This window comes from Lygodium microphyllum, chromosome 13 (genome assembly GCF_053477565.2).
Source record: "Lygodium microphyllum isolate KBCC chromosome 13, Lygodium_microphyllum_v1.1.10, whole genome shotgun sequence".
NCBI lineage: Eukaryota > Viridiplantae > Streptophyta > Polypodiopsida > Schizaeales > Lygodiaceae > Lygodium > Lygodium microphyllum.
Window position 1 is genome coordinate 37642606 of NC_141147.1, and position 144179 is coordinate 37786784.

Here is a 144179-nt window from a genome sequence, read left to right on the forward strand (position 1 = left end):
ATACATGTCACATAGACGATCCGACGCATGCAAGGCAATCAAGAGTGGGGCTGCAAAGCCTGAGTGGTTAGATGCAGATGATTGGCGCCGACTGAGGGAGGAGACTACAGATTCGCCAGGACGTTGGAGTCAACAGCGGGAGGCGGCGAGGGCACGACTCGAGGCCGGAGTGGTCCATCATCTTGGGAGTGGCGGCCACAGGACATATTTGGAGGACTTTGTAAGTTTCTCTTTTGTTTTGCTTGTTTGTTTTTTTGAAATATTCTTTGTACTGACAATCATGTTTCTAACAGTTAGCATTTTGTTTTCTTTGTAGCACTCCACTACAAATCACGATCCGCAAGGCCTTGAGACTCGATATGCAGAGAGGCACGGTCTCAATGCATTGATCGACCGATTGTATAGATGCGATGGCCCTGTAAGTCACTCATCTTTCTTGTCCGTAGTTACCATGAGATATTTGAATGCATTATTGTATGGTGGATTGATGTGTTGTTTCTTTTTCTGCAGAATCCGTTCGATGCTCCTTTACGGTGGGACGAGCTTTCCGGGGACGAGAATTTGTAGCTCGCCCTTGGATCCTTGGAGCTCACACACCTTTATTTTTTAGTCGCCTGATCTATGTATACATTTTCTATGTATTAGTGATATCCTGTCATGATTGTACCAATCGCATTTTATGCGATTATGTATTTATTTCATGTATCAGTTTTATGATTTTAGTATACATTCTTTTTGTTTGCAAGCGCTTTGTATACAGTAGTGCAGAAACTATTTTGTATGGCTCTCATACAGCACACAGTTGCCCTGCCACAAATTTTTTTTTCCCTGTTACCGTCACTATTTGCGTCGCAAATTTTCTGCTCGCGTCGCTATCGGCATCGCTATCTACGTCGCAAATTTATAGGTTGCGTCGCTATTTGCGACGCATATAGCGACGCCAATAGCGACGCTTCTATGGCGTCGTCAATAACGACGCTTTTTGCGACGACGGGGGTAAATTTTGTTGTTTGTATTTTCGTCGCTTTAAACGTCGGTATAAGGTCTATATCTTGTAGTGGCCGTAGATACTATAGCTATTTGATTAAGTTTAAAAATCATTCTATTGAAGAGGCCCAAATGGATGCACGCCCATGGCCTAAGTGCATACCCCTCATGCTTACTCCACATTGAGCTAATAGCAATTCAGGAAAATTGCTATCCCACCCTGGGGGTATGATGGGAGGAGGCATATTCCACAGTGGATTCGATGAGACCACGATAGATTCTATGAGTTTTTTATTCCATGGTAGATTCCGTGAGATTTTGCGGTGGATTCTGTAAAACTATATTTATTTACCAGGCCTTGTACACATTATGGATTTCTTATGCAAGAAGTTAATGGAGACGCCTATCCTTTTCAGGCATCATATTAAATTAATACGCACGTGGGTGATTCCATAGCGGGTGATTTCACAAAATGCATATTTCAATTAATGGATATTTATGAGTTTAGAGTGCACTCCTATTAAATTAAGGTTAGGATAGAGTTTCAACCTATTTATTTATTTTGTAGTTGAAGACTGCTAGGTATTCACTGTTGTCAATTTAATTTTATTATTTTCTAACAATTGTAAATGCTTTAGTTGACATGTAGAGCAGCAACAGTGGTGTTGGAAAGCACTGGGCGATAATGTGTATTCAAATTACCTAGAAGAAATTATCATTTTTGATAGACGCACGTCTTATCATTAAAGATGTGGCACTAATATTGATTTATGCGCGCTTATTTATTGAAGTGCTTGACAAATACTTATCATTTATTGAAGTGCTTGACAAATATTGATTATCATTTTGTGTGTGCATGGGCGCACCGTTTAAATATTTCATTCTGGGACATTGTATTTGGGCATAGCCTAACTTTTCAACGGCCCAACCGCTTTATTCTTTATTTGGACAAAAGCAAACATAAAATCCAAAGCATACTAATTGTAAAATTGGGCTATTATTTAGCTTTGAGATGAATAAATTTATAAATACATGCCTTGTGAAGCGCTCACACAAGGCATGGTGGGAGATTGTACCCCAATTTGTCTCTTTTCTTCATGTCCTGCAAAACCTTCTTCTTGCTCTTTGAGCTTAAGTAGAGTTCTTTTGTTCTTCGGGACCTTTCGACGCTTGCTACGTATACATCCAGCATCCGATTTGCGCACCAAACTCAATGCATGCCATTGGTCTCATCTCAAGCAAGAGTCTCCATATCTCATGTCCCATGCATCTCTTGCAGATTGTGAGTCCATCTATTAGTAGAACACTGTGTCAGGATTGCCTCATCATGAGCTCTCTTCACGATTTCCTAAGCAATTGTTCATGTTGCTAGCATAGGAGCATGATGTTACATATTAATAATGATATGTTAATTTAATTTATGTATAACACTTAAAGGATAATTAACCCTAGTTCATGGGCTTAACTCCTTAATATTTTTCCTTCAATTCTATGCCTTTTTCATTTTTAAGATTTCTCACATTAGTTGAATCTACTCATAACATATAATAGCATTTACAACATCGTTTATTGTCTACTTTCAAGTACAAAAGTATAACGTAAGTTGTTTGGCTATATAATCATGCAAATTTTTCTTAGAAAATTGTCTAGATGTCTAATCATACAAAATTTACTTATAATCTACACCTACATTGTAGTTTTGAATGTTGTAAATATTCACACTAGTCAGTTGGTTATAGTGGAAAAAAGCTTTGACACATTGGAGAAAATTAAAGTTTCATTTCTTAACATCTAGGATCTCTCATAAGCTTATCACGTGGGTTTGAAATAAGAGATTTCAGAAAAAGAAAACCATTGTTACATGTTTTTTACTCACAAAAGAATATAACATATTGTAACGTGTCCACCTGTTCCCTTTCAAGACATGTCTTAGCAGTCCATTGGAAAGAGAGTCACTTTCCTAAACGGCAGCTAGCATCGAACCCCAGGCGAACTACTTTACGCAGAAACGTTAGGGACAAAGCGGATTCATGCTACACTTGGTTCAACGAGAATGGGAAATGAGAGGGATGCAAAGCTTGACCTCTCTGCCATCAGGCATAGTCCCATTCCGTTCCCCTAAAATAGCATAAATCGGGATTCTAGTAACTTAAACTCTGGGTCAGCGCCCTTGCTATTCATTTCTTTTGAGAAGAGCTCCTTGCTGTCCATTTCGATTGAGAAAAGGTCCCAGCCAACCGGGACCACCCATCTGTAGGATGGACCCATGGTCATATCCACCACACTTTCCTCAAGGTTGCTTTAGTTGTCTAATTACCTACCGCATCTAGTTGGACACACATCACATAGCTTCATTAATTAGCCAGTTAGACACTGGTTCCTTCACGTAATCTTAGCACTTGACATAGAAAAAAAATCTCAAACAAGTTTCCTTTTCAAGAGGTTATCTTATTTATCTTTGGAGTACATCCATAAAGTCCAGCCGTAGGCTTATCCATAATCAGCCCGAAGGAAATCCATAATCCGCCCAAAGGCTATCTAGCAATCCACAGGGATTACTAATCCATGATTCCACCCATAGACTAGTATGCAGGCCTCAAGATCCAATCCCAAGTCACATTGGCCTCTTGTGCAAGGCCCAGAAGGCAAGGGATTTACGGCTAGAGCCCCCTTGGCACCCAAGCCGCGTCTTGCTCCAAGTAGCGTTCAACGGAGAGACCTCACGCGGCAGGTTTGGTCCACGTTCCCGGCGCGGCCAACAATCCCCTTGGTTAGGGTCAGGCAGACAGTCGGGGTTAACTGAAGCTGCCTCTCCCTTCAGGCCTTCAACCTGAAGCATTAAATATCTTTCCATCCTTTAGTTCTTTGAGAAAACAATGCAAATAGTGCTCCTAAACTGTTACAAGCACAATCAATTCCAGTGGTCGTTTATTTGGCTAACTGCTAAGGAGAAAATCCTTCTCTCTGAATGCATCCAGCATTCGATCCGAGATCAATTGCGACTTGGCAAGATCCCCCAAGGGTTTGTTTGTTCACCCTTTTGTCCTTGGGTTAGGGCCATATCATGTTAACTTAACTTAACCAATACCTTAGGTTTCATAAATTAACAGTAAATCATGGTGACCATGTCGCTCCAAATTATTGATTGATCCTTTGCTTCCTAGCAAATACCTAACTTCCCTTAACTTGGCAATTTTCCCCAAGAAAGTTGATATAATAGGATGACTACTCATCCTCTTGCAAGTTGAACTTGCACAAGAACCTACCAACCTCATTCCAAGGAATGGCAAAACTCTCTTGTGATCAAACCACAAGACCATGCAACATTGCAACTTGTTGCACAAGTGTCACATCTATTCCATGGGATCATTTCACCCATTGAACGATGTTTCCTGGTCAAGGAGTTATGTTTAGACAAGAAGCAGGGTTTAGGGTGTCTTCTTACCCAACCCAATTCTAATTGCACTAGGCCGACAACGTTCGATTCTAGGGATTCCAACTCAATCCGAGTTTTAGCATTTGAACGAATGATCATTAGGGTAGAAACCCTAGATCGTATTTGCATGAGCGTCCAATTGACCCAACATTTCGTGAATGTGGGTAGGACCTTCAGTTTGAGGGTTTCCACTTGGCAATAAGTGCGAAACTAGGCCGAATCCATAACGTGCTAACCCCTAGTTAGCACTTGGGTTATTTATCGTATCGGCTGAACCATGCCTATACGAATCCCTTGCGGGTTAGGTGATTTAGATAATTCGATCTACTTGTCTTGTGACAAGGACGAACCATTCCTAGAGATGTTAAGCTTGATCTAAAGGAGGAAACTAGTTGCAACACGTCACAATACACGTAAACATGTGATTCATTGTTTCTACGTACCACTAGATTCACAATAATCCTATCCTTGTTAAAATCAAAACGCATGATAAATTGAAGGATAACTTACATAGGACCTAGTAGGATTTACATCGAGGAATAATGCCTACAACCTTTTGTCTAAGTGTTTGAATTTCATATTTTAATAAGCATTGCAATCTTTTCCAAATGTAACTTGACGAAATGAAATTTGCGAATATGTAACATGCGACCCCTAGATACAACAACCTCGAAAATGAAGTTCATGCGACACTAGGGCTAGTATTGATTTAATCCGTTTCCAAGCATCTTTTTCCATGCAACTTACAAGACCCGAGTTCATTTTCATGCCGTGAAATGGAAGTTAGCAATTTCCTCGTGCGAATCATAATGAAGGGAATTATTGACTAAATGCAAGATACTCCTTTCCTTCACGGCCAATGCACTTAATAGTTTCATTCCTTTGCCCTAAGTAATAGGCGTTTGGACTCATTACTTTGGAAATACACCCAAAATTAGCAACATGCAGCTAATCTCCTAAGAGAGACAACTCTAGAAATGCAGCATTCCAATTTCATGACATGCACCAACCTTGTCTAACGTTTAAAGAGATAATTTATCAAGTGTACATTTATCGCTACCACATGCATTAATGATAAGTGCAAAATGCATTCTTCCTTATGAAATTAAGCGTGCCTAAATCATTTCTTTATGTGAGAATAAACTTGAAAAAAAAACCTGGACTTGTGGGCTTGGGGAGATGTTCACGTGAATGCTAGGAGAAGAACCTCCCGCAGGTGTGCCTTGCGACTTCTTAGGGGCCATTGTAGGTGTGATTACGGACTTCCGGTTTGCCTTTACCCTTACGTGATTGGTGAATTTCCTCAGCCTTGATAAAAGCAGCCTCAAGATCTTGCCCTTCTCCCCGTACGCAGGAGATCCCTTCACAAAAGTGCAGATCCTTGAGAATACCGGGCTTGCGGGATCTGGGCTTATGGGAGGGCTTGCGGAGTTGGAGCCTTGTTTGTGGAAATTGGGCTCTTAAGAATGGAGCTGCAGGAATGGAGGCTTTAAGAGAAGGTTTTTAAACACCGAGGGTGGCCATGCGGAAACAGGCCATAAGGAAGCCCCCTTATGGAAGCTTCCAAGAAGCTCTAGGAAGCTTTTGCTTCCCCCCAAGAACCACATGGGTTAAAGGTAAATGATTGGGGGTAAGAAAAATGGAAGGATGATGTCGAAGGGGCGGGGGGGAGATTGACTTTGTCAGGGAAATGGTAGCGGCATGACGGCCTATGGCAGCCCAAAGTGGTGGTGCTGGCAGACTAGCCTGGGTGGCGACCTCCACGACTAGGGCGGCAGTTCACCATCCTTCCCTTCTCTCCCTGTCCATGTCACAGCAGCCCCTTCCTCCCTTTGTGCAGCATGGCCACGTTCGTCAGCTGACAAGCTATCGACTGATCCTCACGCACAGGCGGTAGACTTTCCCTCAGGGTAGTATCTCCGGTACCCTCTCCCCAAGGCTAAGGGAGGTTTTTATGGCCTAAGGGGGAGGGAAGATGGTAGCCACCACGTGGCTATGCATGGCTTCCCCCCCTAGACACCACTTCACCATATCACCATCTTCTCCCATTTCCTTCCCTCCACCCATGCATCGGCTGGGGGAATTAGTAAAAAAATTTACATTAATTTGATCATTATCCATTTAGCCCCCTCCCAAGAGGGTGTTTCCCTACGGTTATGCACTCTTGAACCCTGGGCTCGATTTCCCAATGCGGTGGTCCCGTTTTTGCGTGTGCGGGTTACGGATTTAACTTCCGGCAATCACAATGCAGAAGATAACCTTGCACAGGGTTTACGCGGCCTGCGGGGAGTCAAGTTTGGTAATATTTCGAGCGGGAATATTACACATATAGAGGGGTTATTCACAAATTGAATAGAAAAGGTGTGTGTCTTATTTAGAGAAAATTTAAAAGTAAGAGTCTTTTGAAATAGGCCTTGAATGCATGTGATATAGAGGGTTTACAAATAGTTAACCCCCTCAAGAGAAGATCTCACCATCACTTTCAACATTAATAGCTCACCCTTGCTTTTCGCTTCATCTCACATTTTCTTTCAACTTGTCGCTTGTTGTAGGACTCTAAATCAACAAGGAGCAAGAAGAAGCTGAAGAATGAGCTAGGAATGAGCAATCTCCGGCATTTCTTTGATTTAGACCATCACTCATGCAAGATAATTTTTTAAGCATTACATAAGTGATGCTCTCTAGTTTGTAGGTCTTGCTACTTGCATTGCAACATGTGACATTTATGTGTTAGTAACTTTTATATGTTATGAAACACCAAAATTTGTTGCAAATGTGATGTTAGGGATGCTGGTTGTGTACATGATACCCATGAATTTTAGTGCCCCTCCCCTCTCCCACAAAGTTGCAATGCCCCTAATATCTTACAATGATCTCAACCACATCTGAGGCATGCCAAAATCCCAAAAGCAACTCTCAAAGCTTTGAATTGGATCTTTAATGAGTTTGGAACAACCAACCTATCATTTGCCTTGTTCTTCAACTTCATCCACCATCATGTTGCTTTGATAAAGCGAGAACGATTTTCCAAAAACAAACTATATTTAAAAAGTAACAAAGCATTCCATAAAGAAATATTACTTTAACTTTAAAGAGAATCTCTCTCTTCAACCTATTACAACAATGTTATTTCAATTAAAGTATTATTGGAAACCAACAATCTAATAAAACTTAATCTTACATAAAACTAAACTCGTGAAGACAAATAATATTAAATGTGTATATAAGTCATAAATATGCTAATACTATTCATAGATTACAAATCTAAAGATAAATAAGATCAAATTTACAATTCATAAATATGCCAATACTCTTCATAGATTATGCATGCTATCATGTTTATATATGTAGTATCATGTATATACATACTAACATTATGCTTGATATACAATCACCAAACACATTCATTCAAACTGAAGGATTTTCAACTCCATAATCCAGAACTAAATACTCAACCATAGTTTAGCTAGTGAATGTATTAATATAGAGATTACTAGTAATACAACCATATAATCTCTAACTCATCCTAACAATGCAATCTCTCTATTATGATAATTCAAATAATTGCAAACTCAGGGTAAAGAACTAAATTAAAAATTTTTAAAACTAAGAATCTATGGTATATAAGAATGTCCACCTATTGGTACACTAATGAATTTAAGCATCAATATGTTTAAATCAATAGTAATGTTTTAAGAATATTATTTTTCTCACTAGAACTACAATTCAATTCAAGGTCACATTTGGATAAATATAGCTCATTTTCTAGTGGGAATCAATAAAAAAGTTGTCTAACAGTTATTTAAAAATCTTCAAAGATCTACATGGTTTGAGAGAAAGATTATTATAAAATTGAAAGCTATTCAACAAATTGAAGTAGTCAATATAGGTGATTTTGCAAAGTAAACTATTCCAATTCTTCTTAGGCTATATTAACTTCAAAGTTTATACATGTATACACATGCATGGCACAAATTTATGTACGCATATGAATGGATTTTATCAAATTAAACTAGTTTATAGAGATAGTATATAAATATGAATGCATTGGTGTAGTTGGAGGCAATAGCCAAGGCAAAGATAGCGATGGAAGCCAACACAATAATGGAAGTGCAGTAACTTGGATTCCACTAGTTGTATCATGGGATACTTTTGTATACCTCAACTTTTTGAAGGTTTGTATAAACCCTTTCAAGATCTAGGGACATTGATTCTAAGGCAACAGAAAATCCAAACAAGCTACCCAAACATAATAGACACCACAACACCTAGGATAGAGAGAATAATGGCAATATACATATATACATCAAGTCATAAATATCATAAGAATAACTCTTCTAGATCCAAGTCCCAATGAGTGCACGTGAGGAGGCCATTGGCTACTTGCCTCTCTCCTAACTTTGCGTTTCTTGACCAATGGCCCCCCAACTAGTTTTCTAGCCCATAGTGTGTAGGCTTTGTTTAAGCGGTACTATTTATGGTCCGGTCATGTCCCTCAACTTTGGTTGTGGAGGCAAGGCTGGTGTGCTTACGCTTGAGAGATCATCAATATCATCCTCCAATATGGGCTCATCATCCTTCAAGTGCTCATGGTCTTCTTTTATCCACTCCTTAACCTTTTCAATGGCCTCGAGTTGGCCCTTCAGGTTGGGGTACTCCCCAAACTTTGCACTCCCCTTTACAAACATCTTTGGAGCTGATGTTTCTACTTCTACGTCCATCACCTTTTTTTCGGCAGGTAGCATTGTGACATTCTTAGTTTTTAGCATGACCTTTGCATCATCTTTCTTTCTCCTTCACTTACATCTCTTCTTTCCGATTCACATTGCATCTAAGTTGATGTGTTGAGGCAAAAATATGCCTACTTACTTTGTTTGTGCATGGGTCAAGACATGCAACGGAATGGGTGTGTCCTCTCCATTAAATGTCTCAACTCCAAACATCCCCAATGGTACATATGGCTCGTCTAATGTTATGATAAAATCATATGTAGAGTATAGGAGCGTGTCTACCTGCAGAAGCTACTCTTTGATGAACTTCACAACCATGACACCATGATGATATCTAAAAGGAATAGGTATGTTATCATGTGTAGTTAATGTAAAGATGCTCTTCTCGCTAGATATAAATGCTCCTACATACTCAAAACCTTTATCCACAAGAAACAACCATCAACTTCAAGTCTGCAAATTCATAAAATCAATATACATGTACACACAAGCAAGATTTGCAAATACCAAATCAAAGGGTGCCAATCTTTGACTTCACCTTCTTGTAAACATCCACAAACTCACTGACATTTAAGAAAAACACTCAAGGGAGACAAGAACCTCTGTAACCATAGTTATGAAATAGTCTTTCATAATAACTCACCCCCTACCCAAATGCAGGGTATTCAAGTGTATGAACAATACTACATCCTCTTCACTTGGTCGGCCTCCTAGTCCTTATCTCAGCAACAAGGATATCATTTCCTCTGTCTTCAACATATCACCTCACCTTAATGAATCCATATGTCAATGTTGATCCACCATCTGCATTCCCTAAAAAGTAGCATCTCCACCTACTCCTCTCCTCACCTTAGGGTTCACAACACAACATTCTTAGTACCCTTATATATCCTTCATATACACTTGATTTATTGTCATCCCCCCAAAAAGTAACACCACCACTATTGAAGCCAAAACCTTCATCATTATCGACATTAGTAGTAGCGTAAGAGGTGCCCCATATCAAGCACTATCATCTAAAAGTAGACTTAAGGCCACATAAGAAAACCCATGTCCAAAGTTGTGTGTATTTAGTGAAGAAAAAGTGGAAACATATTTTATTTGCATGTCCAATTCAGCTTCATCACCTTACCACTACGTTGAGCTCATGTAGCACAACATTTTATTTCTATCGTCAAGGCCATGGACACATCAACCACTTGATTTCTCGTGTGTGTATCACAATGAAAAATAGGGGAACATTTTGTTGCTAACCTTGAAACGCTTTTGCGAGTAGTTAGGATTTGATATATTTATTGGATTAATAAGTGTTGATTTGTAATAACTGGAAAACCATCATTTTCATGTTCTAGTTAGGATAGGATCATGCTTTTTGTTCTTATCTGTGCATGTGTGTGTGGAGCTCATAGTCAACTGCAAAGACCCACAGACTGCTTATTGCATCAAGCATTCCAAGTGATCACAAATAGTTATCTCTCACCTAGTTAATGTACCTTTGATCCTACGGGATATAATGAGCTTACCTTGATGCCCGAATGAGTATCCTCCTCCCTCAAGCATGCTGGTGGCTCCATGATTCAAGATGCAAGCTCAAGCAGCCTCCAACCTCCTCCTTCAAACTCAATCCTCCATAGCCGCGCACAAGAGAAGTGGTGTGCAAATCAGATGTTGGATGCATATGTAGTGAGCGCCAGAAGGTCCCCAAGAACAAAAGAACTCTACTTAAGCTAAAAAAACAAGAAGATAGATTTGCACGACATGAAAAAAAGAGACAAATTGGGTACAATCTCCCCCCATGCCTTGTGTGAGCGCTTCACAAGGCATGTATTTATAAATTTATTCATCTCAAAGCTCAAGAATAACCCAATTTTACAATTAGCGTGCTTTAGCTTTTGTGTTTGTTTTTGTCCAAATAAAGAATAAAGCGGTTGGGTGGCCTAAGAATCACGCTGTGCCCAAATACAATGTCCAATAATGAAATATTTAAACTGAGTGCCCATGCGCATACAAAATAAAAAATATTTGTCAAGCACTTTAATAAATAAGCACGCCTAAATAAATATTAGCACCATGCCTTTAACGATAAGATGTGTGCCCATCAAAATGATAATTTCTTCTAAGTAATCAAAATAGACTCTATCGCCCAGTGTTTCCCAATGCCACCGCTGCCTACTCTACACATCAACTGAAGCATTCAAAATTGTTAGAAAATAATAAAATTAAACTAACAGAACTGAATACCTAGCAGTCTTTAGCTAACCTTAATTTAATACGAGTGCACTCTAAACTCATAAATGTCCATTAATTTAAATATGTATTTTGCAGAATCACCCACGTGCACATTAAATTAACATGACACCCAAAAAAGATAGGCATCCTTGTCAACTTCTCACACAAGGAATCCACCTTGTATACAAGCCCCAGAAAATAAATATAGTTTTACGAAATCCACCACAAAACCTCACAGAATCCACCATGGAATTAAAAACTCACAGAATCCACCGTGGTCTCACGGAATTGTGACATTCCCAATTTCTAAGCACGCATGAACCTCCTCTTAATAGGAGGCCATGAGAATAATAAATTGAAAATAAGGGAAATTTTTTTATTATTTTCCACCTTTTTCCCCCAGCGACTGTCGTGCTGGAGGGGAGGGGAATTGCAAGGATGATTGAGCATCCTTGCTGGATGCCTGAGGGCGGGGTGTGTCCATGCAGGATGGCGCATGGGGGAGGGAGGATCTCCTCCCCTCACCTATATGATTTAGGGGGGAGGCGGAGGGAGATGGCAGCTAATGTGCCGTGATGCACCGTGAAAGAGAGAGGAGAGCTATGAACTGCCGTGAAAAGGGAAGGAAGGGATGTGACATCACCAAGTCGAGAGAGAGAGAGAGAGGAGAGCAACGTGCCGTGTGTTGCGTCGTGAGGAAGGGCTTCCACCGCAGAAGAGCCGCCAGCTGCTGCCGTTGACATCCAATTGCCTAGAGCCGCCAGCAAACTCCCATCTCCACGCCACGTTCGCAGTCCAGAAGCTTCTTGGAAGCTTCTAGGGGGGGCTCTCTAAGCCCCCTTTTCTATTACCTTCTCAAGTGGTTTTTTTCAAACCCGGGGACTTAAGCCTTGCTCCCCTTGCATTCCACAAAACTATTTTACCTCTTCCATGGATTCCCACACTAGATGGTTTTAAGCCATTTTTCCCTTGAATCTTCGTAATTCCACTTTATCCCTCGGCTTTCTTTTAAAGCCCTTCTCGTGGACTCACATAAAGCCATATTAGCCGGGTTTTAACCCCTTCCCCATTGAATCTTCTTTAAGTCCACTCTACCCTCTGGAATTTAAATCCATCCTTCCCATTGTAACTCCTACAAGTCCCCCCTAGCCCGGACTTTGAAGAGAAGAAGGGGAAGTCTACAAGCCCTTCCCACCAATCACCCACAAGGCCGGCCCTAGGATTTTAGGGAAGGAGAAGAAGAACTCTAAAGCCTCCATTCTTGCAAGGCCCATTCTCAAGAGCCCTTTCCATGAACATCCTCGTAAGGCCTCAATTTTTGAAACTCCATTCATAAAATCCCCATTTCCAAGAACTTTGTAAGAGCCCCATTTCCACAAACCAAGCTCCAACCCCGCAAGGCCTCCCATCAGGCCAAATTCTGCAAGCCGGTATTCTCAAGGATCCACACTTCGGAAGGGATCTCCTGCGTACGAGGGAGAAGGGAAAAATCTTGAGGCTACGTAACAAGGCAAGTAAATTCACCGATCGGGTAAGGATAAAGGAAAATCGGAAGTTCGTAATTACGCTTACGATGGGCCCTAAAAAGTCACAAGGTGCGCCTGCGGGAGGTTCTTCTCCTAATATTCACGTGGATATCTCCCCAAGCCCACAAGTTCAGGTTTTTACTAATTTTGATTCCATGCAAAAGCATTGCATTAATCATGATAACTTCATGGATTAGGAAGCACCTATGCATGCTTAAAATCACCTAGTCAAGTTAAATGCAACTGGAAATAAATCGACTATTTGAACAATGATTAGAATTAGTTCATGACATGAAATTGGGTCATTGGTATTTTCCATATAAAGAAATTGTCTATCCATTTAACGTCCTTAATAGTATGTTTCCTTGTCATGCATGTCAAAGTGACGGCCTAAAACACCTTTTGCCTATCATTATAAGGTTGAGATTATTAAGTGCACCTTTGACTAGGCATGGAAAGATTAATTGCACGTCGCATTTTTAGACAAATCTTCATTGAATGATTCATTAGGGAAAGTCCTTAACCCCGTAGGAAATAGAAGAACGCGGAAATGATTCTAGGAATTTGCATGTGGCATGTGATTGTAAATTGGAATAGGTCAACTCTAGTTTTTTTGGCTTGAATTTCACTACATTGTAGTCAGGAAAGGAGTGCATGTTGCACATTTGTCATATGAAAAATTTCATTCATCAAGAGTGGTATTTAGGGAAAGGCTGCATGGTTTATTGAAGCATGAAATCTTAAAAGCTTAGAAAAAGAATTGTGGGCATGATTCTTGAATGCAAGTCCTAGTAGGATCAATGGAAGTTATGCCGCAATTTAACATGCGTTTTGATCTTAACCAGAATAGTTAGGGTTATTGCGAATTTAGGGGTGCGTAGAAGCAATGAATCACGCGTTTAGGTGAATTGTGAGATGTTACAACTAGCTTTCTCCTTTAAGATCAAGTTAACATCTCTAGGGATGGTTCGTCCTTGTCGCAAGACAAGTAGATCGAATTATCTAAATTGCCTAACCCGCAAGGGATTCGCATAGGATGGCTAAACCGATACATAACCCAAGTGCTAACTAGGGTTTAGCACGTTAAGGACTTGACCTAGTTTCACGCACTTGTTACCAAGACGAACCCTTGAACCAAAGGTCCTACCCACATTCACGGAATGTAGGGACAATTGGACGCTCAAGCATAAAACGATCTAAGGTTTCTACCCTAAGGATCACTCGTTCAAATGATGAAACTCGGATTGAGTTGGAATTCCTAGGACCGAACGTTGTCGGCCTAGTGTAATTAGGAATGGGTTGGGTAAGAAGACACCCTAAACCCTGCTTCTCATCTCAAGATAATTCTGTGACCAGAAAATGCCGTTCAATGGATGAAATGATCCCATGGAATAGATGCGACACTTGTGCAATAAGTTGCAACGTTGCATAGACTTGTGGTTTGTTCACAAGAGAGTTTTGCCATTTCTTGGAATGAGATTGGCAAGTTCTTGCGCAAGTTTAACTTGCAAGAGGATGAGTAGTCATCCTGTTACATCACCTTTCTTGGGGAAAAATTGCCAAGTAAAGGGAAGTTAGGTATTTGCTTGGAAGCAAATGATCAATCAATAAATTGGAGCGACATGGTCGCCAGGATTTACTGTTAATAAAAGCTAAGGTATTGGTTAAGTTGGGATAACAGGGTATGGCCCTAACCCAAGGACAAAAGGGTGAACAAACAAACCCTTGGGGATCTTGCCAAGTCGCAATTGATCCCGAATCGAATGCTGGATGCATTCGGAGAGAAGGATTCACTCCTTAACAGTTGGCCAAATAAACAACCACTGGAATTGATTGTGCTTGTAACAGTTTAGAAAGCACTGTTTGCATTGTTTGCTCAAAGAACTAAAGGATGAAATGATATCTAATGCTTCAGGTTGAAAGCCTGAAGGGAGAGGCAGCTTCAGTTACCCCCGACTGCCTGCCTGACCCTAACCAAGGGGGTTGTTGACCGCGCCGGGAACGTGGACCGAACCCGCCGCGAGAGGTCTCTCCGTTGAGCTCTACTTGGAGCAGGAGGACGCTTGGGTGCCAGGGGGGCTCTGGCCGTAAATCCCTCGCTTTCCGGGTCCTGCACAAGAGGCTAACGTGACTCGGGATTGGATCTCGAGGCCCGCATACTAGTCTACGGGCAGAAGCTTGGAATAGTGATCCCTGGATCTTCCATGGACTCTATCCAAATCTCAGCATCCTCTTGGATAGTCCGACCTTTCCCGTTAAATTCTGGCGGCTTGATCTGCTTGAGAAGAAACTTCTTCTCCTGGATCACGCTCGTACTTGATGTAGGGGGTGAACTGGGAATCTGTACTTATGATTTATATTTCATACCCAATTCAGCTATCAACCAAGAACCCTAGCCACTTAACTTTTTATCAATTCTCATAGACAAGAAAACATTGATAAAAAGAAGTCTTATTTCATTTATGTGGGCATAACCCTTTTGGAGTACAATATTTCCTGGGATGGTAGAGCAACTGCTACATTAAATCAGGGAGAATAATGTTGTGTTACATTAAGCTACGGGAACTAGATAATAGTATGGTTTTGGGTCATGGATCTTCAGGAATCGGTCAGTCATTGAAAGATTAGGGTATCCTTTCCTTTGGTACCCATTCTTCTCATAGCATCCCAGCACCTTGATCCTGTCGGCGGGGATTATGCGGGTCACTTCCTCGTATACATATGAGTTCAGCTCAACCCTCCGACCTTCGATATGTAAAGTTGAGTTTACGTGAGCCTCCACAAAAATGAACACCTTCACGATCTTCAGGTCCTCCAACCACTTGATCCTCTTTAGGTTGGCTCGAAGATACGCAAACTGGTGGGAAGCTATGTAGTAGATTTTTGATTCACCCGTCCACCTCCGTTCCACAAGCAAAGGCAATGGATTATAAATACGGTCTAGGATGTTCATCATATCGATCCTTTGTCGATAATCTGAGGAGTGCATCATGGTCATAAACATGACTCGGAACACTAAGAACCTGTTCCATGCTTCATAATTTTGCAAGACAGCATCGAAAGTAACAAAATGTTCTTAACAACAACATTTTCTTTACTTCTTCTTTTTAAGATTTCTTGTAAAAACAAATCCTTTGTTGGTTTGCTCCGATACCAAGTGTAGCGTATTCACCTGTTCTCTTCAAGACTCACGTCTTAGCAGTCCATCAAAAAGTAGGTCTAGAAAGCTCCGCCTGGCACTCCCATGGAATGTTACGGGGTTTGCGATCTAGGACTTTCCGCGTCTGCCACGTAGCGGAAGTATTCTGGCTGTTCCCACTTAGGATCGACCTGAATTAGGGTTTCCCCTAATGGTCATTTCCTAAACGGCAACTAGCATCAAACCCCAAGCGAACTACTTTACGCAGAAATGCCAGGGCCGATGCGGATTCACGTTGCACTTGGTTCTGTAAAACTTACACGGCGCAGCGAACAGAATCTGAGAAAGAGATAGAGAGTACACAACAGATAAGAGGAGAATCAATAAATTCTTTAACTCCAAACAATTGATACAAAGATGGCTCTGTTCACCTGTGCGCTTCCACTGTGTGAAGTTTAGATGGTGATCTAGACAGAAGATAGGTGAAGAGCTTAAGGCTAGCTGGAACAACAACTCTGACTGGGTGAAAGATGAGTGATCGATGGCTGTGAAGGGGTTTAGCTTTTATAGCCTACGAAGGCCATGAGGTTGGCCTAACCGACCTACCATATAAGCCTCCACTAGTTAGCCATGAAATATTCTAAGGAATATTCCCTTTACCATCGGGCCGGGGGCGCTGCCCCTAGACCCTCGCCACGGGGGCCACTGGCCCCCTTGGGACCCCCCAGCCAGGGGTCGCTTCTGCGGCCCCTGGACCCCACAATAGGGGCCCCTTTTAACTCCCTTACCTCGCAACTCGATGCAATACGCCTCAAGTTGCTACCAGCTTAACCACTCCGTCTAACCCAAAGATTAGACCCACAACGGTCACCTTTTTGCCATCCAATCACGTAGACCTCATCTGATATACAAGTCAGGACTCAACCAATGTCCGGGCTCACATTTGGCTTCCCCTCATAATGGGGGCCTTACAACTTTGAGCACCATGGATCATTGGTAGCACCTAATGAGGGTGGGGCATTGATCATATCTAACACCCCCCCTCAATGTCCACCCATAGGTGAACTATCTCTTCGGCCCAATGTCGAGTCTCTGAAGATGAACTTGAAGTAGATCCTTCGTAAGTGCTTTGGTGAAGATATCTGCTCCATTCTCCTTTGTTGGACAGTAGACCAGTTCCACTATCCCATCCTCCATCAAATCATGCACATAGTGTTACTAGATCTCTATATGTTTGGTGCGTCCATGAAACACTGGATTTTTAGCAATGGCGATGCAACTCTGATTGTCACATCTTAGCACAGTTGGTTCTTCATCCTGCACTCCCATATGCCATAGAATCCTTCTCAACCATACTGCTTCACATGCAGCAAAACAAGCTGCCTTGTACTCTGCTTCTGTAGAAGACAATGCCACTGTTGGCTGCTTCTTACTAATCCAAGAGAAAATTCCTAAACCCAAAGAGAAACAATAACCAGAAATTGACTTCCTGGAATCACTATCTCCTGCCCAATCTGAGTCAGAGTTCCCCACAAGAGAAGTTCCAAAACTGTATGTGATACCATAGTCAAGAGTTTTCTTCAAGTATTTGAGCACCTGCATCCCAGCCTTCCAATGACTTTCATGAGTTTTGTTTGAGAACCTGCTCAAAACACCAATAGCAAAACTGATATCTAGTCTGGTGTTACACAAGTAGATCAGACTGCCGACCAACCTCCTATACCTCTCAATGTTTGCTAGTGCTGATGTATCCTCGACGAATAACTTTGCATTCACCTCCATAGGTGTAGCTATCTCCTTGCACTCGGTCATGCCAAATGCCTTCAAGATCTCCCATGCATACTTCTTCTGATAGATGAAGATCTTTCCTGGCTCTTGCAGACTTCAATCCCCAAACAATAGTGCAGCAAGCCAAAGTCTGTCATTTCAAACTCAGAACTCAAAGCCTTTCGAGTTTGCTTGATCATATCTTCATAGTCACCTGTAATAAGAAGGTCGTCCACATATAGGACTATCACTACAGACTTTTTTCCATCCCTGTAAACATACAAGTTAGCATCTGAGGCACATCTTTTGAAGTTTAGGTTTTAAAATGAACTTATCTATCCGCTGGTACCATGATTTGGGGGCTTGTTTCAGCCCATACAATGCCTTCTTCAGCTTACACACTTTTTTCTCTGAATGGGGGGCCTCAAACCCTGGTGGCTGAGCCACGTACACCTCCTCCTTGAGGTCACCATTTAAGAACGCTGACTTAACATCCATTTGGTACACTAGCCACTTCTTGTGGGCAGCCACTGCAAGTACCGTGCGAATAGTGGTCATTCTAGCAGTTGGGGCAAATGACTCTTGAAAATCAAACCCTTCAACTTGTGAAAATCCTTGGGCAACTAGTCTAGCTTTGTACTTTTCTAAGGTACCATCAGCCTTGTACTTTACCTTCCAGATCCACTTGGTGCCAATAACCTTCCGCTTTGCTGGTCCATCCACTAGCTCCCAAGTGTCATTCTTCATTATGCTGTCATACTCAGCCTGCATAGCAGCTTTCCATGATGGATCTGCAAGTGCTTTTTCTAAGTCAGTTGGCTCCTTTAGTTCTCTCATAATCCCAACCATCAAGACCATATTGACTATGTGTGCAAAAGCCCTCCTTTGCTCCTCTATTCTCTGAGACCTCCTTGGTCCGTCTGCCTTCTCCTCAATAGATGCAGGCATAGGATTATTGTGGTCATAGAGCTGCTTCACCCAGCGCGGCAATGGATTTTCTGCTAGGGTGATGTCAGGTTGGTAAACTTTTTCCTCATCATCTGAAGATGATGCTTCCTCCTCCTTAAGGATAGGGATAGCTCTCGGGATAGGTTCATAGTGGACTACTTCTTCACTTAATGATAAAGTGGAAGAACTTGCCTTCTCCTCCTCCACTATATGCGGCTCCTCCTTGAACACCACATCACGGCTCGCGATGATCTTCTTTGCCTCTTGGTCATATAATTTGTAAGCCTTCTGCTCATCACTATAACCCAAGAAGATACATTTTTTGCTTCTTGGTTTTAACTTGTTTTTCTTCTCATCTGGAACATGTGCATAACATTCACATCCAAAAATTCTGAAATATGAGACAGATGGTTTCTTACCAGTGTAAGCCTCATGAGGTGTTTTTCCCTTGAGACCCTTTGTGTAGCTCCAATTTAGAATGTAGACTGCAGTATTAATAGCTTCAGCCCAAAAATGGTTAGGCAATGCATCTTGCCATCTCCACAATGGTGTGATTCCTGCGTTCCACAACACCGTTCTACTGAGGTGTGTGAGGCGTCGTCAATTGACGCTTGATCCCTTTGCTCTTGCAAAAGCCTTCAAACTCCTTTGAGTTGAACTCACCACCACCATCTATTCTAAATTTCTTCACACTTTTCCCTGTTTCATTCTCAACAAGTTTTAGCCATTCTTTAAACTTACCAAAAGCTTGAGCCTTATCACGAAGGAAGTACACCCACATCTTCCTACTATAGTCGTCGACAATCAACATAAAATAAGAATATCCCCCCAAGGCCTGTGTAGGCATCTTACCACACAAGTCAGCATGCACCAACTCTAGAGGAGCCTGTGCTCTATTCTTGCTTTCTTGTGGAAATGCCTTTCTCTATTGCTTGCGCATCATACAAGCTTCACATGGTTCCTTCAATTCAGTTATTCTAGGTAGATGAGCAACCATACATTGCTTTTGCATCTCCTTCAACACTGCAAATCCGATGTGTCCAAACCTTTCATGCCAAAGCTTACTTGTGCCCACTCCAGCGGTGGCTGTAAGAGCACTTAGCTCATACAGGTTGTTCCTTCTTTCTCCTTTGCCAACAATTGTGCCAGTATTATCAAGAATTTCTGCACCTGTCTTCTTGAACCTCACTTCATGACCAAGATTAGTTATGGCAGCAAACTGACAAGAGATTTCTCCTGATTTCGGGAACATACAACACATTTGAAAGCTTTTTGACTTCACCATTTGCAGCAACAAAAGAAATAGTACCTGTGCCCGCAGTAGGGCATTTAGCATCATTTTCAACCGTCACAGTGATGGATTCTTGTAGAGGCTGCATAGAACTGTATAGACATTTCTTGTTGGTCATGTGACGGGAGGCCCCACTATCCAACACCCATGAGTCAGTGGTAGATTCTTCTTGCGCTGAGGAGCACACTTGCCATGAATAATTCTTGCTCTGCTTCAGCCGTATTGGCTGTCTCTTTCACTTTACTTTTAAGGGTACCATTCTTTTCATCTGCCTTCTTGACACGACAATCTGCAATTGCATGTCCTTTCTCTTGCAGTAGAAGCACTCTCCTTGAAACTTCTTCTTTCCACCCTTATTCTTTTTGTCACCATCATTTTTGGTGGAGGAACCACCTTTGCCTTTTGCATTGGCAAAGAATGCAACATCTCCATTGTTGCTTCCTTCTCGGGCTTTCAGTCTCAACTCCTCCTCCATTAATAATGCACAAAACTCCTCAAAAGTCAAAGCTTGAGGTCTCACCTGAGTATTAAGGGCAGTTACTAGTCCATCAAACTTTTGTGGACAAATCCGAAGACACCTCCGAGCTAGCTCTTCGCTAGTCTTTTGTATCCCAGCGCCACCCATCTGGTCACGCACATTCTTAATCCGAGTGATGAATGCTTCATCCATCTCTCCTTCAGCAAACATCTCCGCTGCTAGTTGATTCTCCAAGTTTTGAATCCTTGTTTGGTTTCATGTTTCATAGTGACTCCTTAGTACATTCCAAGCCTCTGACACTTTGGTTGTATGTTGAATCAAAGTCAAAACACTGTCAAAACTGCTTGTAACTAAGGCACACAATGTATCTGCATTCCTTCGTTTCCAAGCTCGTAGAAGATCTGCATTCAGAGGAATCATCACACTAGGATTTCATGGGTCGGGGATAGGCTGTGGTTCTACGTTAGTCCCCAGCACAGTCTCCAGAAGCTCATAAGAATCAAGGATAGTTGTAATTTTGAACTTCCACAAGGTGTATTTTGTACCATCTAACTTGCCTTCGCTGAAGGTTGGTGGATGAATCCTCAGTGTTTGAATGGCCAGTACAGCAATGTTGAGATATCGAGCTCCACTCGTGATATGCCAGGGTGACCGTTGTGCATTTATGTCACCGACGTGTTAGTTGCAGATGCGGTTGGTACACCGCCCATGAATAATAGCTAGATGACAGCTATCCTTATCTACTCTAGTTCGTGGCTCAGTTAGTATGCCACCTTAGTTATTTGAGTTTGGTTTGAGACCCATATATAGGGTTCTTCTATTTCTTTGTATAGGAGTTCTTTTGGCTTACACAACTAAGAAGAGGAAAACTGTTTTCAGCCTCCACCTCTGTGTGTATTCCCCCATTGTGCAAGCAAGAAAGCTACAAGTGAGACTCCTTCCTTCTCTCCCACAATCTTGACATGGTATCAGAGCCTTGTTCGTGGTAAGGAGCTCAAGAAAGCAAGCCAAGCTCGCGGTGTTCTGGTAAGAGGAGCAGTGTTGCTTTCATTTTCTGTTTTGGGAGCAGATCTCTGCAGGTAGCACAGCCGAAAATTGCAAGAGTGCATTGTCTCAGGTTGAGATGCCCTTTGCGGTGAAGCAAGAGGGCAGTATATACTGCGGGAATGGGCTTTAGCCCTCGACGACCCTGTTTTTTTAATTTGAGGCCATTTCGGGGCCTGTTTTGGAGGCGGAAGTTTTCTGCACGCACTCAGGAAAAAGCCCTGTTTTATGCTGTGCGACCACTGTTCTACAGGTCGGTGAAAAGTTACTGTAGAAATTGCATTGTATGCTTGTGCACAGAGACATTGGGAGTTACAGAACCATCCCTGTTGCTTGTTGATGCAAAATCGTCACTAGGAAGTGACTGTGTGGTCAAATACCACTTTCGGCAGTTTTGCAGATTTGCCCTTGTGAGGGTGAAGCTGTGTTTTTTGCAGTGACAGAATTTTTTGCAGTATTCTGTAATGGCATCTGATTCTCTCTCACAGATTGTCACTGAAAAGCTTGATAAAAACAACTTCCAAGCATGGAAGTTTAGAATGACGAATTTCCTTATGGGAAAAGGATATTGGGAATTTGTTGCAGGAAATGAAGAAGAACCAGTTCTTCCTGATGTTCCCAATCAGCAGCAAATGCAGGCATTTAAAGCATGGCATGAGAGAGCCAGGAAAGTTATGTATTGGCTGTCTATCAGTATTTCAGACTCTATGATTGTGCATATTCAGGATGCAAGTACGCCAAAGGAGGCATGGGATACTTTGTCAAAAATGTATAGCACAAATACTCAAGCCAGGAAAATGCAGCTCAAGCAAGAGTTGCATAATGTGCAAAGAGAAAATATGAGCATCAATGACTACCACATGAAGGTGAAGAAGATTGCAGATGCACTTGCTTCCATTGGGTCGCCAGTGGAAGATGATGATTTAGTTTCTGTGACCTTGAATGGTCTAGGAAAGGATTATGAACAATTTCGGACATCCATTTCAGTTCGTGAAAGATTTCCTGATTTTGAGGAGTTGATTGCTCTTCTAATTTCTGAGGAGCAAAGAAATGGTGGTGCATCTTCTTCAGGAGGAACTTCAAAAGAGACTGTCTTCTACTCAAATGCTGGAAGAGGTAGAGGTAGAGGTAGAGGAGGCCGATTTGGAGGCCGTGGTAGAAATCAGAATATGTAGCAAACTCAAGAAAACCAGTCCTATGGAGGAGGACGTGGTAACTCTAGAGGCAGGGGGAGCCAAAGAGGTCGTGGTGGATGGCAAAGAGGCCAAAATGCAAACAGTAATGTTGAATGCTACTACTGTGGTAAAATGGGTCATATGGCTAAAGACTGCTATAAAAAGCAGAATGACATAATGAATGGAAAACTGCAACAAGGGAATTATGCATCTTCTAGTAGACAGGGTGATGACAGAAATGAGCATTTGTTTATGGTGCAGCACATGAACAATTCTGTGACAAGTGCAGAAGAAAGCAACGATGTATGGTATGTTGACTCAGGTGCATCAAACCACATGACAGGTCATGCAGAATGGATAGAGGATGCAAGGAAAATGGAAAAACCAGGATTTGTGGAGGCTGGTGATGATACTGCACATCCGATTGTGAAGATTGGAAAAATTCCTTTGTCTATGCAGGATGGGAAAAAGAAATACCTGTCCGATGTATTTCATGTCCCGAATATCACCAAGAATTTGGTTTCTGTTGGTCAAATGGTTGAGTAGGGCTTGCAGGTCAGATTTAATCCTCATGGATGCTTTGTTGAGGATATGAAAAATAAAGGTCGCTTGATAGCAAAAGGAAAGAAGAAGGGCAGAATGTTTACATTGGATGCAGACATGTCTGAATTGAGTGCAGCAATGTTTGCACATGGGACCGGTGTAGTTGCAGATATTGATATCTGGCATAAACGCATTGGTCATGTTAATGTACAGTGACTTAAATCAATGCAGGCCCAAAATATTGTTGCAGGATTGCCTAAATTCAAGGTTGCAGAAATGCATAAGGTATGTGAAGCCTGTCAGTTTGGAAAACAGGCAAGGAAACCATTTCCTAGACATGTTCAAGAGAGTAAGAAGCCATTGGAATTAATCCACTCTGATGTGTGGACTACTAAAGCTGCATCTCTTGGAGGCTGTCATTATTTTGTCAGTTTTATTGATGACTATAGCAAAAAAGATTGGGTGTATTTTATGAAAAAGAAAAGTAAAGTTTTTGGGCATTTCAAAACTCTTAAAGCTATGGTTGAAAAAGAAACAGGCCTACAAATAAAATACCTAAGGTCAGATGGAGGGGGAGAGTACCTCTCAAATGAGTTTGCAAGCTTCCTGCAAGAGCATGGCATAAAGCAGTAATATTCATGCAGTCATACCCCACAACAAAATGGAGTTACAGAAAGGAAAAATTGGCATATTGGAGAGGTATCTCGTGCCATGCTCAATGAAAAAGACCTGCCAGATTTTTATTGGGCTGAAGCAGTTGCTACAACAGTCTATATAATGAACAGGACTCCCACTGCAGCAATACATGGGATGACTCCAGAGGAGAGGTATACTGGTAGGAAACCAGATATTTCTCATTTGAAAATTTTTTGTTGCATTGCCTATGTACATGTGCCAGATGAGTTGAGATCCAAGTTGGATCCAAAAGTTGAGAAGTGCATCTTTATTGGTTACTCTCTGCAGCAAAAAGGGTATAGATGCTATAATCCTTCTACTCGTAAGTTTACAGTGAGCAGAGATGTTGTTTTTGATGAGATGAGTAGCTGGTATAAACCAGTAAATGTGATAGATGATGTAGATGCACAAAATGGTAATGCTGCACAGAATTCACAGCAGCAGTCACAAAATATTAGTGGACCTGGATTGTTCTCTAGTAGTGGTTCACATTCTTCGCCATGGACAGGCAGATTGAGATCAGGAGAATCTTCTCAAGGCAGTGCAAATAGTGGTATGCAGGTGTCACAAAAAGGAAAAGAGAAGGTAGATCAGCCCATGTTTGATGTGAATGCAGGTCACTCTTATGTGGATGGTGAATCCAGTGGCTCAGAACAGAGCATTGATGATGAGTTGGGTATTCCTTCTATTGTTACACCTGGAGTAAGGAAGACCAGGGATGTTTTGAGAGCACCTGGGAGTGAACCTACTTTACGCAGGTCAACGAGAGTTAGGTATCCTGTGGATAGGCTGAAATATGATGGATTTACAGCCATTCACTATGCATATATGGTCAAAGTGATACAGGAACCAGAACCCACTTCTTTTGAGCAAGCCATGGGAAAAGAAAAATGGGAGAAAGCCATGGATGAAGAAATGGATGCCTTGGAAGCAAATGCTACATGGGAGTTGGTATCTTTGCCTAAAGGTAAAAATGCAATTGGCTGTAAGTGGGTTTATAAGGTGAAGCACAATGCAGATGGTTCTGTGAACAGATACAAGGCAAGATTAGTAGTCAAGGGGTATGCACAAACATATGGCATTGACTATGAAGAAACATTCAGTCCGATTGCAAGGATGGCAACCGTAAGAGCAATCATTGCTATGGCTGCATCAAAGGAATGGTCTTTACATCAGATGGATGTAAATAATGCCTTCTTGCATGGTGATTTGCAAGAAGAGGTCTATATGGAGCAGCCACCAGATTATGTGCATGTTGTTCATCCTGAGTTTGTTTGCAGGTTGAAGAAAGCCTTGTATGGCTTGAAGCAAGCACCTAGAGCATGGTCTGACAAGATAGGACAGTATCTTGTCACTATTGGCTTTCAGATTTCCAAGGTAGATTTCTCACTTTATGTGAGAAAAACAGAGAAAGGTATTATGCTACTTGTCATTTATGTTGATGATTTGATTATGACAGGTGACAGTGATGAAGATATCCTTTATGTGAAAATGCTATTGAAGCAGAAGTTTGAGATGAAGGATTTGGGAGAGCTGCGTTATTTCTTGGGCATTGAGGTGATTAGATCACCAAGTGGGATACAGCTCTTGCAAAGGCAGTATGGATTGGACATGCTGTCCAAATATGGGATGACAGGCTGTAAGCCTATTTCAGTTCATTTGGAGCAGAATGTGAAGCTGAGCGCAGATGCAGGTGAGCTTCTGGAAGACCCTACTATGTACAGACGCATAGTAGGAAGCTTGATTTATATGACTATTACCAGGCCAGATTTGAGCTATGTTGTTGGATTGGTAAGTCAGTTTATGCAGGCTCCAAGGAAATCGCATTTGGATGCGGCTAGACGCATACTTAGGTATGTGAAGTCCACATTGCAGTATGGACTATTTTATGAGACTGGGGTTCAGATACAGTTGCATGGATACACTGATGCTGATTGGGCTGGTAGCATTTCAGATAGACGATCTACCAGTGGACATGTGTTCTCTTTTGGGAGTGCTGCAGTCACTTGGAGTAGCAAGAAACAGCCTACAGTTGCCTTGTCGAGCATAGAGGATGAGTACAGGGGTGTAGCAATGGCTGCATGTGAGGTAGCTTGGTTGCATAAGCTACTTTATGATATGCATTAGCCTACAGATGGGCCAGTTGTCATTTATTGTGACAACATGAGCAGTATACACTTGGCAAATAACCCAATCTATCATGCTAGAACAAAGCACATTGAGGTGCATTATCACTATGTGTGGGAGAGGGTTTTACTAGGTCTTATTGATCTAGTTTATGTCAGCACAGAGGATCAGGTAGCTGACATATTTACAAAGGCATTGGGCGCAGAGAAGCTGCGCAAGTTCAGAAATCTGCTTGGTGTGCAGGAATTGGGATTGAGCTCGAGGGGGAGTGTTGAGATATCGAGCTCCACTCGTGATATGCCAGGGTGACTGTTGTGCATTTATGTCACCGACGTGTTAGTTGCAGATGCGGTTGGTACACCGCCCATGATTAATAGCTAGATGACAGCTATCCTTACCTACTCTAGTTTGTGGCTCAGTTAGTATGCCACCTTAGTTATTTGAGTTTGGTTTGAGACCCATATATAGGGTTCTTCTATTTCTTTGTATAGGAGTTCTTTTGGCTTACACAACTAAGAAGAGGAAAACTGTTTTCAGCCTCCACCTCTGTGTGTATTCCCCCATTGTGCAAGCAAGAAAGCTACAAGTGAGACTCCTTCCTTCTCTCCCACAATCTTGACAAGCAACACCACCTCCTGCACCGCTTCCTGATGCACCAGAACCGCTTCCAAAAGTCGACATAGTTTCTCTTTGCTGTTGAAGCCTTTGCCTCTTGCACACTCTCCGATCTCTAGAGCCCCCTGAGCTCTGATACCATGTAAAACTTACATGCCGCAGCGAACAGAATCTGAGAAAGAGATAGAGAGTACACAATAGATAAGAGGAGAATCAGTAAATTCTTTAACTCCAAACAACTGATACAAAGATGGCTCTGTCCACCCGTGCGCTTCGACTGTGTGAAGCTTAGATGGCGATCTAGACAGAAGATAGGTGAAGAGCTTAAGGCTAGCTGGAACAACAACTCTGACTGGGTGAAAGATGAGTGATCGATGGCTGTGAAGGGGTTTAGCTTTTATAGCCTACGAAGGCCATGAGGTTGGCCTGATCGACCTACCATATAAGACTCCACTAGTCGGCCAGGGAATATTCCATGGAATATTCCAAGGAATATTTTGCGGCCCCCAGACCCCACAATAGGGGCCCCTTTTAACTCCCTTACCCCACAACTTGATGCAATGCGCCTCGAGTTGCTACCAGCTTAACCACTCCGTCTAACCCAAATATTAGACCCACAACGGTCACCTTTTTGCCATCCAGTCACATAGACCTCATCTGATATACAAGTCAGGACTCAACCAATGTCTGAGCTTACATTTGGCTTCTCCTCATAATGAGGGCCTTACATCTTTGAGCACCATGGACCATTGGTAGCACCTAATGAGGGTGGGGCATTGATCATATCTAACAGGTTCAAGGAGAATGGGAAACTAGAGGGATGCAAGGCTCGACCTCTCTGCCATAAGGCATAGTCCCATTACATTCCCCTAAAACAGTATAAACCGGGATTATTATAACCTAGACTCCACGTCAACGCCCTTGCTATTCATTTCCTTTGAGAAGATCTCCTTGCTGTCCATTATGATTGAGAAAAGTTTCGGGCCAACTAGGACCACCCATCCATCGGACGGACCCATGGCCACATCCACCGCACTTTCCTCAAGGTTGCTTCAGTTGTCTAATTACCTACCACATTTATTTGGGCATGCATCAAGTATCTTTCTTAATTAGCTTGTTAGACACCGATTCCTTTACGTAATCTTAGCACTTGACATGGAAAAGTATTTTCAAACAAGTTTCTTTTCAACAGATTATCATATTTATCTTTGGAATACATTCATAAAGTCCAGCTTGCAGGCTTATCCATAATCCGCCCGAAGGCTATCCAGCAATCCACAGGGATTACTAATCCAAGATTCCGCTTGTAGACTGGTATGCGGGCCTCGAGATCCAATCTCGAGTCACGTTGGCCTCTTGTGCAGGGCCCGGAAGGCGAGGGATTTACAGCCAAAGTCCCCCCTGGCACCCAAGCATCCTCCTGCTCCAAGTAGTGCTCAACGGAGAGACCTCACATGACCAGTGCAGTCCACCTTCCCCGCGCGGCTAACAACCCCCTTGCTTAGGGTCAGGCAGATAGTCGAGGGTAACTGAGACTTCCTCTCCCTTTAGGCCTTCAACTTGAAGCATTAGATATCTTTTCATCCTTTAGTTCCTTGAGCAAACAAAGCAAACAGTGCTCTCTAAACTGTTATAAGCACAATCATTTCCAGTGGTCCTTATTTGGCCAACTGCTAAGGAGTGAATCCTTCTCTCCAAATGCATCCAGCAATCAATCCGGGATCAATTGCAGCTTGGCAAGATCCCCAAGGGTTTTTCTATTCTCCCTTTTGTCCTTGGGTTAGGGCCGTACCCTATTAACCCAATTTAACCAATACATTAGGTTTTATTAATAGTAAATCATGGCAACCATGTCGCTCCAAATTATTGATTGGTCCTTTGCTTCCAAGCAAATACCTAATTCCCTTATCTTGGCAATTTTTCCTATGAAAGGTGATATAACAGGATGACTACTCATCCTCTTGCAAGTTAAACTTGCACAAGAATCTGCCAATCTCATTCCGAGGAATTGGCCATTCTCTTGTGATCAAACCACAAGATCATGCGACGTTGCAACTTGTTGCACAAGTGTCGCATCTATTCCATGGGATTATTTCACCCATGGGATTATTTCACCCATCGAACAACATCTTCTAGTCACGGAATCATGATTAGATAAGAACCAGGGTTTAGGATGTCTTCATATCCAACCCATTCCCTATTGCACTAGGCCGACAACGTTCGGTCCTAGGGGTTCCAACTCAATTTGGGTTTCAACATTTGATTGAGTGATCCTTAGAGTAGAAACCCTAGATCATTTCTTGCAAATACGTCCAATTGTCCCTACATTCCATGAATGTGGACAGGACCTTTGGGTATGAGGGTTTCGACTTGGCAACAATTGCGAAATTGGATCAAGTCCTCATGTGCTAAACCCTAGTTAGCACTTGGAGAATTTATTGTATCCATTTAACCATCCTATGCGAATCCTTTGCAGTTTAGGTGTTTTAGGTAATCCAGTTTTCTTGTCTTACGACAAGGACGAACCAATCCTAGGGATGTTAATTTGATCTAAAAGGGGAAAACTAGTTGCATTACATCACAATGCACGTCAGCACGCGATTCATTGCCTCTATGTACAACTAGATTCATAATCCCTAACTCTTCTTGTTAAGACCAAAACACATGTTAAATTATTGCATAATTTCCATTGATCCTACTAGGGCTTGCATTCACAAATCATGCCACTAAGCTTTTAAGATTTTACATTCAAATGAACCATGCAGCCTTTCCCTAAGTGTACTCTTGATGAATGAAATTCTTGCGTGCGTCGAATATGCAACATGCAACCTTTTCCTAACTACTACGTTATTAAATGAGATTCATGCTAATTGAAGATAGAGTTAACCTATTTCATATAGCCCTTAGAATCTTTTCCATGCTTTGCAATTTCCTACGATTGATAGCGACTTTCTTAATGAATCATTACGAACAAGTTTTGTCTAGAAATGGGACATGCAATTTAATCTTTCCATGCATAATCAAAGGTGTACTATAATAATTTCGACTTTCTAATGCTAGTCATTAGTTATTCTAGACTCCTCACTTTGCAATGCACAAAAGGCAACTTGCTAATAAGGTACTAAAATGCATAGACACTTATGTTCTTTTCGTTCATTCCATTGAAAATACAACGACCAACTTCGTATTGTGAGTTACTTCAAGTAAATTTCAAATAGCCAATTTTTTTCAATCTCATTTAGCTAGGTGGATTTGACAAGCATAAGTGCATCCTAGTTCCATGAAATAACCATGCATAATTGCAATACTTCTACATAAATCAAAAATAGGAAGAAAACCTGGACTTGTGGGCTCGGTGAAATATCCACATGAATATTAGGAGATGATCCTCCTACAGGTGCGCCTTGTGACTTTTTAGGGGCCATCGTGATTTCGATTTCTAGTTTGCCTTCACAGATTCGAATTACTTGCCTTGGTTTGCAACCTTATGATCTTTGCCCATCTCTCTCGTATGCAGAGATCCCCTTTGAAGTACAGATACTTGACAGAAGTACCGACTTGCGAAATTTGGTTTATGGAAGGCCTTAGGGTTTGGGGCTTGGGCCTTCTTTCTTTCGGGAAAAGAGGGGGATTCACGAAAGGATTCTTGAGAAGGACCTTGTGGGAATGGAGACTTTAAATCCCGAACCTCACGGTGGGCTTGTGGGTGATTGGGGGGAAAAGGCCTTATACGCTTCCACTTCTTTTCTTCAAATCCTGAGCTTAGGGGCTTGTGGGAGATTTGGTAGGAAGGGGCCTTATAGGCTTCTTCTTCTTCAAAGTCCGGAACCTAGGGATGGGTTTGATGGGGGCCTTGCAGGAATGGGACTTTAAATCCGGGCTAGGAAGGGCTTGTGGTGGATCTAATGGGAAGGGGGCTAAGAGAAGCCCCTTAGAAGCTTTTGAATGAAGCTTCTAAGAAGCTTCTGGGGAGTAGTACACCACGTGGAAAGGGGGAAGATGATAATGTCGTGGGAAAAGGGGGAGGTGGTACTGACATCGAGTCGGTAGATTCTCTTGTCAGGAGATGGCGGCGTTGGCTGCTTTGGTGGATCTGGCGGCAACTGTCAAGCCACAGGCGGCAGCGTACTCAGTCGGCGGCTCCCTCTCCTCCTCACGGCACAGCACAGTGACTAGTCGCTCCTCTCTTCCTTTCTCCATGCAGCCTCTCAGCTTCCTCCTCTCCCTTCACGCGGCCTACGGTAGTCACAATGTTGTCTTCCTCCTCACATGTCAATGACAGCAGCTTTGAGCCTCCCGCAGTCTCCCTCCTTCTCCCTTTCTTAACCCCCCTCCACAAAGGGGGGGTTTTTATAGTCCAAGTGGGGAGAGGGGACCTCCCCCACGTGGGCTGTGCATGCAGCCCACGACTCCCCCTTGTCACCACTTCCCCCACTTAGCCATCCCCTTCCCTCAGCCACGCATCGGTTGAGGAAAAATAAGAAAAAACTTTGCAATAATTCCACCTTTATCCACTTAACCTCCTCCAAGGGAGTTTTCCCGCGGTTGATGCGATTTTGAACCTCGGTCCCGGTTTACCAATGCAGAGTCCTCCATTTCTCGCATGCGATTATAGATTAACTACTGGCACTAGGGATAACCTTTGCACGAGTTTACGGTGTGTGGAAGGTTGGTTTTATAATATTTTTTTACGTGGAAATACTACAATCTTAGTATTATTGAGAAAACTTATTTTTAGATTGGTCCTCATGAGAATGGGGCATAGTCTCCCTTCTAAGGTAGAGTCAAGTTATTCTAGGCAAGAAAGTATGCAATATTTGAAGAGAGTCTTGGATGGCATTACTTAGGTCTATCTCTTGATGGGCTATTGAAATTGTGTTGTTAAGGAAGAGTTGATACACATGTTACAAAGTGCACAAGAAATTGAAAATCAGACTATAGAGTTGAGAGAGATCTTCCCATTCATGTATCAAGTGTCTTCTCTCCATCAATCTTCAAAAGCCCCCTCTTTTCTGTACCACTTATATTCTCCTTATTTCCTTCAAGTGATTAAAAAAGAAAAAACTTTCATTTTTTACCTTTTAGATTAGGGTACATGCTCTTGTTCACATATCAAGGCATGCATATACATTAGAAAACTCATACATATGTGCAAACTCACATACATGGCCCAACACATGCATAATCATAAAAATATGTATTCATACATGCACAAGTTTGTATAACACAAACTAATGACAATGAAACATGTAGATATATATTCACTAACTCTAAAAGCACATAAACACATATATAAAGAGAAACACCCACACACACATTTGACTACTCATATAAGTACAATTTTAATGCTTGACAACATGTAAATATATATGTATGATCTTATAAATTTTCTTATATATTCATATCGCTTAACAATCGAATAAGGGACCTAATATTGCAATAGTAGGCCTTCACAAATATATACACACACACATATATAAATAAATAAATACACATACATGTGTGTGTGTGTGTGTTATTAGTCCACAACATAATTCGCAATCTCTCTCCACATTGCTCAATATGAGGAAATCATCTACTCTCAATCTCTCTTTATATATTTGAATATGTGAATCAAGGTAAAAATTAAGAGAACCTAATGAATTTTAGTTTGTAGGTAGGTGAGAAAATGTTTGGCTAATCAATGGTGAAGAGTTTAGAAAATTGGGTGAATAATATGATAAAACCTTATTTTTAGCTATGTTTGGGAAAATTTTAGGCCAAAATGTGTAAATTTGTATATATATAGGCTATTTTTTGAATGTTCAAGCCAAAACAGTTAGACCATTGACTAAGAAAAGCTCTCAAAAATAGCCTTTGGGAAAATAATTTCCCCTAATTTTTACCTTGATGTGGAAAATATCTATGTCATCTCACAACTCTTAATATCATGTCGATGAAAAAAGAAGGCATGGTCCTTGTATTAAGATCCATTGCTAGGTCTCCTACATGACCCTCTAGTGCTTGTAGCACCACCAAAGGATTAGGTCTAGATAAGGCCATATTGACACCTTTTTTGAACTAGAAAAGAACTTATGGGCACGTCTAAATTCTCAATTAACAATGTGTCAAAAGACATGCATCAAAAAATTTGCTTATATTGCATCATATAAGCGAGACTCATTATGCCAGTTTAAATGTGCATAACCTACCATTTTCACTGTAACGTGTCCACTAGTATCATCCAGGACACGTCTTAGCAGTCCATCGGAAAGGATGTCTAGAAAGCTCCGCCTGACACTCCCATGGAATGTTACGGGGTTTGCGATCTAGGATTTTCCGCGTCTGTCACGTAGCAGAAGTATTCTTGCCGTTCCCACTTAGGATCGACCGGAATTTGGGTTTTCCTGATTGATCATTTCCTAACAGCAACTAGCGTCGGACTCACTTGAACTACTTTAAGTAGAAACGCCAAGTCCGAAGTGGATTCACACTGCAGTTTGTTCAAAGAGAATGGGAAACGAGAGGGATGCAAAGCTCAACCTCTCTGCCATAAGGCATAGTCCCATTCCATTCCCCTAAAACAGCGTAAATCGGTTAAGACATAACTCTAGGTCAACGCTTTTGTTGTTCGTGTCCCTTGACGATCATCCCGCTGTTCTTCGAGATTTGAGAAAAGTTCTCAGCCAACCGGGACCACCCAACTGTAGGACGGACCCATGGCCCATCCTCTGCACTTTCCTCGTTTTGTTTTAGTTAGGTGATTATCTAACATGTTAGTTGGACATGTAACAATCAGCTTCTTTAATTAGACCGTTAAGCACTCGTTCCTTCACGTAATCTTATCATGTGACATAGAAAAACAATATCAAACAAGTTTTTTATTAACATATCATCATATTTATCTCTGAAATACAAGGAGTTCCGCCCATAGGCTTGTCCATAATCCGTCCGAAGGCTATCCAATAATCCATAGGGATCACTATTCCAAGTTTCTGCCCGTAGACTAGTATGCAGGCCTCGAGATCCAATCTCGAGTCACAATAGCTGTAACGTGTCCCCTAGTATCATCCAAGACACGTCTTAGCAATCCATCGGAAAGGATGTCTAGAAAGCTCTGCCCGGCACTCTCGTGGAATGTTACGGGTCTTACGATCTAGGTCTTTTCGCGTCTGCCACGTAGCGGAAGTATCCTGGCCGTTCCCACTTAGGATTGATCGGAATTAGGGTTTTCCTGATGGGTCATCAGCTAACAGCAACTAGCGTCAGAGCCGAGCGAACTACTTTACGCAGAAACGCCAGGTCCAAAGCAGATTCACGCTGCACTTGGTTCAAGGAGAATGGAAAACGAGAGGGATGCAAAGCTCAACCTCTCTGCCATAAGGCATAGTCCCATTCCGTTCCCCTAAAACAACGTAAATCAGGTAAGACGTAACTTTAGGTCATCGTTCTCGTTATTTGTTTTGATGATGATGATTATTCCACTGTTCTTCGAGATTTTTGAGAAAAGTTCTCGGCTAATCGGGACCACCCAACCATAGGACGGACCCGTGGCCCATCCTCCACACTTTCCTCGGTTTGTTTTAGTTATGTAATTATCTAACACATTAATTTGACATATAACAATCAGCTTCTTTAATTAACCTTGTTAAGCACTGGTTCCTTCACGTAATCTTATCACGTGACATAGAAAAACAACATCAAGCAAGTTCTTTTAACATTTCATCATTTTATCTTTGAAATACAAGGAGTTCCGCCCGTAGGCTTGTCCATAATCTGCCCGAAGGCTAACCAGTAATCTCCAGGGATCACTATTCCAAGCTTCCGCCCGTCAACTAGTATGAGGGCCTCGAGATCCAATCCCGAGTCACGTTAGCCACTTGTGCAGGACTCGGAAGCTGAGGGATTTACGGCCAAAGCCCCCCCTGGCACCCAAGCGTCCTCCTGCTCCAAGTAGAACTCAACGGAGAGACCTCTTGCGGCGGGTTCGGTCCACGTTCCCGGCGCGGTCAACAACCCCCTTGGTTAGGGTTAGGTAGGCAGTCGGGGGTAACTGAAGCTGCCTCTCCCTTCAGGCCTTTAACCTGAAGTATAGGTACTCATTTAATTTGTAATTTATATTTCAAACAGAGCTCTAAAATCTCTAGCAAGCACAAACATTTCCGTTAATCAACCGAGTTGTTTGACAAACTGCTAAGGAAGTGTTATTTCCTTTTCGAGTGTACCAGCACTCGTTCCCAAGGTGTCTTGTAACTTGGCAAGATCTCTTACACTCCGGTGTAGGGCATACCCAATTTGGTTAATCCCTAAAGTGCCTTAGATGTGCTAGTTTCTGGTTTACAACTCTCTTTATTTAGAAGGATATCCAAAAATACGTCTTTTTGCAAGATAACTTGCGTAGGGATTTGCCGTCCTTGATAAGGGTTTTTCCCTTTTCTCCTTGTGAATCAATCACAAGACTAAATGATTTCATACATGTTGCACAAGTCCTGCGATGGAATAATCTGTTTAGATTCTTTAAGCTGACGTATGTCAGGCCTAGCGTTTCTTCTTTTAAGAACCTTAGGGACAAACCCTAGTTTCATATCTTTATGAATTTATTGTCCCTACGGTAAGGAAAGTAGTCAAGTGTTTAGGGTATGAATGTTTCTATGTTTAGATTGGTTCAGTTATCTTTTGGAAGGTAATATTAATCGTCTTGTTACGGTTTTACTATCCTTGTGACAATTTACTCTCCCAATCAATACAGTTTAATTTGGCATATAGCCTAATGCCAAGGTGATACAAAGAGCGACAATACTCCTTGGGACAAAAAGGCCTAGCTATGAAATTGGTGTATACACACTTTATTAGTTCCCAAGTCCTCAAATAGCAAGGGAAAAGTATTAATAGAGTGTCATCTAGCAATTCCCCATTACATTTTCTTTTCAAATGAGTTCGTATATCTAATTTTTATACTTGTTAATTCCTAACTTTTAACTTCTCTTTTCTTTAAAGATGAACTCATGCTAAATAACAACAATTTCCTTGCTAAGATGTGCAACTAGCAAAGATAACTCCCTCGTAATTTAAGCATCGAAAGAAACCTTTCTTGAATTTAGCCATTTACCATGAATCGTTGCGAAAGGAATAAGACTAATGGTGCAAGATATAATTTCTACACCTTAGGATTTAACTAAAATATATTACTATAGTAAATGGATAATCTTGCTCGTAATTTATAATGCTTGATGCAATTTGAAGAAAGCTAAGTTCTATACATTGTTATTCCTAAGCTAAACTCCTTCATTACCAATAACTCGAACAAATATATCCTATCCTTAACATTTTTCCTTTGCATGATCGACTTAAAACCGAATTAACGCCAAGAAGAAAAAAACCTGGCTTTGATGTGAGATATCCACATGGATACCGGGGGATGACCCTCCCGCAGCTACACCTTGGACTTTCTTCGGCGGCATCGTAGATCGAATGTGAGATAGCCTTTTCCTCTATCTTCTGGAATTCCACCGTCTTCTCCTTCTTTCACTTTCTTTTGTCTTTTTTTTTTCCACTCTTCCTCCTTCACTCCTTCTTTTCACTCCTTTGTCTTTCCCTCCCTATCTTTTATCTCACGGCTATTTTTCCCTTACGGGGTACCATCCGAGGCCATGATGATAGTTAGATTCGGGGGGGGGGGGGGGGGGGGAAATAATAATGGGGATATGGGGGATTAGGAAGAAAGCTTAGGGAGTTGTGGGAAAATGAGAGTTATGAGGGGGTTGAAGAAGGGTTATAAGGGGGTGAAAAAAGGGTTTAGGGGAATAAAACACGGGGGTTAGGTTCCCAAAGCCAAGGGAGGGGCTTAAGGGAAAAAGGGGATAAAAAAACCTAGGGGGTGTGTGGTTCCAAAAACCATGGGGAGGGCTAAGGGAATTTTTGAAACCCGAGGGTAAAAACAAGGGCCTTATGGGGATAAGAAAGGCTTAAAGACCTCTTAAGGCCTTCTAAGGATAATTTGGGGGGAAACAAGGGCTTAGGGGGGGATTAAAACCCGGGGGAGGGGATTTGATGAGGCATAGGAAGGGGGCTTAAGAAGCCCCCTCCCTTTTGGAAGCTTCTATGCTTCCATAAGGTTACGAGGGGGGGGGGAATAACTCCCAGGCAATGAAGGCGATTGCTAGATAGCCGTTTCGATGAAGTATTGACGGTGGCGGATAGACAGAAGGGCAGCGGTTGGGACTAGGGGGCAGCGTTGACGGTCTTTCCTTCTCAAGCTGATGCCAAGAGGCATATTCCACGGTGGATTCCGTGAGGTTTTACGGTGGATTCCGTAAACTTAGATGACCGGGGCTCATACACAAAGCGGATTCTTTGTGCGAGAAGTTGATGGGGACGCCTGTCCTTTTCGGGCGTTTCATTAATTTAGTGTGTACGTGGGTGATTCCATAGCGGGTGATTCCGCAAAATGCATATTAAATTAATAAACGTTTATGAGTTTAGAGTGCGTACTCGTAATAAATTAAGGTTAGGATTTATTTCTAACTAGTTGATTTATTTATGTAGCTGAAGACTGCTAGATATTCACTTTTGTCGGTTTAATTGTATTATTTTACTAACGATCGTGAATGCTTCAGTTGATGTGTAGAGATAGCAGCAGTGGCGGAGGAAAGCATTGGAGTCTAGCGAGTATTCGACCTTTGGACTATATTTTGATAGGCGCCACGCCTATATTTTGTTATGTCTATTGAGACATTGATTATTGATTATTATTTTGTATGCACCCGGATATGTTACTTCTATTTGGACATTGAGATTGGGCGTGCCAGACTCTATGGGCACCGTCCATTAGCTTTATTTTCCTATTTTTGTAGAAAGCAAACTCAAAAGCTAAAAGCTTGTCATATTTTTGTAAATTGGGCTATTATTGAGCATGAAGATGGAAATATACATAAAATACATGCTTTGTGAAGTGCTCACACAAGGCATGGGGGAGATTGAACCCAATTTGTCTCTTGCTTCTTGTCGTGCATGCCTTTACATTGTTTTTTGTGCAAAAAGGTAGAGTTCATTGTTCTTGGGGACCTTTCGGGATTCACTACGTGAGCATACTGCGTCCGATCTGCGCACCAATGGTATCAGAGCGGAGCAGAGATCAAGAGCTTCCAATCGCTACCAATCTCGGGCGAAGGCGGAGCTCCAGGAATGATCGGGCTCTACAGTCAATCTCGTCGCAAACCGTCGATACAGGCAGACTTCTGGCGATCAAGAACCCCTCTTTCTACTGTCAGATCGTGAGGGACCTGGCTCTGCAGGCGGAGGACCATGCATCCACCTCCTTCATCAAGTCATTGAAAACCAGAGATAAGCTTCATTGTTTTTATCATTACTTCTTTCAATAAGCTTAAGAGAAAGCTTAAGAAGCTTGTTAAGCTTCAAAATTTCACGTCGAGCTGCAAGAGGAGCTTCCGAAAATTCCGCGCGGACAAAAAACGGCTCCCCCCCCACGAAATCTGACGACTGGTTATCTTAAGCTTTTTAAAGCTTAATCACTTAAGTCAAGCCAAGCTACTCAAGTCAGACAAGGCAAACAAGTCCACAAACTTCAGGTCCTGCACCTCTGAAGTCAAGTTCTGCAAGTCAACAGTAATCAAGTTCTGCAAGTCGACCTAAGTTTTGCAAGTCAGCAACTCTGTAAGTCTGCTAAGTCTGTAACTCTGCAAGTCAGACTAGTCAACTGGAGTTAGAACTGACTAATGCTTAAAACTCCTAGAAGACTTGTTCCTATGCAAAAACTCTGAACTGGAAAGTTGTTCGTAGCAAGGTGTTCTACCTATCTACAAGTTCGCTGAAGTATTTTCAGCAAACGGAGATGGAAATATTGCAGATTTTCTGAAAATAGACAAAGAAATACCCAAAAATACATAGCCTTGTAACCCCGAATTTGAGCTACGCTCATCCCGCTAACCTGATTTTGAGTGAGAAAGGTTTATTGAGTTTTACAGGATGACGACCCCACATATGGATGATCCTATGGCTGAAGACGACTTACCTGAGCCTACCATGGAACAAAAGCTGGATCTAATCATGCTGCAATTGGAAGAAGAGCGAAGGGCTAGGCAAGCATTGCAAGCGCAATTGACAAAACTACAAAGAGCGTCCACCGATAAAGAAGAACCTCAAGCTGAAGATTTGATTCGACGTACCATCGACGCCACTCTGGAAGCACAAACCATTCGCAAGGAATCCAAGATAAGTAAACGAAGTTTCAAATTTCGCACTTTCAATGGCATACGAGAAGGAAAGACTGTTTTATCATTCATTAGCTAGTTTGATGACTATTTCCATGAGGAAATTTATCCAGAAAAAGATAAAATCAAGTGTGTTACTAATCATCTGATAGACAGAGCATCACTTTGGTGGACTGTAGTACGCAATAGCATAGAATGTCCTGTTACTTGGGAAGATTTCAAGAAGAAGTTCATGCAGAATTTCCTTCCACCGCAATTTCATGAGAAGGCTATCAAGCAATGGGATTTACTTCAACAACGGGACCGTGAGCCTATTCCACAGTATACAGAGCGTTTTTGGAATGCACTCCTACAGCTACGCATGCTTGAAGACGTACTAGAGACGACACATAAGCGGAAGTATATGTCTGGACTCCTTGGACATTACTCGCTGAAGTGAACATGTTCAAGCCTGCTACCCTTGAAGACGCTATCTCACTAGCTCACAACACTGAAGATAAGTTACGCGGAAGAGACAGACGACCACAACAATTCCAAGCCAACGGTAATTATGGATCTAAACAATTCAATTCCAATTTTAGAAGATTTAATCCAGGTCGTTTCTCATCACCATCTTTCCGCAAGAATTGGACTAAACCACCTACATTACCATCCACTGCCAATCCAAATCCAAAGCCTATTCCACAAGCAAATCCAAATGTACCCAAACTTCCAGCCATTGCAAATAATGTAACCAAAGCCAAGCCAATAGTATGCTATAAGTGTCACCAGCCAGGGCATCTCGCAACAAATTGTCATTCAAAGAAGCCACCAGCACATATCAACTATCTTGGAGCCATGGACGAAGACGAGCATGAGGATATGCCAGATTTCACTGAAGATGAGGATGATCCTACTACTACTTCCGACACTTTACCAGGTATGCCTACCCCACATTCATTATTGACTATGAAATGTATGGTGCATGGAAAGGAAAGAACTATCTTGCATGATGACGGTAGTACCCATGACTTTATTTCAGCAAAATTGGTAAAGGAATTGAAATTACATACTGTACCTACGCATTATCGCATAAAAGCTGCATTTTTAGGCACTAGGTACAATGGCACACAAGAAGTACAAGATTTAGAGATTCAAATTGGTTCATATATTGAAAGAAGAAATTTCTTAGTTGTCCCATTACAGTCAAGCGACATTATTTTAGGAATGCCTTGGAGATACCAGCATAATCCAAATATAGATTATTCCACGCACACAATGAATATTAATTTTCAAGGAAAATCTATTACATTATATGGTATGCATGCATCTAATATTTTTCCACTGCTTTCGCATACTCAAGCAAAACGTGCATTACGCAAGAATACTAAATCATATCTCATTTGGGTGAATGAATTGCACGCAAAAGAAAATCATATGCACCCTAGGCATAAGGAATTTCTTGCATATTTTAAGGACTGTTTTGCAGAAGACCTACCACCAGGTTTACCACCTTCACGTCCAGAAGACCATAAGATTGATTTAATTCTTGGCACACAACCACCTTGCAAAGCACCATATAGGCACAATCAAATAGAGCAAAAAGAAATCCAGAGTCAAGTTGAAGAATTACTAAATAGAGGCTTAATTCGACCTAGCAGTTCTCCATTCGGTGCACCTGTACTCTTAGTCAAGAAAAAGAATAATACCTATCGTATGTGTATTGATTACCAAGCTTTAAATAAGATCACTGTAAAGAATATGTATCCTATACCTAGAGTTGATGACCTTATGGACAAACTGCAAGGATCTTCTATATTTAGTAAAATTGACCTTAAGTCTGGATATCATCAGGTGAGGCTAGATAGATCCGACACATTTAAGACCGCATTCAGAACACAGTTTGGCCATTACGAATTCTTAGTCATGCCATTCGGATTAACTAATGCACCTGCTACTTTCAGTAGAATGATGAACCGTATCTATCTGAAATATCAGTATTGTGTGATTGTTTTCTTTGATGATATTTTGGTGTTTAGTCAAAGTGAAAAAGAGCATTATGAGCATTTATCGTTAGTTTTTCAATTATTGAAAGAAAATCAATTGTTTGCAAATCCTGAAAAGAGTGAATTCTTTAAGACAGAAATAGAGTATTTGGGACATATTGTATCAAAAGAAGGAATTAAAGTTGATCCTAAGAAAATTGATGCAATATTGCATTGGCCTGTCCCTAAAAACGTGCATGAATTACGCTCATTCCTTGGTCTTGCTAGTTTCTATAGGAAGTTTGTACGTAATTTTTCATTACTTGCTTTACCATTAACCAAACTTCTTAAGAAAGGAATTGTTTATCAATGGACTGAAACTCAGCAGAAATCCTTTGACTTACTGAAACGTGCATTAACTAATGCCCCTGTTCTACAATTGCCTGACTTTAACAGACCATTCTTTCTAGTTGTGACCGATGCTAGCGGATCAGGAATAGGAGCCATACTAATGCAAGACAATCATCCAATAGCATATTCTAGTTCTAAGCTGAAACCCTCTGAGCTCAAATATTCCACTTATGACAAAGAATTATTAGCAGTTGTACAAGCATTAAAACAGTGGAAGCATTATTTAATGGGTTCAGAATTCATGATAAAAACCGACCAGCAAAGCATTAGACATCTACTTAGCCAACCCCAAATTTCTGACCGTCATATCAAATGGGCTTCCTTCATTCAAAGTTTTCATCCTATCATTCAATACCAACCTGGGAAAGAAAATGTAGTTGCTGATGCATTGAATAGAAGACCTGCAATTCATAATATTTCTATCATATCTTTTGATTCTTTGATTGCTATGAAAGATACATATCACCAGGATATTACTTTTCATTCTGATTGGCAAAAATTAGTTCAAAATAATTTCATTCCTGTTGATTCATTGTCATATAATGATGGATTTATGTTTTTTGAAAAGAGACTGTGTGTTACTATTCCATTCCGATCTTTTGTTTTGAATGAAATTCATTGTCCCCCATATCAAGGTCATAGAGGTATCATATCTACATTACGCATGTTAACTGAAGATTTTTATTAGCCGCATATGGATGCAGATGTATCTAATTTCGTTTCTGAATGTTTGATTTGTCAAAGAAAAAAGAGACATCATGGTAAACAGTATGGATTATTAATGCCTTTGTCTATTCCATCTAAACCTTGGGAACATATTTCTATGGATTTCATTACTGGTTTACCAAATACTAAATCTAACAATGACATGATTTGGACAATTGTAGATAGATTTAGTAAGCAAGCATATTTCATTGCATGTAAGAAAACTTTAACAGCATCACAAGCAGCACAGTTATTTTTGAAAACTGTTTTTACTAACCATGGATTGCCAAAAGTGATTATTTTAGATCGTGATTCTCGATTTTGTAATAATTTTTGGATTACATTGTTTGCAAATCTAGGCACAAAGATTGATTTTTCATCTGCATTTCATCCAGAAACAAATGGACAAACAGAAGCCACAAACAGCACCATTCTAGATCTTTTACGTGCATATACTATCTCCAAACCTCAAACATGGGACACTCATTTGCATTACAGTTTGCATATAACAATACACCGCACACATCTACAAAGAAAGCACCTTTTGAAGTCATTTATGGATATAGATTATCTACCCCTGTTGCATCTTTGTCTAATAGAATTCAGAGTGCTGATGATATTGCTACTATGCATAATAGTATTTTTGATGAGGTTAAGGATATGATTGCTAAAGCCCAACAATCATATACCAAACAAGCTAACAAGAAAAGACAAGCCATGAATTTCAAAGTTGATGATTATGTTTGGCTTAGAATAGAAAAGCGTAGATTGCAAAGTGTAGATAGACATCCAGTTGTCAAATTAGCTCCTAGATTTTATGGACCATTTAGAATTATTCATAAGATTAATGATAATGCATTCAAGTTAGAATTACCATCTCATTGGAAAATTCATAATACATTTCATATTAGTTTATTGAGACCATTTAGAGGCCAATTACCTATCCACCCTATTTATGAAAACCCACCTTTATTAGAGGAAGAGACTGAAATACTTGAACCAGAAGCCATCATAGACACTAACTACATGACCACTAGAACTGGCCGAAGATATTCTAGATATCTAGTAAAATTTAAGAACCATCCTGTAGAGGAAGCACAATGGATGCACGCTAGAGACTTAAATGCTTTCCCCACTCTGTTAGCTCCACATTAAGCTAATAGCAATTGAGGTCAATTGCTATCCCACCCCGGGGGTATGATGCCAGGAGGCATATTCCACGGTGGATTCCGTGAGGTTTTACAGTGGATTCCGTAAACTTAGATGACCGGGGCTCATACACAAAGAGGATTCTTTGTGCGAGAAGTTGATGGGGACGCCTGTCCTTTTCGGGCGTTTCATTAATTTAGTGTGTACGTGGGTGATTCCATAGCGGGTGATTCCGCAAAATGCATATTAAATTAATAAATTTTTATGAGTTTAGAGTGCGTACTCGTAATAAATTAAGGTTAGGATTTATTTCTAACCAGTTGATTTATTTATGTAGCTGAAGACTGCTAGGTATTCACTTTTGTCGGTTTAATTGTATTATTTTACTAACGATCGTGAATGCTTCAGTTGATGTGTAGAGATAGCAGCAGTGGCGGAGGAAAGCATTGGAGTCTAGCGAGTATTCGACCTTTGGACTATATTTTGATAGGTGCCACGCCTATATTTTATTATGTCTATTGAGACATTGATTATTGATTATTATTTTGTATGCACCTATGCGCCCGGATATGTTATTTCTATTTGGACATTGAGATTGGGCGTGCCAGACTCTATGGGCACCGTCCATTAGCTTTATTTTCCTATTTTTGTCATAGTTTTGTAAATTGGGCTATTATTGAGCATGAAGATGGAAATATACATAAAATACATGCTTTGTGAAGCGCTCACACAAGGCATGGGGGAGATTGAACCCAATTTGTCTCTTGCTTCTTGTCGTGCATGCCTTTACATTGTTTTTTGTGCAAAAAGGTAGAGTTCATTGTTCTTGGGGACCTTCCGGGATTCACTACGTGAGCATACTGCGTCTGATCTGCGCACCAGCTGCTGCTGATGGCATTGTGGGCAGGGGGACTAGACCGTAGTAGCAACTATAATGACTTGGGCGGCGCCTCGACTTGCTCTACGACAGCCCTCCCATTCATGGTAGTGTTGTCTTCTTCGTCCTTCGGCGGCTTCAGCCTCTCCTTTGCAGCAACAACAGACCGTCCTCTCCTTCAACCTACGCCCCCTCGATTAAATAATGGAGGGGAGGGGGATCTTCCCTCCTTGCATGTAGACACGCATGTCCTCCCTCCCTCCAAAGGCTCCACCAATGAGCTTAGTAGCTCCTTCTATTCCCCTCCCCCTCCAGCTCGTCGCTAATTCATTTTTATTAACACGGGATATTACATTCTCTCCCCCTTGGAGGAATCGAGATGTCCTCATCTCGAGATAAACTGGGGATATTGATGGTTGAGAGAGCTTTCATCTATCCAAGTGCCATCCTCTTCGGGATAATCTTTCCACTGGACAAGGCATTCTTTCAAGGTTCTAGATCTTAACTGTCTTTCCCTAACATCTAAGATCCTTTCTGGCCTTAGTTCAAGGACTCCTTGACTAGGCATTACAATTTGTTGGTCATCAAGTACATGATTAGGATTGGGTACATATTTTTTTAATAGGCTGATATGGAATACATTGTGAACTTTAGGTTCTCAAGGAGTTGCAATCTATAAGCATTGGGTCCTAGGCATTTGAGGATTTTATACGGCCCACAATACCTTGGACTTAGCTTCTTGCATTCTCCTAGGGATAGAGAACTGTTTTTAGGGCGTACCTGAATGAAGACCATGTCTCCTTCTTCGAAGACTCTTTCTTGACGTTTCAAATCTGCATATGCCTTTTGTCTATCCTTGGCTGCTTGTATGTCTTGTCTTATTGACTTTATTTGATCATCCATGTCCTCCAACATTAGTCTTGAAGCTTCAACTCTTAGGGTTGGATCAGAAAAGTTTAGGGGACTTCGACAATCATGACCATACAATGCCTGGAAAGGGGTCATTTGAATGCTTTGCTGGTAAGAAGCATTGTAGGAAAATTCAACCAAAGGCAAGTATTGAATCCACCTCTTAGGTTCTCAACAGTAGTATGCCCTAAGCATATCCTCGATGACTTGATTTACTCGCTCTGTTTGGCCATCTGTTTGGGGATGGTAGGTGGTGCTAAAATAGAGTTGAGTCCCAATAGCTTCAAAGATAGCTCTCCAGAAGTGTGATGTGAAGAGAGAATCTCGATCGCTAATGATTCTTCTAGGTAACCCATGTAGCTTGAATATGTCCTTGATAAACAATCTTGCAATGTTGGAGGCTTTATAGTTTGTCTTCACTGGAATCAGGTGTGCAACCTTGGTAAGCATGTCAACCACAACCATAATGGAATTGTATCCTCCTTGGACTTGGGGTAAGCCCACAACAAAAATCCATACTGATGAATTCCCATTTCATTTGGGGAATGTCAAGCGGTTGTAGTTCCCCTGGCATCATGATATATTCGGCTTTGATACGTTGGCAAGACAAACACTCAGTAACATACTTGAGAACGTCACCTTTAAGCCTCTCCCAATGATAGCTCTTCCTAACTATAGTAAGAGTCTTAGCATAGCCAGGATGTCCTGAAAAAGGAGAATCATGAGCTTCCCATAATATCTTCTTCTTAAGTGACTGGCTTGCTGGTATACATAGCCTTGTTCTGTAGTAGACAAGTCCATTATCAATGGAAAATTCATGATACTTAGCTTGCAACTTCTGCTTATGCTCCTTGGTAGATATTTCCTTTATCATTGTTTGGTAGGCCAAATCATGGCATGCTTCCTCTCTAGCTAGTTCAAGTATAGGGTTGTTTGGCATAGATACCTTTGTAGCCAGAGATCTGGCCGTTGATGGATTCTGCAAGATTAGGGAATTTAGGAATGCCTTGCGACTGAGTACATCGGCAACTACATTCTCTTTCCCTGGTCGGTACTTGATTTCAAAATCATATTCCTCCAATACTTCAATCCACTGACGTTGCCTCATGTTAAGCTCGTTCTGGGTAAAAATCCATTTGAGACTCTTATGATCGGTTACTAGAGTAAACTTGTTACCCAATAGGTAGTGTCTCCAAAGCTTTAGAGCATGGATGACAGCTAGTAATTCCAGATCATGCGTGGCATAATTCTTTTCATGACTCTTCAATTTTCTTGAAGAGTATGCTACTGGATGACCTTCCTGCATAAGTACACATCCCAAGGCAAGAATGCTAGCATCAGTTACTACCTGAACTCCATATTGAGGTCAGGAAGTTTTAGAATAGGTGCTGATACCAAACTTTGCTTCAGCTTGTCGAAGCTATTTTGTTCGGAAGTTGACCATGTAATGGAAGTCTGCTTCTTTAGTAGATTAGTAAGGGGTGCTGCAATCAAAGCATAGTTTTTGATAAAGACCCTATACCATCCTATCAATCCAAGAAAGCTACGTATTTCTTTGACGGATACTGGTATTGGCCATTCAAGCACATCTCTGCTAACTTTGGCTGGGTCTACTGATATTCCCTCTGATGATACTATGAATCCCAGATATTCAATCTGACGCTTCAAGAATGCACACTTCTTCATTTTTGCATACAGCTTATGAAACCTCATTGTCTCAAGGACAATCCGAAGTTGAGGTTCATGATCTTCTTCTTTTTTGGAATAGACTAAAGTGTCATCGAAGAAGACAAGCACGAAATCATCAAGATATGGTCTAAAAATATCATGCATTAATCTATTGAAGGTGGCAGGTGCATTGGTAAGCCCGAATGACATAACCAGGAACTCAAAGTGCCCATATCTTGTATTGAAGGCCGTCTTTGGAATATCTTCTTCCTTGATCCTTATCTGATAATAACCTGACCTGAGATCAATCTTGGAGAAGATCTTTGCACCTTGAAGACGATCGAGAAGCTCATCAATTCTAGGAATAGGATACTTGTTCTTGACTGTTGATTGATTCAACCCTCGGTAATCAATACATAGTCGAAGTGTCCCATCTTTATTTTTCTGGAATAATACTGGAGCTCCCCACGGTGAGTTGCTAGGCTGGATGTAACCCTGATCCAACAGTTGCTTGAGCTGTTCCTTCAACTCAATTGCTTCTGGTATGGACATTCTATAAGGTCTCTTTGCAATTGGTGCAGCTCCAGGCACTAGCCTAATCTCATGATCTACTTCTCTTGGAGGCGGAAGTTCAATCAATTCCTCAGGGAATACGTCAGCGTATTCCTTTAGCCAAGAAGGTCCTTCATGAGACTCTTGCTTTTGATCTAACTTGTTGAGTTTGATCAGGTAAACGGGTAATCCTTTTCTGACTCCTTTTATGATCCGAGATACTTTGGCTAATTGGATTCTTGGCACTCCTGCCTCACCTTGAGTTGTGACAAATTCCCTTTCAGAGTTTCGAAAGGAAACTTGACCCTTTCCACAATGAATGTGGGCGTCATTAGGCTTAAGCCAATCCATCCCGAGTAGACACTCATGGATACCTAAATTCATGACTCTGAATTTGACTAAAGTCTTCTTTCCTCCCAGAAAGAATTCCACCTTAGCAGTTTGCCTGGTACAAGTTACCTCACGACCGTTTGCCAATTCCACAAGCAGGGTAGGTGCTTCTACTGTGGCTATTCCTAATCTTTTTGCACATGCTGGTGAGATAAAGTAATGTGTACTGCCACAATCAATCAAGGTTTTGAAACCTTTACCTTGATAGTCTGACGGTGTTTGAATCACCGAGAACTGGCGATTCGGCCCTTTCTTGTGTAAAGCGGCATGGACTGTTGCTCTTTCGAATTCTGTTTCCATAGTCGGATCTTCCTCATCTTCTTCTTCGCATCTTTGCCTATTGGCAATGTAGGCAGTTCTTCCTCTTCCACGGGTGGCGGCTCCTTGACCGCGGCCTGCACCTTGGAAAGGCGTTTGACGATGTCCCTCGCTGAGCTTGGGACATTGCCTCTTGAAGTGACCGGGTTCGTTGCAGTGGAAACAACGGAGGTTTTGGCCATTAGTTTGAGTAGGAACAAAGTTGTTGACGTTATTTGTCCTTGCTTTCTTCCTTTGTCCCTGATTGTGACCTTGAACTCTCTTCACTTGAGGTCTGAATGCTCCTCTGTTCAGGTCACTATAGGCCCAAGTTTTATTACCCCTTGGTCTAGCTTGCACCTCCTGAATTATAGGTGCCGCTCGAATGAGTGCATCTTGAAGATCTGATGGACGCATAGATTCGAGACGGGTATTTACGGGTGGGTTTAAGCCTTTACAAAATTTGGACACCTGCTGTGTCGTGTCCATCTGTGGCGCATACTTTAAGAGAGAGAAAAATTTAGAGTAGTATGGGTCAAGGGTGAGTCCTAGCTGTTTTAGCTCGTAGAACTCATTCATTTACTGTGTATGATATGCAGGTGGCAAATATCTCCCCTGCATGGCTTTCTTTAACTTCTCCCAGGTAACGGACCCCTCTGAAGTCCCTTGATCCGTGCACCATTGTTTCCACCAAAGTCTGGCTTCGCCGGTGAGTTTTAACTTAGCGAGCATGGCCTGATTGGTAGGTGCAGTACCAGCTGCTTCAAAGTAATCCTCCATAGATTCAATCCAAATTTTAGCATCAGACTGGACGAATCTGCCTCTCCCGACAGACTCGGGTGGCTTTATCTACTTGAGAAGGAACTTCTTCTCCTGGGTCACAGCAGCACTTGATGTAGGGGGCGAATTTGAAACCTGTACCTGGGGTTGTGCCTGGATAAAAGTTTTCTTAACGTTATTATATGATAATTGAAGTTAGCTTATCTTTAGTTCAGCTATCTCGTAAATAATAAAGCTACTTAACTTTTTAACAACTCTGATGCATAGCCAGTTATTGATAAAAGAAGTCTTTATTTATATTTACATGGGTGTAGCCTTATACAACGTCTCGTGTGATGATAATCCAATCATTACATTCAGGTTGGGGAGAACAAAGTTGTATTGTATTTGTCTACAGGAACTGTGTAATAGTAGGGTTTTAGGTCATGGATCTTTAGGAATTGATAATTCATTCGAAGTTCAGGATACCCTTTTTTGTTGGAATCCATACTTCTCATGGCGGCCCAACATTTTAATCCTGTCGGTTGGGATTACACGGGTTACTTCCTCATATACATATGAGTTCATTTCAACCCTCCGACCTTGAATATATAAGGTCGAATTTACGTGAGCTTCCACAAAAATGAATAGCTTCACGACTTTCAAGTCTTCCAACCACTTGATCCTCTTTAGGTTGGTAAGCGAACTGGTGGGCAGCTATGTAGTAGATTCCTGAAGACCCCGTCCATCTTCGATCTATGTATAAAGGTGATGGATTATAAATCTGCTCCAGGATGTTCATCATCCCAATTCTCTGTCTATAAAGCGGAGAATGCATTGCAGTCATAAACATGACCCGAAACACCAAAAACTTGTTCCACGCTTCATAGTTCTGCAAGACAGCATTGAAGATGAGGAAATGTTTGGACAGCAACAATTTCTTTACTTCATTTTATTGAGATCTCATAAAAACAATTCCGTTGTTTGTCGGATCTGATACCAACTGTAACGTGTCCCCTAGTATCATCCAAGACACGTCTTAGCAGTCCATCGGAAAGGATGTCTAGAAAGCTCCGTCCGGCACTCCCGTGGAATGTTACGGGTCTTACGATCTAGGTCTTTCCGCGTCTGCCACGTAGCGGAAGTATCCTGGCCATTCCCACTTAGGATCGACTGGAATTAGGGTTTTCCTGATGGGTCATCAGCTAACAGCAACTAGCGTCAGACCCGAGCGAACTACTTTACGCAGAAATGCCAGGTCCGAAGCAGATTCACGCTGCACTTGGTTCAAGGAGAATGGGAAACGAGAGGGATGCAAAGCTCAACCTCTCTGCCATAAGGCATAGTCCCATTCCGTTCCCCTAAAATAGCGTAAATTGGGTAAGACGTAACTTTAGGTCATCGTTCTCGTTATTCGTTTTGATGATGATGATCATTCCGCTGTTCTTCGAGATTTTTGAGAAAAGTTACCGGCTAACCGGGACCACCCAACCATAGGACGGACCCATGGCCCATCCTCCGCACTTTCCTCGGTTTGTTTTAGTTATGTAATTATCTAACACATTAATTTGACATATAACAATCAGCTTCTTTAATTAACCTTGTTAAGCACTGGTTCCTTCACGTAATCTTATCACATGACATAGAAAAACAACATCAAGCAAGTTCTTTTAACATTTCATCATTTTATCTTTGAAATACAAGGAGTTCCGCCCGTAGGCTTGTCCATAATCTACCCGAAGGCTAACCAGTAATCTCCAGGGATCACTATTCCAATGCATGTGATAGCCACCCCAAGGATTATAAACAGGCTACCAAGGCGGTCTATGAGTCCCAAAAAGTCATATCACCTTAGCTAGGGTCCCACCATAAGTACCTCTCTACATAAAAGCCCAAAACTCTAGTAATCGACCAATATCAATGCACCTACCACACAATCCTCCAATTGTAGAACCCCCTGTAAATGCAAAACTAGCCACTATCATTGAGATTGAGGATGAGGGTGAGGAAGTATTGGCACCCACATATCTACTCATATTGGTCACTGCTCAACAGAAACATACCTTCGATGCATTGCTCAATGATGGAGCTAATTTCAATATCTTAACTCATGATCATTGGAGGTTTCCCACAACTACAACCTACAACGCCAAACTCAACCCATTTTTGGGGTCAATCGTATGCCCTTCTAGGAAGGTGCAAAATACCAGTCTCTATCGAGTCTTAAAGCATACCCATAATCTTTTATGTATTGCTAAACACAAAAGATGTTGGTCAAGGATTGATGTTAGGATGCTTATTAAAAAAAAAAGCACATTGTAATGTTGACTACGAGTCACGACGTAGTCATCTTGGTATGGGCAATGTACGAATAGTCATAGCTTTTAGCAAGGGCAATGAAAATCCACCAAATCTTGTGATGCCACTAGTAGAGTAACCCACCACAAAGTCTAAGGAGAGGGATCCAAACTTATCACAACTTGCCATGCCACACCATCACATGCATGCTGATAAGCTCAAAGCTAAGGCCCCTAGTTCAAGTGGTTGCCTAAACATCAATAACTGCCACCAAGGAGCATGAAATCATGACCTCACAAGTCTAGGAACTCATACGGGAGACCTCAAAGGAAAAGAAGAAACTATAGGCACCAACGAAGCCATGATGGATCCCTAAGACCTTATTACAAGTGCAAGGCTATTCTGAGGGAAATGCCTTGATATGGGTCACGAAAGCTAATAAGTTAGCCAGTGGAACTATTCAAATGCCACATCAAACCCTGACTATATAGAGCCGCACGACAAATCAAGCATTAAGGCCACAAAAATCTCAAGCTACAAAGCCCATGGAACCCAACATTGTTGACCCAAAACCTTAATGAGTCTATTGACTGAAACCATAGCTTGATGACTCCAAACCAACTCCACCTAGTACTGTTATAGTGCGACTCAAGCCTCATAGACATCTAGCAACATAAAGTCAAAATTTCCAACTAAACCTAGTGCACAAGAGGCAAAACCACACACTTTGGAGTAACTGCAATCACAGACGTCAGCCCCACTGAGTTGTTGAGTCCAGTCAAACCCCCACCTTGAGTAGTCCTTAAACATTCTTATGAAAATTGTTTGATTCTTGCCTTGGTCATACATTTAGCTCAAAATATAGGGGAGGACATAGTTGGTTTCCTTCAATGTTTGTATGTCACATTTTCCACACTTGCTAAAAGCTATGACCGATTAGACCTAGGTCTCTTAGACGAACCTTTAGCAATAGAGGTACCCACATTGCATTGCTCATGCGAAGAATCGGAATTTGTATTCATCAAGGTTTCATAGATAGCTGAGAACCTCAAAGACACTATGGTTTTCCGTGAACAAGCATGCAAGAAATTCCTCGTTACATCTTATGCCAAGGGCACGGTCCTTGCCACCGACTAGGAAATTGTGGAGCTGAAACAACAGACTACTAAGGACTCCTCTTTCTTGTGCCAATGGTATGATCACAGAATCCAATGGGAGTAAGAAGACTACCCAATTATGATCAATGCTAAGCAGAGACATGCAATCAAGATCTCAAAATACGACCCAACTCATGTAGCCCCAACCTCCTATAGAGTGTTGATCACCATCTGCAATTGGATCCTTGAAGTGTACATCATGATTCACCCCTTCTTACATCACATGTTGATTAAGGAGGAGCAATACATTTCCAGCTAAATGGACTCCCGTGATTTCCTCATGGATGTCCTCACTTACTTTATCCATGTAAGCACCCAACTTGTCAACATGGACCATTATGCTCAAATGGAGTACAACTCGAACTTCTATGCTTAGCTCATACGAAGGTGAAACACATAGGCATGTGTTGAATGGCCTCCAACCTTCAACCTTTAATCATAGGAAGGATTCTTCTCATATCTAAGAGGGGAGGGTGTGAAAGATAAAAGATGTGAACATAAAACCTCAATCAACGTTCATAAACAGAAAAGAATGCATAAAAATCATCTCATGATTGAGGAAAAGTGTTAGATTTTTTTGTGAAACACATGGACTATTTAGAGAAAAATCCTCTTTATATATTCAAGCATTTCAATTTTCATAAGCATTTCCTTTATCTCCTATGCATCTTCTCGCAAAAATTATTAGAAGCATACTAATGGTGGGCTATGGCTTCACGATAGGCACCTACTATGGCACAACAAGAGAAAACCAACAAGTTTTCATTCTTGAAGGAAGAGTAGGCAAAGTACAGCCTCTCAGTTTGGAGACAAGGGCCTACAACTAATTCAAGTTCAGGCACATCCTAAATTTGGAAGACCTAGTCATGGAGAAGCCATCCATCAAGCAACTCGTGAAGTAAGTGTAAGCTATGAAAGTATGTGGGGAAGGTGGACCAAGATGTGGACTATGAGAAGTGTGCAAAATTCTTTCGAACTTTCAATAGAACCATGACACTGTCATAGTGTGAAAAGAGAATGAAGCCCGCCAAGTAGAAATCAAACGGAGTCCCGAGTTGGTGTAGAGAGAGCACTGGGCCTGCCCAACAAAGTTGAAAGACGTCCAAAAAGGGATGTGTACAGCATGTTGACAATGGAAAAAGTGATGGTCCACACCAACGATGGCATTGGCCTAGCCAACATCCCTAACCCCAAACTCCAACTATAGGAAAAAATGGTGCATGGCTTGTTCTCCAACCAAAGGTACAACACATTGATTCTTCTTGCCAATGCTAGAAAGCATCGTTACCAAGTCCTTCGATGAGATGAACCTAAACAGCCTCGTGCAGAAGGAGATAGAGACATCGATGAAGGCATTAGCCACATCTAGAAGACCCACCCCGGGAAAGTCCACAGCCTCCAAAGCTAGGAAGTCATCATTATCCAAGCCCTCTACCATTCGCTTCAGAGGGGTCTTGATGGCCATCATGAAAGAGGCCTTTGGGGGAAGCTCAAGAAGAGGAAGTTGCCGAGACGCTTAACAGGCCCCGTCCCCTCTGCACCAAGAAAATGAGCAGTCCAGTCGGGAGGACGGTGAGTGATGAAGACGGAGAGCGGAAGCACAATCTAGCCAAGGGGGGCCAAGAAGTCAAAGAAAAAGACTCTAAAGAAGAAGGTTGGAGAAGAGAGCAGGAAGAAAGGAAAAGCAGATCTGCTAAGAGCCCAAAGTGAGTACGAAAGTGCCGAAGAGAGAAAACAAAGAAGGGAAAAGGAGGAAACGAGAAGAATAAAAGAGGAATCCTGAAATGCTGAAGATGAGAGGAGGAGGAAAGTAGAGCAATAGGCTGATGAGCTAAGGAGGAAGGAAGAAGAAGACATAGTCGTGGCCATCCGCCTCTTAGTAGAGCAACCTTCAAGGGAAAAGGAGCTGGCAGCCATGAGCCCAAATGAAGAAGAATGCCCAAGCACAAGCTCCCAAGCACTCAAAGAAGACATGCCCACCCCAAATAGCGGAGGGTAAGGGGGGCCAGGGTCTAATTAACCCCATCCCACCTATACTAGTGCCCACCACACTGACCCAAGGGTCATCTACCATGGTGGATGCTAGCAACCTCATGGTCTAAGTGTAGTTTCTGGTTAACAAAGTGATTGTTCAAGGTGGAAGTGGAGCAACCCTAGTGACTGGAACAAAACTACTAGCAGCTAATATAGATGTAGAGTCCAGACAGGAACCTAAAAGGCACAAGATAGAAGCATCCACAATGACTACTCCTACCATGCCGTCGCATTCTGCCCATTACGATGACTATGTCAAGGAACTCCTATCAAGGCTAGAGAGGGCAAAGTAAAAAAAGAAAATTTAAAAGAGGCCATGGTGACATTCCAGCTAGAGAAAACATGCCAAGTGGAAAACTACCAGAAGGAAATAAGTGAGCTAAAAGAAAGCTCAAGGCTAAAGAGGGAGAAGAGGATAAGTGGCAGAAGGGGATTGAGGGAAAGCATTAGGAGCGGATTGTCTTGCAAAGGCAACACAAACTCCTCATAGTGCAAAATGAAGAATTGATAAGGCGAATGGACATGATTCAACAAGCCATTGATCAACTTGCAACAAAAGAAGCAATGAAAGCTCTAAAGGGGAGAAGCATAAAAAACAAAAGGATGAAATGATAGGTAGGCTAATGATGGAAATGGAAGAGCAAGAGAGGTTAGAGAGAGAGATCAAATATTCGAAGAAGGAGAAGGAGACAGTAACTGAAAAGTGGAAAGCACAAGAACTAACCATAGTGGCCCTAGCGCGAAGATAGAATGAGATCCTAAAGAAGATGCAACAAAAGCTGAGAAAATGGGTGGTGAAGAGTGAGAAAAGAGTAAAAGACGTGGTCAGCGGCCTGGCCATTGCAGAATGAAATAAAATGGTTGCAGAGAGCAGGGTAAAGGCCTCGCAAACAACACTAGAAGCCCAACAACATGCCTTCCTCAGCACTTTAATGAATGTCACATAATCAAAGGAGGAGGAGGTCATTGAATCACTAAAGAAAAGGCTAGAGATTTCCCATAGAGCAATAAGGTATGGGTTGTGTGCTCAACTATAGGAAGAAGGGACTAGCCTAAGCCAATAGGATCAAAGAGATTATTTGCTAAGGGTAGGGGTGACGCTCGAAGAGGTAGACCTAGTAAGCTTCAAGGAAGGAGAACTGCAAGAGCCTAGGAGTGAAGCTAAAAGGTAGAGGCCACTCTTGGAAGCAGGGCTAGAGTTTGAAATGGGATAGCAAGAAGAGAAACTAGTACTACAACCTCCCTCTCCACAACCGAAAATGTAGCAAGAAGTGGATACCAGTGCACCGAGAGACAAGTAGAACTCAAGAAGAAAAGGGTGAGAATGTTGGAGAGCACACAAGAAGAAGATTAAAAGCCCAATCAACAATCACTCCTGGAGCACCCATCCCACCACCAACGGATTGCTTCCTAGTGGATTGGAATGTGGAGCTCATAGTATGGGAGTAAAAAGAAAATGGTTGCCAACCCTTTGACTTCACCTTCTCATTTCCCTCCACCTTATGCAAAGTGCTATCGACCAAAGTGGTGGAGGAAGTAATAAGCATGGGAGGAAAGCTTGGTAATAGGTGGAACAAGGAGAGGGAGAAGAAAGTGACACAATTGGAAACAAAAGCACCCGAGTATTGGGAAGTAAAAGTCATGGAGGTGCCTCAAACAGTTCAAGGCTACGAGTTCCAACCAAAGTGGCAAAGGAGAATCTGGGACGACAACATGGACACTTGGATATTTTTTTTGCAATACACTACCCTACAAGAGAAATGACCACACATATATGCCATATCCAAGAAGGGTAGGGTTGGATTTTAATCCTGACATCCATGGTAGATATGATTTTCCAAAGGTATATAATGTAAATGCCACCAAGTTGGAGGATGCCCTAACCTTCTCTGAAATTATGGGACTCAATTTTCTTTTTCCTTAACAAGTTCACTTTTTGCCCAGATCCCACCTTTATTACTACTTGTAATTATTTGAGATCACTTAGGGTACTACTTAGACAAGAGCCTACGTTGTAGGAGCACCACCTCCCACCAGTCTCTATTTATCTCAATGCTGGCATAGATAATTGTGCAATGGCTAGGCTAATGATGCACAATACCCTCCTGCCATCTTTTTACATAGCCCTCTTATAGAGGATATGAGAAACAACTATTTCACTAGCTGCAACCATCTCTTCCTATCTACCACTCAACTTAACACTCAAATAGGTGTAAAAAGATACATCCAAAGTAGACGATTTCTTAGCAAATCCATTAAGCCTCCAAGGACTACACCTTCGTCTATTTATATTTTTTCAAAAAGAGAATAAAAGAAAAGAAAAATGAAAAAAAGAAATGAGAAAAATAAAAAGAAAAGAATAAGAGAACAGCAAAGAAACTTAGAAGAGAATGCAATCGCATCATCGCACTACAAGTTAGGCCACAGTCAAGGCACCTAGGGGTCCTCAAGTTAGGAACATCCAGTGGCTTTGGTTGGCTAACTCCATCCCTAGCCCTATACCCCATTTTGATTCCCCACATCACACTTAGGGCACATCAAAGGCAAGACATACCTATGGAGTCCACCCTCGCCTGTGGTTAGACCTGTCTCCCTAAGCCACACTCATCGCACTCCCTTAGACAAGAACTGGGTCATCAAGTGTGGGACAACACCCAAGCCTGCCTATAGTCGAGTTCCACTACCACAAGCATAGGCACCACATGGTAAGGTAGACACACCCCCGAGTAGTGTACATTCTTTTCTTTACAAGTAACTCCAAACAATGCACGCCACCAACTTCGAAGGCCCCATCATCATTGACACACACGACTGACTATCAAATCATCGAATCTTCCTCAGTTCAAACTTGTAAGTGCCATGGGACTGGCACTCGTCTAGGAGGGGGGTAATGTTACAAGACATGTCATGGACATGTACCATGTAATAAAATGGAAGTAGAGGAAGACCAAGGAAGCCCAAGTCAAAAAGTGAATGAAAAAACTCATTCTGCCTAGGGTAGGAAAAGTGGAGGAGAAGGCAAGCTCAGAAAAAACTTTGGAGAGCACCAAAAATTCTAGCAAGGCTCTCTCAAGGATAAAGGAGGTCCTCTCAAAGATGAAGGAGGTTATATCAAGGATGAAGAAGGTCCTCTCAAAGATGAAGGAGATCCTATCAAGGATAAAGGAGAACCTCCAAGGGCTCTCGCAAGGAAAGTGCACAGCGCAAGGTAATCCATTTTATAAGAGTGCCACACTCACTCCTATGCAAGTTGTAAAGTGTAAACGGACATGGGTAAAGGGATAAGGCAACTAGAAGGGAATAGGGAAAGAGGACCTTGGCAAGATGCCCGATCATGTAAACAATGGGACATGTGCCCAAGCCCAAGGGATTTAGGGCTTGTATATAAACCTAAAAAGTGAATGAGGAGCTTATTCTTTGGTGTGTGGCAAAAGTGGTTTCTTCTTCTTCTCTTATTCTCTCCTTCTTAGTTGCTTGTGTGTGCTTCAGAGAGAGAGTGAGTATGTGAGGGTGAGGGACCTTGGAGAAGAAGCTACTGGTAAATAGCGCAATATATTTTCATGAATTTTCTATTCTAGACAATCCCTTTCTATATGGCTCTCCATCATCTCCTCTCCTCTTCTTATCTTCTCTTTTCTTCTCTTCTCTTCTTGATGCTAGGAGGCATATTCCATAGAGGATTCTGTGAGACCATGGTGGATTCTGTGCGTTTTTTTTTCATGGTGGATTCCGTGAGGTTTTGCGATGGATTCCGTAAAACTATATTTATTTGGCGAGGCTCGTACACAATGTGGATTCCTTGTGCGAGAATTTGACGGGGACGCTTGTCCTTTTCGAGCGTTATGTTAATTTAATGTGCACGTGGGTGATTCCATGGTGGCTGATTCCGTAAAATACATATTTAAATTTATGGACGTTTATGATTTTAGAGTGCACTGGTATTAAATTAAGGTTGGGACAAAGTTCCAACCTATTCATTTATTTTGTCTGAATACTGCTACGTATTCATTTTTTCATATTAATTTTATTATTTTTTAACAATTGTGAATGCTTCAATTGATGTGTAGAGTAGGCAACGGTGGCATTGGAAAGCACTGGGTGATAGCATGTATTCAGATTACTTAGAAGAAATTATCATTTTTTATGGACGCGCGTCTTATTATTAAAGGCATGATGCTAATATTTATCTAGTCATGCTTATTTATTAAAGCACTTGACAAATACTTATTATTTTGTATGCGCATAGACGCTCAGTTTGAATATTTCATTTTTGGACATTGTATTTGGGCATAACCCAACTCTTGGGCTACCCAACTACTTTATTCTTTATTTGGACAAAAGTAAATACAAAAGCTAAAGCATGCTAATTGTAAAATTGGGCTATTCTTGAGCTTTGAGATGATTAAATTTATAAATACATGCCTTGTGAAGTGCTCACACAAGGCATGGGGGGAGATTGTACCCGATTTGTCTCTCTTCTTCATGTCATGCAAATCTATCTTCTTATTTTTTGAGCTTAAGTAGAGTTCCTTTGTTCTTGGGAACCTTCTAGCGCTCACTTTATACGCATTGAGCATCCGATTTGTGCAACATTGGTATCAGAGCGAAGCTGAGATCAAGGGCTTCCAATCGCTTACCATCTCACATGAAGGTGAAGCTCTTGGAAGGCACAAGCTCTACAATCAATCTCGCAATAAACCATCCATATCAACATGTTCATGGCAGTGAAAAACCCCTTGCTGTGCTATTTGGATCGCGAAGGACTACTCTCTAGCGACGGAGGACCACTTCTAAAGCCTCTTTGTCAAGTCATTTCCTATCAGAAGAAAAGTTTCTTAATGGTAAGCTTAATGTTAATTACTAAATCTTATTGCTTAAGCCTAAAAGCTTAAGCTCACAAGTTCTTGTGTCAACGGTGGGAGGATGTACTGTAGGAAGATGACGTCAACGAAAAGTTGCCACCATCCTGTTGCCAAAAAAAAAGTTAAAAATTTCAAGCTTAAATCTCCTCCTTAGCAGGCATTCATACCGAGCTTACCCCGAGCTACACTCATAAGCCTCAACAAGCCCCTGTTCGTACCTACACCCTGACAGAGACAGTTTTCAGCAAGCAAACTAATACACACATACTATTTTTTCACTTAGAAGAAGTCCTTCATCAATTACCATACCCGCAAAAGAAGAAAGATCGCAAAAAGCCATATTAAAAAAAAGAAGCAAGCCTTGTAAACCTAGACTTCAAGATCATTCACAAAATCAATGACGATGCATTTAAATTAGAACCACCCCAACTTTGGAAAATACAAAATACTTTTCATATCAGTTTGTTACGACCTTTTAGAGGCCAATAACCTGTTGACACTGTCTATGAAAACCCTTCTTTGTGAGAAGAAAAAACTGAAATCCTTGAACTTGAAACTATTCTAGACATTGACTTTATGACCACTAGAACTGGCCGTAGATACTCTAGATATTTGGTTAAGTTTAAAAATCATCTTGTTGAAGAGGTCTAATGGATGCACGTCCACAACCTGAGTGCTTACCTCTCATTGCTCACTCCACATTGAGCTAATAGCAATTGAGGACAATTGTTATCCCACCCTAGGGGTATGATTCCAAGAGGTATATTCCAGGGTGGATTCCTATAACCTATCCATTAGAATCATCCAGGACACGTCCTAGCAGTCCATCGGAAAGAATGTCTAGAAAGCTCCGCCCGGCATTCCCATGGAATGTTATGGGATTTGCGATCTAGGTCTTCCCGTGTCTGCCACGTAGCGGAAGTATCCTGGCCATTCCCACTTAGGATCGACCTGAATTAGGGTTTTCCTGATTTGGTCAATAGCTAACAGCAACTAGCGTCAGACCTGAGCGAACTACTTTACACAGAAACACCATGTCCGAAGCGGATTCACGTTGCACACAGAGGGGGCTCTGGCCAGAAATCCCTCGCCTTCCAAGCCCTGCACAAGAGGCTAACGTGACTCGGGATTGGATCTCGAGGCCCGCATACTAGTCTATGGGCGGAAACTTAGATTAGTGATCCCTGTGGATTGCTGGATAGCCTTCAGGCGGATAATGGATAAGCCTATGGGCTGGACTCTTTGTATTTCAAAGATAAATATGATAACTTGTTAATAAAGAACTTGTCTGATATTGTTTTTCTATGTCAAGTGATAAGATTACGTGAAGGAACCAGTGCCTAACGGGTTAATTCAAGAAGCTGGTTGGTACATGTCCAAGTAATGTGTTAGGTAATTAAATAACTAAAACAACCCGAGGAAAGTGTGGAGGATGGGCCATAGGTCCATCCTATGGATGGGTGGTCCCGGTTGGCCAGGAACTTTTCTCAAATCACGATGGACAGCAGGAAGATCGTCAAGAACACGAACAACAAAAGCGTTGACCTAGAGTTATGATTGAACCCGATTTACGATGTTTTAGGGGAACCGAATGGGACTATGCCTTATGGCAGAGAGGTTGAGCTTTGCATCCCTCTCGTTTTCCATTCTCCTTGAACCAAGTGCAGCGTGAATCCGCTTCAGACCTGGCGTTCCTGCGTAAAGTAGTTCGCTTGGGTCCGACGCTAGTTGCTGTTAGGAAATGGCCAATAAGGTAAACCCTAATTCAGGTCGATCCTAAGTGGGAACATCCAGAATACTTTCGCTACGTGGCAGACGCGGAAAGCCCTAGATCACAATCCCCGTAACATTCCATGGGAGTGCCGGGCAGAGCTTTCTAGACATCCTTTCCGATGGACTGCTAAGACGTGTCCTGAAGATACAAGTGGACACGTTACAGTTGGTATCAGAACCAACCAACAACGGAATTGTTTTATGAAATCTTAATAATAAGAAGTAAAGCAAATGTTGATGTTCCAAACATTTCCTTACCTTCAATGCTGTCTTGCAGAATTACGAAGCGTGGAACAAGTTCTTGGTATTTCGAGTCATATTTATGACTGCAATGCATTCTCCGCATTATAAACAAAGGGTTGAGATGATGAACATCCTAGAGAAAATCTATAATCCATCACCTTTGTACATGGAACGAAGATGGACGGGTGCTTTAGGAATCTACTATATAGCCGCTCACCGGTTTGCTTATCTACAAACCAACCTAAAGAGGATCAAGTGGTTGGAAGACCTAAAAGTCATGAAGCTATTCATTTTTGTGGAAGCTCATGTAAACTCAACTTTACATATCCGAGGTCAGAGGGTTGAGATGAACTCATATGTATATGAGGAAGTAACCCATGTAATCCCCGCCGACGACAGGATTAAAATGTTGGGCCGCCATGAGAAGAGTGGATTCCAATGGAAAGGATACCCTGAACTTCCAATGACTTACCGATTCCTGAAGATCCATGACCCGAAACCATACTATTATACACTTCCTGTAGATAAATGTAATACAACGTTGTTCTCCCTAAACTAACTGAAACAGTTGGATTATCATCACAAGAAATGTTGTATTCCCAAAGGGCTATGCCCATATAAATACAAATAAGACTTCTTTTTATCAATGTCTGATTGTGCATGAGAATTGATAAAAAGTTAAGTAGCTACATTGCTTACCTGATAGCAGAATTGAAGATGTAATATAAATCAATAATGATTATTGTATAATAACGTTAAGAAACCTTTATCCAGGCACAACCCCAAGTACAAGTTCCTCGTTTGCCTCCTATATCAAGTACTACTGTAATCCAGAAGAAGAAGAAGTTTCTTCTCAAACAGATTAAGCCGCCCAAGTTTGACGAGAGAGGCAGGTCTGTTCAAGCTAATGCTGAAATCTGGATTGAATCCATGGAGGATTACTTCGAAGCAACCGGTATTGCACCCGCCAATAAGGCTATGCGCGCCAAGCTAAAGCTCACCGGCAAAGCCAGGCTTTGGTGGAAGCAATGGTGCAGGGATCAAGGGATCGCGGACGGATCCATTACCTGGGAGAAGCTGAAGAAAGTCGTGAAAGGAAGATACTTACCACCTCCATATCGCACGATGTAGAAAATGAATGAGTTCGACGAGCTAAAACAGCTGGGACGACTCTAAATTTGTCTCACTTTTAAAGTATGCGCCACAGATGGACATGACACAGCAGGTGTCCAAATTTTGTGCTAGTTTAAGTCCACCAGTAAATACCCATCTCGAATCTATGCGTCCATCAGATCTTCAGGACGCACTCATTCGAATGGCACCTATAATTCAGGAGGTACAGTCTAGACCAAGGGGTAACAAAACTTGGTCTTATAATGACCCAAACAGAGGCGCATGCAGATCTCAAATGAAGAGAGTTCAAGGTCATAATCATGGACAAAGAAAGAAAGCAAGGACTAACAATGTCAAAAACTTTGTTCCTACTCAAAGCAATGACCGAAACATCCGTTGTTTCCACTACAACAAACCCGGTCACTTCAAGAGGCAATGTCCCAAGCTTGGTGGAGGACATCACTAAGCACCTTTCCAAGGAATGGGCCATGATCAAGGAGCCACTACCCGAGGCAAAGGAAGAACCGCATGCATTTCCAATAGGCAATTTTGTGAAGAAGAAGAAGATCCGACCATGGAAGCAGAGTTTGAAAGGGTGACAGTCCATGCCGCTCTACACAAGAAAGGGCCGAATTGCCAGTTCTCAGTGATTCAGACACCATTAGACTATCAAGGTAAAAGTTTCAAGACCTTGATTGATTGTGGCAGTACACCTTCCTTTATCTCACCAGCATGTGCAAAAAGACTAGGAATGGCCACAATAGAAGTACCTACCCTGCTTGTGGAATTGGCAAATGGTTATGAGGTTACTTGTACCAGGCAAACTGCTAAGGTGGAATTCATTCTGGGAGGAAAGAAGACTTCGGTTAAATTCAGAGTCATGAATTTAGGTATCCATGAGTGTCTACTCGGAATGGATTGGCTTAAGCCTAATGATGCCCACATTCATTGTGGAAAGGGCCAAGTTCCTTTCGAAACTCTGAAAGGAAATTAGTCACAAATCAAGGTGAGGCTGGAGTGCCAAGAATCCAATTGGCCAAAGTATCTCAGATCATAAAAGGAGTTAGAAAAGGATTACCTATCTACTTGATCAAACTCAACAAGTTAGATCAGAAGAAAGAGTCTAGTGAATGACCTTCTTGGCTAAAGGAATACGCGGATATATTCCCTGAAGAGTTGACAGAACTCCTGCCTCAAAGAGAAGTGGATCATGAGATTAGGTTAGTACCAGGAGCTGCGCCAATTGCAAAGAGACCTTATAGAATGTCCATACCAGAAGAAATTGAGCTGAAGGAACAACTCAAAAAATTGCTAGAATAGGGCTATATCGGTCCTAGTAGTTCACCGTGGGGAGCTCCAGTACTATTTCAGAAAAAGAAAGATGGGACACTTCGACTATGTATTGATTACTGAGGATTGAATCAATCAACAATCAAGAACAAGTACCCTATTCCTAGAATAGATGAGCTTCTTGATCGTCTTCAGGGTGCAAAGATCTTCTCCAAGATTGATCTCAGGTCAGGTTATTATCAGATAAGGATCAAGGAAGAAGATATCCCCAAGACGTCCTTTAATACAAGATATGGGCACTTTGAGTTCCTAGTTATGTCATTCGGACTTATGAATGCACCTGCCACCTTCAACACGTTAATGCAGGATATCTTTAGGCCATATCTTGATGATTTCGTGCTTGTCTTCTTCGAAAACACTTTAGTCTATTCCAAACAGGAAGAAGATCATGAACCCCAACTTCGGATTGTCCTTGAGATAATGAGGTCACATAAATTGTATGCTAAGATGAAGAAGTGTGCATTCTTCAAACGCCAGATTGAATATCTGAATTCATAGTATCAGCTGAAGGAATCTCAGTAGACCCAGCCAAGGTCAGAGATGTGCTAGAATGGTCAATACCAAATCTGTCAAAGAAATACGCAGCTTTCTTGGATTGACAGGATGGTATAGGGTCTTCATAAAAAACTATGCTTTGATTGCAGCACCTCTGACAGACTTATTGAAGAAGCAAACTTCCATTTCATGGTCAACTCCCGAAACAAAATAGCTTCGACAGATTGAAGCAAAGTTTGGTATCAGCAGCTATTCTAAAACTTCTGGACCTCAATAAAGAGTTCAGGTAGTAACTGATGCTAGCATACTTGCCTTGGGATGTGTGCTCATGCAGGAAGGTCATCCAGTAGCATACTCTTCAAGGAAACTGAAAAGTCATGAGAGGAATTATGCTACGCATGATTTGGAATTGCTAGCTATCATCCATGCTCTAAAGCTTTGGAGACACTACCTGTTGGGTAACAAGTTTACTCTAGTAACTGACCATAAGAGTCTCAAATGGATCTTTACCCAGAATGAGCTCAACATGAGGAAACGTCGGTGGATTGAAGTGTTGGAGGAGTATGACTTTGAAATCAAGTACCGACCAGGAAAAGAGAATGTAGTTGCCGATGCACTTAGTCGCAAGGCATTCCTAAATTCCCTAATCTTGCAAAATCCATCAACAGCCAGATCTCTAGCTACAAAAGTATCTATGCCAAACAACCCTATACTTGAGTTAGCTAGAGAGGATGCATGCCATGATCCGGCCTACCAAACAATGCTAAGGGAGACCTCTATCAAGGATCAGAATCAAAAGCTGCAGGCTAAGTATCATGAATTTTCTATCAATAGTGGACTTGTCTACTATAGAACAAGGCTATGTATACCAACAAGCCAGTCAGTTAAGCAGAAGATATTGTGGGAAGCTCATGATTCCCCTTTCGCAGGACATCCTGGCTATGCCAAGACTCTCAATGCAGTTAGGAAGACCTACCATTGGGAAAGGCTCAAAGGTGACGTTCTCAAATATATCACCGCGTGTTTGTCTTGTCAGCGTATCAAAGTCGAGCATGTCAAGATGCCAGGGAAACTGCAACCGCTTGACATTCCCCAAATGAAATGGGAATTCATCAGTATGGATTTTATTGTAGGCCTACCCCAAGTTCAGGGAGGATACAACTCCATCATGGTTGTGGTTGACATGCTTACTAAGGTTGCACACCTTATTCCAGTAAAGTCAAACTATAAAGCCTCAAACATTGCAAGATTGTTTATCAAGGAGATATTCACGCTACATGGTTTACATAGAAGAATCATTAGTGATCGTGATTCTCTCTTCACTTCACACTTCTGGAGAGCTATCTTTGAAGCTATTGGAACTCAACTCTGCTTTAGCACCGCTTACCATCCCCAAACAGATGGCCAAACAGAGTAAATAAATCAATTCATCGAGGATATGCTTAGGTCATACTGCTATCGTGAGCCGAAGAGGTGGATTCAATACTTACCTTTGGTTGAGTTTGCCTACAATGCTTCTTACCAACAAAGCATTCAGATGACCCCTTTCCAAGCATTGTATCGTCATGACTGTCGAAGTCCCCTAAACTTCTCAGATCCAACCTTAAGGGTCGAAGCTTCAAGACAGATGTTGGAAGAGATGGATGACCAAATAAAGTCAATAAGACAGGATATCCAAGCTGCCAAGGATAGACAGAAGGCATACACAGATTTGAAACGTCAAGATAGAGTCTTAAAAGAAGAAGACATGGTCTTCATTCGCATACGCCCTAAAAAGAGTTCCTTATCTTTAGGAGATTGCAAGAAGCTAAATCCAAGGTATTGTGGACCGTACAAGATCCTCAAATACCTAGGACTTAATGCTTAGTGGCATGATTCGTGAATGTAAGCCCTAGTAGGATCAATGGAAATTATGCAATAATTTAACATGTGTTTTGGTCTTAACAAGAAGAGTTAGGGATTGTGAATCTAGTTGTACATAGAGGCAATGAATCGTGTGCTGATGTGCATTGTGACGTAATGCAACTAGTTTTCCCCTTTTAGATCAAATTAACATCCCTAGGATTGGTTCGTCCTTGTCGTAACACAAGAAAACTCGATTACCTAAAACACCTAAACTGCAAAGGATTCGCATAGGATGGTTAAATGGATACAATAAATACTCCAAGTGCTAACTAGGGTTGAGCACATGAGGACTTGATCCAGTTTCACACTTGTTACCAAGTCAAAACCCTCATACCCAAAGGTCCTACCCACATTCACGGAATGTAGGGACAATTGGACGTATTTGCAAGAAATGATCTAGGGTTTCTACCCTAAGGATCACTCAATCAAATGTTGAAACTCGAATTGAGTTGGAACCCCTAGGACCGAACGTTGTCGGCCTAGTGCAATTGGGAATGAGTTGGATATGAAGACACCCTAAACCCAGCTTCTTATCTAATCATGATTCCGTGACTAGAAGATGCCATTCGATGGGTGAAATAATCCCATGGAATAGATGTGACACTTGTGCAACAAGTTGCAATGTCGGATGATCTTGTGGTTTGATCACAAGAGAATGGCCAATTCGTCGGAATGAGATTGGTAGATTCTTGCGCAAGTTTAACTTGGAAGAGGATGAGTAGTCATCCTGTTATATCACCTTTCTTGAGAAAATTTACCAAGATAAGGGAATTAGGTATTTGCTTGGAAGCAAAGGACCAATCAATAATTTGGAGTGACATGGTCGCAATGATTTACTATTAATAAAACCTAATGTATTGGTTAAGTTGGGTTAATAGGATATGGCCCTAACCCAAGGACAAAAGGGAGAATAAACAAACCCTTGGGGATCTTGCCAAGCCGCAATTGATCCCGGATCGATTGCTCAATGCATTTGGAGAGAAGGATTCACTCCTTAGTAGTTGGCCAAATAAGGACCACTGGAAATGATTGTGCTTGTAACAGTTTAGAGAGTACTGTTTGCTTTGTTTGCTCAAGAAACTAAAGGATGAAAAGATATCTAATGCTTCAGGTTGAAGGCCTAAAGGGAGAGGTAGCCTCAGTTACCCCTGACTATCCGCTTGACCCTAACCAAGGGGGTTGTTAGCCGCGCCGGGAAGGTGGACCGAACCCGTCGCGTAAGGTCTCTCTGTTGAGCGCTACTTGGAGCAGGAGGACACTTGGGTGCCAGGGGGGCTCTGGCCGTAAATCCCTCGCCTTCCACGCCCTGCACAAGAGGCCAACGTGACTTGAGATTGGATCTCGAGGCCTGCATACTAGTCTACAGGCGAAATCTTGGATTAGTAATCCATGTGGATTGCTGGATAGCCTTCGGGCGGATTATGGATAAGCCTGCGAGCTAGACTTTATGAATGTATTCCAAAGATAAATATGATAACCTGTTGAAAAGGAACTTGTTTGAAACTGCTTTTCCATGTCAAGTGCTAAGATTACGTAAAGGAACCGGTGTCTAACAAGCTAATTAAGGAAGCTAATTGATGCATGCCCAACTAAATGTGGTAGATAATTAGACAACTAAAGCAATCTTGAGGAAAGTGCAGTGGATGTGGCCATGGGTCTGTCCTACGGATGGGTGGCCCTGGTTGGCCGGGAACTTTTCTCAATCATAATGGACAGCAAGGAGATCTTCTCAAAGGAAATGAATAGCAAGGGCACTGACCTAGAGTCTAGGTTATAATAATCCCAGTTTATACTATTTTAGGGGAACGGAATGGGACTATGCCTTATGACAGAGAGGTCGAGCCTTGCATCCCTCTAGTTTCCCATTCTCCTTGAACCTGTTAGATATGATCAATGCCCCACCCTCATTAGGTGCTACCAATGATCCATGGTGCTCAAAGTAGTAAGGCTCCCATTATGAGGAGAAGCCAAATGTGAACCCGGACATTGGTTGAGTCCTGACTTGTATATCAGATGAGGTCTATGTGACGAGATGGCAAAAAGGTGACCGTTGTGGGTCTAATCTTTGGGTTAGACGGAGTGGTTAAGCTGGTAGCAACTCGAGGCGCATTGTATCGAGTTGCGGGGTAAGGGAGTTAAAAGGGGTCCCTATTGTGGGATCCGGGGGCCACAGAATATTCCTTGGAATATTCCCTAGAATATTCCCTAGCGGACTAGTGGAGGCTTATATGGTACGTCGGTCAGGCCAACCTCACGGCCTTCGCAGGCTATAAAAGCTAAACCCCTTCACAGCCATCGATCACTCATCTTTCACCCAGTCCGAGTTGTTGTTCCAGCTAGCCTTAAGCTCTTCACCTATCTTTTGTCTAGATCGCTATCTAAGCTTCACACAGTGGAAACGCACGGGTGGACAGAGCCATCTTTGTATCAGTTGTTTGGAGTTAAAGAATTTACTGATTGTCCTCTTATCTGTTGTGTACTCTCTATCTCTTTCTGAGATTCTGTTCGCTGCGCGGTGTAAGTTTTACATGGTATCAGAGCCCAGGGGGCTCTAGAGAAAGGATAGTGTGCAAGAGGCAAAGGCTTCAACAGCAAAGAGAAACTATGTCGACTTCCGGAAGCGGTTCTAGCACATCAGGAAGCGGTGCAAGAGGTGGTGTTGCTGTACCGGCTATTCAAACACTGAGGATTCATCCACCAGCCTTCAGCAAAGGCAAGTTAGATGGTACAAACTACACCTTATGGAAGTTCAAAATTACAACTATCCTTGATGCTTATGAGCTTCTCGGGACTGTGCTGGGGACTGACGTAGAACCACAACCTACCCTCGACCCATCAAATCCTAGTGTGATGATTTCTTCGAATGCAGATATTCTACGAGCTTGGAAACGATGGAATGTAGATGCATTGTGTGCCTTAGTTACAAGCTGTTCTGACAGTGTTCTAACTTTGATTCAACATACAACCCAAGCGTCAGAGGCTTGGAATGTACTAAGGAGTCAGTATGAAACACGAAACCAAACAAGGATTCAAAACTTGGAGAATCAACTAGCAGCGGAGATGTTTGTTGAAGGAGAGACGGATGAAGCATTCATCACTCGGATTAAGAATGTGCACAATCAGATGGCTGGCGCTGGGATACAAAAGACTAGCAAAGAGCTAGCTCGGAGGTGTCTTCGGATTTGTCCACAAAAGTTTGATGGACTATTAACTGCCTTTAATACTCAGGTGAGACCTCAAGCTTTGACTTTTGAGGAGTTTTGTGCATTATTAATGGAGGAGGAGTTGAGACTGAAAGCCCGAGAAGGAAGCAACAATGGAGATGTTGCATTCTTTGCCAATGCAAAAGGCAAAGTTGGTTCCTCCACCAAAAATGATGGTGACAAAAAGAAGGGCGGAAAGAAGAAGTTTCAAGGAGAGTGCTTCTACTGCAAGAGAAAGGACATGCAATTGCAGATTGTCGTGTCAAGAAGGCAGATGAAAAGAATGGTACCCTTAAAAGTAAAGTGAAAGAGACAGCCAATACGGCTGAAGCAGAGCTGGAATTATTCATGGAAAGTGTGCTCCTTGGCGCAAGAAGAATCTACCACTGACTCATGGGTGTTGGATAGTGGGGCCTCCCATCACATGACCAACAAGAAAGGTCTATACAGTTCTATGCAGCCTCCACAAGAATCCATCACTATGACGGTTGGAAATGATGCTAAATGTCCTGTTGCGGGCATAGGTACTATTTCTTTTGTTGCTGCAAATGGTGAAGTCAAAAAGCTTTCAAATGTGTTGTATGTTCCCGAAATCAGGAGAAATCTCTTATCAGTTGTGTTGCCATTATTGATCTTGGTCATGAAATGAGGTTCAAGAAGACAGGTGCATAAATTCTTGATAGTGCTGGCACAATTGTTGGCAAAGGAGAAAGAAGGAACAACCTGTATGAGCTAAGTGCTCTTACAGCCACCGCTGGAGTGGGCACAAGCAAGCTTTGGCATGAAAGGTTTGGACACATCGGATTTGTAGTGTTGAAGGAGATGCAAAAGCAAGGTATGGTTGCTCACCTACCTACAATAACTGCATTGAAAGAACCATGTGAAGCTTGTATGATGGGAAAGCAACAGAGAAAGGCATTTTCACAAGAAAGCAAGAATACAGTACAGGCTCCTCTAGAGTTGGTGCATGGTGACTTGTGTGGTAAGATGCCTACACAGGCCTTGGGGGGATCTTCTTATTTTATGTTGATTGTCGAAGACTACAGTAGGAAGATGTGGGTGTACTTCCTTCATGATAAGGCTCAAGCTTTTGGTAAGTTTAAAGAATGGCTAAAACTTGTTGAGAATGAAACAGGGAAAAGTGTGAAGAAATTTAGAATAGATGGTGGTGGTGAGTTCAACTCAAAGGAGTTTGAAGGATTTTGCAAGAGCAAAGGGATCAAGTGTCAATTGACGACGCCTCACACACCTCAGCAGAACGGTGTTGTGGAACGCAGGAATCGCACCATTGTGGAGATGGCAAGATGCATGCTAAAGGGCAAGGGATTGCCTTACCATTTTTGGGCTGAAGCTGTTAATACTGCAGTCTACATTCTAAATCGGAGCTACACAAAGGCTCTCAAGGGAAAAACACCTCATGAGGCTTACACTGGTAAGAAACCATCTGTCTCACATTTCATAATTTTTGGATGTGAATGTTATGCACATGTTCCAGATGAGAAGAGAAACAAGTTAAAACCAAAAAGCAAAAAATGTATCTTCTTGGGTTATAGTGATGCGTAGAAGGCTTACAAATTATATGACCAAGAGGCAAAGAAGATCATCACAAGCCGTGATGTGGTTTTCAAGGAGGAGTTGCATATAATGGAGGAGGAGAAGGCAAGTTCTTCCACTTTATCATCAAGCAAAGAAGTAGTCCACTATGAACCTGTACCGAGAGCTATCCCTATCCTTAAGGAGGAGGAAGCATCATCTTCAGATGATGAGGAAAAAGTTTACCAACCTGACATCACCCCACCGGAAAAGCCATTGCCACGCTGGGTGAAGTAGCTCTATGACCACAATAATCCTATGCGTGCATCTGTTGAGGAGAAGGCAGACGGACCAAGGAGGTCTCAGAGAATGGAGGAGCAAAGGAGGGCTTCTGCTCACATAGTCAATATGGCGTTGGGATTATGAGAGAAGTAAAGGAGCCAACTGAATTAGAAGAAGCACTTGCAGATCCATCATGGAAAGCTGCTATGCAGGAGGAGTATGACAGCATAATGAAGAATGACACTTGGGAGCTAGTGGATCGACCCGCAAAGTGGAAGGTTATTGGCACCAAATGGATCTGGAAGGTAAAGTACAAGGCTGATGGTACCTTAGAAAAGTACAAAGCTAGACTGGTTGCCCAAGGATTTTCACAAGTTGAAGGGTTTGATTTTCAAGAGTCATTTGCCCCAATTGCCAGAATGACCACTATTTGCACAGTACTTGCAGTGGCTGCCCACAAGAAGTGGCCAGTGTACCAAATGGATGTTAAGTTAGCGTTCTTAAATGGTGACCTCAAGGAAGAGGTGTATGTGGCTCAGCCACCAGGGTTTGAGGCTCCCCATTCAGAGAAAAAAGTGTGTAAGCTGAAGAAGGCATTGTATAGGCTGAAACAAGCCCCCAGAGCATGGTACCAACAGATAAATAAGTTCTTTTTAAACCTAAACTTCAAAAGATGTGCCTTAGATGCTAACTTGTATGTTTACAGGGATGGTAAAAAGTCTGAAGTGATAGTCCTATATGTGGACGACCTTCTTATTACAGGTGACTATGAAGATATGATCAAGCAAACTCGAAAGGCTTTGAATTCTGAGTTTGAAATGACAGACTTGGGCTTGCTGCACTATTGTTTTGGGATTGAAGTCTGTTAAGAGCCAGGAAAGATCTTCATCTATCAAAAGAAGTATGCATGGGAGATCTTGAAGGCATTTGGCATGACCTAGTGCAAGGAGATAGCTACACCTATGGAGGTGAATGAAAAGTTATCCATCGAGGATACATCAGCACTAGCAGACATTGGGAGGCATAGGAGGTTGGTTGGCAGTCTGATCTACTTGTGTAACACGAGACCCGATATCAATTTTTCTATTGGTGTTTTGAGCAAGTTCTCAAACAAACCTCATGAGAGTCATTAGAAGGCTAGGATGCGGGTGCTCAGATACTTGAAGAAAACTCTTGACTATGGTATGACACAATTTTGGAACTTCTCTTATGGGGAATTGTGACTCAGATTGGGCAGGAGACAGTGATTCCACGAAGTCAGTTTCTGGTTATTGTTTCTCTTTGGGTTCAGGAATTTTCTCTTGGATTAGTAAGAAGTAGCCAACAGTGGCATTGTCTTCTACTGAAGCAGAGTACAAGGCAGCTTGTTTTGCTGCATGTGAAGTAGTATGGTTGAGAAGGATTCTATGGCATATGGGAGTGCAGGATGAAGAACCAGCTGTGCTAAGATGTGACAATCTGAGTTGCATTGCCATTGCCAAAAATCCAGTGTTTCATGCACACACCAAACATATAGAGATCCAGTATCACTATGTGCGTGATTTGATGGAGGATGGGATAGTGGAACTGGTCTATTGTCCAATAGAGGAGAATGGAGCACATATCTTCACCAGAGCACTTACGAAGGATCTACTTCAAGTTCATCTTCAGAGACTTGGCATTGGGCCGAGGAGATAGTTCACCTATGGGTGTACTTTGAGGGCGGGTGTTAGATATGATCAATGCCCCACCCTCATTATGTGCTATCAATGATCCATGGTGCTCAAAGTTGTAAGGCCTTCATTATGAGGAGAAGCCAAATGTGATCACGGACATTGGTTGAGTCCTGACTTTTATATAGATGAGGTCTATGTGATCGGATGGCAAAAAGGTGACCGTTGTGGGTCTAATCTTTGGGTTAGATGGAGTGGTTAAGCTGGTAGTAACTCGAGGTGTATTGCATCGAGTTGCGGGGTAAGGGAGTTAAAAGGGGCCCCTATTGTGGGGTTTGGCCGGGAAAGCGGACCCTCGTTGGGGGTCCCAGGGGGGCCAGTGGCCCCCGCCGAGGCAGCGCCCCCGGCCCCATGGTAAAGGGAATATTCCTTGGAATATTTCCTGGCCGACTAGTGGAGGCTTATATGGTAGGTCGGTCAGGCCAACCTCACGGCCTTCGCAGGCTATAAAAGCTAAACCCCTTCACAGCCATCAATCACTCACCTTTCATGCAGTCAGAGTTGTTGTTCCAGCTAGCCTTAAGCTCTTTACTTATCTTCTGTCTAGATCGCCATCTAAGCTTCACACAGTGGAAGCCCACGGGTGGACAGAGCCATCTTTGTATCAGTTGTTTGGAGTTAAAGAATTTGCTGATTCTCCTCTTATCTGTTGTGCACTCTCTATCTCTTTCTCAGATTTTGTTTGCTGCGCCATGTAATTTTTACAGAACCAAGTGCAACGTGAATCCGCTTCGGCCCTATCATTTTTGCGTAAAGTAGTTCGCTTGGGGTTCGATGCTAGTTGCCGTTTAGGAAATGACCATTAGGGGAAACCCTGATTCAGGTCGGTCCTAAGTGGGAACGGCTAGAATACTTCCGCTACGTGGCAGACGCGGAAAGTCCTAGATCGCAAACCCCGTAACATTCCATGGGAGTACCAAGCGGAGCTTTCTAGACCTACTTTCTGATGGACTGCTAAGACGTGAGTCTTGAAGAGAACAGGTGGACACACTACACTTGGTATCAGAGCAAACCAATGAAGGATTTGTTTTTATAAGAAATCTGATGGACTGCTAAGACGTGAGTCATGAAGAGAACACGTGAACACGCTACACTTGGTATCAGAGCAAACCAACAAAGGATTTGTTTTTATAAGAAATCTTAATAAGAAGAAGTAAATCAAATGTTGCTGTTAAGAACATTTCCTTACTTTCGATGCTGCCTTGCAGAATTATGAAGCATGAAATAGGTTCTTAGTGTTCCAAGTCATGTTTATGACCGTGATGCACTCCTCAGATTATCGACAAAGGATCGATATGATGAACATCCTAGACCGTATTTATAATCCATTGCCTTTGTATGTGGAATGGAGGTGGATAGGTGACTCAGAAATCTACTACATAGCTGCCCACTAGTTTGCATATCTTCGAACCAACCTACAAGGGATCAAGTGGTTGGAGGACCTGAAGATCGTGAAGCTGTTCATTTTTGTGGAGGCTCACGTAAATTCAAATTTACATATCGAAGGTCGGAGGGTTGAGTTGAACTCATATGTATACGAGGAAGTGACCAGCATAATCCCCGCCGACAGGATCAAGGTGCTGGGACGATATGAGAAGAATGGGTACCAAAGGAAAGGATACCCTAATCTTTCAATGAGACTAATCGATTCCTGAAGATCCATGACCCGAAACCATACTATTATCCAGTTCCCATAGCTTAATGTAACACAACATTATTCTCCCTGAACTAATGTAGTAGCTGCTTTACCATTCCAGGAAATATTGTACTCCAAAAGGTTTATGCCAATATAAATGAAATAAGACTTCTTTTTATCAATGTTGTCTTGTCTATGAGAATTGATAAAAAGTTAAGTGGCTAGGGTTCTTGGTTGATAGCTGAATTGGGTATGAAATATAAATCATAATGATTAGCAAGTTATAATGATAAGAATCCTCTAACCAGGCATAACCCCAGGTACAAATTCCCAGTTCACCCCCTACATCAAGTACGGCCGTGATCCAGGAGAAGAAGTTTTTTCTCAAGCAGATCAAGCCGCGAGAATTTGACGGGAAAGGTCGGACTGTCCAAGAGGATGCTGAGACTTGGATAAAGTCCATGGAAGATTACTTTGAAGCAGTCACTACTGCACATGCCAACTAGGCTATGCTCGCCAAGCTAAAGCTCACCGGCAAATCCAAGCTTTGGTGGAAACAATGGTGCAGAGATCAAGGGATTTCAGAAGGATCAGTTACCTGGGAAAAGTTGAAGAAAGTTGTGCAAGGAAGATACTTACCACCTGCGTATCGCACGCAGAAAATGAATGAGTTCTACAAGTTGAACAACTGGGTCTTACTCTTGATGCATACTACTCAAAATTCGTCTCACTTCTGAAGTACGCGCCACAGATGGACATGACACTGCAGGTGTCGAAATTTTGTGCTAGTTTAAACCCACTAGTGAATACCCACCTTGAATCTATGCACCCAACAGATCTACAGGACGCACTCATTCGAGTTGTGCCCATAATTCAAGAGGTGCAGGCTAGGCCAAGAAGTAACAAAACTTGGTCTTATAATGACCAAAATAGAGGAGCATATAGGCCCCAAGCGAAGAGAGTTCAATGTCAAAATCGGGGACAAAGAAAGAAAGCAAGGACTAATAATGTCAACAACTTTGTCCCTACCCAAAGCAATGGCCAAAATCTCTGTTGTTTCTACTGCAATGAGCCTGGTCATTTCAGAAGGCAATGTCCCAAGCTTGGCAGAGGACATTGTCAAGCACCTTTTCAAGGAACTGGCCGTGGCCAGGGACCCACCGCCCAAGGCAGAGGGATAAGCGCCTATGTTGCCAACAGGGAAATAGGCGAAGAAGAAGACCCGACCATGGAAGCAGAGTTTGAGAGGGCAACAGTCCATGCTGCCCTTCACAAGAAAGGCCCGAATCGCCAATTTTTGGTGATTCAGACACCATAGACTATCAAGGTAAAGGTTTCAAAACCTTGATTGATTGTGGCAGTACGCATTCATTTATCTCACCAGTGTGTGCAAGAAGATTAGGAATAGCCACAGTGAAGTCACTTGTACCAGGAAAATTGCTAAGGTGGAATTCTTTCTGGGAGGAAAGACGACTCCGGTTAGATTTAGGGTCATGAACCTAGGTATCCATGAGTGTTTACTCAGAATGGATTGGCCTAAACCTATGGATGCCCACATTCATTGTAGAAAGGGCCAATTTTCCTTTGAAAACTCTGAAGGGGAATTGGTCATAACTCAAGGAGAGGTTGGAAAGCCGAAAATTCAATTGGCTAAAGCATCTCGGATTATAAAGGGAGTTAGAAAGGGACTACCTGTCTACTTGATTAAGCTCAATAAGCTAGATCGGAAGCAGGAGTCTAGTGAAGAACCTTCATGGCTAAAGGAGTATGCGGATGTATTTCCTGAAGAGCTGACAGAACTCTCGCCTCAAAGAGAAGTGGATCATGAGATCAAGTTAGTGCCAAGAGCTACGCCAATTGCAAAGAGACCTTATAGGATGTCCATCCCAGAAGCAATTGAGCTGAAGGAGCAACTCAAGCAACTACTAGATCAGGGCTACATCCATCCTAGCAGTTAACCATGGGGAGCTCCAGTGCTGTTCGAGAAAAAGAAAGATGGAACACTTCGACTCTATATTGATTACAGAGCATTGACTCAATCAACTGTTAAGAACAAGTACCCTATTCTTAGAATAGATGAGCTTCTTGACCATCTTCAAGGTGCGAAGATTTTCTCCAAGATTGATCTCAGGTCTGGTTACTATCAGATAAGAACATCATATTGGGGAATATGGGAATTTCCTATAAGTTTGGGGCACATGGTCAAATGTTTGCATTTGTCATAACTTGAACACTATTACTCCAAATCGAGTGCTCTATAGCTCAATAGATTCCATTTTTCAAGCGCTTTCTAATGATAGGTCACATCATATGGTTTTGAGAAACTTATGGGCATGTTATCCAGGTTCCACCTTTTTAGTATTCAAAAAATGGGAATTGGGAGATTCCCAAACTCACTAATATTGTGTTTAAGGATCAAGGAAGAAAATATCCCAAAGACGGCCTTCAACACAAGATACAGACACTTTGGGTTCCTAGTTATGTCATTCCAGCTTACGAATGGGCCTGTCACCTTCAACAGGTTAATGCATGATATCTTTAGGCCATATCTTGATGACTTCGTACTCATCTTCTTCAATGACACCTTAGTATATTCTAAACAAGAAGAAGATCATGAACCCCAGCTTTGGATTGTCCTTGAGACAATGAGGATACACAAGCTCTATGCTATGATGAAGAAGTGTGCATTCTTCAAACGTCAGACTGAATATCTAGGATTCATCGTATCAGTGGAAGGAATCTTAGTGGATCCGGCCAAAGTCAGAGATGTTCTAGAATGGCCAATACCAAAAACTATCAAAGAAGTACGCTGCTTTCTTGGATTGACACGATGGTATAGGGTCTTCATAAAAAACTATGCTTTGATTGCAGCACCTTTGACGGATCTACTGAAGAAGTAAACATCCATTGCATGGTCAGCTACCGAAAAATCTAGCTTTGATAGATTAAAGCAAATTTTGGTATCATCACCTATCCTGAAACTCCCGGACCTCACTAAGGAGTTCGAAGTAGTAATTGATGCTAGCACGCTTGCCTTAGGATGTGTGCTCATGCAAGAAGGTCATCCTGTAGCATACTCTTCAAGGAAACTGAAGAGTCATGAGAGGAATTATGTTACCCATGATCTAGAACTGTTAGCTATCATCCATGCTCTAAAGCTTTGGAGACACTACTTGTTGGGTAACAAGTTTACTCTAGTAATGGATCATAAAAGTCTCAAGTGGATCTTTACCCAGAATGAGCTCAACATGAGGCAACGTCGGTGGATTGAAGTGCTAGAGGAGTATGATTTTGAAATCAAATACCGATCGAGAAAGGAGAATGTAGTTGCCGACGCACTCAATCGCAAGGCATTTCTTAATTCTCTAATCTTGCAAAATCCATCAACAGCTAGAGCTCTAGCCACAAAGGTATCCATGCCAAACAACCCAGTACTTAAGCTAGCTAGAGAAGAAGCATGCCATGATCCAACCTATCAAAAGATGCTAACAGAGATCCCTATCAAGGATCAGGACCAGAAGCTACAAGCTAAGTATCATGAATTCTCTATCAGTAAAGGGAATATTCCTTGGAATATTTCGTGACCGACTAGTGGAGGCTTATATGGTAGGTGGGTCAGGCCAACCTCATGGCCTTCACAGGCTATATAATCTAAACCCCTTCACAACCATCGATCACTCATCTTTCACCCAGTCAGATTTGTTGTTCCAGCTAGCCTTAAGCTCTTCACCTATCTTCTGTCTAGATCGCCATCTAACCTTCACACAGTGGAAGCGCACGGGTGGACAGAGCCATCTTTGTATCAATTGTTTGGAGTTAAAGAATTTACTGATTCTCCTCTTATCTATTGTGTACTCTCTATCTCTTTCTCAGATTCTGTTTGCTGCGCCGTGTAAGTTTTACAGAACCAAGTGCAATGTGAATTCGCTTCGGCCTTGGCATTTCAGTGTAAAGTACTTCGCTTGGGGTTCGACACTAATTTCCGTTTAGGAAATGACCATTAGGGGAAACCATGATTCAGGTCGGTCCTAAGTGGGAACGGCCAAAATACTTCTGCTACGTGGCAGACGCGGAAAGTCCTAGATCGCAAACCCCGTAACATTCCATGGGAGTGCTAGCCGGAGCTTTCTAGACCTACTTTCTAATGGACTGCTAAGATGTGAGTCCTGAAGAGAACAAGTGGACACGCTACACTTGGTATCAGAGCAAACCAACGAAGGATTTGTTTTTATAAGAAATCTTAATAAGAAGAAGTAAAGCAAATGTTGTTAAGAATGTTTCCTTACTTTTGATGCTGTCTTGTAGAATTATGAAGCATGGAACAGGTTCTTAGTGTTCCGAGTCATGTTTATGACCATGATGAACTCCTCAGATTATCGACAAAGGATCGATATGATGAACATCGTGGGCCGTATTTATAATCCATTGCCTTTGTATGTGGAACGGAGGTGGACGGGTGACTCAGGAATCTCCTACAGAGCTGCCCACCAATTTGCGTATCCTCAAACCAAACTAGGATCAAGTGGTTGGAGGAATTGTGAAGCTGTTCATTTTTGTGGAGGCTCACGTAAACTCAACTTTACATATCGAAGGTCGGAGGGTTGAGCTGAACTCATATGTATACGATGAAGTGACCCGCATAATCCCCGCCGACAGGATCAAGGTGCTGGGACGCTATGAGAAGAATGGGTATCAAAGGAAAGTATACCCTAATCTTTCGATGACTGACCGATTCCTGAAGATCCATGACCCGAAACCATAATATTATCCAGTTCCTATAGCTTAATGTAACACAATATTATTCTCCCCGAACTAATGTAGCAGTTGCTCTACCATCCCAGGAAATATTGTACTCCAAAAGGGTTATGCCCATATAAATGAAATAAGACTTCTTTTTATCAATGTACTTGATGACCAACAAGTTGTAATGCCTAGCCAAGGAGCTATGGCCTGACAGGATCTTAGATGTTAGGGAGAGACAACTGAGATCCAAAACCTTGAGAGAATGCCTTGTCTAGTGGAAAGATTATCCCGAGGAGGACGCCACTTGGATGGATGAAAGCACTGTCAACCAACAATATCCCCAGTTCATCTTGAAATACGGACATCTCAATTCCTCTAAGGCTGAGAGAATGTAATATTTCAACGTAATTTGTTTTTAAAAAACCAACCTTCCACGCACCGTAAACTCATGCAAAGGTTATCCCTAGTGTCGGCAGTTAATCTATAACCGCACGCGAGAAATGGAGAACTCTGCATTGGTAAACCGGGACCAAGGTTCAAAACCGCATCAACCGCGGGAAAACTCCCTCTTGGGAGGAGGTTAAGTGGATAAAGGTGGAATTATTGCAAATTTTTTTCTTATTTTCCCTCAGTTGATGCATGGCTGAGGGAAGGGGATGGCTAAGTGGGGGAAGTGGTGACAAGGGGGAGTCGTGGGCTGCATGTAGAGCCCACGTGGGGGAGGTCCCCTCTCCCCCCTTGGACTATAAAAACCCCCCCTTTGTGGAAGGGGGGTTAAGAAAGGGAGAAGGAGGGAGACTGCGGGAGGCTCAAAGCTGTTATCATTGACGTGTGAGGAGGAAGATGCCGTTGTGACTACTGTAGGCCGCCTGAAGGGAGAGGAGGAAGCTGAGAGGCTATGTGGAGGAAGGAAGAGAGGAGTGACTAGTCGCTGTGCTGCGTCGTGAGGAGGAGAGGGAGCCATCGAATGAGTACGTTGCCGCCTGTGGCTTGACAGCCGCCGCCAGATCCACCAATGCCGCCAATGCCGCATTGGCCTAACAAGCGAATCTCCCCACTCGACGTAAGTACCACCTCGCCCTTTTTCCACGACATTATCATCTTCCCCCTTTCTACATGGTGTACTGCTCCCCAGAAGCTTCATGAAAAAGCTTCTAAGGGGCTTCTCTTAGCCCCCTTCCTATTAGATCCACCACAAGCCCTTCCTAGCCCGGATTTAAAGTCCCATTCTTGCAAGGCTCCCATCAAACCCATCCCTAGGTTCAGGACTTTGAAGAAGAAGAAGCCTATAAGGCCCCTTCCTACCAAATCTCCCACAAGCCCCTAGGCTTGGGATTTGAAGAAAAGAAGTGGAAGCCTATAAGGCCTTTTGCCCCCAATCACCCACAAGCCCACCCCGAGGTTCGGGATTTAAAGTCTCCATTCCCACAAGGTCCTTCTCAAGAATCCTTTAGCGAATCCCCCTCTTTTCCCGAAAGAAAGAAGGCCCAAGCCCCAAACCCTAAGGCCTTCCATAAACCAAATTCCGGAACTCGGTACTTCTGTCAAGCATTCGTACTTCAAAGGGGATCTCCGCGTATGAGGGAGATGGGCAAAGATCATAAGGCTGCAAACCAAGGCAAGTAATTCGAATCCGTGAAGGCAAACATGAAATAGGTTAACTCTAGCTTCATGAAATAGGTTAACTCTAGCTTCAATTAGCATGAATCTCATTAAACTACGTAGTAGTTAGGAAAAGGTTTCCTGTTGCATATTCGACGCATGCAAGAATTTCATTCATCAAGGGTACACTTAGGGAAAGGCTGTATGGTTCATTTGAACATAAAATCTTAAAAGCTTAGTGGCATGATTCATGAATGCAAGCCCTAGTAGGATCAATGGAAATATTATGCCGTACTTTAACTTGTGTTTTAGTATTAACAGGAAGAGTTAGGGATTGTGAATCTAGTCGTACGTAGAGGCAATGAATCGCGTGCTGACGTGCATTGTGACGTAATGCAACTAGTTTTTCCCTTTTAGATCAAATTAACATCCCTATGATTGGATCATCCTTGTCGTAAGACAAGTAAACTGGATTACCTAAAATGCCTAAACCGCAAAGGATTTGCATAGGATGGTTAAATGGATACAATAAATACTCCAAGTGCTAACTAAGGTTTAGCACGTGAGGACTTGACCCAGTTTCGCACTTGTTGCCAAGTCGAAACCCTCATACCCAAAGGTCCTGCCCACATTCACAGAATGTAGGGACAATTGGACATACTTGCAAGAAACGATCTAGGGTTTCTACCCTAAGGATCAATCAATCAAATGTTGAAACTCGGATTGAGTTGGAACCCCTAGGACTGAACGTTGTCGGCTTAGTGCAATTGGGAATGGGTTGGATATGAAGACACCCTAAACCCTAGTTCTTATCTAATCATGATTCCATGACTAGAAGACGCCGTTTGATGGGTGAAATAATCCCATGGAATAGATGCAAAACTTGTGCAACAAGTTGCAACGTCGCATGATCTTGTGGTTTGATCACAAGAGAATGGCCAATTCCTCAGAATGAGATTGGCAGATTCTTGCGCAAGTTTAACTTGCAAGAGGATGAGTAGTCATCTTGTTATATCACCTTTCTTGGGAAAATTTGCCAAGATAAGGGACTTAGTTATTTGCTTGGAAGCAAAGGACCAATCAATAATTTGGAGCGACATGGTCGCCATGATTTACAAATACTAAAACCTAATGTACTGGTTAAGTTGGGTCAATAGGGTACGGCCCTAACCCAAGGACAAAAGGAAGAACAGACAAACCCTTGGGGATCTTGCCAAGTCGCAATTGATCCTGGATCGAATGTTTAGAGAGCACTATTTGCTTTTTTTGCTCAAGGAACTAAAGGATGAAAAGATATCTAATGCTTCAGGTTGAAGGCCTGAAGGGAGAGGCAGCCTCAGTTACCCCCGACTGTCTGCGTGACCCTAACCAAGGGGGTTGTTAGCCGCGACGGGAAGGTGGACCGAACCCGCCGCGTGAGGTCTCTCCATTGAGCGCTACTTGGAGTAGGAGGACGCTTGGGTGCCAAGGGGGCTCTAGCCATAAATCCCTTGCCTTCCGAGCCGTAAATCCCTTGCCTTCTGGGCCCTGCACAAGAGGCCAACGTGACTCGAGATTGGATCTCGAGGCCCACATACGAGTCTATGAGCAGAATCTTGGATTAGTAATCCTTGTGGATTGCTGGATAGCCTTCGGGCGGATTATGGATAAGCCTGCGGGCTGGACTTTATGAATGTATTCCAAAGATAAATATGATAACCTGTTGAAAAGGAACTTGTTTGAAAATGCTTTTCCATGTCAAGTGCTAAGATTACGTAAAGGAACCTGTGTCTAACAGGCTAATTAAGGAAGCTACTTGATGCATGCCCAACTAAATGTGGTAGGTAATTAGACAACTAAAGCAATCTTGAGGAAAGTGCAGTGGATGTGGCCATGGGTCCGTCCTACGGATGGGTGGTCCCAGTTGGCCGGGAACTTTTCTCAATCATAATGGACTACAAGGAGATCTTCTCAAAGGAAATGAATAGTAAGGGCACTGACCTAGTGTCTAGGTTATAATAATCCTGGTTTATACTGTTTTAGGGGAACGTAATGGTACTATGCCTTATGGCAGAGAGATCGATCCTTGCATCCCTCTCGTTTCCCATTCTCCTTGAACCAAGTGTAGTGTGAATCTGCTTCGGCCCTGGCATTTCAGCGTAAAGTAGTTTGCTTGGGGTTTGACGCTAGTTGCCATTTAGGAAATGACCATTAGGGGAAACCCTGATTCAGGTCGATCCTAAGTGGAATCGGCCAGAATACTTCCGCTATGTGGTAGACTCGGAAAGTCCTAGATTGCAAACCCTGTAACATTCCATGGGAGTGCCGAGTGGAGCTTTCTAGACCTCCTTTTCGATGGACTGCTAAGACGTGTCCTGAAGGGAACTGGTGGACACGCTACAAAGATCACCTAGAAATTTATCCAACATTACTCAAGGCCACTTGCTTGTGCATACCAGCCTAAATTGAAGTAGTGCACTTGGTTGAAAAAGGGTGAGAAACAAGGGGGAGTAATGCATCCACCCCTTTGTTCATGAGACAAAGTCTCACTTTGGTCCCCTAAAATGACACATGAGGTCGAGCTTTATAGTATATCATAGAAAACTCATAATCCAGCTCTTTACTAAAACTTCCTACATCTCACACTTTTGGACAAAAATTCTCAATTTACCAAGACTGCCTAATCATAAGTTAGGTTCATCGGGGATCTGCCCTCCCACTTTCCTTTTATGATGGAGTTGTTTAATTGACTAATTGGATAGCTCATTTAATTTAAATATTAAAAAATATTATTTAATTATTCATTACATACAAGATTCATTCACATGACTTAGGCATTAACACAAAGACAAGGTCAAATAAATCTTTGCAAAACAATACTAACAATATATTTATCCACATATTTCCCAATGTACAATGCCAATTTGGTGTTCCATCCCTTACACTAGGACCCATATCCAAAGCACATGGATACATGTGTCCAACTCCCATGCACACAATCAATAATCCACCCTTTATCTAGAATAGGATCTTTCAATATCTGCAAACATTAAGAATAGAGGTTTTTCCATCTCCGACCTAGGCCTAAGGTGAGGTATCTAAAGTCTCCTTGACCCACACGATGCCATGAGAGCAAACCTTGCCTTCCATGGTGGCCTTCACATAGCTCGATCATCAACTATTATATTGATTACATCTTGTTCTATTTCCTTTATCAACATCTTTTTTTGTAGTGCAAAGATGGAAGTGATCCACCCATGCATCAAACCCTTGTCTAAGAGACTCTTGGAATGAGTAAAACTCTCCCCCTTGGGGATTATCAAGGATTTTTTCTTTAAGGTGCAACAACGTATTTATATGCACCTTCTCTAAGGTGCAACACTAATTTGATGTTCCATTCCTTACATTGGGACCAATATCCAAAGTACCTTGAAACATGTGTCCAACACCCATGGACACAATCAATAATTCCGATTTACCTAGAATAGGGTCTTCCAATGTCCAAAGATGTTAGGTAATGAATGTTTTTCCATCTCCATCCTAAGCCCAATGTCAGATGTCTAAAGTCTTCCTGACCCACATGCTATTATAGGAGAAAACCTTACCTTCCATGGTAGCCTCCACACTACTCAATAAAGGGCTAGTGTATTGAGCAGTGCCCATCCTAGTATCTTTCCTTTATTGGTATCTTTTCCACATTACAATCATGGAGGTGATCCATCCAGGTATTAAATCCTTATCTAAAAAACCCTAGGAGCGAGTACATCTCTATCCCTTAAAGGACTCTCAAGGTTCAAACAAAAATCAGGTAAACAACCTATCTTTTCACTAAGTAAAGCAATATTTTTGTTGGGGGTTAAGGCGCCTCTGCCTATGTAATATACCAAGCACTGCAAATCGCATGAACCCCCTTTTTAAGTAATGGGGATAATGATATAGCATTTTTGATAATTTCCTAAGGATAATGCAACTTTTTTTTCTTATTCCCCTCCCCAGCTGATTGTCGTGTTGGAGAGGGAGGGGAATAGAATGCATGGAAAAAGCTCCTCGATGGAGCTCGCTGGTTATAAATCGCCATCACGCAGACACGTAGGGGAGGAAGGATTCCCTCCCCCTTACCTATATAAACTAGGGGGGAATCGCCAGTGGAGGCGAATAAAGAGGAGAAGGACAAGGAGGCTAAGACCTTGGAGGTTGTGAGGGAGAGAGAGGGACATCGATGTGCTGCCGCCGCCCTGGGGGAGTCGTGAGCCACCGCCATTCAGCTACTGTCTGCCTACTTGTCCTCCCAGTGCCACCGTCTGCAGTCGCAGGCCTCTCCGCCTGACTAACATGCCATTGGAAAAATCATTTCCCCCCCTCCCCCCCCCCCCCCCACGTAAGCTTCTGGAAGATTAGAAGCTTCCAAGGGGGGGGCCTTCTCAGCCCCCTTTCCCTTGGGTTTATTACCCCTCCCCCCCCCCTTGGAAGCTTACAGCAAATCTTACAGAATATATAATGCTCTACTCACACACCAAATCTTACAGCAATTTGAGGTTTTCACTCTACCCTGCTTCCGGTGCCTCCACATGCACTATCGAAGAGAGAGTGGAAGAATGGAAGAGCTTCTTACCCGTTGCTTGCTAGCTCGAACCTTGCTTCTTCTCCTTCACTTCAGCCTTCAAAATCAGCCTCTCTCAGTGGCGTGCCTCTGATACCATATCAATAATCGGGTGATTGGGGGATTTTCTTGAGCTGCTGCGTCAAACACACACTGCATACACAAGAGGAAGCTCACTCAAGAACACAAGAAGAGAGATGGAGGCTAAAACGTTTTCTTGCTAATTTTTTCTTCTTCATCCACACACTATACAATATACACAAAGTATAGATAAGATACAACATAAAGAAAGTGGCCTTCTAAGTCAAACAATGCATAACCGACTACACTAATCGATTGGCACTATATCTTTGCCAACTATAGGTAGGTGTGTAAAAAACTAAATATAATAAGTAATAAGTTAGTAGCCATGTGAGTATCATAATGACTGCCAATGTACTAAGTGTAGCCATGTAGACTCATCTAGCTAGGCAGTCCATCATCAATGTGCGCACGTGTTGAGTTTGCCATCTCAATAGCTTTTGCTCCCCGTACATGAATACATGTCTCAGGAGACTAGCTTGTAGGTAGTCTAGTCAAGTTAATACTTAATACTTTACATCTTTGGCAAGGGGTTTTTTAAAGAAACATCCACTATGGGAGATACAATGAAAATTTCTTCAAAAAATTTTGTTTGAGTTGTTGTTAGTAGCGAAAGCATCTTCTTTATTCATGAATTGATTTTTATGGTTTCCATTTTTCACCTATTGTGCTCTTTTATAGTAGAAACATTCAATGGCTATGTGGCTAGTCTTAAGATAATAATGACATGTGATCCGATCTTTTCTTTTAGTGTTAAATACTTTGCCTTTTTCTTTTGATCCATATGCTCCTTTAGTATATAAGAGATTGACAATGTCTCTAGGTGTTAAGACAACCCCCTTTTCATCCTTGTTTAATATTTGTTTTCTTCATCTAGTAGAGAGAGTACTCAATGTCCTTAAGTGAGTTATTTGGAACATTCCTTAAGGTAGATACAAGGTTCTCATATGGCTCTTTATTTATACTCGCTAGTAATACTACTATAGCTTTATCTTCATCAATGTTCTTCTTCAGAGTGGAAAGTTAAGTTTTTAGGTTCTTAAACTTATTAATGTGCCTAGTCATATAAGAACTATCTTTTACATCCACTTTGTAGAATTACGTGAGTAGTTTTTCTACGGATTTTTTATTCTTTGTCCCAAAAAATGAAGTTCATCCAATGTAGCTTTGGCATCCGTGATGCTAGAGATATGATGTAAAAAATCATCATTTGATCCCTAGGCAATGATGCCTAGAGCCTTTTTGCTCATTCTCTTACATTATTTTTCCTTTAGTTGAACTTCATCAAATGTCTCACATCTTGCATATTCTTTTCCACCATCTCCATCATCCACATCATCTTCAAATAGATCCCATAGCTCTTTGCACATGAGGTGATACATGGTCTTCTCTTTCCATGCATGAAAACCTTCACCATTAAATTTGGCTATTTGCTCAAGATTCATCATTTTTAGATAACAAGGTCTTACCACAAGTTTATGGTGCACTTGGGTAGTGTCTATCCTTTTAAAACAAAATTGAGAGTTTACAAAGATTTAATCAATGGAGCATTGCACACACAATAGCTTTCCATTAGAATGTGAATCTCTTTTGGGATAAAGATTAGTTACATCTAATTTTCGAGGAGGAAGAGAATTTAACTAGCAATGCGAACGAGGTTTTAAGTGTGAGAGAGAGGGCGTGAATGCGGTTTAAGCTGTGAACTAGATTGAGAAGTGAGTAAGTATGAAAGAGATTTGAATAAAATACTCAAATATATAAGGCTTTACCTTATATTAACCAAATAAAAGTTTTTAAATATTTCCGTGAGATGAAAGGAGTGAATTTGGCAGTGCAAATTTCTACATCTCTCAGTATGAACATGTTGTAATCGATTCGTGCAGAGACGTCCTCTTAGCAATTGGTGATGGATTGGTGGAAGCTAGAAAAGATGCTGAAAGTCTCTTTCTTTCTCTCTATCTTGGTATGATATAAATACAATCACACCCCTTTCTTAGCACCTCCAATGCAAGCTTCAAACCAAGCTTCTTGATTAAACTAGAAATCACCACATGTATCTTAGGAGATTAAGGTGAGGAGTCGATGGTTTCACAAGTTGAGTAGAGAAGAGAATAAGAGAGGGAATGACTGAGAGAGTATGCCCACTAGTTGCCTAGCTTAATTGGCTCTAATACCATGTTGAGAAACACAAATCTAGAGCTAGATTGGCTATGGTGAATTCAAGTCATAAATACAATAAATGATTGGAATGAGAGATTGTAACTCAAGTGAATTAGGCTCCAAGATTGATTAACTTGGACTCATAAACATAGTCTTGAGTTGACCCAAAGGATATGAGTGGATTCATTTTGTTGTGGGATATACTCATATAAAAAAATAATTTGGCTCATGATATGGCTCCTAAGGAATGTTTTACAAACAAGAAACCTAATGTATCACACTTGAGAGTGTTTGGTTGTATTGCATATTTCATGTGCCTGATGACCTATGGAAGAAATTAGACCCAAAGGTTTAAAAATATATTTTCACTGGATATTTTATTGAGCATAAATAGTATCATTTTTATAACCCTCTTAGTGGTAAGATTTGGGTGAGTAGACATGTTATCTTTGATGAGATGAGAAATTGATATGTATCTAGTAGAGATACATTGGATGATGTTGATACTCGTAATAGTTATGTGCAAACTATTGAGATGTCAATCTCTACATGAGCTACAATTCACTATATGCCTTGGTGATATAGCATGATATTACTCAATGGCATGTGACTAATATGAGGGTACACTAGTGATTCTATAACTAGACCACATCCACATAGCCTATTCTTGGTTATGGTACATTCATCATACCACCTATTCTTTCCTAAGTGACCATGTGTATAAACATTATGGTAATTTTATATTATTAGTCTTTTATCATGTTGTAGACTTAGTTTTTTTGTGTGGAAGAAGAAAAAAGAAGAAAAAAAATATTTCAGCCCTATCTCTTTGTGTACTCAAGTCTCTATTGCTTTGTGTGTGTACTCTTAGTTTTCTTTACTTATCTCCCTTGTTGTTTGCTTTCATGGTATCAAAGCCATCTCATGATTTTTTAGAGCTTGATTAAATACTTAGGTGAAGGTGTTGAAGTACAAAAGTAAGCAAGCAAGCAAGAAATGGGTAAGAAGCTCTTCCACCTTGCTTGATTTGCCTTGGATTATAGCTGCAAGAGTCTCTTGAGGTTTGCATGGCTAGTGAAACTTGATGAGCAAAAACAGAAGTGTATATACTACAAATGGACCTTTTAGGGCTTCGTTGCTATTGTTTTTGGCATCTGGGGTCATTTTGGCTTCAATTCTAGACCTTGAAGTGGTTTCCACAATAGTTATTAGGTATACTATAGTTTCGGCTGTGTCAATTGTTTACATGTGCATAGGTTACAATTTTCAAATCTATAAGGTTTTAGGTGTTTACTAGGTTGAAGTCACAAAAGGCATTTGTATATAGACTACATATTGTAGTTGTTATTATGTAATTAATGAAAGATGATCTATGTTTAGTTGTGGTGCACGTGGTATCAACTTGCTTGCATATTTCAATTTTTTGCAAGTTGTTTATTTTGTCAAAATGCCCAATGACTTCAACTAGACTTTCAATGAGAATCTTGATAAAAACAATAATCTTGCATGAAAGTTCAAGAAGAAAAAATTCTTTAAGGACAAAGATACTTGTAATTACATTGAAGAAGATACGGTAGTGGAACCTGTAGTTCCTTTCATGAAATGCTACTATAGAACATATAAAGGCTAGAAAATTTTGAAAGATACTAAAAGGAAATGGGGGGTGATAGTGAGAGTGATTTGTGACGCAAAATAGTGGCCTTGCTATCCCCATTGTTATATCTATGTCACTATTAGCATCTCTAATTTGCATCTGCAATGCTTAGCGATGCTAATTGGGACACAAATAACAACATCGGTCTGAGAAAAGAAAATCATTGAAAACCCCAACACGACATTTATCACAAACATTGCCAAGAGAGAGAAAAAGAGAAATTGAAGAGATTGTTGCCTTGAGAGAGGGAGAGAGAGAGAGGAAGAGGGAGAGAGAGAGAGAGAGGGAGATGTCCTGACTGCCATCACCGTCACCGTTTCCATATGCGAAGAAGAGGGAGAATTATGCAAGGGAGAAAGAGGGAATGCCATGAATAGGAGGCAAAAGAAAATTCATCTTTGGGTGTTTGAGGTAGGTACTACATTTCCTCTTCTTGCTTTGTTTTTGTATTTTCTTCTTTTATCTTTTTTGTTTTCTTTCTAATGAAATGCATTGAAAGAGAGAGAAAAGATAGGAAAGGAGGGAGGCAGAAGAAGAAAGTGAGAGAAAAAAAGAAAAAGATAGAAAAAGGGGGGAAACGTAACAAAGAAAGAGAGGAAGAGAGAAACAAGAGATATGAAGAAAGGGAGAGGAAGAGAGAGTGAAAGGGGTTAAAGGTAATAAAGAGAGAGAGAAAGAGATAAATGAGATATGAAGGAAGGGAGAGAGAAGAGTGAGTAAGAGAAACAATGAGGGGGGAGAGAAACAAAGAGAGAGGCAACAAAGAAATAAGAGAGAGAGGGTGGAGAGAAAGAGACATTGAGAGAGAAGGAAGAGGTAGAAGAGAAGGATAAGTTAAAGAGGAGAGTGAAAATGTGAGAGAGAGAGAGAGAGAGAGAGAGAGAGAGAGAGAGAGAGAGAGAGCGGGAGAGAGAGAGAAAGAGACTGGAAAAGAAAGAAAAAGAAAGATAGAGAGAATAACAAATAGAGAATGAGAGAGATGGAGAGAGAAATAGGGAAAGAATGAGAGAATTAGAGAATGGAAATATAGAAAAATAAGGGAGAGGGGGAAGAGAGACACAAAGAGAGGTGGCAAGAGAGGGTCTTTCAATGTCCTTGTTTTATAAGTTTTTTATTTTCTATCTTTGATTTTGATTGTAATAAGATGTGTTGAGTGAGAGTGGGAAGCGAAAGAGAAATAGAGAGAAGAAGGGAGGAAAAGAAAGAGAGAGAAGAAGTGAGAGTGGGGTGGGAAGATGGGGGAAGAGAGAACCAATGAGAGAGAGGGGGAGAGAGAAACAAAGAAAGATGAAGGGAGGCAAATAAAGAAAGGGAAAGAGCGTAAGGAGAGAAATAGAGAGGGGGATAGATAAAGATAGAGAGATGGGGAGAGAACAAGAATGCACAAAGAGAGATGGAGAGAGGTAAACAAAGAAAGAGAAAGAGGAGTGGGGAGAGAAATAGCGAGTGGGATAGATAAAAATAGATAAAGGTAAAGAATATGAGAGAGAAAAGGAATGGAGAGAAGGTAGAAAGAGAGAAACAATGGGAGTGAGAGGGGGGCATGCAAACAAATAATGGAAAAAGAAGAGAGAAAGAGTGGTGGGAAGAGAAATAAAGAGGGGACAGAGAAGAGAATGGAGAGAAGTAGAGAGATGGTAGAGAGAGGGGGGAAAGAGAGAGAAACAAAGAGATGAAAGGAGGCAAAAAAAGAAAGGGAAAGAGAGAGAAAGAGAGGCATGGAGAGAAATAAAGAGGGGAGAGAGAAAAGGAATGGTGGAAAATATAAGAATTGAGATTGAGAAAAATAAGTAGAGATTAAAATGGAGAAAGATCATCAATGAGGGTGTAACATGTCCATCTGTTATCTTCACGACACGTCTTAGCAGTCCATCGGAAAGGATGTCTAGAAAGCTCCGCCCGGCATTTACATGGAATGTTACGGGGTTTGCGATCTAGGACTTTCCGCTTCTGCCATGTAGCGGAAGTATTCCAACCGTTCCCACTTAGGATCGACCTGAATTAGGGTTTTCTCTATTGGTCATTACCTAACGACAACTAGCGTCGAACCCGAGCGAACTACTTTACACAGAAACGCCAGGTCTGAAGTGGATTCACGCTGCACTTGGTTCAAGGAGAATGGGAAATGAGAGGGATGCAAGGCTCGATCTCTCTGCCATAAGGCATAGTCCCATTCCATTCCCCTAAAAAGCATAAATCGAGATTATTATAACTTAGATTCTAGGTCAATGCCCTTGCTGTTCGTGTCCTTTGAACGGTCTTCTTGATGTCGATCATGATTGAGAAAAGTTCCCGACTAACCGGGATCACCCATCCGTAGGATGGACCCATGGCCACATCCATCGCACTTTTCTCAGGTTGTTTTAGTTATCTAATTACCTACCACATTTAGTTGGACATGCATCAAACAACTTCCTTAATTAGTCCATTAGGCACCGGTTCCTTCACGTAATCATAGCACTTGGTATAGAAAAGCAATGTCAAACAAGTTCTTTTTCAACAGGTTATCATATTTATCTTTGAAAATACATAAATTCCAGCCCTTAGGCTTATCCATAATCCACCCGAAGGCTATCCAGCAATCCACAGGGATTACAAATCAAAGATTCCGTCCGTAGACTAGTATGCGGGCCTCGAGATCCAATCCTGAGTCATGTTGGCCTCTTGTGTAGGGCCTGGAAGGCAAGGGATTTATGGCCAGAGCCCCCTCTGGCACCCAGGCGTCCTCCTGCTCCAAGTAGCGCTCAATGGAGAGACCTCTTGTGGTGGGTTCGGTCCACCCTCCTAGCGCAGTTAACAACCCCCTTGGTTAGGGTTAGGTAGGTAGTCGGGGGTAACTGAAGCTGCCTCTCTGTTCAGGCCTTCAACCTGAAGCATTAGATATCTTTTCATCCTTTAAATCTTTGAGCAAACAAAGAAAAAAGTGCTCTTAAAACTGTTACAAGCACAATCATTTCCATTGGTCGTTATTTTTTTGGCCAACTGCTAAGGAGTGAATCCTTCTTTCCGAATGCATCCAGTACTTGATCCGGGATCAATTGCGACTTGGCAAGTTCCCCAAGAGTTTGACTGTTAACCCTTGTATCCTTGGGTTAGGGCCGTACCCTATTAACCCAACTTAACCAAAACCTTAAGTGCTATTAGTAGTAAATATGTTATTTCAATTTACTCATTGGTCCTTTGCTTCCAAGCGAATATCTAATCCTTGTATTCGGGTCACTTTACACAAGAAAGGTACTATATCAGAACAATTATTCATCCTCTCACAAGATAAACCTACGTAAGAATCTACCAATCTCATTCTGAGGAATTGGCCATTCCCTTGTGATCAAATCACAAGATCATGTGACTCTGCAACTTGTTGCACAAGCGTCCCATCAACTATGAGACTATTCTACCCATCAACGGTGTCTTCTAATCACGGTATCATGATTAGATATAACAATCCGTTCCTGATTGCATTAGGCTGACATTGTCGGTCCTAGGGTTCCGAGTTTCATCTTTTTAGCGAGAAATTCTTAGGAAAAACCCTAGATCACTTCTCGCAAGTATGTTTCAATGTCCCTATATTCCGTGAATGTGGGCAAGTCTTTAGGGTATAGGAGTTTCAGCTTTGGTAATACGAGCGACTAGGTAATGTCCTCAACGTGTTAACCCTAGTTAGCTCTTTGGGATATGTTGCATTGAATTAACCCTTCCTAAATGAGTACCTCGCAATTTTAGGTATTTAGGTTTAAACCAATTTAACTTGTCTAAGCATAGGTCTTATAGCATAATTCCAATTGATCATCCTATAACATGCAAACAAGATTCATGCCACTAAGCTTTAGGATTTTATGTTTAAACATGCAGCCTTTCTCTATTTTCTTTTCCGAATGAATTTGTCGTATGCTGAACTTACACACCCTTTCGTTGATTTAAGTTTTTAGGCCACTTGCCTAGAGTTAAATCTTCTTCATGCAGCCCTAGCAATTTCCTATGGTTGCTAGTAACTTTCTTTAAGAATCATTTTGAAAAAGATGTTGAAATATGCGATATGCGGTTTATTTCTTCCATGCTTAATCAAAGTGTACTATCATAATTCTGTTTTGTAAAAATGGACATTAATTAATCTAATTTCATTTCATTGCAATGCATAAAAACCACTTGCTAGAAATGCATAGGAATCTTATGCTCACTTTATTTTGTTCGTTTTATTGAAAAATACTAATGACTGAATCCCTCAATTGTGATCTATCAGCTAAAGTATTTTCAATCGAAAAAAAACATGCATCCTTATTCCTCAAATGATCCATGCATAATTGAAATATTACGGCGTTAATCAAATTAAGGAAGAAAAACCTGGACTTGTGGTGAGATATCCACATGGATGTTAGGAGACGATCCTCCTGCGGTTGCGCCTTGTGCTTTCTTAGGAGCCATTGCGAATGCGGCCTTTCCACCTTGGACGCAGATTTATGATGGTGGCCGATCTTCTTCGAATGCAAACTCCCTTTATGACCGCTTGCACCGTCTTTTGAAGTTGGCTTTAAAAGGCTTTGTAGGATTCCTCCTTAAACTTCGAGAAAGAAGGGGTGTAAAAGATTTGCTTTGTGAAGGCAAAGGGGATTTTAAAAAGATCCCGGGTTTAACAAGAACCCGCTTGAGAGGCAATAGGGAAGGCCCACGGAAAGGGTTTTAGCAATCGAGCTATTGGGAGATTGTGGGAAATCCAAGGGGGAAAAAAAGGGCTTAATGAGCCTTTTTAAAGGCCTCGGATAGGACTCCATGGAAAAGGGGTACTAAATGGATTTTTTTTGAGGGATTGAAAAAAAAAGGGCAAGGGCGTAAAAGGCCTTCTAGAGGGATTTTTGTGGGGGGGAGGGAGGGGAGAAACCCATGGGAATGGGGTTTAAATCCCGGGAAGGGGAAGGTTTAAAAATGCCCACTGTGGACAAAAAAAAGGGGGAAAGGGTGTAAGAATCGCCTGTGAGGGGATTAAATCTCGAGGGTGATAAAGAGGTTATAAAAACCTTCAAGAAGAAGGCTTAATAAAGCCACAGGAAGGGGGCTTAGCTCCTCCCCTTAGAAGCTTCAAGAAGCTTCTTGAAGTTTCTGTGGTCAGGAGCCACATGGGAAAAGAGGATGGAGGCGGTAGATGGGTTCGATGGCGGCAGTGACAGCTGACGGTTCCGGCGGCGACAGCAATCACACGGCCCTCCTTCAACGGCAGCAAGGATGTTTACTGCCTCCTCTTCTCTATTCAAATCATCCTTTCTCACAGCCTTCCTCTCCCTTCCCACGACTACCAGAGCCCCTGGGTTTATAGGCGTGAGGGAGAGGTACCTCCCTCCACGCGGCCATTGGCATGGCCTTCTCCCTCCATGAGTTCCAGCAAGGAGCTTAATTGCCCTTGCTATTCCCTTCTCCTCCAGCATGATAGTCGGCTGGAGGAGAGAAGGATAATTAATTTAAAAAAATTGCCATTATTTCTCCATGAATTATCATTTTGGCCTCCTAAGAGGCGGTTCATATGAAGAATGTGTGTTTTTAGAAAATCAAGAATGTTACACTCTCTCCCCTTTGGAGGAATCGAGATGTTCTCATCTCGATATAAACTGGGGATATTGATGGATGAGAGTGCTTTCATCTATCCAAGTGGCATCCTCCTCAGGATAATCTTTCCATTGGATGAGGCATTCTCTCAAGGTTCTCGATCTCAGTTGTCTCTCCCTAATATCTAAGATCTTGTCAGGCCTCAGTTCAAGGACTCCTTGATTAGGCATTACAACTTGTTGGTCATCAAGAACATGGTTAGGATTGCACTACAACAAAAAGGGTTCATAGACGCGCTTGTAGACGCAATATTTGAATTGTGAAAAAAATTGTCGGGCGCGTTTATTGACATGTCTATTTGGACGTCTACAAAATCGTGTCTAAAAGCGTGCTTATGATTAGAGTTACACGCACACTTAGACGCGCCTATAGATGCACGTATAAATGCGCTATGTAAATATATAATCATATTTATAAAAAAGTGGACATATTCATATTGTGCGTCTATACACGTGTGTATCTACGCATCTAAACCCGCGTTTACTCTGAAATTTTTTGACGAGAATAGATGCGCATGGGCTCATAGACGCGCAAAACAGAGGTATGAAAAAAAAAGCAGAGAGCATGTGGCTTTGCAAGCCACATGCTCTCTGGTTTTTTTTCCCCCATCAACATCAAATTGTATGCTTAGGAAAAACAGAGAAATATTATTTCGAAGATTGGATACTGAAAACAAAACAATATATGTAGCACACGAAATTTCATATATATAGATGAAACGTTTTTACATTATGAGTTCTAGTGCTTGTGACGTCATGGTCGCAAGCACTAGCTGAAAGTAATACATATCAAAAATGAAAATTACAAGCCAAGGGGAGGCATGCATACATGGGGCTGCTCTATATCTCCTGAGAAGAGGCATCATCATCGGTACCACCACCGCTGTCTGTGCCGCTGCCGTTGCCGCCACCGCTACTGCTAGTCCCCCCTTCGCTATCCTCAACTGCATCAGGGTTCGCCTACACAAAGGATTAAGGTATATAAATACCATTACAAACAATAAATTAGAGTTATCTATAGTTTTCATGTAAAAAATAAAACATACCTCTTCTGGTGGTGGAATCATCATGGCGCGATTATATTGCTCCTCCGTGATGAGTCCCTCCTCATAGAAATGCTGCCAAGTGGACGCCCGGTTATGACCTCGATGGTAGCCTACCTCTCTAGGAGTAGGCATCCTACCAACGATATGGAACTACAAAACAATTTAAACATACAACGTATTAAAACACACTACATAATGAAGTGAAACAAATTACAAAATTTAATTTAAAAAAAGAAATCAAATAATACTTACAAACTCAACCTCCCATGACTCCCTGCCACCCGATCCATAATGCGACGATCCCATGGTTGCCATCTGGATACGTCGCGCCTCTACATGCTGGCGACTTGTCATTTTCTCCGTTGCTCTCTTCTTGGCCTCTTTCCACTCCTTGCGGTGGCAATTGGGTGGTTGGCCATATCCAGGGTGCCCCTGCTCTTGTCTCCGCAATAACTCCTTGGCGCACATCATAAGGTGAGACCTCTTGTTATGAAGCGCGTCTCTCACCTTTGACCGTCCCCAATCATCTGAGAATCGTGAATTCTCGGGATTAGGGTATCTTTTATGTACTGCCCGTAGCACCTCTTGCCACAAACCATTTTTTTGGTGCTTGAAGGGAATCATGCAATCTTTGTATGTGGCATGCACGACACTCCTCAAGTAGGCTATCACTTTCCTCCCCTCAAAGTCATGCAAGATACCACCAACATCAGTGATAGAGTAGTACATTTGTGAAGGCTCACCTCTCTCATTTTTCGATGAGGGTAATCGAGAGCCACCACCTAGTCAACCCCCACAAAGCCCTCGACCTCCTCGTCCTCCCGCACCACTCTCCCTCCTCCCTCAACGTGCACTACCCTCTATCTCACTCGATACACGTGCATCTACAGATGTACATGCTTCAGCCGATCCATGTACCTCAGCTGATCCCTATGTAGGCAAAGATGTGATAGGTGTCCCAGACATCACACTGAAAACCTCATCTGCACTGGGAGGGCGACCAAGATAATTGGTCATCTCCCCTATGAATTGCTCCTTGTTGAATGGGGTGCTGGAGGATCCAGGATTCCACATCTACACAAGAAAAATCATATTACCCTGTGTAGATAAAACATATTACATACAACGTCTATACCTGCGTCTCTGTGCGCGTCTATACCTGCGTCTCTACGGGCGTCTGTCAGCGCATGTATCCTCGCGTGTACACTGCAGAGCACACGCGCCCTCACACATGCTCAAAGACGCGCCCCCAGAGAAACATTCTTCGCGTCTATATCTGCGTCTACACTGAGATGTAGACGCGCTATCAGACGCGTTCGGCCGGCTGATTTTAGTGGACGACCGTCATTATTGATTTATAAAATGCAATATATAATGGAATCACAAATCCTAAATACACAGACAGAGCAGAGAGAGAAAGATAGAAAGAAAGAGAGAGAGAGAGAGAGAGAGAGAGAGAGAGAGAGAGAGAGAGAGAGAGACTCACCTTGGGTATTTGGTGTGGCGGGTGGTGGCGCTTCTTCCTTCTCCTTCTTCCTCTCCTTGGTAAGTTACCCTCCCTTGATGGTTGCTTACTTGCTTGCTGCTTCTTCTTGTTCTCCTCTCTCTTGTTCTCTCTTTCTTCCTCTCCTTGGCTTTTCTTTTTCCCTTCTTGTGTGTTTGAAATGAAAGAAGAGGTGAGTCATGAGGAGGTGAGGCATGAAGAGACTAGGTGAGGCATGAAGAGACTGCATGTCAGCTAAACTCAAGCTTCAGAACTGCAAAAAACGTAGGAAAGGAAAGGCGTAGTTTGAAAAGAAATGATTTAAGTATGATTTGAAATTTGACGTGTGCATCTATTTTTGCGTGTATAAGCGCATCTATTTACGCGGATATATAGATGCAAAGTGCGCATCTATTTACATGCACGTTTACACGCATATATAGATGCTGTGATAGACGCGCCTGACTTTGTGCGTCTAACATGCGTGTCTATGCCTCGTTTCTGTTGTAGTGTTGGGTACATACTTCTTCAATAGGTTGATATGGAATACATTATGAACCTTTAGGTTCTCAAGGAGTTGTAGTCTATAAGCATTAGGTCCTAGGCACTTAAGGATCTTGTATGGTCCACAATACCTTGGACTTAGCTTTTTGCAATTCCCTAAGGATAGAGAACTCTTCTTTGGACGTACGCGAATGAAGACCATATCTCCTTCCTCGAAGATTCTATCTTGACGCTTCAAATCCGCGTATACCTTCTGTCTATCCTTAGCGGCTTGGATGTCCTGTCTTATTGACTTTATTTGGTCATCCATCTCTTCTAACATCTACCTTGAAGCTTCGACCCTCACGGTTGGATCTGAGAAGTTTAGGGGACTTCGACAGCCATGACCATACAATGCTTGAAAAGGGGTCATCTGAATGCTTTGTTGGTAAGAAGCATTGTAGGCAAATTCAACCAAAGGAAAGTATTGAATCCACCTTTTTGGCTCATGACAGCAGTGTGCCCTAAGCATATCCTCGATAACTTGATTGACTTGCTCAGTTTGACCATTAGTTTGGGGATGGTAAGCTATGCTAAAATAGAGTTGAGTCCCAATAGCTTCAAAGATAGCTCTCCAAAAATGTGATGTGAAGAGAGAATCATGATCACTAATGATTCTTCTGGGTAGCCCATGTAGCTTGCATATCTCCTTGATACAAATTCTTGCAATGTCTGAGGCTTTATAGTTTGTCTTTACTGGAATAAGGTGTGCAACCTTAGTCAGCATGTCAACCACAACTATGATGGAGTTGTATCCCCCTTGAAATTGGGATAGGCCAACAACAAAGTCCATACTGATGAATTCCCATTTCATTTGGGGAATGTCAAGTGGTTGTAACTTTCTTGGCATTTTGACATGTTCGGCTGTGATACGTTGACAAGATAAACACTCAATGACATATTTGAGAACGTCACCTTTAAGCCTCTCCCAATGATAGCTCTTTCTAACAGCATTGAGAGTCTTGGCATAGCCAAGATGTCCTGAGAAAGGGGAATCATGAGCTTCCCACAATATCTTCTTCTTAAGTGACTAGCTTGCCGGTATACTTACTCTCGTTCTATAGTAGACAAATCCACTATTGATAGAGAATTCATGATACTTAGCCTGCAGCTTTTGGTCCTGATCCTTGATAGAGATCTCCCTTAGCATCTTTTGATAAGCTGGATCATGGCATGCTTCCTCTCTAGCTAACTCAAGTATTGGGTTGTTTGACATGGATACCTTTGTGGCGAGAGATCTAGCTGTTAATGGGTTTTGCAAGATTAGAGAATTAAGGAATGCCTTGTGACTAAGTGCATCGGCAACTACATTCTCTTTTCCAGGTCGGTACTTGATTTCAAAGTCATACTCCTCCAACACTTCAATCCACCGACATTGCCTCATGTTGAGCTCGTTTTGGGTAAAGATTTACTTGAGACTCTTATGATTAGTCACTAGAGTAAACTTCTTACCCAACAGGTAGTGTCTCCAAATATTTAGAGCATGGATGATAGCTAACAATTCTAGATCATGCGTAGCATAATTCTTCTCATGACTCTTCATCTTCCTTGAAGAGTATACTACAAGATGACTTTCCTGCATGAGCACACATCCTAAGCCAAGTGCGCTAGCATCAGTTACTACCTCGAACTCCTTTTACTGAGGTGTGGAAGCTTTAGGATAGGTGCTGATACCAAACTTTGCTTCAATCTATCAAAACTAGATTGTTCGGTAGTTGACCGTGCAATGGATGTTTGCTTCTTTAGTAAGTCCGTCAGAGGTGCTGCAATCAAAGCATAATTTTTTATCAAGACCCTATACCATCCTGTCAATCCAAGAAAACTATGTATTTCTTAGAAAGTTATTGGTATTGTCCATTCCAGCACATCTCTGACTTTGGTTGGGTCCACTGAGATTCCTTCCACTGATATGATGAATCCCAGATATTCAATCTGACGTTTGAAGAATGCAGACTTCTTCATCTTAGCATACAGCTTATGTGACCTCATTGTCTCAAGGACAATTCAAAGTTGGGGTTCATGACCTTCTTCCTGTTTAGAATAGACTAAAGTGTCATCGAAGAAGATGAGCATGAAGTCATCAAGATATGGCCTAAAGATATCCTGCATTAACCTATTGAAGGTGGCAGGCACATTCGTAAGCCCAAAGGACATAACTATGAACTCAAAGTGTCCATATCTTGTGTTGAAGGCCGCCTTTGGGATATCTTTGTCCTTGATTCTTATCTGATAGTAACCAGACCTGAGATCAATCTTGGAGAAGATCTTCGCACCCTGAAGACGATCAAGAAGCTCATCTATTCTAGGAATAGGGTATTTGTTCTTGACAATTGATTGATTCAACCCTCTATAGTCAATACACAGTCGAAGCGTTCCATCTTTCTTTTTCTGGAATAGTATTGGAGCTCCCCATGGTGAACTGCTAGGATGGATGTAGCCCTGATCTAGTAGTTGCTTGAGTTGTTCCTTCAGCTCAATTGCTTCCAGTATGGACATTCTATAAGGTCTCTTTGCAATTGGCGCAGCTCTTGGTACTAGCTTGATCTCATGATCCACTTCTCTTTGAGGTGGGAGTTCTGTCACCTCTTCAGGAAATACGTCCGCGTATTCCTTTAGCCATGAAGGTCCTTCACTAGACTGCTGCTTCTCATCTAACTTGTTGAGCTTAATCAAGTAGACAGGTAGTCCCTTTCTGACTCCCTTTATAATTCGAGATGCCTTAGCCAATTGAATTTTCGGCACTTGAGCCTCACCTTGAGTTGAGACTAAATCCCCTTCAGAGTTCCGAAAGGAAATTTGGCCCTTTCCACAATGAATGTGGGCATCATTAGGTTTAAGCCAAGCCATTCCGAGTAGACACTCATGGATGCCTAAGTTCATGACTCTGAATTTGACCGAAGTCGTCTTTCCTCCCAAAAAGAATTCCACCTTAGCAGTTTTGTGGTACAAGTAACCTCACGACAATTTGCAAATTCCACAAGCAAGATAGGTGCTTCTACGTGGCTATTCCTAATCTTTTTGTACAAGCTGGTGAGATAAAGGAATGTGTACTGCCACAATCAATTAAGGTCTTGAAACTTTTACCTTGATAGTCCGACGGTGTTTGAATCACCGAGAACTCGCGATTCGACCCTTTCTTGTGAAGAGCAGCATGGACTGTCGCCCTTTCGAACTCTGCTTCCATGGTTGGATCTTCTTCTTCTTCACATATTTGCCTATTGGCAACGTAGGCGGTTCTTCCTCTGCCTCGGGTTGTAGCTCCCTAACCACGGCCGTTCCTTGGAAAGGTGCTTGGCGATGTCCTCCTCTAAGCTTGGGACATTTCCTCTTGAAATGACCAGGCCCGTTCCTTGGAAAGATGCTTGGCGATGTCCTCCTCCAAGCTTGGGACATTGCCTCTTGAAATGGCCGGGCTCGTTGTAGTGGAAACAACGGAGGTTCCAGCCATTGCTTTGAGTAGGGACAAAGTTGTTGACATTATTAGTCCTTGCTTTCTTTCTTTGTCCCTGATTCTGACCTTGAACTCTCTTCATTTGAGGCCTAATTTTTCCTCTGTTCAGGTCATTATAAGAACAAGTTTTGTTACCTCTTGGTCTAGCCTGCACCTCCTAAATTATAGAGGCAGTTCGAATGAGTGCGTCCTGAAGATCTGATGGACGCATAGATTCGAGATGGGTATTCACTGGTGGATTTAAACCAACTCAAAATTTTGACACCTGCTATGTCATGTCCATCTGTGGTGCATACTTAAGAAGTGAGACGAATTTAGAGTAGTGTAACATGTCCACTAGTATCATCCAGGACACGTCTTAGCAGTCCATCGGAAAGGATGTCTAGAAAGCTCCGCCCGGCACTCCCATGGAATGTTACGGGATTTGCAATCTAGGGCTTTCCACGTCTGCCATGTAGCGGAAGTATTATGGCCGTTCCCACTTAGGATCGACCCGAATTAGGGTTTTCCTGATTGGTCATTTTCTAATAGTAACTAGCATCGGACCCAAGCGAACTATTTTACATAGAAATGCTAGGTCCGAAGTGGATCCACACTGCACTTGGTTCAAGGAGAATGGGAAATGAGAGGGATGCAAAGCTCAACCTCTCTGCCATAAGGTATAGTCCCATTCCGTTCCCCTAAAACAGCGTAAATTGGGTAAGACATAACTCTAGGTCAATGCTTTCATTGTTCATGTCCTTTGACGATCATCCCACTGTTCTTCAAGATTTGAGAAAAATTCTCGGCCAACCGAGACCACCCAACCGTAGGACGGACCCATGGCCCATCCTCCGCACTTTCCTCGGTTTGTTTTAGTTATGTAATTATCTAACACATTAGTTGGACATGTAACAACCAGCTTCTTTAATTAATTTGTTAAGCACTGGTTCCTTCACGTAATCTTATCACGTGACATAGAAAAATAATATCAGACAAGTTCTTTATTAACATATCATCATATTTATCTTTGAAATACAAAATTTCTGCCCGTAGGCTTATCCACAATCCGCCCGAAGGCTATCAAGCAATCCACAGGGATCACTATTCCAAGTTTCCGCCTATAGACTAGTATGCAGGCCTCGAGATCCAATCCCGAGTCACGTTAGCCTCTTGTGCAGGACCCAAAAGGTGAGGGATTTACGGCCAGAGCCCCCCCTGGCACCCAAGCGTCCTCCTGCTCCAAGTAGTGCTCAACGGAGAGACATCTCACGGCGGGTTCGGTCCATGTTCCCGGCGCGGTCAACAACCCCCTTTGTTAGGGTAAGGCAGGCAGTCGGGGGTAACTGAAGCTGCCACTCCCTTCAGGCCTTCAATCTGAAGTATAGATACTTATTTATTTTGTAATTCATTGGTCAAACAAGTCAAACAGTGCTCTAAAATATTTAACAAGCACAAACATTTCCATTGATCGATTTTGTTGTTGGCAAACTGCTAAGGAATGAATCTTTCCTTCCGAATGCATCCACTACTCGATCCGTGGCATCTTGCAACTTGGCAAGATCCCTTATATTCTGGGTTAGGGCGTACCCTATTAACCCAACTTGGTCAAACCCTAAAGTTCATTGGATACTTCAGTTTCCAGTTTTTAACCTTCCTTACTTAGAAGGATATCAAAGTATACATCCTCTTGCAAGATAACTTGCGTAAGGATCCACCATCCTTGTTGCGGGAATTTAGCCTTTCTTATTGTGAATCAATCACAAGACCATATGACTTCGTACTTGCCGCGCAAGTCCTGCATCGTACTATGCGATAATGGAGTTACGAAACAATCTGTTTCAGTTTCTTTAAGCTGACGTTTGTCAGACCTGGGGTTTCCTAGCTTTATTATTTTCTTTTAAGAAACTCAGGGACAAACCCTAGTTCTTTTACGTTTACAATTTACTGACCCTACAATCAAGTAATGTGGGCAACTATTTAAGGTATAAACGTTTCTTGGATTTTAATTCATTCCGAATGAATATTTCGCAGCATAGGTATTTCTAAGTTTATATTAATTTGGTTAACGTTTAGAAGGTAATATCGAGATCACCTCCGCATGATTTGTTATCTATGTATCAATTGATTTTTCAATCCTAAACTTTATTGATTTGAGGTTAGGTAAATTCAATTAATCTTCCTTTTTCCTTGCGAACAAAACTCATGCCAAATAAGCAATCTTTCCCTTGCTAAGTTATGCAGTTAGCAATGATAACTTCCTAGAGTTTAAGCATCATAAGAAACCTTTCATGATTCGCACCTTCCATGATGATTCGTTGTAAAAAGAATAGGGGTTAATAGTGCATGCAGTTGTATACCTTCTAGACTTAACCGAAGTATACTACTTTAGTGGGTAAATAATCTTGCTCATAATTCGTCTCAATGCATAATGCTTTTTGAGGGAAAACTATGTTTATACTTTATTTATTTTGCATATTTAATTAAACTAAATTCTTTCATCGTAAATAACTAGGACAAAATATAGCTTATCCCTAACAATTCATCTTGCACGATTGAATTAAAACTGATATAAAATTAAGAAGGAAAAACCTGGGTTTGGGGTGAGATATCCATATGGATACGGGGAGATGACCCTCCCGCAGCTACTCCTTGGACTTTCTTAGGAGGCATCGCAGTTGTAGTCCTTCGAACGTGGAAGCAGCTTTACACTCTTTTTCGGAATTCCACTGTCGCTCCCTTGCACGTCAATACTCTTGTTCTCTTTTTTGAGTACGGGAAAAATCAAGTCCCAAAGGTATTTTGGAAAGGCAAGGAATAGCTAAGGGTTTATCCACGAGGAGGGGTAATAAGACCTTTAAGGTCTTAGTTTCTTTGGGAGGAAAAGGTCTACAAAGCCTAAAAAAAAGGCCCTATAGGGGTATATACACGAGAAAAAAGGTGTGTATGTGTGTGGTTCCAAAAGCATATGAAGGGGGCCTTGGAAAATCTTTGGACACGGGAGTGAAAGGTATAGGAAGGGGGATCTTGAAGAGATTTTTGGACACGGAGGAGGGGTGTGTGGACACAGGATGAAAAGGCCTTAGGGGTTTTAAAACCCAGGGGGGGAAAAGACAAAGGGCAACACAAGGGGGCGAAGGGAACACAAGGGGGATGAAAAGGGCTTAAGGGGATTTAAAAGCCCCGGGGAGGGGGGGAGTGTAAAAAGGGAATAGGAGGGGGTGAAAAGGGGTTTCAAAAGGCACAAGAAGGGGGGCTTATGAATTTAAGCATGGGGAAAAGGTAATAAGACTTTTTAAGCCTTTGTTCTTTTTAAGGGGGGGGTTCCATCCATGGGAAGGGGGCTTAAGGGGGAAAGGGGCTTAAGGGCCCCTTAGAAGCTTCCCCCCCCAGGAAGCTTCCGTGCTACGTGGAAGGAGGAGACCAATGGCAACTCGGGCGGTGATTTGACAGATGGGGCGCGGACTGATGGCAGAGGTGATGCCGTCGTGGCCTCGGCGGCAATGAGTGCCTCAACCTCTCCCTCTCACAGCGTCGGCTCCACCACGTACTCCTTTCCTAGGCTTTTACAGCAGGCGGCCAAATTCGGCTTCATGGCAGCGCTCTATCCCTCTTCCGCTTGCACTATGGCATTAGCCTCTCCCAACTCACGTATTCACATGGTGTTTTTAGCTTATGACAGAGATTCGACTCTCCCCCTCTCACACTCAGCATGTGGCATGGCGGCTGTTCTTCCTTTTTCTTTCTCCCTAGCGGCAGCAGTGCAATGTTTAAATAGGGGAGGGGAGGGGGATCCTCCCTCTCCTTCGTGTCAATGTGCATGAATCCCCCTTGCTTCAAGCACCAGCAAGGAGCTTGGTGTCCCATGCTTCCCTCCCTCTCCCCCAGCTCGACAGTCGGCTGGGGGAAGGAGGGAGTAATAAAAAAATTTGCCTTAATCTAATAAAAATGAATTATCCCAAAGCCCTATTCACGTGTGATAGAATTTAGATCTGTTACATTCTGTCCCCCTTAGAGGAATCGAGATGTCCTCATCTCGAGATAAACTGGGGATATTGATGGTTGAGAGTACCTTCATCTACCCAAGTGGCATCCTCTTCGGGATAATCTTTCCACTGGACGAGGCATTCTCTCAAGGTTCAAGATCTTAATTATCTCTCCCTAACTTCTAAGATCCTATCAGGCCTTAGTTCAAGGACTCCTTGACTAGGCATTACAACTTGTTGGTCGTCAAGTACGTGGTTGGGATTAGGTACATACTTCTTCAATAGGCTCATATGGAATACATTCTGAATCTTTAGGTTCTCCGGGAGTTGCAGTTTATAAGCATTAGGTCCTAGGCATTTGAGGATCTTATACGGCCCACAATACCTTGGACTTAGCTTCTTGCAATCCCCTAAGGATAAGGAACTCTTCTTAGGGTGTACGTGAATGAAGACCATGTCTCCTTCTTCGAAGATTCTATCTTGACGCTTCAAATCCGCGTATGCCTTTTGTCTATCCTTGGCAGCTTGGATGTCCTGTCTTATTGACTTTATTTGGTCATCCATCTCTTCCAACATCTGTCTTGAAGCTTCAACCCTTAGGGTTGGATCGGAAAAGTTTAGGGGACTTCGAAAATCATGACCATACAATGCTTGGAAAGGAGTCATCTAAATGCTCTGCTGGTAAGAAGCATTGTATGCAAATTCTACCAAAGGTAAGTATTGAATCCACCTCTTCGGCTCTCAACAGCAGTATGCCCTAAGCATATCCTCGATGACTTGATTTACTCATTCTGTTTGGCCATCCGTTTGGGGATGGTAAGTGGTGCTAAAACAAAGTTGAGTCCCAATAGCTTCAAAGATAGCTCTCCAGAAGTGTGATGTGAAGAGAGAATCATGATCACTAATGATTCTTCTGGGTAAACCATGTAGGTTGAATATCTCCTTGATAAACAATCTTGCAATGTCTGAGGCTTTATAGCTTGTCTTTACTGAAATAAGGTGTGCAACCTTAGTAAGCATGTCAACCACAACCATGATGGAGTTGTATCCTCCCTGGACTTGGGGTAGGCCTACAACAAAATGCATACTGATGAATTTACGTTTCATTTGGGGAATGTCAAGCAGTAGCAGTTTCCCTGGCATCATGACATGTTGAGCTTTGATATGTTGGCAAGACAAACACTCAGTGACATATTTGAGAACATCACCTTTGAGCCTCTCCCAATGGTAGCTCTTCCTAACTGCATTAATAGTCTTAGCTTAGCCAGGATGTCCTGCGAAAGGAGAATTATGAGCTTCCCACATTATCTTCTACTTAAGTGACTGGCTTGTTGGTATAGACAGCCTTGTTCTATAGTAGACAAGTCCACTATTAATGAAAAATTCCTGATACTTAGCCTGCAACTTTTGATTCTGATCCTTGATAGAGATCTCCTTTAGCATTGATTGGTAGGCCAAATCATGGCATGTTTCCTCTCTAGCTAATTCAAGTATAGGGTTGTTTGGCATAGATACTTTTGTAGTTAGAGATCTGGCCGTTGATGGATTCTGCAAGATTAGGAAATTTAGGAATGCCTTGCGACTAAGTGCATCGGAAACTACATTCTCTTTCCCTGGTCGGTACTTGATTTCAAAGTCATATTCCTCCAACACTTCAATCCACCGACGTTGCCTCATGTTGAGCTCGTTCTGGGTAAAGATCCATTTGAGACTCTTATGGTCGGTTACTAGAGTAAACTTGTTACCCAACAGGTAGTGTCTCCAGAGCTTTAGAGCATGGATGACAGCTTGGAATTCCAGATCATGCATGGCATAATTCCTTTCATGACTCTTCAATTTCCTTGAAGAGTACGCTACTGGATGACCTTCCTACATAAGTATCCATCCCAAGGCAAGAATGCTAGCATCAGTTACTACCTCGAACTCCTTATTGAGGTATGAAAGTTTTAGGATAGGTGCTGATACCAAACTTTGCTTCAATCTGTCGAAGCTATTTTGTTCGGGAGTTGACCATGCAATGGAAGTTTGCTTCTTCAATAAGTCCGTCAGAGGTGCTGCAATCAAAGCATAGTTTTTGATGAAGACCCTATACCATCTTGTCAATCCAAGAAAGCTACGTATCTCTTTGACGGATACTGGTGTTGGCCACTCAAGTACATCTCTGACCTTGGCTGGGTCCACTGAGATTCCTTCTGCTGATACTATGAATCCCAGATATTCAATCAGACGCTTGAAGAATGCACACTTCTTCATTTTAGCATACATCTTATGTGACCTCATTGTCTCAAGGACAATCCGAAGTTGAGGTTCATGATCTTCTTCCTGTTTAGAATAGACTAAAGTTTCATCGAAGAAGACAAGCACGAAATCATCAAGATATGGCCTAAAGGTATCCTGCATTAACCTATTGAAGGTGGCAGGTACATTGGTAAGCCCGAATGACATAACCAGGAACTCAAAGTGCCCATATCTTGTATTGAAGGCCGTCTTTGGGATATCTTCTTCCTTGATCCTTATTTGATAGTAACTTGACCTGAGATCAATCTTGGAGAAGATCTTCGCATCCTGAAGATGATCAAGAAGCTCATCTATTCTAGGAATAGGATACTTGTTCTTGACTGTTGATTGATTCAACCCTCGGTAATCAATACATAGTCGAAGTGTCCCATCTTTCTTTTTCTGGAATAGTACTGGAGCTCCCCACGGTGAATTGCTAGGCCGGATGTAGCCCTGATCTAACAGTTGCTTGAGTTGTTCCTTCAACTCAATTGCTTCTGGTATGGACATTCTATGGTCTCTTTGCAATTGGCACAGCTCCAGGTACTAACCTAATCTCATGATCCACTTCTCTTTGAGGCAGAAGTTCAGTCAACTCTTTAGGGAATACGTCCGCGTATTCCTTTAGCCAAGAAGGTCCTTCATGAGACTCTTGCTTTTGATCTAATTTGTTGAGTTTGATCAAGTAAACAGGTAATCCTTTTCTAACTCCTTTTATGATCCGAGATACTTTGGCCAATTGGATTCTTGGCACTCCTGCCTCACCTTGAGTTGTGACTAATTCCCTTTCAGAGTTTAGAAAGGAAACTTGACCCCTTCCACAGTGAATATGGGCGTCGTTAGGCTTAAGCCAATCCATTCCGAGTAGACACTCATGGATACCTAAATTCATGACTCTGAATTTGACTGAAGTCTTATTTTCTCCCAGAAAGAATTCCACCTTAGCAGTTTGCCTGGTACAAGTAACCTCACGACCATTTGCCAATTCCACAAGCAGGGTAGGTGCTTCTACTGTGGCTATTCCTAATCTTTTTGCACATGCTGGTAAGATAAAGGAATGTGTACTGCCACAATCAATCAAGGTCTTGAAACCTTTACCTTGATAGTCCGACAGTGTCTGAATCACTGAGAACTGGCGATTCAGCCTTTTCTTGTGTAACACAGCATGGACTGTCGCTCTCTCGAATTCTGCTTCCATGGTCGGATCTTCCTCTTCTTCTTCTTTGCACATTTGCCTATTGGCAATGCTGGCGGTTCTTCCTCTTCCTCGAGTAGTGGCTCCTTGACCATGGCCTGTTCCTTGGAAAGGTGCTTGGCAATGTCCTCCACCAAGCTTGGGACATTGCCTCTTAAAGTGACCAGGTTCGTTGCAGTGGAAACAACGGAGGTTTCGGCCATTACTTTGAGTAGGAACAAAGTTGTTGACGTTATTCGTCCTTTCTTTCTTTCTTTGTCCCTGATTATGACCTTGAACTCTCTTAATTTGAGGTCTGAATGCTCCTCTGTTCGGGTCATTGTAAGACCAAGTTTTGTTACCCCTCGGTCTAGCTTGCACCTCCTGAATTATAGGCGCCGCTCGAATGAGTGCATCCTGAAGATCTGATGGAAGCATAGATTCAAGACGGGTATTTACTGGTGGATTTAAACCCGCACAAAATTTGGACACCTGCTGTGTCATGTCTATCTGTGGCGCATACTTTAAAAGTGAGACGAATTTAGAGTATTATGCGTCAAGAGTGAGTCCTAGCTGTTTTAGCTCGTAGAACTCATTCATTTTCTGCATGCAATATGCAGGTGGTAAGTATCTTCCCTGCACGGCTTTCTTCAGCTTCTCCCAAGTAACGAATCCCTCTACGATCCCTTGATCCCTACACCATTGCTTATCAGCAAAGTCTGGCTTCGCCGGTGAGTTTTAACTTGGCGAGCATAGCCTGATTGGCGGGTGCAGTACCGACTGCTTCGAAGTAATCCTCCATGGATTCAATCCAAATTTCAACATCAGATTGGATGAATCTGCCTCTCCCGTCAAACTCAGGTGGCTTAATCTGCTTAAGAAGGAACTTCTTCTCCTGGATTACAGCAGTACTCGATGTAGGAGGCGAATTAGGAACCTGTACCTAGGGTTGTGCCTGAATAAAGGTTTTCTTAACGTTATTATACGATAATTGACGTTAGCTTATATTCCATCTTTAATTCAGCTATCTCGTAAACAATGTAGCTACTTAACTTTTTATCAACTCTTATGCACAGCCAGACATTGATAAAAGAAGTCTTTATTTGTATTTATATGGGCATAGCCCTTTCAAATACAACGTTTCATGTGATGATAAGACAATTGTTATATTTAGTTTGGGGAGAACAATATTGTATTGCATTTATCTACAGGAATTGTGTAATAGTAAGGTTTTGGGTCATGGATCTTCAGGAATCGATAAGTCATTGGAAGTTCAGTATATCATTTCCGTTGGAATCCATACTTCTCATGGCGGCCCAACACTTTAATCCTGTCGACGGAAATTACATGGGTTACTTCCTGATATACATATGAGTTCATCTCAGCCCTCCGACCTTGAATATGTAAAGTTGAATTTACGTGAGTTTCCATGAAAACGAACAACTTCACGAATTTCAGGTCTTCCAACCACTTGATCCTCTTCAGGTTGGTCTATAGATAAGCAAACCAGTGGGCGGCTATATAGTAGATTCCTGAAGCACCCGTCCATCTTTGTTCCATGTACAAAGGTGATGGATTATATATCTGCTCCAGGATGTTCATCATCCCAATCCTTTGTCTATAAAGCGGAGAATGCATTGCAGTCATAAACATGACTCGAAATACCAAAAACTTATTCCACGCTTTGTAGTTCTGCAAGACAGCATTGAAGGTAAGGAAATGTTTGGACAACAACAATTGCTTTACTTCATTTCATTGAGATTTCATACAAACAATTCCATTGTTGGTCGGCTCTGATACAAAGTGTAACGTGTCCACTAATATCATCCAGGACACATCTTAGTAGTCCATCGGAAAGGATGTCTAGAAAGCTCCGCCCGGCACTCCCATGGAATGTTACGGGATTTGCGATCTAGGGCTTTCCGCATCTGCTACGTAGCGGAAGTATTTTGGCCATTCCCACTTAGGATCGACCGGAATTAGAGTTTTCCTGATTGGTCATTTCCTAACAGCAACTAGCATCGGACCCAAGCAAACTAGTTTATGCAGAAACGCCACGTCCGAAGCGGATTCACGCTACACTTGGTTCAAGGAGAATGGGAAACGAGAGGGATGCAAAGCTCAACCTCTCTGCCATAAGGCATAGTCCCATTCCGTTCCCCTAAAATAGCGTAAATCGGGTAAGACATAACTCTAGGCCAACGCTTTCGTTGGTTGTGTCCTTTGACGATCATCCCGCTGTTCTTTGAGATTTGAGAAAAGTTCCTGGCCAACCGGGACCACCCAACCGTAGGACGGACCCATGGTCCATCCTCCGTACTTTCCTCAGTTTGTTTTAGTTATGTAATTATCTAACACATTAGTTGGACATGTAACAACCAGCTTCTTTAATTAATCCATTAAGCACTGGTTCCTTCACGTAATCTTATCACGTGACATAGAAAAATAATATCAGACAAGTTCTTTATTAACATATCATCATATTTATCTTTGAAATACAAAAGTTCTACCCATAGGCTTATCCACAATCCGCCCGAAGGCTATCCAACAATCCACAGGGATCACTATTCCAAGTTTTCGCCCGTAGACTAGTATGCGGGCCTCGAGATCCAATCCTGAGTCACGTTAGCCTCTTGTGCAGGACCCGGAAGGCGAGGGATTTATGGCCAGAGCCCCCCTGGCACCCAAGCGTCCTCCTGCTCTAAGTAGCGCTCAACGGAGACCTCTCGCGGTGGGTTCAGTCCACATTCCTGACGCGGTCAACAACCCCCTCGGTTAGGGTAAGGCAGACAGTCGGGGGTAACTGAAGCTGCCACTCCCTTCAAGCCTTCAACCTGAAGTATAGATACTTATTTATTTTGTAATTCATTGGTCAAACAAGTCAAACAGTGCTCTAAAATCTCTAGCAAGCACAAACATTTCTATTGATCGATTTTGTTGTTGGCAAATTGCTAAGGAAGGAATCTTTCCTTTCGAATGCATCCACTACTCGATCCGTGGCATCTTGCAACTTGGCAAGATCCCTTATATTCTGGGTTAGGGCGTACCCTATTAACCCAACTTGGTCAAACCCTAAAGTTCATTGGATACTTCAGTTTCCGATTTTTAACCTTCCTTACTTAGAAGGATATCAAAGTATACATCCTCTTGCAAGATAACTTGCGTAAGGATCCGCCATCCTTGTTGCGGGAATTTAGCCTTTCTTCTTGTGAATCAATCACAAGACCATATGACTTCGTACTTGCCGCGCAAGTCCAGCATCGTACTATGCGATAATGGAGTTACAAAACAATCCCTTTCATTTTCTTTAAGCTGACGTTTGTCAGACCTAGGGTTTCCTAGCTTTATTATTTTCTTTTAAGAAACTCATAGATAAACCCTAGTTCTTTTACATTTACAATTTACTGACCCTACAATCAGGGAATATGGGCAAGTATTTAAGGTATACATGTTTCTTGGATTTTAATTTGGTTAACTTTTAGAAGGTAATATCGAGATCACCTCCGCACGATTTGTTATCTATGTGTCAATTGATTTTTCAATCCTAAACTTTATTGATTTGAGGTTAGGTAAATTCAATTAATCTTCCTTTTTCCTTTGCGAACAAAACTCATGCCAAATAAGCAATCTTTCCCTTGCTAAGTTATGCAATTAGCAATGATAACTTCCTAGAATTTAAGCATCGTAAGAAACCTTTCATGATTCGCACCTTCCATGATGATTCGTTGTAAAAAGAATAGGGGTTAATAGTGCAAGATGCAGTTTTATACCTTCTAGACTTAACCCAAGTATACTACTTTAGTGGGTAAATAATCTTGCTCATAATTCGTTTCAATGCATAATGCTTTTTGAAGGAAAACTATGTTTATACTTTATTTATTTTGCATGTTTAATTAAACTAAATTCCTTCATCGTAAATAACTAGGACAAAATATATCTTATCCCTAACAATTCATCTTGCACGATTGAATTAAAACCGATATAAAATTAAGAAGGAAAAACCTGGGTTTGGGGTGAGATATCCACATGGATACTGGGAGATGACCCTCCCGCAGCTACTCCTTAGACTTTCTTAGGATGCATCGTAGTTGTAGTCCTTCGAACGTGGAAGCAGCTTTACACTCCTTTTCGGAATCCCACCGTCGCTCCCTTGCACGTCAATAATCTTCTTCTCTTTTTCGAGTAGGGGAAAAATCAAGTCCGAAGGGTATTTTGGAAAGGCAAGAAACAGCGAAGGGTTTATCCACGAGGAGGGGTAATAAGACCTTTAAGGTCTTAGTTTCTTTTGGGAGGGAAAGGTCTACAAAGCCTAAAAAAAAGGCCCTATAGGGGTATATACACGGGAAAAAAGGTGTGTGTGTGTGTGGTTCCAAAAGCATATGAAGGGGGCCTTGGGAGATCTTTGGACACAGGAGTGAAAGGTATAGGAAGGGGGATCTTGAAGGGATTTTTGGACATGGGGGAGGGGTGTGTGGACACGGGGTGAAAAGGCCTTAGGGGTTTTAAAACCCAGGGGGGGAAAAGACGAAGGGCAACACAAGGGGGCGAAGGGAACATAAGGGGGATGAAAAGGGCTTAAGGGGATTTAAAAACCCCGGGGAGGGGGGGAGTGTATAAAGGGAATACGAGGGGGTGAAAAGGGGTTTCAAAAGGCACAAGAAGGGGGGCTTATGAATTTAAGCACGGGGAAAGGTAATAAGACTTTTTAAGCCTTAGTTCTTTTCAGGGGGGGTTCAATCCATGGAAAGGGGGCTTAAGGGGGAAAGGGGCTTAAGGGCCCCTTAGAAGCTTCCACTCCCAAGAAGCTTCCATGCTACGTGGAAGGAGGAGACCAATAGCGACTCGGGCAACGATTTGACAGATGGGGTGTGGACTGATGGCAGAGGTGTGTCCGTCGTAGCCTTGGTGGCAATGAGTGCCTCAACCTCTCCCTCTCATAGCGTCGACTCCACCACGTACTCCTTCCCCGGCCTTTTACAGCAGGTGGCCAAATTCGGCTTCATGGCAGCGCTCTATCCCTCTTCCGCTTGCACTATGGCATTAGCCTCTCCCAACTCACGCATTCACATGACGTTTTTAGCTTATGACAGAGATTCGGCTCTCCCCCTCTCACACTCAGCATGTGTCATGGCAGCTGTTCTTCCTTTTTTTTTCTCCCTAGTGGCAGTAGTGCAAGGTTTAAATAGGGGAGGGGAGGGGGATCCTCCCTCTCCTTGGTGTCATTGTGCATGAATCCCCCTTGCTTCAAGCTCCAGTAAGGAGCTTGGTGTCCCATGCTTCCCTCCCTCTCCCCCAGCTCGAAGTTGGCTGGGGGAAGGAGGGAGTAATAAAATTTTTTGCCTTAATCTAATAAAAATGAATTATCTGAAAGCCCTATTCACGCGTGATAGAATTTAGATTTGCTACAAGTAGTATGCATCAAGAGTGAGTGCGAGCTGTTTTAGCTCGTAGAACTCATTTATTTTCTGCGTGCGATACGCAGGGGGTAAGTATCTTCCCTGCACGGCTTTCTTCGGTTTCTCCCAGGTAACGGATTCCTCCGTGATCCCTTGATCTTTGCACTATTGCTTCCACCAAATCCTGGCTTCGTCGGTGAGCTTTAGCTTGGCGAGCATAGTCTGGTTGGCGAGTGTAGTATCGGCTGCTTCAAAGTAATCCTCCATGGATTCAATCCAAATTTTAGCATCTGCTTGGACGGACATACCTCTTTTGTCAAATTCGAGAGGCTTAATCTGCTTGAGAAGAAACTTCTTCTCCTGGATTACAGCAATACTTGATGTAGGAGGCGAACTGGGATTCTGTACCTGGGGTTGTGCCTGGATAAAGGTTTCTTAATGTTATTACTCGTTAATCGTTACGATATATATTTCATCTCCATTTCAGCTATCAACCAAGCAATCTAACCACTTAACTTCTTATCAATTCTCATGCACAAATAGACATTGATAAAAAGAAGTCTTATTGTATTTATATGGGCATAGCCCTTTCGGAATACAACATTTCTTGGGATGATAGGGCAACTATTTACATTTAGTTTGGGGAGAATAATATTGTATTACATTTATCTACGGGAACTGTATAATAGTATGGTTTTGGGTCATGGATCTTCAGGAATCGGTAAGTCATAACCCTCCAACCTCGAATATGTAAAGTTGAGTTCACGTGAGCCTCCACGAAAATGAATAGCTTCACGACTTTTAGGTCTTCCAACCACTTGATCCTCTTTAGGTTGGTCTGAAGGTATGCAAACCGTTGGGCACCTATATAGTAGATTCCTGAGGCACCTGTCCATCTTCGTTCCATGTACAAAGGCAATGGATTATAGATACATTCTAGGATGTTCATTATCCCAACCCTTTGCTGATACTCCGGGGAATGCATCGCAGTCATAAACATGACTCAAAACACTAAGAACTTGTTTCATGCTTCGTAATTCTGCAAGACAACATCAAAAGTAAGGAAATGTTTGGAAGAGCAACATTTGCTTTACTTCCTTTTATTAAGATTTCTTAAAACAACTCCTTTGTTGGTTGGCTCTAATACCAATTGTAACATGTCCACCTGTTATCTTCAGGACACGTCTTAGCAGTCCATCGGAAAGGATGTCTAGAAAGCTCTACCGCCAGGCGGAGCTTTCTAGACATCCTTTCCAATGGACTGCTAAGACGTGTCCTAAAGAAGATAACTGGTGGACACGTTATAGAGGGAAATGGAAACATATTGCTTGTCATAACATAGACAAATGGAGAAAGTGATATTCATGATATCCAAAATGATGAGGCATATCTTAATCATTGTGTCTTTTATCCTTGTGCTCAGTGCAAGCTGACAATTAGAAAAAAGTGTTGCTTGTCCATATACCATAAATGATACTTCGGTGAGTTTGAATTGGAAATCATTGACCAAGTCATATTGGAATTTGAGTGAATGGTAAGAAAAGTATGTATCAATCATGCTTTATATTCCAAAGTAATTGAATATCACATCAAAATATTAGATGTGTCCTCAAAATTTGTAGAGAGAGGTGACACTTCATCCCAAGGAACACACCTATTATGGTCTGTCAAAAGAGTTTATGGGTGTGTGAATGGATGGAGTACCTAAGTTGATACACCACGATTGGAGGGCATATTGCAGACTACACCCTCGATACCAGAGGAGGCATTGTGCCTATTGGACCTTCCTCCAATCTTGGAGCTTGAGATGGAGGCAATGATCGATGCATTATTGCCCATGAATGCCAAGTCATCTAATCCATTGAGAGAGGAAGCATCCATATTGTTGTATGATGGGTGCCAAGTATCTCACTTAAAGACACTGCTTGCACTCCTAAGTATGCGGGTAAAGTATGGGTGGAGCAATATGAGTGTGACCAAGTTGTTTAGATGCATTCTATGCTCTGTTGATTTTTTTGATTCCATGATAAAAAACAATTCTTGTGCTCTTCAAGGATGCTTCATTTTGTTTTTCAAATTGCTAAAATATCACATATTATCTACCACCTGGAACATGATGTCTAAGTCCTATGATGATACATGATAGGTATTATGAAAACTTAGGATGGACTCCAACAACATCCATGTAGATGTCAAGGATTGTGTGCTACTTTGAGGATACTATGGGACTATGGAGACATGTCTAAAGTGTGGTGCTCATATGTATTGATAGGACATGCAAGAAAAACTGTCCCTGAAAAGTTTCTTAGACACTTTCCACTTATACTATGTATATGTCACATGTTTCATACATCAAGTATGGTGACCTTGACAATGTGGCATGTACAGAATAGATCCAGAGATGGAGTCCAATGAATATCAATAGATTCACGTGCATGCAGCTACATTGACCCCATCTTTGGATTGATATTGCTATGGATGGCATGAATCCATTCTATCTCTGCTCAACTTCTTACAGTGTGCGGCTTGTAGTCCTTGTTAAGTACAATATCTCGCTATGGATTTCTACAAAGAAAGGATAACTGATCCTTAGCTTTCTTGTTCATGGACACTATAAAGTCAAGAACATGGACATCTACCTCCATCCATTAGTGGATGAGCTAAAGATTTTGTGGGAGGAGGGGGTCGTTGTGGAAGACATGAGCAAGCTCTATTGAATCTATGAGGCAAGGAGTGGTTGAGATGGTCTATCTCTTTGAGAAGTACCTACCCATGAGCATGCTCATGATACAAACTCACCTCATGGTACATCTCCTAGATGACGTGGAGACTATGAGACCCGTCCATATATGCAATGGATATTCTTCATAGAGTGCTTTCATGAAAATTGTGAAGGGTTTTGTGTGACAGTGAGCTGGGCTAGAAGGTTGGCTAGTGTGTCGGAGACATTAGTGCATATTTTGGAGTAGCTACCAATGGTGGATTCAAGTAACATCATGTTAGGGTCATTAAAGGATGATATTAGATTGACCAGAGATGTGGTGTTTGGAAATGGGGTAGAAAAAAGGATGGATGATACCATGGAGGAGAAAGTGGATCGTTTTTTATGTTACATTATGCATCCATGGAAAAGTGGTTTGCTAGGTATGAGTAAGATAGAAAAGAGGAAAAGAAAGTACAATTAGAATTTTAACGCACTACATGCCATTGACTAGTTCGATATCTCAAGGGCATGAAGAAGATACTGCAGTTTATGTCTATGCCATGGTTGTATGAAGCTTTGACTGCAACTTCTCTTGAAGGGGTAGATGTCTCTACCTAGGAGTGCAAATTCTAGAGGGGATGTAGTACGAAGGTGACCACATGCTTTATTTTCTATCATATCTAGATTTTATACACAACAACTAATCTAATTGTTTTCGTGAATAATAAAAAATCTACATTGTGGCATGGTTGCATGACCGACATTTCCATGTTGAGAGCATCGATAAAATGTGCTCCACAACAGATTGTGGTGTCATGGCAAAGTTCGAGCAAGAGAGCTGACAATGGGCCATGGATCCGAATACCATAGTAGACGAGATGGAGTATTTTGGAAACTTATAAAGTGTTCTCTCAGTGGATTATTGTAGCTTCTCCATGATCATATTTGATGAACAGTGGTTTAAAGTGGTATTGAAAGGAGCTGGGGCAACTGTTTGATGAGGTCCATCTGGATTTCTTGAGGTAGATTCCGAGAAAAGATGGACGGATCTACACGTCATGTTTGTCCTATAGAGTCATTGTAAATAATTTCATGATTCTTTTTTTTAAATTTTGCATGATATGAAATAGTCACAAATTTTAATTCACTCTTATATGTGATATGGAATAGGTAATCTTCTATCTAAATCCCTGATAACCTCAACGGTGATATGTTGTGCCATTAACACCTCAAAGTGCACAACTGTATGATTAAAGCAATGTTCTTGCCATATGGAATGAGGAGAGTATGCAAGTGGAGGGGTCGATGTTGTGGAGGGTGGAGGGCAAAGAGGGCTTGGAGCATACAAGGAGACATGTATGGGTAACATAGATGAAGAGACATGAGGCCATGAATTTTTTGAGAATAAAGTGAACTCCTCTTTCTATGGTGACCTATCTATAGACCTTCCAGTGTACACTGAGCTATGCTAAGAGCTTAACGTGGATCCATAGGCAGAATCGTATTTGCATAAGCTTGATCAATTTTTTGATGATTCACTTTTAAGGGTACTTTAGTATATGCATTTTAATTAACATATTTTTTTCAAATACCCAAAGAGTACCATGAGTCGATGGATGACCGATGAGGAATTGTAGGAGATATTTACATGTATGTGTTTGGATCAGATTGGCCTGCTTTAGAGATATGGTAGACCAAGATTTGTCACGGACATCATTAGGTTGTTTTGTGAGGTCTACATCAACACACTCTGATGTTTCAATCTCTAATAGGTGAGATTGACACTCTAGACTAGCCTCAGATAGAGGGAGTGGTTCTAGGAGGTGTTGTAGAGATGTACATACTATGAGTCCACGATCAATTCCAGAGGGGGTTGCTACTCCTTGCTCTCATACCGATTCTAGAGAGAATGGCTCAAGTGGGTGTTGTGGAGGCACCAATGCATTATCTCCATCTCATCAACTTGGTGGACACTTGTTATCTCTAGTATTTGTCACACATGTAAAGACATCCACTTCTGTGACTCTAAGTTTTGCTCAACTATCCATAGGTGGCACCTCTATGGGTGCTACTCTGAGAGATAGTACCCCATAGGTTTACAAGAATCTCTTGTTTATGTAAGGAGCATAGTCACAGGTGGAAGAGGCCACACCTTAGACATACCCCATTAGGGTATGGAAATCTCATAGATGAGAAGACAAGTGTTGTGATCATGAATGATGAGGGGAGGAGGGTGATGTCTCGCATGAGAGAGTTGTGTCAACAAGTACTTAGGCACAACATTCTGGACCATTAGAAGAATATAATAGAGGGGAGCAAGGCATGAAGAGTTTCTAGTACCTACAATGGTGTAGAGATTTTCCACTAGGTGGATGATGGAGTGTATACATGTATATATATTATATAGATTATCAGACACATGCAAGGCAATCAAGGGTGCTGCCTCAAAGCTTGAGTGCCTAGATGTAAAGGATTAGAGGAGACTCAACGAGGAGGCTAGAGATTCTCTAGGATGATGGTGGTATCACTGGGAGGCAGCGAGGGCATGATTAGAGGCAAGGGTCACGCATCATCTAGGGAGTAGCAGCCATAGTACTTATTTGAAGGATTTTGTAAGTTTTCTTTTAGTTCTTCTCGCTTTCTTATTTCAAATATTACTTGTAATAATAACTTGTTTCTAACAATGCTATTCAGTTTTCTTTGCATCACTCCATCAAAATCCACGATATGGAAACTTGATATACAGAGAGACACGGTCTCACTATACTTATCGATAGATTATACACCCGTGACAGTGGCCCAATATCTCAATCCTTTTTATTGTTTGTAGTCATTAGTTTTTTGTGATGTATTATGTATGGTGGACTAATGTCTAGTTGTTCACTTTACAGAGTCCATTCGATGCTCCATTGCATTAGGACGAGCTTTCAGATGGCGAGGATCTGGACCATGCACTCAGATTCATAGAGTACACATTATTTTCTTTTTGGGCCATGCAGTCCATACTATACGCCTCTTCTATGTAGCATTCCTTAGATATATTTATCATCTTTTGTATTAAATTACACTTTGCAATATTTACAGATAGATTCCCATGTTTGTTTTGCTCTCCTCTCCATGGTTCCATATAATTTTATGAGTTGTCATCACTACTCTTGTACTTATTTTATGACTTATCAGTCTTGTGGTTTTAAATAGCTTTTGCATCTGTCTTGATGATGATTGCATATCCAATATGTAATTGCTTTGGAAATATTATTCAACACAATGGTGTTGTGGGTTTTTTTTTCTCTATAACCATCACTATTTCTGTCACTAATTTACTTCACACGTTGCTATCTTAGTCACTATTTATATTGCAAAGCGTCACTATTTTCATCCTATTTGCATCATTATTAGCATCACAAAAATGATGCAAATAGCGACTATTTGTGACAAATCTGTAGAGATGCCTATACGGATGCTTTTAGCGATGATAGGGGCAATTTTTTAATGAATATTTATGTCACTTTGAACATCGATATGTGGTGTGTATCTTATAGTGAGCAAACATAGAGTGAAGCCACATGTTGGATCTCTTTCAATGTCAGAAATAGCATGATGGGCTATTTGCAGAAATCTAATATCCCTACTATTGCATGGAAGAGCCTAACAACACAAAGACCAGAAAGCTGCAGCTTAAGTTAGAGTAAAATGAAGTGAAAAGAGGAATCCTGTCCATTAATAATGATGCCTTAAAAAGTTTTTTTATTTCTTATAAAGAATGGTATACAGAGGTAGTATATATGTAGACATACTCTCCAACAAAATGGAGTTTCTTAGCAACGAATAAATAGACATATTGCAGAGGTGACTCATGCATTGATGCCAGAAAGAAACTTGCCTCATTATAATGGGGTTGAAGCAGTTGCCTCATTATAATGGGGTTGAAGCAGTTGCTACTACTTTATACATTATGAATAGGACACCCACTATTGCTATATATGATATGGCACCTAAAGAGAAGTTTATACTTAAAAAGCTAAATCTATACCATTTGGAAGTATTCAGATGTATTGCTTATGTGCATATTCCTAATGAGTTATGTAGTAAATTGAATCCCAAAATTGAAAAATGTGTATTTGTGGGATATTTTGTGGAGGAGAAGGGATATAGATGTTATAACCTTGTTACTCAAGAGTTGAGAATCAGTAGGGATGTTGTTTTAATGAAATGAGTAGTTGGTATAGTAATGTGTAGAATGCACGGACTAATAAGTATGAACGTGTGGCTATAAAAAAAATAGGTCATCACCATCACAGTCATCGAGTGGACCACAAGAGTCTCCTAGCCATGGTTCTGTTGATAGATCTTGGAATGGTAAATAAAGCTCATAGCTTACCAAATCAAGTACATCATAGATATCAAGGTAAACAAAAAGCTGGGGACTCACCTATTATAACATATATATCATCACATTTATGTCTATGAAAACACTTGGTATGCGAAAGGCACAAGAGGACACTGAGCACATGGTAGTAATCCACTTCCATGCAAGTCAAGTAGAGTAAAAAAGTTAGTGCAATGATTAATGTATGATAGCTATGTAGCTCATGACTATGCATACATAGCTAAGATTATCTAGGATGTGGAATCCACTTATTTTGAGGCTGCAATGGGTAATGAGTATTGGGATTGTACTATGGATGAAGAAATGGTTTCACTTAAGAAGAATGACACATGTGAGTTGGTGCCTTTACTTGAGGATATGAAGGTTATTAGCTGCAAATGGATCTACAAGGTCAACATTATAAGTCAAATGGATCTATTGAGTGCTACAAGGCATGATTGGTTTCCAATGGGTATGTACAGACTCATTGATGTATTTATTATGAGGATAATTTTTCTCCATTGGTTAAAATGGACATTGGAGTAAGGACTATTATAGAAGTAGTTACATCAAAAGGTTAGATCATGTATCAAATGAATATTAAGAATAACTTCTTACAAGCAAGGGGAGTTGCAAGAGGAAGTTTATGTAGAGCAACCACCTCCTTATGTGGATGAGATTAATCTAGATTATGTATGCGGGATTTGTATGAGTTGAAGCAAGCACCTAGGGCATTGGACATTGTAGAGCATAGGCGGATCACTCAATCTATGTATGTGAGAGTAATGCAGATATTGTAGTCATTACTTTATATGTGAATGATTTGATCATTGTGGGTGAAGTTGAGACAAAGATTGACCATGTGAAGGGTCTTCTCAATACTAAATTTGAGATGAAGGATTTAGAAGAGCTACACTAATTCTTTTGCATAGAAATAATTAAGACTCCAGAGAGTATATGGTTATCATAGAGACAATACACATTGGATATGTTGAATAAGTATGGTATTGATTGCAACCCTATTTGTATACCTTTTGATGTTAATGACGAGCTTAGTGTACATAATAGTGCCTTGATTGAGGACGTCAGTATGTATCAAAAGATTGTGGGTAGCTTTATTTATTTGACCTGATCACTAGGCAAGACCTAAACTACATAATTAGTCTAGAGAGTTAGTTTATGTAGCTTCCACAAAAGCCACATTTGGATGCACTACATCGCACATTGCACTATGTCAAGTTACATTGGATTATGCCTTATTCTATGGTGCAAGTGCACCATTGGACTTGTGTGGTTACAGAGATGCAAACTCGAGCTAGTAGTATTTTAAAGAGGAGATCTACTAGTGGTTTTATGTTTTTTCTTAAATTGGTAGTGCTACTATCACTTAGAGTAGCAAGGAAGAGATGGCACTTTTTTATCTAGAATAGAGGCAAGGTATAGAGGTTATCATCCACTATGATATGTTGATGCATGTGGATAAAAAGGTTATCATCCACTATGATAACCTTAGTAGCATGCAATTGGCTAGGAACCCTGAGTATCATGTGTGGACTAAACATTTAGAGATCCATTATCATTTTATTCAAGAGTGGATTCTGGCATGTGATATTTACTTGGTTTATGTTAGCATAGAGGATCAATCTGTTGACATTTTTACCAAGGCCTTAGGAGTTCAGAAGCTTCAATGCTTGAAGACTATGCTTGAAGTTCATGAGCTCATACTGAGCTCAAGGCAAAGTATTGAGACGGTGAGCTCTACATGAGATAGCTTCAAGTACATGCCATGGTGATGTTGTAGGATATTACTCATTAGCATGTTAGGTGAGGAACATGAGGATACACTTGTGATTCTATAGCTAGAATATACCTATGCAGTCCATCCTTGCTTATGGCACCCCCCCCATCAACATCAAATTGTATACTTAGGGAAAACAGAGAAATATTATTTCGAAGATTGGATACTGAAAACAAAACAATGTATGTAGCATACGAAATTTCATATATATAGATGAAACATTTTTATATTATGAGTTCTAGTGCTTGTGACGTCATGATCGCAAGCACTAGCTGAAAGTAATACATATCAAAAATGAAAATTACAAGCCAAGGGGAGGCATGCATGCATGGGGCTCCTCTATATCTCCTCAAAAGAGGCATCATCATCGCTACCACCACTGCTGCCTGTGTCGCTGCCATTGCCGCCACCGCTACTGCTAGTCCCCCCTTCACTATCCTCAACTGCATCAGGGTTTGCCTACACAAAGGATTAAAGTATATAAATACCATTACAAACAAGAAATCATATTGATCTATACTTTTCATGTAAAAAATAAAACATACCTCTTCTGGTGGTGGAATCCTCATGGCGCGATTATATTGCTCCTCCGTGATGAGTCCCTCCTCGTAGAAATGCTGCCAAGTGGACGCCCGATTATGACCTCGATGGTAGCCTATCTCTGTAGGAGTAGGCATCCTACCAACGATATGGAACTACAAAACAATTTGAACATACAACATATTAAAACACACTACATAATGAAGTGAAATAAATTACAAAATTTAATTTTTTTAAAAAAATCAAATAATACTTACAAAGTCAGCCTCCCATGACTCCTTGCCACCCGATCCATAATGCGACGATCCCATGGTTGCCATCTGGATACGTTGCGCCTCTACATATTGGCGACTTGTCATTTTCTCCGTTGCTCTCTTCTTGGCCTCTTTCCACTCCTTGCGGTGGCAATTGGGTGGTTGGCCATATCCAGGGCGCCCCTGCTCTTGTCTCCGCAATGACTCCTTGGCGCGCGTCATAAGATGAGACCTCTTGTTATGAAGCGCGTCTTGCACCTTTGACCGTCCCCAATCATCTGAGAATCGTGAATTCTCGGGATTAGGGTACCTTTTATGTACTGCCCATAGCACCTCTAGCCACAAACTATTTTTTTGGTGCTTGAAGGGAATCATGCAATCTTTGTATGTGGCATGCACGACACTCCTCAAGTAGGCTATCACTTCCCTCCCCTTAGAGTTATGCAAGATACCACCAACATCAGTGATAGAGTAGTACATTTGTGGAGGCTCACCTCTCATTTTCCGGTGAGGGTGATCGAGAGCCAGCACCTAGGCAACCCCCACAAAGCCCTCGACCTCCTCATCCTCCCGCACCACTCTGCCTCCTCCTTCGACGTGCACTACCCTCTACCTCACTCGATACACATGTCTCTGCACATGTACGTGCTTCGGCCGATCCATGTACCTCAGCTGATCCCTGTGTAGGCAAATATGTGATAGGTGTCCCAGACATCACACTGAAAACCTCATCTGCATTGGGAGGGCGACCAAGATAATTGGTCATCTCCCCCATGAATTGCTCCTTGTTGAATGGGGTGCTGGAAGATCCAGGATTCCACATCTACACAAGAAAAATCATATTACCCTGTGTAGATAAAACATATTACATACAACGTCTATACCTGCGTCTCTGTGCTCGTCTATACCTGTGTCTCTGTGGGCATCTGTCGGCACGTGTATCCTCCCGTGTACACTGCAGAGCACACGCGCCGGCACACGCGCTCAAAGACGTGCCCCCAGAGAAATGTTTTTCGCGTCTATATCTGTTTCTACACTGAGATTAGACGCGCTATCAGACGCGCTTGGTTGCCTGATTTAATGAGACGACCGCCATTATTGATTTACAAAATGCAATACATAATGGAATCACAAATCATAAATACACAGATAGAGCAGAGAGAGGAAGATAGAAAGAAAGAGAGAGAGAGAGAGAGACAGAGAGAGAGAGAGGGACTCACCTTGGGTGTTTGGTGCGGTGAGTGGTGGTGCTTCTTCCTTCTCCTTCTTCCTCTTCTTGGTAAGTTACCCTCCCTTGATGCTTGCTTCCTTGCTTGCTGCTTCTTCTTGTTCTCCTCTCTCTTGTTATCTCTTTCTTCCTCTCCTTGGCTTTCCTTTTTCCCTTATTGTGTGTTTGAAATGAAAGAAGAGGTGAGTCATGAGGAGGTGAGGCATGAAGAGACTGCATGTCGGCTAAACTCAAGCTTCAGAACCACAAAAAACGTAGGAAAGGAAAGGCGTAGTTTGAAAAGAAATGATTTAAGTATGATTTGAATTTTGACGTGTGCTTCTATTTTTGCGTGTATAAGCGCATCTATTTGCGCGGATATATAGATGCAAAAGTCGTGTCTATTTACACGCGCATTTACACACGCTTATAGACGCTGCGATAGACGCGCCCGACTTTGCACGTCTATGCCTCGTTTCTGTTGTAGTGGCGCATATACAAACACTGGTAGACACGCTTTTACAAGCACTGGTAGACGCGAACGGAAAACAAAAAATATCATTTTTTTAAAAAAATATTTAATTTCTTTTTTAAATTTGAATTATGAAGCGCGTGTAGTCTGCATTATAGACGCGCATATAAATGCGAATTATGTGCAACGTAGACGCGTGGATAGACGCGCAAAACAGAACTGAAAAAAAAAACCAGAGAGCATGTGGTTGCAAACCCCTCCCATACATCAGATTATGCATTTGGGAAAAAGACAATGTATCTTACGGGCACGAGAATTGAAAATAAAAGTCCATGTATTCATTATATATCAAAAGCATTTACAAGGGAAGTTTAAGTGCTTGCGACCTAAAGCGTGGCCACAAGCAGTAGGCTCAAAGAGATATCATACATATACAAGAAAAGAAGGCCTCATGAGGAGGTATGGTGCTCCTCTACGAATCTGAAGAGGAAACATGTTCGCTAATACCACCATGGCTACTAGCATCGCTATCCCCCTCCTCGCTATGGTCCACATCCGGGTTCGCCTACACACACAAAAGATCAGGGTTGCTTACATAGACAAGGTGGAGAAAAAGTTATAAGTAGCTATACTTTTAATAGCAAAGTAAGAAAAACATACCTCCTCTGGCTGTCAAATCCTCATGGCCCGGTTGTATTGGTCCTCAGTGATGAGACCCTCCTCATAGAAGTGAAGCCATATCGCTGCGCGGTTATGGCCTCGATGGTAACCTGCCTCTTTAGGAGTAGGTGTCCTACCAACGATGGTAGTCTGCAAAACATTTAGATATATACAAACAATTATGAGTCACAATATATTAGAATAAAATATATAAAGAATTGAAAGAAATATAAATTAAAAAAAAACTAGAAATCAAAATATACTTACAAACTCTGCCTCCCACGACTCTCTGCCGCCTGATCCCGTAATGCGACGATCCCATGGTTTCCATTTGGATCCGTCGCGCCTCTGCATGCTGGCGACTCTTCACTTTCTCTGCTGCTTTCTTCTTAGCTTTCTTCCACTCTATGTGGTGGCACTTAGGCGGTTGGCTATAGGCTCCACGCCCCTCCTCCAGCCTCTGCAGTGAGTCCTTGGCCTGTGTCATGAGGTGGGATCTTTTGTTGTGAAGCATATCCCTCAGTTTTGTGCGTCCCTAATCATCCGAGAGTTGCTGACCCTCAGGATTTGGGTGCCTCCTATGGACTGCCCTCAACACCTCCTGCCACAAGCCGCTTTTCTGATTTTTGAAGACAATGAAACAATCTTTATATGTCGCATGCACGACGCTCCTCATGTACGCCATTACATCCCTTCCCTCATCATCATGAAAGATGCCATCATCATCTGTAACTCTATAGTACTGGCGTACAACCTCCTCTACGTGATCTGGTGGTGAGGGTGATCGCTCTCCACCTCCTAGGCAATCCCCACACAAGCCTCATCCTCCCCCTCGACTCTCCCTCCTCCCTCTCTGTCGACTACCCTCTGCCTTGCTGGATGCACGAGCTTCTGCAAATGCACGTGCTTCTGCAGAGGCTTGTGCTTTAGCCAATGCACGTGGAGCATGTGGAGTACTTGCATATGGAGTACCTGCATGTGGAGTACCTGCATGTGGAGTCTGGGAAGTAGTGCCATGCAAAGACATCAGAGGCATCCCAAACATGACACTGAACACCTTGTCCGTTGTGGGAGAGCGGCCAAGGTGTCTGGTCATCTCTCCCATGAAGTCTTCCCTACTAGGAAAACCTCCAAAAAATGCATTGACCCCCTGCCAAAGGAGGCCAATGTATCATTCATGCGATCCACATCCGGGTCATTGCTAGATGAACCAGGATACGACATCTGCGAAAAAAACACAAGAAAAAGAAAAATTTATTTGTATACAAAAAATCATATATTACCTACATTTTCAAATATCTTTCTTTAGACATTGAGCATAACACTTAAGTGCTAATGCTTCTCTTAAACGAGAAAACTGATAAACACAAATATGGGATTGGTCACATTCATCATTGCAAAAATATATTGTTTACTATCAGAACTGGGAGACCTGGTGCGTGTATCCCTGCGTCTAAATTGCAGGTTAGACGCACCCTCAGACGCGCTCTAGAGTGAACCTTCTGTCCAGCGCATCTATCTGCGCATCTAAGATGCAGCACAGACGCGCTGTCAGACGCACATTCCAGGTCAATGCGCGTGTATAATCGCGTGTAGACTGCAGGTCAACCTTCTGTGCAGCACGTGTATCATCGCATGTACACTGCAAAGCACACGCACCAACACACGCGCACTAAGACGCACCCTCAGACGCTATCAGAGGAAACATTTTTTGTGTCTATATATGCATCTACACTGAAATGTAGATGCGCTATCAGATGCGCTTGGTCGGCTGAATTTAGGCCGACGACCGCCATTGATGATTTACAAAATGCAATACATAATGGAATCACAAATCCTAAATACACAGACAGAGTAGAGAGAGAAAGAGAGAAACAGAGAGAGAGAGAGAGAGAAATAGAGAGACAGAGAGAGAGAGAGAGAGAGTCACCTTGGGTGTTTGGTGTGGCGGGTGGTGGCGCTTCTTCCTTCTCCTTCTTCCTCTCCTTGGTAAGTTACCCTCCCTTGATGCTTGCTTGCTTGCTTGCTGGTTCTTCTTGTTCTCCTCTCTTTTGTTCTCTCTTTCTTCCTCTCCTTGGCTTTCCTTTTTCCCTTCTTGTGTGTTTGAAATAAAAGAAGAGGTGAGTCATGAGGAGGTGAGGCATGAAGAGACTGCGTATCGGCTAAACTCAAGCTTCAGAACCGCAAAAAACACAGGAAAGAAAAGGCGCAGTTTGAAAAGAAATGATTTAAGTATGATTTGAATTTTGACGTATCACTACAACAAAAAGGCTCCATAGACGCGCTTGTAGACGCAATATTTGAATTGTGAAAAAAAAAGTCGGGCGCATTTATTAAACGTCTATTTTTGCATCTACAAAATCGCATCTAAAAGCGCGCTTATAGGCAGAATTCGATGCACACTTAGATGCGCCTATAGACGGAGGTATAAACGCGCTATGTAAATATATAATCATATTTATAAAAAAGTGGATATATTCATATTGTGCGTCTATACACGCGTGTATCTACGCGTCTAAAACCGCGTTTACTCTAAAAGTTTTTGACGAGAATAGACATGCATTTATCCTGCAATTTAGACGCACTGATAGACGCGCAAAACAGAGGTATGAAAAAAAAACCAGAGAGCATGTGGCCTTGCAGGCCACATGCTCAGGCCACATGCTCTCCGGTTTTTTTCCCCCCATCAACATCAAATTGTATACTTAAGGAAAACAGAGAAAGATTATTTCGAAGATTGGATACTGAAAACAAAACAATGTATGTAGCACACGAAATTTCATATATATAGATGAAATGTTTTTACATTATGAGTTCTAGTGCTTGTGATGTCATGATTGCAAGCACTAGCTGAAAGTAATACATATCAAAAATGAAAATTACAAGCCAAGGGGAGGCATGCATGCATGGGGCTCCTCTATATCTCCTCAAAAGTGGCATCATCATTGCTATGACCACCGCTACCTGTGCCGCTGGCGTTGTCGCCATCGCTACTGCTAGTCCCCCCTTCGCTATCCTCAACTGCATCAAGGTTCGCCTAAGGATTAAGGTATATAAATACCATTACAAACAATAAATCATATTGATCTATACTTTTCATGTAAAAAATAAAACATACCTCTTCTGGTGATGGAATCCTCATGGCGCGATTATATTGCTCCTCCGTGATGAGTCCCTCCTCGTAGAAATTTTGCCAAATGGACACCCGGTTATGACCTCGATGATAGCCTACCTCTCTAGGAGTAGGCATCCTACCAACGATATGGAACTACAAAACAATTTGAACATACAACGTATTAAAACACACTATATAATGAAGTGAAACAAATTACAAAATTTAATTTAAAAAAAGAAATCAAATAATACTTACAAACTCAGTCTCCCATGACTCCCTGCCACCCCATCCATAATGTGACAATCCCATGGTTGCCATCTGGATACGTCCCGCCTGTCCATGCTGGCGACTTGCCATTTTCTCCGTTGCTCTCTTCTTGGCCTCTTTCCACTCCTTGCGGTGGCAATTTGGTGGTTGGCCATATCCAGGGCGCACCTGCTCTTGTCTCCGCAATGACTCCTTGGAGCGCGTCATAAGGTGAGGCCTCTTGTTATGAAGCGTGTCTCTCACCTTTGACCGTCCCCAATCATCTGAGAATCGTGAATTCTCGGGATTAGGGTACCTTTTATGTACTGCCCGCAGCACCTCTTGCCACAAACCATTTTTTTGGTGCTTGAAGGGAATCATGCAATCTTTGTATGTGGCATGCACGACACTCCTCAAGTAGGCTATCACTTCCCTCCCCTCGAAGTCATGCAAGATACCACCAACATTTGTGATAGAGTAGTACATTCGTGGAGGCTCACCTCTCTCATTTTTCGGTGAGGGTGATCGAGAGCTACTACCTAGGCAACCCCCACAAAGCCCTCGACCTCCTCGTCCTCCCGCACCACTCTCCCTCCTCCCTCAACGTGCACTACCCTCTACCTCACTCGATACACATGCCTCTGCACATGTACGTGCTTCGACCGATCCATGTACCTCAGCTGATCCCTGTGTAGGCAAAGATGTGATAGGTGTCCCAGACATCACACTGAAAACCTCATCTGCACTGGGAGGGCGACTAAGATAATTGGTCATCTCCCCCATGAATTGCTCCTTGTTGAATGGGGTGCTGGAGGATCCAGGATTCCACATCTACACAAAAAAAATCCTATTACCCTATGTAGATAAAAAATATTACATACAGCGTCTATACCTGCGTCTCTGTGCGCGTCTATACCTGCGTCTCTGTGAGCGTTTGTCAGTGCGTGTATCCTCGCGTGTACACTGTAGAGCACACGTGCTCAAAGACGCACCCCCAGAGAAACATTTTCCGCGTCTATATCTGCGTCTACACTAAGATGTAGACGCGCTATCAGACGCGCTTGGTCGAATGATTTTAGCAGACGATCGCCATTATTGATTTATAAAATGCAATACATAATGAAATCACAAATCCTAAATACACAGACAGAGCAGAGAGAGGAAGATAGAAAGAAAGAGAGAGAGAGAGAGAGACTCACCTTGGGTGTTTGTTGTGGCGGGTGGAAGCGCTCCTTCCTTCTCCTTCTCCCTCTTCTTGGTAAGTTACCCTCCCTTGATGCTTGCTTGCTGCTTCTTCTTGTTCTCCTCTCTCTTGTTCTCTCTTTCTTCCTCTCCTTGGCTTTCCTTTTTCCCTTCTTGTGTGTTTGAAATGAAAGAAGAGGTGAGTCATGAGGAGGTGAGGCATGAAAATACTAGGTGAGGCATGAAGAGACTACATGTTGGCTAAACTCAAGCTTCAGAACCGCAAAAAACGTAGGAAAGGAAAGCTGTAGTTTGAAAAGAAATGATTTAAGTATGATTTGAATTTTGACGTGTGCATCTATTTTTGCATGTATAAGCGCGTCTATTTGCACGGATATATAGACGCAAAAATTGCATCTATTTACACGCACGTTTAGACGCGCCTAGAGATGCTGTGATAGACGCGCCCAACTTTGCGCGTCTAACATGCGCGTCTATGCCTCGTTTCTATTGTAGTGTGTGCGTTTATTTTTGTGTGTATATGTGCGTCTATTGTTCTGGTAGACGCGAGTATAGACATGAACATAGACGCGGAATGAGAGAGGGAGAGCGAGAGGGAGAGGCGGAGAGAAGAAAACATAATAGGGAAATGAGAGAGAGAGAGGGAGGGAGAAGAAATGAGAGAAGGAGAGCAAGAGAGCCAAAGGAAATGAGAGAGGAAGAGGAGAGAGAAAAAAAAGAGAGAATGAGAGGAGAGAGAAAAAGAGATAAGATGTTAAACATAATAGGTAAATAGAGCAAGAGAGGGTATGGCCCTGCATAACATCCACATCTGTGCACGACATCAACCGTGACCGGCCCCTGCAGCATGAGGCCTCCTCTGTGCCCTACTGCAAAACACAAACCAGCTTGCTATACCGTCGCATCTCCTCGCCTTCGACATCCACATCGATATCGTCTGCAACCTCCAGAAAAGAGAGCCTGGCATGGATCAGAAGCTAGTGATGATTCAAACAGTCCTGACAGTAGCTGTCTTACTGATGAGATTGCCATCAAGACGATTGTTGCATGCACACAATCGCTTCCTTGCGAAAGTACTTTCATGAGTGGTTTCAAGTTATATATGGCAGAACAAGCTCCTTACAAAGGTCAATTCAAATCGAAGCCTCTTCCTCAAGGCCTTTCAATTGAGTCTCTCATTGTCGACTACCTCAAGAAAGTATCACAATTTATCTTGCATTACCTGAGGGACAGGTATGGTGGGCAATTGATGATGAAGGATATTCAATGGTGTCTTTCCGCGCTAGTAATATGGGCAGAAGCTGCCAAGCAAAAGATGAGGAAATGTGCTCAGGAAGCTGGTATGGTCAAGGGAGTGTCAAGCAGAACATGCTCAGAGGATGCTAGCCCTCATCTATTAAGAGTAGTTCTAGAGCCAGAGGCTGCATCTTTGCATTGTCTCCAAAATGCTAGATTCCTATCCATCAGATAAGGAGAAAAGTTTGTTGTGGTTGATGTGGGCAGAGCCACTATTGATTTGTTGGTGGGTGAGGATTTGCAAAAATCTGAGGCTGATGCTGCAGCATTAGATGCGACCTTATTGTGGCTTCAAAACTAATGAATGATCTGCATTTCAATAATTATCCTTGGACCTAATGCCAGTTCAGTTGTCCAGATTTCTTTAGTATATTTAGGGTAAAGGAGCCAATAAAGTGATACTTAACATTAATAAGGCAATAGCTCACTTGTGAAATGGTCTTGGTCCAAGTTGCTTATATTGTTAGCCCATGCCAGTCAATTTTAATCATACACACACGTGCATACGCATACTCCATTCCTAATTCTATCCTTGAGCTTGCCTGGAATGCTCCAAGCAAGCTGCTTGTCATTTTTCCCTAGGGATACCATGGCCCACTTGAAGCATGAATTGGATCCTCCTTTAGTGCAGCAATAGGTGTTTCCCTCGACCACAAAGATCACCACCAAGAAAAAGGAAATGGATACCAAGAACTCTTGCCCTTCAAGAGGTAAGGAGATTCTAGTGTGGATATGAGCTTCTCGTTCCAAAAATTTCCTTCCAAAAGATTATTTGAGAAGTATTGCATGACATGTGGCTGAAAGGGCTAGGAAGGTTTTGGATGTGATTGACTAATGGTCCATTGCTATGAAAATAGACTCTTGCAGTCACGGAGACCCTACAAAGAGCTACACAAGGATTTCTCATTGACATGTTGGATGAAAGACAACTAGTTGAGACTCTATCATAGATTTTGCCATGAGTGCTATAGAATAATCAAACTTGGAAAGCCAAAACATTTTGTGTACTATGTAACATCTATATATATATATATATATATATATATATATATATATATATATATATATTCTCATATGATGTGTACTCAATTAAATTAGTTTAAGAAAAGTTCTTTTATTTTTTTCTTTAAATGTATGATGCAAGTATACGTACTACATATTGACATAATTACATTTGATTATATTAATGTACATGAGTGACTCATTAATGTTGCAATATAAAAGAGAGAATTTACCTATAAGATAGAATATCTACACTATTCTATTGATTACAATAATAACAATAGATTTGAAATTTATGATCATTAAAACCTATTGAAATCATAGCCATGAGAAAACTGTGACTAGATTGTTCAATTGATAAATACCTTTTTAACAAAAAAACCTAGGTAGTTGTATGAATAAAAATTATTATAAATTGGACAAATTTACCTATAAACTAATCTATTGAAGATGATATTAAATCATTGTTGATCAAAACCTAAAGGTATAGAATCTTTGCTCTACCTTGTGTTAAGTGCTGCAATAACAATTGATCCAAAAGTTAGAACTAGCATCAAACCCTACTGTAAAGATAGCAAAAAAGGGAAAGCACAAAGAGGAAGAAAGAGAGTATGTGAGTGCATGGGAGAGAGAAAGCAATGAGCTTCTATCCAATCTTTCCCAAATTGATCTCTACAAAAAGACAATAGCAAGAGTTAGTATTTACATGAAGATATACTAGAAAAACAATAGAAAAGAGGAAAACACAAAGAGAGAAAGAGAGAGAATGAGTGAAGAGAACTTATGCAAACTCACTCAATATTATATCTGCAATAAAATAACAACAAAGGTTTAATCATTCCTAATTCTATGGTTTTTATCATGCGCATACGTGCATACTCAAGAATCAATAGTCAATTTTAAAGCTAAATTGAATTTTCCATAATAAAAAGGAAGTATCTTTTATCATCTTCAAGTACGTAGAGAAATTACGAAATACATATTGCAATGCTTGCTACTAATTGTAAGGTTTTTGTCGTTTGCCGCTAATTACTTATATCAGGCTTGTCAACTGGAGGAACTGCCATTCATTAGAGAGCAATGAAAAAGTAATTATTAACTCTATTTTTTTAATTCAATGATTCAATGTGTATTCTTAATTCTATGGTTTTTATCATGCACACATGTGCATGCTCAAGAATCAATTTCAGGTGGTTAAATAATTATTAACTTTGGTTTTTAAATTATGTGAATTGCTAATTTTAGGTGGTTAAATAATTGTGTGTCTGCTAGTGCGTCTATATTAGCGTCTATTTGCACGGATATATAGATGCAAAATTCGCATCTATTTACACGCACGTTTACACGCACTTATAGACGCTGTGATAGATGCGCCCGACTTTGCGCGTCTAACATGCGTGTCTATGCCTCATTTCTATTGTAGTGGATATGATACTACAAAACAATTTGAACATACAATGTATTAAAACACACTACATAATGAAGTGAAAAAATTTACAAAATTTAATTTAAAAAAAGAAATCAAATAATACTTACAAACTCAGTCTCCCATGACTCCTTGCCACCCGATCCATAATGCGACAATCCCATGGTTGCCATCTAGATACGTCGCGCCTCTGCATACTGGCGACTTGTCATTTTCTCCGCTGCTCTCTTCTTGGCCTCTTTCCACTCCTTGCGGTGGCAATTGGGTGGTTGGCCATATCTAGAGTGCCCCTGCTCTTGTCTCCACAATGACTCCTTGGCGCGTCATAAGGTGAGACCTCTTGTTATGAAGCACGTCTCTCAGCTTTGACCGTCCCCAATCATCTGAGAATCGTGAATTCTCGGGATTAGGGTACCGTCTATGTACTGCCCGCAGCACCTCTTGCCACAAACCATTTTTTTGGTGCTTGAAGGGAATCATGTAATCTTTGTATGTGGCATGCACGACACTCCTCAAGTAGGCTATCACTTCCCTCCCCTCAGAGTCATGCAAGATACCACCAACATCAGTGACAGAGTAGTACATTTGTGGAGGCTCACCTCTCTCATTTTTCGGTGAGGGTGATCGAGAGCCACCACCTAGGCAACCCCCACAAAGCCCTCGACCTCCTCGTCCTCCCGCACGACTCTCCCTCCTTTCTCGACGGGCACTACCCTCTACCTCACTCCATACACGTGCTTCTGCAGATGCACGTGCTTCGGTCGATCCATGTACCTCAGCTGATCCCTGTGTAGACAAAGATGTGATAGGTGTCCCAGACATCACACTAAAAACCTCCTCTGCAGTGGGAGAGCGACCAAGATAATTGATCATCTCCCCCATGAATTGCTCCTTGTTGAATGGGGTGCTAGAGGATCCAGGATTCCACATCTACACAAGAAAAATTATATTACCCTGTGCAAATAAAACATATTACATGCTGCGTCTATATCTGCATCTCTGTGTGCGTCTGTTAGTGTGTCTATTTCCACGTCTATACCTGCGTCTACACTGTCATCTGGATGCACTGACATACGCGCACAGTCAGACAATTTCTTTTCAAACTTAGTTAAAAAACGTGCAAAAAAACCTCCATAGATGACAGGATCCAGCATGTGAAGAGAGAGAAGAGAGAGACAAACAGACAGAGAAAGTAAACAAGATTGAGAGAGAGAAGAACTCACCTTCTTTGCTTGTTCCAATGGGTGGCGGCTAGGTTGCAAGCTCCTTGTCCTCTTTCTCCCTTCCCTTGGTAAGTTGCTTGAATCTTCTTCTCTTCCTTGCTGTTTGACTCTTGTTCTTTACTCTTTGGCTCTTCTTTCCTCTTGTCCTCTTTTTACTCTTATTTCCTTGCCTCATTGTCTTTATGAAGTGATAGATAAACATAAGTAGTGATGTCGAGCTCGAACTGCAGAAAACGTGCAAAAAACGCAGGAAAGCACAAGTTTGAAAAGAAAGCCACAACTTTTTTTAAATTTTTTCTATACCTGCATGGCACGTTTGTAATCGCGTGTAATTGCGCGTGTATATGTGCAGATAATACCTATTACACGCGCTTACAGACGCACAGGAACAATTAAACTGATGAGATGCTAGCTTTTGGTTGTTTTTGGATCAACATGACATGACTTTCCTAGTCTTTCAATATCAAAATGTTTGCCTCCATATTATAAGTATCAATGCATGCATTTAGGGAATCAATTGACCTATGTGGTGACATATATAACAAAGCTTGAGGATAAGAGATAACACATTGGCAAGTCAATTGGCACATATGTGGTGACTTACTAGACCGTCCCACTTACAATTGCATGCAAGTATCAATAGGTGGATAAAGCACGAATGGTTTTTAGCTAGAGAGAGATAATGCAATGAAGGTGTATACAAAAGAGATAGAGAAAGGCATATTATCCATCAATCAATCAAAGATATGTACATGAAGTGACTTGATATAGTAATTAGAGTATCGTCATTTTTAGGATGCTCCATTGACTTCTGTAAATTCCTATAACCTTGAAGTAGAATATAGCCAACCACACTGTCCATGGAAGGAAAACTTGACCTCATCAAATTAACCAAGTTAATTTACTTATACATTTCATAGATAAGAGATTTGTAGTTGGCTTGTTGGTATTGCAAAGTATCCTTACAGTGATCTATTTTAGTCACCAACAAGTGGACACACTGGCTAAATATGATGAAAAGAGGACATGTGCACATTGGCTACATGTGGTCCACCTTATCTAAAATTATATGTGAGCTATAAGTGCACCTTGACATGATTGGAATAGCTTGCACATGCACAAGCCAACTGATTTACATCAATCTTCTCATGCTATGAATTGGCATGCATGGCTAGGCTAAGTGCACAACAAATGAAACATGTGAGTGTATTGATTAGTTCTCTCTCTCTCTCTCTCTCTCTCTCTCTATCTATATATATATATATATATATATATATATATATTACAAATTCACAAGTCAACCTTTGATCTATAAGTTTTAGCCATGGCAAGGTTAAGTGCACAATAGATGTAACATGTGCATATATCAATCACTTCTATGATAATTATGTCGTATATACATCCAATCATCATGCCCTATCCAATCACATTTGTATACGGCATGATTGGATGTATATAGGGCATGAAATTACATATATATAATTAGCTTTGAATGATTGGATGTATATTTGTAATACTCAGAAAGAAGTAAAGTTGGTAATGTATATCATGTCCTATGCATGTATATGCCCTATACATGTATATCATGTCCGTATGATCCTATACATGTATATCATGTCCTAGCTTATGATCCAGGTGTAATCTTTTTCGCGTCTACAATGCGCGTCTATAGGGCCTTTCTCTTGTAGTGAACCTGAAGGATCGAAGAAGGCGACTAGGAGGAGTGAGCCAATTCTTTAGCCTTCTTCTTCAGGCCCAACACGTAGAGTATGGCTCATGTACAAAAGCCAAAGGTACAAGAAGAACAGAAGGCCCCAACAAAGACAAAAAATTTGAAGCCAAAAAAGCAACGTGAATTCAAGCTGCTATCTGACATCGAGACATTCACAGACTTGAAAAAGGTACTTGAGGATCGAATTCTTAGTTGCAAAATTGAATTTACACTTGGAGAAGTCTTGGGGATTTCCAAAAGAGAGTTTCATGATGTTATTATTGATATCATAAAAAGAAAATGGCAAATTATTGAATAGCAAATGCAGGATATGATCCATTGAGAGGCTTTAGCTATTTCCGAGGCTATTCTCTATGGGTTGTAAATTGAGGAGATTCATTTTGAAGAGGAAACTATTGAGGAGTCTATAGATGGAGCTCTATATATGCAATCTAAGAAGTCTCTTCATTCTTTACTTTAGCCCATACAATATGATGTGAGCGAAGATGCACCTAGATTGGTGCCTCGTAGCCATTTCTCTCGAAGTCACTGGGCTCATGCGACTACAGAAATTGTCGTCAAGCTTGGTGAGACTGAGACTCCTTGTGTTGCTCTTGTGGATCATGGTTCCGAGATTAATGTTATAGTGCAAGGTTTACATGATATTGATAGATGCCAATTGATATGGACCATGGTTGGCACATGCGTGCGGCCAACAACATTGCAGGAGATTTGTATGCTGCATATCTAAACCTGAAGATTTCTATTAGAGATTTGGGTGAGTTTTATCATTTCTTTGTTCAAAACTCTTATTCTTGTCCTATAATTTTGGGATAGCCATTTATTGCTGAGTCTCGAATGGAGACTAAGGTTTTGGATGATGGATCTGCCTATGCATGAATCTGAAGCAAGGATTGAAAGAGAGTTGCCTAATTCATGACCATTTGAATCAAACATGAGTGAAATAAGGATTCCCTGAGGGATTCCCCTCTTCCAGTAGGGGAGCCAGATTTTTGTTAGGTACCACTGTCTTGCGAGATGATGGTGTTACGAGTTAGGGAAAGCTCTCGCCTCCTAGCAGCGGTAGTTTTTCCTCATGTGTTTATGGTGTATCCACTAAAAGTGCTTTTTGTTTTTAGCATATTTATGATATGCCTAGAGCTGCCAGGAAGTATGTAAAAAGAAAAGAAAAAGAATTGATGATTGCATGTGTTTTGTAGGACGAAGACCAGGTAGATGGTCTCTATGATGGACTTTCATGCTCACATACCATAGAAGAACTTTTGGTATTGCTAAATGCTAATAAATCAAGATTTGTCATATGTGTTACAGGTCCATTCTCTAGCAATGTATTGTGAAATTGTTGATTTCATGCTTCAAAAGAATTTGGGTGTTGAGGATTCTCAAAAAAAAGTATTCTTTACTGACGTATTTCCGCAAAAAGATTTGGATGTTGCTGTTTATGCACAACAAAATTTATGTTTACCAGGGTATTTTCATCGAGGGGTGAAACTTGCAGGTTGTAGAAATGAAGCCAGATTTCAAAAAAAATACAAGATAGTTGATAAGAACGTTAGACCAATTGTAGTACCGCTACTTTTTAATAGTGATGAGATGATTAGGAGAGCTACTACACAACCTCCTTTGCGAGATCCTGTAGGTATTAGACATAAGTTTTTAGCTGAGACATTAAAAGAGATGAAGATTGGGACTTAAGATTTTCTACTTCCTGAAGAGGTAAGATGTTTTGAATAGATGTTATACAGACATGAAAAATATTTTTCTTTCTTTTCACATGAGATTGGATGCGTTGATCCTAGGGTTGTGAAGCATATGGTTATTTTTACCATTCCGCATGTCCCTTGAAATCCACGGCCTATTCATGTGCAGAGGGATCACTTACTCAAATTGGTAGAGATTTTGAATGAGTGGATCAGAATGGGGATTCTAGAGCCATCCTCAGCTCCATATTCCAACAGATGATTCACAATTTCTAAGAAGAATGGGACACTCAAATTCATACAAAACCTACAGCTAGTAAACAAGGTCACTATTTGAAATGATGAAGCTGGACCTATTGTGGATGAGTTCGCTAAAGCTTTTTTTGGATGTGCTATCTATTCACTCGATGATCTTTATTTTGGATATGATCAATTCCAGCTTGCCCTTGAGAGCAAAGATTTGACTACGATGAAGACACCCTTAGGCCTTGTTCGAATGTGTACGCATCCACAAGGAGCTACTAATTTGGTTGCCCATATGATGAATGGGATGAACAAGGTTCTACGAGATTTTATTCTTGAGCTTACTATGCCTTTCATTGATGACTTATCTATCCACGGTTGTTTGGAATAAGGAAAATATGATCCTTTAGATGACCATGGATGCAGATTCTTTGTGGCTTCACATATTAGAGATGTTGAGAGGATTCTTTGCAGACTGGAAGAAGTGAATTTGACCTTTTCAGGGTTGAAGTCTATTTTTGAAGCCAGAGAAGTTTTGATTGTTGGACATATGTGTGGATATTATGGCAGGAAGCCTTCTCCTATGAAGGTTGATGCCATAGAGAAGATTGCGGAGACTTGTTATTCTACTTTGGAGGTTCGCATGCTTCTTGGAGCTTGTGTGTTTTATCTTATTTGGATTCCTCATTTGGTCATATTGCAGATGATCTTTACCAGCTCTTCAGAAAAGGGCAATGTTTTTCTTAGGAGATAAAGCATACTAAAGCCAAGTAGAAATTGAAGAAATTATTGAGAGCTGCTCCGACTCATCGAAAGGCAGAATATGAGTATGGGAGACCTATTGTTCTTGCTGTTGATACTAGTTCTATCAGCATTGGATGGGCTATTAGCCAAGACGATGCAGATGGGATTAGATATGCTATTCGGTTTGGGGCGAAATTCCTAAATGAACAACAATGAAGGTATTCACATGTTAAGAGAGAGCTCTTGGAAGTTTCCACGGCTCTCAAGAATGACAGAGAGTACTTCATTGGAGCTGCTGTGGTGGTTGAGGTTGATTGTTTGCCTCTTCTAGGTATAATCATGAGTTTTTCTACTCTAGATATTGCCATGCCTAGGTGAATTGGGTACATAAAATCCATGAATCCTGAGTTCAGGCACATAGCAGGTAAAGACAACCCATTAGTAGTTGATATGCTTTCACGAGCAAGGTATGATGATATGGATTTTTCTTGCATTGATGACACTGATGATGGGGCTAATCTTTCAGCCATGCATGTTGATCATATTTGTCATGTGTCTACTTTGGAAAGCTTTAATGATGAGACTTTGTATACAGGAGAGTATTTGCAGATTGGTCATTATTTGAGTGCTATGTCTAAATAGGATGGATGGACTGATGTAGACTTCAAGAAGATTAGAAGAAAATATTATGGTTTCTTTCATGCGATGTGGGATACTTTGGAAGCATCCACAAAAGTGAGGAGGGCAACCCTTAGGAGTTGTTTGTGATAGAGCTTCAGAGGTGCGGATCATGAAAGAATTCCATGAAAGTCTTTGGGTTGGGCATCGAGCTGTTTGGATGACCTATGAGAAGATCAAAGAATGCTATTGGTAGAGAGGCATGTACAGAGATACCTCATAGTTTCTTGAGACATGCCCTGAATGTTAGTTGTTCTCTTCAGTGAGGCATAGAGATGAGCTTCATCCTACCTACCCACTATGTATTCATTACAAGTGGGTTCTTGATTTGATTACCATGTCTGTTGGTTTATGGCAAATGTGCTACATTGTTTTGGTATAAGAAGATCTCACAAATCAAGTGGAAGGAAGAGCATTACGAATAAAATCTACTTCAATGGTTTGTAACTTTCTATTGGAGGATGTTATTTGCAGGTATGGATGTATTGGAAAACTTACTGCATATAGAGGTGAGTTGGATGATGATGAGGCTAGGGAGTTTTTCTCTCACCTCGGCACTAAAGTTGATTTCCCTTCCACATATAATCTAGAAGGAAATGGGAAGAGTGAAAGAGGCCATGTGCCGATCGTGAAAGCCTTGGCGAAAGCATGCGGTGGACGGGCTTGTGAGTGGCCTAGGTTGTTGCCTTATGCTTTATGGGGGCTGATTGCACTACTCATAGTGTGACTATAGGTCATATGCCAACTGAGTTGATGTATGGGCAGAAGCTAGTCATGCCTACAAAGACTTGCACATTACTTGGAGTGCTTTATCGTAGCAAGAAGAGATGTCTAGACAAGGTCTTTGGCTCTTCGTATTTGTTAGGAGAGAAGACCTGAAGATATTGAGAGACCAATTCAAAAGATTAAAGAGGCATGAGCACATGTGTAGTTTATTGTACATTGTGTATCTTTTGTGTTTGCATTTGCATGACGCACAAGCACATATTACTATTTCTTCAATGCATTGATAAATTTTTGCGTGGAAGCATCGCTGAATTGATTGCATAGCATGGACTCAAATTTGCAAACTGCATGAGTGATTGGGCACAAAGTTCTTTTCTAAAGCATGTTCTTGATAGGGCACAATTCATGCAAAAATGGATCATATGAAGAAGACTCGAGGACTTCATGAAATTTGGATATTGCCAATGCAAATGATATGACTCTTCATAAGTAAAATTGGATCAATATTTAGCAGTCCATGAAAGCTAAAAGATATCCTCTCATATTATGGACATTTACGTGGAGTATTGCTACATCTAACACTTGCATTCTTTGTGAAGATGGTGGAAACTTGCTATGAAGATAAAACATACATTCGGTATTGACAAAGCTCATCGAGATTACAAATAACTTGGATAATGACCTCTCTTGAAATCTATGGAGATATAAAACTTGCTATTACACTTCGTAAAAAGGAGGAATGCTTTATTTCCATGGATAAAACTTCAACATGCTGAACATGCTTTGTATCCAAAGTTACTGGTCTATAAAAGTGCCTTGCCGAGAACTTAAACCTTGATTAAAACTAATCACCTTTAGTGCAACAATCTTGGTTAATAGCTTTTCTAAAAACAATAGGCTATTATGACAGTTTTTGGTGAAAAGACTGAGGCGGCATGACTCATTAAATTAATGATGTCAGACCACTGATGATGTAATTGATGATGATAAAAAAGAAGGGATGCTTTAAAAGCTTTTGATTGGTGTTTCAAACCGAAAAAAGTAAAATGATATTAACGTTGCCATTGATTTTATGATCAATGTTTTTGGAAGCTTTCCCAAAAAGCTTACAGGCTGGTGAACAAATATAAAGATCAAGGATCTTGGGGGGAAAAGAGGAGATACAGATGATGAAGGTGAAGACCTGCTGACCAAGATGATAGACTGAGAACGTGGACGGAGGGATCAACGAACACTGGAATGATGAAGACCTATAGCAAAAGCAACGGCAAAAGATAATAACGGGAAGAAGAGAGCAGTAGAAGATGAACGTGGGATGACCTGCCAACATGAAGATAATGAAGACGAAGTCAAGCTACAGTAATGGAACGTCACAAATGTGAGGAAGAATGAGGAAGCCGTGAGGTGACGGAAGAAGGACGTGGATGAGGAAGTCGAAGTCGCAGAGAACAGAAGAAAACGCCAACGAAAGAGGAGGCTAAAGGTGACAAAGACTCGGTCAAGCCGTTTCGAATGTAGGTCACCTTGGGAATCCTGTGGGCGGCGGGTGACGCCGTAGCACAATCCATCGATTCAGTGATTGTAGCTTCACTGCCATCATTGCCTTTTGCTACGCTCTTTCAGACTGACATTCGTAGGACCCGTCAGTCATCTTTGGTACAAGGCCTTGGAGTACGTTGTAAATCATAAGCTGCATATGAAACCAAATTCATTACGGTTCCTTGTAACTAAGGCGTTGACTGATAGTTTTATTTGTGGACCAATTCATTTACTAGGATTCTTCACCTATAGAAGCCTTTCTTTTGGAAGAATGTTCAAAGAGCTGAAGGAGGATCTAAAAAGAGACTTCATACCAGCATTCATGATGGAGGCAATATGGCCTCTTGTTCAATTTACCAATTTCCGTTATGTTCCTATCCAAATAAAGCTTCTAAGGATCAATACATTGGTGTTTGAAAATTCAATATCCTCTTATACTAATTGTCCATATATGGCGGTTTACTACTATGAAGTAAAAGCTTTTTGACTGTCACTGTCGCGAAGATAAACAAAGGACATGAAGATGACATAAGGCCACAACAAGACCAAGTCTTCAGCAAGTTTATAACTTATACCAAAGCATTAAAACAAGGATGCTTCATCATTGTACTAATCGTTCAATTGACACATATGAAATTGCTCTCGCATACTCATCACATGTCATCATACAATTGTGTTATCCTCTATCCACTCCTTCTCTATAATACCACTTTACTTCTACATTTTTGTGCTTATACCATGGAGTGGATCTCTTACATTGAAAGATCATTTCTTTATAACTTGATCTTAAATATAAAGCAAGTTTGAATGTATATATGATTTCTTTTATCTTACCTTGCCACATATGTATTGATTGAATGTGAAACCTAACCTTCTTCTTACTCCATGTATTTGCCTTGAGTTGAGTACTATTCATCATCGTTTGCACCCATCTCCCAAAGCGTCCCTGCAACGAGTGACTTCTGCAAACTCCCGCGCGTATTCTGTGCGACAACGAGCAAATAAGGAGAAATGAATGGAAGTGGGGGGCAATGCATGGGGTGAACATTGAGGTAATGTGGAGAGCGATTACACATGAGGAGCATAATGAGGATGATGATGAGGATGAGGATGATGAGCTGAATAAGGAGGGAGGGGATAATGATAAATGCTCTCCAAATGAGATAGGACTATAATATATATGATATGCTATACTGTATATTAACTACTATAAACCAGCTCGCGTCACTTTGCAAGCATAAGCTCCTTGATTATACTATTCGCATAGAGTGTGTTTATGATCATGTGTAATAGCACATGAAAATAAACAAAGCATGTATTAAATGGCACTTAATTTATTACAAACATTGTAGCTGTAA